At 43.6% G+C, this 115,845-nt stretch overlaps 2 protein-coding genes across 2 annotated transcripts; both read left to right on the top strand.

Annotated features, from left to right (window-relative positions):
- The first annotated feature begins 45,467 nt into the window (after nucleotides 1-45,467).
- On the top strand, nucleotides 45,468-85,225 carry cox10 (cytochrome c oxidase assembly factor heme A:farnesyltransferase COX10). Its single transcript, XM_083993736.1, has 7 exons — nucleotides 45,468-45,570; nucleotides 51,108-51,250; nucleotides 51,416-51,815; nucleotides 53,407-53,531; nucleotides 77,067-77,137; nucleotides 81,264-81,496; nucleotides 84,094-85,225. Exons 1-7 carry the CDS (start codon nucleotides 45,540-45,542, stop codon nucleotides 84,531-84,533), a joined length of 1,443 nt encoding a protein of 480 aa, XP_083849862.1. The 5' UTR covers nucleotides 45,468-45,539; the 3' UTR covers nucleotides 84,534-85,225.
- A 3,430-nt stretch (nucleotides 85,226-88,655) lies between these two features.
- On the top strand, nucleotides 88,656-108,639 carry hs3st3b1b (heparan sulfate (glucosamine) 3-O-sulfotransferase 3B1b). The gene is made up of 2 exons (XM_083994104.1): nucleotides 88,656-89,528; nucleotides 105,472-108,639. The coding sequence occupies exons 1-2, from the start codon at nucleotides 88,945-88,947 to the stop codon at nucleotides 106,088-106,090; spliced, it is 1,203 nt and encodes a 400-aa protein (XP_083850230.1). The 5' UTR covers nucleotides 88,656-88,944; the 3' UTR covers nucleotides 106,091-108,639.
- The last annotated feature ends 7,206 nt before the right edge of the window (nucleotides 108,640-115,845 follow it).

Genomic DNA, 115,845 nt, shown 5'->3' with positions numbered 1-115,845 from the left:
TTATACATTTATTGTAATTATTTTTTAATCCATTATCATACAAATTAGATCTTTTTCAACCAAAGATCATGTGAAGGAATGAGCATATTTAATATAAGCACAAACACAGACATTCAGAGCAAGGGACATTACAATATGTAAACACATGAACCCAAACACACAAGGCGTTGTTGTTGCTTGCAGGGCTAATTTCAGAGATATGTTTGTCGAGTGCGCCATCGCCAAAATTTTCCACTGTCGCAGCTTGTTTTCAGACGCCAGACTCTTCACAATACTCGCGAGACCATTTTCTGCCACCAAGAGCGTCCGCATGCAGCTAAACTCAGGCCACCAAGGAAGATGGCCCCTGCCATGAACTCTTTTTTTTATGACAAGCAGAGGGACAAAAACAGTGAAATAATAAGTGGCCACATTATTTCTTTACAAGTGAACAAGAACAGAACCAAATGTTTCACATCTGCTCCTGCCTTTTCGGGTATTAGCATGAGAATATGAAGGCAGTGCTTCAATGCTGCACAGCTCACTGCTCGAGAAAGAGGATGGAGACCTCAACACTGGGTTGTATTGCCAGTGCCAGATGTCCCCCATGTTGTCGAAACAATACACGGGGGTGTCCCACATTTAACAAATCACGCCCGTGTCTTTTCTCTGTCTCTCTGACACTGGAGAGATGCTCAACCCCCTCACACCACTGTGATGACACCCACCCACCATTCCCCCACAGAGGTCAAATGGCTTCACACTACTTCGTATCATACTGATGAATTAAAACTCGTCTTTCTTTTCACAAATAAGTATAAATATTGAAATATAGATAGATATTTCTAGACTTCCTGTTGGCACACTTTACTTATTAATGTGTTTACATAGTAACAAGAGTGGCGCTGTAACAGAATAGTGATTCCCCAACCCGTCGGTCCGGACCCCGTAGAAAAGAGGTCACAAGAGAAGTCGGAGGGGTCGGACATGATTAACGTGAGGGGAGGGAATGCGAAATACGTTTTATCCACTTTTTCCACAGGTTTCTTTTTTTTGTGAAGTAGTGGATATTTTCACATTGAGGTGGAAGAAGTTTGAACTCTTTAAAAGTTGTAATATAACAGTATAAAAGTGCACAGTTAAAAGTAAATTCCTGCAGTTCAAAACCATTGAAAGAGTTGAATAGTAATAAGTAATATGAGTAATCTGTTATCAAGCAAATTTACATATTCTATATTAGAAAGTAGAAAATTGCTGCTTGTTATATTATCAGATTATTAACACTGATGCATTAATGTGTGAGTGACAGTTTAATCCTGTAGTTTGTCGAGGTGAAGCCACTTTTAAATACTTATCATGTAGTGTGAACTTGCACATTTCATAAAATGATGATGGAATAAAAGCTGAAAAAGTATCTTAAATTGTTCACACTGATACATTCACTTGTCAAATATTGTGGATTAGAAATATAGGGAACATAAAATAGAAATACTTGTAAATCAAAGTGTAGCGGTTTTACTTATGTACCAGTATTAAGTTACTTTCCACTGCTAATTTTGTCTTCTGAGGCCTTTCAAAACCATTTAAATTAAATAAAGTGGGAAAGGGAACCGCTTTGGCTTTGGTTATATTAGATTTAGGTCAAGGAGTCAGACATTGCTTCATTTTTAGGGGGGGGGACACACTGTCAGCCAGAAAAGTTGGCCACTGCTGATAAAGACCATTGATTAGTTTAATGGCACTGTTGTGCTCAGTGGCGTCTGAGAGGGGGACTCTAAATCTGGGGTGTGTGTGTCTTATTGTGCAGTGTACCCATTTTCAGTCGGGCTTAATGTTTGTGCAGCGACACATACTTCCTTTAAAAAAAAAAAAAGAAACAGCATTTAGTGTGTAATTACACACCCAGACGTTGGTGCTTTTAGAAAAATGTGCAAGCAGTCTAGAAGGCATGTAAAAACGTAATTCGGCTTTCATCTTCACCATTTATCCAAATTGCAGCACTATGGTTACACTGACGCAGCCGTTTTGGAATCTTTGATGCAGAGTCAAGGTTTTAGGTTTAAAGGGAGAACAAAAACAAACTGTTTATTATCGTTTGAATATAATGTTGCATTTACTTTGCATATTGAATAACTTCTCAGGAAAGCCATGGGAAAGCGAGCATGTGCCAGGGCGACGCCAAATAAGGGACGTCTGATTGTTTTGGGGTTGTTGTTTTTTTTCCCCTTCCTTCATAGAAATGTATGAACCATACTTACACTTGTTCACCAGCTCTCTCAAATGCACCATCAACAGTGAGAATATAGGCGAGCTGAGACTGTTTCCATTGCTGAGCTGGCCAAGTAGTTAGACTGCGTGTCTCAGCCATGCACATAATCTCTAGACAGGTTTATGAACTGAGGTTTGGGAGCTGTCAGTTTGGAGGAGACATCTTTACTGCCAATATTATGGCTGTACGTTTCTCGACCTGAAATCTATGGCGATAAAAGCCTGCTTTTTTTTTTTTTTCCTTTTCAGTTTCAGGACAATATTCGTCTTCAGCTTTAGACACCCCAGCCTGTTTTAATGGCATATAAATTTGATAAGTTGCTAAAACCTTCACTGTACATATATAGAATAGGTGGTCAAATAATTACAATTCCCCAAGGGGCAAACATGGTTAGAAACAGATGCAGCTAGTAAAAAAAAAAAAAGATATACACGTGGAAATTGTATGTTTATAATTTATGGCATGTTCCAAGCTTGGACTGCGATCAGCGTCACACATTTCCACACAAACTGAGCCCCCTGGCTCCAGGAGTTTGTCTCTTAAAGCCGTCTTATTTTGAGTAAAATTGAAATGGCACTACCCACTTAAAAGCTAAATTAGGTCAGTTTGTTAAGAATTGGAGAAACTCGGAAAAAAAAAAAGAAGTAGTAGCCTACAGTCCTAACAGCACGGCCCAGATGTCTCCAAACCTATTTAATCAAAGATATATTTACCTACACTCTGCAGTTACTTAGAAATGGTAAAATCTCCTTGTTGAACACTGTACTTGCACATATGTGCGTTGTGTGTGAGCGGTGACTCAGTGTTTTACTTTTTTTTTTCACAGCGAGAGGAAATGTACTGGTTCTATATACACAGCTGTTGGCCATTCATCGAGGTTGGGTTCTTCAGCTTCATTGGCAGGACGTGCGCTCAACAGGAAGGGTTTTCTATTGAGCACGGAAACCCAAATAAATTGTGCTCTTAATCAGATTAATGCTCATCTGAAGTGGGCTGTTTTCTCTAAATAGTCCCTAAAATATCTACATGCAACCAAGTTTGACTGTAGCACACAGGGGATTACGCTGCCATTCATCAGCGCTTTATCGTCAGAGTTTTGTTTGAGAAGGAGGGCACGGGGCATGATAAGTGGTTTTCTGTCTTTTATTTTTTCTTCAGAAGGGAGTGTTGTGATTCAGTTTGTTTTAATATGCTACAAAGATAAATCTTTACACATGTGACAGTGTTTTTCAAAGGAAAAGTATAATCTGATACCAATGGATATGCCTCAGAATAAAAGCGTAATTAATTTATGAATGATACATGGAGACGCATACATTCAGTGAAGATTAAACCCCCCCACACCCCCTTTTGCAGCAGTGTATGATGCCAGAGCATGTGTCTTCGTCTCTGAAATGACTTGCACAGAGGCTTGTGTGTGCCGTGTTACACTTTGTGTCACATTCCTTCCTCCAAGAGGCAGCAGGATGCAGCTGATTATGAGCCAGGCAGGAGGGGTGGGGAGGAAGGCGCCGCTCATGCTGCAAGGTTGTGTGGCTGCATCATGTCCATCACTTGTAGGCCAGTAATCAGGTTTAAGCACAAGCCGGTGTGGGCGCAAAGAGGTTAATGTGTGCGCCACATGGCCGGCTATGATGTGTCACATACAGGAGGACAATCGTCCAACAGCGCCACGACACGACAGGAAAACACTGTCACGGCGACTGTGACTCAAGCCAAGATATGAAACTCAACCTTTAAACGTTCCACATGCGGAATTTGGGAAAAGAGAGCAAAAAAAAAGGGTTGTTTTAATACAGGATAAATATTTACTTAGAGCCCTTGAACACTTGGTTTCAAATCTGAAGTATCTCCCTGTAATATTAAATATTCATATAAGTTCAAATTCTGTGAAAAAATAATGACAGATCTGCTGTATCGAGTGGCAAACGACCCTTAACAACTGTCATTGGATTTTAAGTCAAATGTGGATGAATTTGACTAGTGTCCACTTTAAATTACTGAGAGGAATCAGGACAAAATTGGAGAAACACGGGCATCAAAATTAAAGAGAAACTGTGCAAGATTTTTTACCTCAGTTAAACAGCTCCTTACTTATTTCAGGGAGAATGGAGGGTCTCTTGGCTGAAAACCAACCTTGGAAGATCAGTGCCTCCGACCCGGTGTCCCAGATCTCATCTTTCGAGAAACATGGACTGCTTTATGGCACTACGACACAAACACACCCGGTAAGGATTGCCTTCTCGCTGGCTACATTGAAAACAAATGCGCATGGGGAGGAGAGTTAGCGGTTGAAATATGCAATCTGTCGAGAAAAAAGCAACCAAAACAGAGAAAAAGCGACCAGACTTACACAGTTCCCCTTTAAGTTTCAGGTGATGGAGACAAACGTCATCACATTTTCACCAAACTCCTTTTATTTGCAAAAGTTTTAGATCAAATGCCTTTGTGTTATTGTCCTCCAATGTCATAAAAGCAGGCTGCAGGGAGTGGTGATAACATAATGACACAAAGAGACACAAGTCCAGGAACAAATCCACACCACGTTGACCTTTTGACCCGGCTTCATGCCTGGTACAAGGCCAAAAAACGCAGAGATGGTGTTGGGTGATATGGGACTGATATTGGCATCCGAAATGACCAGCGCAGATGATGCGTCACATGTGAGCCCATTAGAGCCCCCACTGGACAGCGACGCGCTGTGTTCATTAAAAAGCAATATGTGGAAGTCTGATCTGCCATTTCCTGCAGATAGGAATCTGCTCATACATCCAAAGACGACAGCTAGGCTGTGGGTTTTTTTTTTTTAACCACCACAGGGCAGCGCAATCACAAAACACACATCTTCCAACTGTGAGTTTGAATTAATTATGTTGCTAACTGAGCCTGAAATTGTGTGGGATTGAGGGTTAGGGCCTGCAATCTGGCCAGGATATCTTCACGCTGTTTGCTGTTGTAATGTGATGATGGAGACCAAGCAGAATCGATTAAAGCAATCATTTGTTGAATCAGGTGTTTTTCTGCCTGGCTGCAACGATGGTATGACGTTTCTGTGCTGCTTGTGTTCTCGCTAAATGGTCTCGGCCTGATGTCGTACAGTTAATGTTCACATTCACATTCAGCAGCAACTCTTTATTCTGGCAAATGACCATGTTTCATGTCACATCGCTGACAAATCACGGAGCCATGTGGAAACTGTATTAGCTTTAGCGCTGAATATGTGATTTTGTGGTTTTAAGGCATGTTGCACAACCACAACTGGGACCTAAATCACTTCTTTGATGATATCACAGCAATCAGACTCATTTAAAGTTACTTTCCCGGGTGTGACATTGCACAGTTAGTACACACACCGAGCACCAGAGAGCTACCATGCGCCTGCTCTGGTTCCCTCTCACCTATTTTCTTTGACAGTGATATAAACCCCAGGCGTGACACCTCAAACCTCCGTCTATAAATGAGCTTGGCTCTGTGCGGTCTTCAGCCTGCAGCGAGGCGCAAGTCAACTGCAGTGATGGACATGTGAGAATCGGAGCGGTCTCCAAGACAAACAGGACCCTCAGTTTGTGTGATTATTGTGCATACTTAGGATAATTCTTAGTCAAAGCAAAAAAGCCGATGATGACGGGCGTAGCTGCCGTCAGAGTCAGGAAAGCTGATGGCGTGCAGCATGATGTATGGGAGAGAGACTGTTTTTGGAGATCCTAGCCCACCCCTCCTTCCCATTGATGACCTCCCTAAAGGGTATATGAGCAGAGATGCAGCGATATATAAGACTGTGGTGCTAGATATGGCGGATATTGCCTTACCTCTGGAGAGGGCTCCATTGCTAATGACAAATGGACGGTTGAAGTGACTGGAAAAAAGATTGATCTCCTCGCATTTTACCCCACAGACATTCCATCTCCTCTCGGACCATCTATGAGGTGTGCTGTGATATTAATTTAAACCTTTTTACAGCTGTCAGATTTAAGACGTATGCATGTTTTGTTTTTTTTAACTTCTCAGGTGCAGGTGGTTTGAAATGCAAAAAAAAAACACAGTCTGGTCCTCGCCCGTCAAAGAGGTCATGAGAACTGGGATGACTGGCAGCGAGAACGTGTTTTGGGATGACGTGTGAAAGGCATCGTGTTACATCTGATGTCGCCAGCGCAGCAGACACTCTGAGGGGAAAGACTAACACACCAGTGCTGATAACTGGAAGCAACAGGCAACAAAGCGACTCCGTGAGTTTAAAATCTATTTCAAAGTTTCATGGGTGGTAGTGATTTAAATAATAACTCAAAGACAACTTTGTTACATCTGATCAGATTAGATTAACAAGTTTAGGGAGGTAAGTGTCTGAAGTTTGTCGCTATATGAAATACAACCACACACTCTCATTTTAAATTGCGTTACTGAACAGGGGGAAGATGAGAAGGAAATTATATTCTCTGGTGATTTTTCTTTGTCAATTGGACAATAAACTCTCCGTCTCCCGCTGCTGATAAGGCGGCTTTTTTTCCATCCTTCATCCGTAGGTGAGGAGCCAACCTCTCGTCCCACACTGGCAATATTTACATCAGAGAAGATCTCGCCTGGTCAGACGGAAAATATCTAATGAAGACTATTTGTTAATGTCAGCGTCTGGCCCGCCGGTGCCTCTTGGAATAAATCTAATCCCATGGCCATTTGTTGACTTCTTCTTGTTTTGTTTTACATTTTTTTTTAATTTTCCAGACACCTCAGAAGTGTAATTAAATTTCTGGCCCCGGATAACTCAATAATAACAGCTGGAGCGTGAATGATACCTTGTTAGTGCGGCACATAATCAAAAAGCAGCGACAAGGTTGTGTTTGCATGTGGCTGCCACCGTGCGTCTTCTTCTAACCTCTGTGTCGTCACCGCCTGGAAATGATTGTTTTGCCTTAAAAAACATAGCAATTGTGTGTCTGTGCTTCTAACAGATCAGACCTTTAGTTATGTACATAGGATAAGAAAACTCTTTCATTGCTCCTTTTCCCCCATGCATCGCAACTACTGATTGACTGAGACTCAGGAAGCCACTTGGCCACAGAATTAACCAAAAATTACACACTCGTATACGGCTGCACAAAAAAAACAGCCCTCTACAAATCTTCAAATAGAGCTGCTGAAGAGAATCAAAAGTTCAAAATGTTTTATGTTCAATCTGGTCACTGCACTTTAAGTAACACTAAAGGATCTTATCTGTTGCTTGACAAACTGTGTTAAAAATTCCACCCTTGCACATTAAACGTCAGACGCAAAGTTTGAAGAGGATGATTTGAAGCCTCCTGAGGGAAATCTCCTTTGGGAGAGTGCTGATCACCGACTGTGATGCTGCGATGTTGTTTGACTGTCTTTAAAAGTAACCTGTGAAGTCTTTGGAGCAGTTGTTCTCTGTTTAGTTTGTCACATGTAGTATGTGCACAAGGATCCACACATGCAGGCACATATTGCACTGACCTACAGGTGGTGGCAAGATGGCTGGAAATGCATGTGGCATCAAAGGAAGTTGTAGAAGAATAAAGCACATGTGAAATTAAACAATGCAGGTTTAAAGCGCTTTTTTTTTTTTTGAAAGGAAAAATCAGCTTCTCAAGTTTTTTTTTTTTCTTTTTGAGATTGTTAATGCATCCATCTGGTTGGTCAGAACAGAGCTCTAGGATTTTTATTGTCCTGCATCTTTCACAAACTGAGGTTGGAGCACAGGATTTTCATTTTAGTTTTATAGGGATAGTTCAACATTTTTGCCATTGCCATAATCCCTATAGCAGTAGGTTTGTTACAATTATTTGTCAGTGCAAGCTCTTTTTAGAACGGCGGAGCAGAGCCGTGAGCTGCTCAGAGCTATGCTACTGTACGGAGGCTAATGGGATTTCTTGGTTTCCCCTCATCAAACTCATCTAATACACAATCCAACAACTCCAAAACGCTCTCAGGGACAAGTTGTGACCTGCACATTCACCACGCTATGAGATAATAACGGAACGTTACAAGACAGAGTTGTTTTCGAGGCAAATGCAGAGACTTCTTGGTGAAAAACTGCCCCTGACAGGAATGAATTTACCTCTAAAACAACTCCGTCTCGTAATGTTCCGTTATTATCTCATAGCGTGGTGAATTTAAAGCCTTCAAACCCAAGCTGAGGTAACAAAATGATGTCACTATAGGGTACCGATATGAAAAGTGTGCAGCTAGCTTATATAATCCTAATGTAAAGGTGGAGGTGTCCGTTGCCAATGTGTGAACTCCAGATGCAAAAATTAATCAGAGCTGAATGCTGAACCCCTTCTTCTCTGTTGTGAGTTGGACCAGCGTGGCCTTTAACTGTGAAACTGGGTCTTAAACGTCTGGCTTTACTACAAAGCCACTTAAAGTTAATCACTGCAGAGTAAGTGAAGCTATCAAAGCTGTAAAACGTTGCTCAACTGTTCGACTTGTAACCACCCTGGGCCCTGCTGAAGTCAGGTGGACTCTTCGCTGCTAAAGCTATTAAGGGATGAGAGTCCCTGTGCTGCAGGACATTAACTGGGATCCATCAGCACCAGCGAGTATGCAGACAAATAGTGTACACACAGACAGACTCATGTACACAGCCACATATGCTGGGAAACTGACACACACGGACATATTTATACACACGGAGGCACCAAACCACCCACCCACACACACACCGATCGCAGAGCCCAGACAGATGTGACCGCTCTGACAATCTGAACAGAGCCACATCTGGGCTAACGGTTAGGTATGTGGATGTTTCCCTTGAGCGTTTCCCCCCTCTGCCCCCCAAACATATTGCTGTCTCCACCCCCATGGGTCTAAAGATGCAACACCGTATGTGTGTAGGTGCCATATACTTTCTCAATTTTCACCCCGATTGTCAAACTGGTCAAAATGTTGAATTCCATTCACACAACTCACAGCAAAAAGCTTTGTGTTTGACCCAAAAAGAAGAGACCACCACCCCCACCCACACCCCACCCTCACTCTGATGAGCTGCCAAAGGAAGGGAAATGAGAATAAAACATGGTGTCGTAACACGAGCCATCATATCACTTTAAACGCTGGTAGGATGACAGAGTGATAAAATGAAAGTCTTGCCAAGGTTCCATCAGCTCCCCTTCACATATAATGAGGATGGGGAATGCAGATGCATGAGGGGGAATCAGTGCCACGGCTTTGAAAACAGTAATTATGTGTATGATTGAGATGCTCGAAGGCAGCTAGAAACAAGGAGTTAAATAGATAAGCATTAACACGTCAGGAGGAACCCAACCTGCTCCTCCAGTCTGCTGCAAAAGCTTCATTTACTGGAGGAAGAAATCCAGGCCTGCACTGAACATCCCCTCTGCCCCCGCCCCTCCCTTACCCCCATCTCCTCCCCTCCTAACCACAATGTCAGCGCAACCTCATTTCGATGTACAGATAGGAGAGATAGGGCCAACACCTCTGCCGCCACAATTTGACACAACTAATTTCGAACTGGTCTTTTATGGAAGCCTGGAATACATTACCTAGCCAGAACATAATAATAATGGAGAAGCATCAATCAAACAGGCCTCCTGTGCATACATTGTGTAATAAAGCTTATCTCTGGGTGACACAGTCTGTCTGACTCAGCCTGCCAGCCAGAACGAAAAAACTATACGCAAGCTCTGCCATCAGGCGCTGGTTAACGCCGCATAAATATGCAGTTTAAGAGTCAATGACATTTTAATAAGGTAAAACTGACAGCTTACGGCCTGCACACAAACACCCGGTTGTTTCCAGAGACCTGGAATAAAATTAGAAAAAAAATAGACAAGCTAGGAGTCCATGTCGACACAGAGGCGCGCTGTGAGAAAGAATATTGTTTCTTTGAATATGTATACCCCCCCTCAGCTGTCATCACACACACACACCCCTCCAAATTGTCAGACATTGGTGTTTCCCCTCTGCCCCCCCTTCCCTCCCTCCCTCCCTCCTTCCTTCTCCCCGTCAAAACGTTTCTATAATTTTTTCCAGGCGTTAACTGGATTCAGCTGCTTGCAAACTGCTTTGGCTCTCATCTCCACTTTCCATATTATTTAGAAGGGCCCTTTTTTTTTTTTTTTTTTTGTTGATGTATGGCTCGGAGCTTGTTTTGCTGACTGTTCTCACCGGCACTTCTCAAAGTCCTCATTGTGTTCGAACGTAAGGCAACGTGATGTCATGCCTCCAAAACACCTGGGAAATCCTAGGGGTTTATGTCAGACTGTGTTTGGATGAGGCTTTTCACAGGCGTCTCACATGCCCCCGGTGCGTTTGGGACGACTTGTGTGTTTGTCAGCGGTGATTAATGGCGACGATGGGTGGGCATGCGGATTTTTAGCAGGAGAAAAGTTCCGTCTGTTTTGTCGGTGGTGTTCACTAATAATAACAACAAAGGTGGGGCTAAAATAATTCCTGCAATTTACATAAACGGATTATGTCACAGCAAAAACTGACATGAGCCCCCCCCCCCCCCCCCCCCCTATTCACGACTGTTTGACTCCTCTGTGTAATACCCGACACATTAGTATTTATGTATTCATCTCAAAAAGACCCAGATAGTGTGATCCAAAAAGTCTGGGATGTTGTTGTTTCATGCCACAGCCTCCACTCCACCTTGTCAGTCAAAGGTAATGTCTGCTGTCAGTGCCATCACGGTTGGGGACAGCCACCCACCTCACGGACGGAGGTCAACAGACGTGGGCCTGCGACGGCGGCTCCAGATGAGCTGGAAAAACATCAGCTTCACAAACACACACACACACACAGACACACGTGCATTTTTCCATTCTTTAAGCAACACCGATTAGGTCTCCTCACTATGACGGGCCTTTTGTATCTACTGGGATCTCGCTGCAGTTGGCGGGATCCCTCTTTTAGTCTCCTCGTCTCTGGAAAGAATGCCCCTCAACGTCATGTAGTTATCCAAAGACTGCAACACACATGCTGTAGTCTTTACTCTTTATTTGGATCCCCTCCGTTTAGAGCCTGTTGTAGAGGGCACTAATAACATTTTTGGTAGCCTCTGTTTACCCGCTGGCACCTAATGCATCACATTTAGCATAGCCTCCCCCCCGCCCCCCCGACACTGCGCCTACAAAGGAATGTGGAGATGGATACGGGCAGAGTGAGGGCTAATGGGGATGATCCTCTGAATGTGGACTGTCGCTCATTGTCACTGTGGTTTGGGCATTCTTGGCATTAGAAAGATTAGTGTGAGGACATGGCTCATTGGGCTCCAAACGTTTGTAGTCTTGCCTCCTCGCTTTGAAATGACTGAGCTCCGAGTATTGTCAACATGATGGCCATGTCAGCTGCCTCTCGATGCATCCAGCGCCGAGTGGTGACAACACAGAGAGTTAGATCTAAACAGTGATGGGAATAACAGTGTTATAAAATGACAGTGTTATAAAATAACAGCGCTATTTTTTTTTCAGTAATGAGTAATCAAAAAAACTGTAATCAGAGAAAAGCCGTTTATCCAGATTAGTTAGTTCCAGATAAATGGGTGTTTAGGGGAGCGAGTCCATGTAATTTGACATATTTGAGCATTTTATTTAAAAAAAATAACACAATAGTTACTTTACCTGGTAATTAGTTACTTTTATAATGTAGTAATTTCAGTTACTTAACTTAGAGACTACGAGGAGTTTCGGAAAGCGAAGTGTTTTCACACTACATTTCCCATGAGCCTCAGCGCGCACCGTGAAATTCTTGGACCAGCGTAAGATGGTCAGAAGCAAAAAAGTCAGAGGTTTGAAGACGATCAGATACCGTCGTAGTTCCGACCATAAACAATGCCAACTAGCAATCGGGCGACATTATTCCCATGACCCGCTGGGCAGCATCTGGGAAACCGAAACTAGGAAATGCTGGGCGAGTCGACCACTACTGTAAATAGTAATATCAAAATAACTATAAAAACAAAACAATATATTTATTGAAAATGGACCCATTAACAAGTTTGGGTAACGTAGATTCATCCACATTAATCTGAGACTCTTTTATAACCAAAAGGAAACTATCAGGGTCTTTTTAAGTAACTAGTTACTATAACTAATTACTTTTTTAAAGTAACGTGCCCAACAATGGATCTAAAGCAAATCGGGCTCTAAAGCACAGAAGCAATGATAATATGCTTGGCAAGTGTGTTTAAACTTTCAGCGCAGCTACTAATCAACAAGGAAACAGTGTGAGACGGGTGTAGCTAAAGAATTTTGTCATGGACAAACATCAAACTTGTCTAGACAAATAATTGGTTAGCATTGGCAGCCGTTCTGCCGTCCCCCGTCCTCCACCTTTATAAATGCATGGTTACTGATATCTCATTAGGTGACAGCCAGTCCGGTGATAAGCCAAAGTCAGACAGGATGAATCCCTGTCTCGCCTGCATGCGGGCCGCAGACACCACACCCAGTCCAGGCCCTGGATAGACACATGCACAAACATTCACAGGCAAAATATGAACCTCTGCACACAGTGAGTGAATGCACAAACAGACAGAGAGAGAGACACACACACATACACACAAGCGCAGACAACACCCTCAGCTGTCACAGTCTTTACAGCTGATTTACCATCTTGCCTTTGAAATCGTGGGCAGCTATATACTCGCTGAGCATGAGCAAAAAGAACGGTAAGGCTTTTATTTTAGGATGGTCGTGCATCACCTCTGATTGTAAAAATAACTGCACTGGTGATGCACTTGAACATCTAATTACTCGCTGCCGTAGTCTCCCGTGAGGACGAGCTCTTTGTACTGTTTACTACACTGCTGCTGGAGATGGCGAAGCGCACATTATTCTGACACATGAAGACATCCCGACTACATTTTCCAGTTTGAAATTGCTGCATTCGGTGCTTTGATTACAACTTTTTTTTTTTTACGACTCAGTTCCTCATGCGCTGCAGTAACAGAGACACAATATTCTGCCACACAGAGAGCAGTTGTGGGATGGCTTTGTTCGGCTAAATGGCCTCTTAGCTCCAGAGCTGCCCCAAAGCCTAAATTAGTCCTTTTTTTTTGGACAGACCAGTGATGTGGTTCTATGGCAATGTCGGCCTGTCAGTCTGTTTTACCACTTTGTTCCAGACTGAAATATCTCCACAACCATTGGAAAGATGGTTATGAAATTTTGTATAAACAATCATGGTCCCCAGAGAATGAATTTTCCTCCTGCGCCGTTTGCATTTTTGGGGATTTATAACCAAATTTAAAAAGCTAATGACAGCCCCTTTAAATCTGAACTAGAAAATGCTCTCGTGCAGCGTGCAAACCTCACACCTGCTTAACATCAACGTGTATTGTCACTGTGTTGGCAAGTTAGCGTGTTAGCATTTAGCGTTTTTAGCTCCTCATCTGACATGTTTCCACTGACTTTGGTAAATGTAGTCTTTGAAATGATGACCAAAAATTCAGCCAATGCAATTATGTTTAACTAACACGTATAACTTTCACATGCACTGTTTGATTTAATGTAATAAACCGTGATGTAATCAATGGAAAGTGTCAAACCCAATCACGATGACTGGGAGCATAAACCAGCCAGCCTTTTTAGGGTTTGATATTTATGTAATAATACAAGTCGAGGCTCTTTGTTTCCTTTAACTATGTTTCCTCTAACATGGTAAAAAAAAAAAAAAAAAAACAGAAGAAGAAAAAAGAAAACAGCATAGTGGGGTGGGGTTAACATCTTCAAGGGCAAAGGACATGTTTTAGTGCGCATTTGTGTGTTATGATTGAGATACGTTGTGTACACTGTGGATATATTTTCATTTGAGCTTATGTTTACATTGTGCCCTTGCCATATAACAGTTTATATTACACTTAAATCAATCTTTATTACCCGCATGAATGTGCAGCGACGCAGACAGATGGAACATCTCCAAATGCTGTAATATGGCAACTTCTAGAGATGTCAGTTCTCCCTAAACAAACCTGAAGGTTTTCCACTGGGGCTGCCTTGTGTCATGCACAGCTCTAACTCATCAATGTCAAGGCGAAATGCTTCTTCCCTCCTCTCCTCTTGTCTCCTCTCGTCTCCTCTCGTCTCCTTTTCCTCTCGAGAGCCTAATTACAAGTCACGTATTAGGACACAACTTTGATCCGGACATATATTCCGTACCCGACCATCGGATCAGGCAATTAATCCCTGACATGCCAAATGAGTACCTGCTTTGCTAACCCTTGATCTATTGGGGGTTAGGACACGCACTGGTCCAATTACATTCAAGCCTTTATGAGAGGGCAACAACGTGCTCTTTCAAAACCACTGGGATTTAAGCTTTTTTTTATTACAATGTGAGGCTTGTTTCTCAGACAGCACCCTAAAGTATTAAGGATTAGTCGTAACGGGGGAAAATGGAGGTGGCCAGTTTTTATTAATGTACAGCCACATTTTGGCTTGTTACAAGGTTTAATTCTAACCCCTGGCCCTCGAGGACACTAAAAGCTCACCACAGCCACTGCTAGGATTTCAACCGTGCCATTTGAGGTTAATGATTTCTTGGCAAAAGGGAACAGTTTTCACTGTGAAATTAAGTTGTTAGGTACAGCCTGCATAGTGGGGTTGCGCATTGTGTTGTAGAATAACTGAAATGACTCCTCGGTCAGCTCGAAAATCATTTTGAGGTTTGAGGTTTCGCATTTTTCGGTGATGTGAGCGCTCAAGCATTTTGAAATCTTATTAGCAATGGACTATCAAATCCTTCACTTACCACATGTAAATTGTAGTACGTGTAGATACTTTCAGCAGATGATCCAATCTGCACACCTCACCTCCACGTCTTTGTGTTTTTCTGCAGAAGCAGGCATGCAGGCAACAGTTTCAGGGCCTCTGGTTAGGAGCCCCCTGGGAGCACTGAGCTGTAATGGACAGAAAACTGATGAAACCTCCGTTCCCTGACAGGCCTGTGTTTAGGTGCATGTTGTGTAAAGGGGCGGTGGGTTATTGCATGGCTGTGTGTGTGTGTATGTGTGTGTGTTTGCAGCAAGCGTATGGATAACTGCTCGCTGGGGTCTTCTAGTCGGACTCAGAGGCGCTGATTCTAATAAGAAACCTCTCCATCCTCTCTGCTCACCATTTCAAGCCACCCCTGCTTAACCGGTCACATTGGCAGAGATTAAAAAAAAAAAAGCTGAGAAGATCCAAAGGACCAATTTCATTTCAAAACTCAATCCGACAGTGCATGGGATTTGCATAGCTAATTAGAGGCTGTCTTGCCCTTTTTTTCCCCTCCCTCCTCCTCCCTTCTCTCTCCTCCTCCCTCCCTCCTTCCTCCTCCACTCCTCTCCTCCTCCTCCTCTCAGCTCGGCTTTGTACTGACAGCAAAGGGAGGCTGAGCCCCACGCAAAGACCTCTGAACCGAGCTTATCTGGCTAAATGAAACACCATGTTTCTAATGTAAACTATTTTGTAGCACATCACCGAGCCTCAGTGTCAGCTCAGGCTGCCTCTGGTGCTTGTTTGTTTTTTTTTGTTTTTTTTTCTTCTTCTTTGTGCTATAACTGTGGAGATGTTACCCCTCGTGGCTGGCCTACTTATACTTTTTACAGCAAAGGGAGGTTGCTGTCCTCTATGCCTTTATTTGGCTTGTGTACTGCTATTCTCCTTCGAGTGCTGACTGGTAGAAAGATTAGTGGTGTACAGTAGATTAGGCTATTTTACTCTCTATATAGCTACAAAGGGTGATTAAGAGACGGCAGAGATGGGCATTAAGTAGATTTTGAGCTGCACTAAGTCTTTCCCAGCCCTCCGAGATGAAATGATTGTTCTTTTTCGAACTTGCAGGAACCATTTCCCCACTTTCTCTCTCTCTCTTTGTCTCACTCACTGACTGGAGGGTCACTGGAGGCAGGTTGAATCAGCATACGCAATGAAACACATTGTTCTTCCTCCACGACCGAGGAATAACGAGGGAAGGGTGAGACTCGACGGAGAAATGGAGACGGATGCAGAAAGCGATGAGGAAGGGTGGAGAGAGAAGCACACTAATATGCAATCATGTGTAATACTGCCTTATATCACCCCATATAAGGCATTTTTTCCCCCTGCAAAGCTTTACACCTAATTACCCCTAAGTGCTCTTTGGAACGGATGTGAGGCAGGGGTCTCATAATCACAATAGAAATAATACCAGTCTGATGCATATGTAAATGATCATGGTGAGGGATGATATTTTGGACCGAGTGGAAATGGATAATGAGGGTTCAGGAGTTCAGCAGCAGCATTAGAAAATAAAAATGTCTCCGTGCTTATGCTGCAACTACCAGTCCACATGAACAATGGCTTCCCCATTGATTTTCAATATTTTATTCTAGTGTAATGGCATTTTAATGATTCTGGGATTAGAGGGAGATAAATATTTGCCTTAATCTGTTTCTCTATGTTAACAGAAATCAGACACAAATTCCAAAGGATTGTGGGGCCTCGGTGACTGTCTCCATCGTGGTAATCACCCATAAGGAATGTAAGTAATAGCTGCTTTAAGGTACTTCACTGTGAGTCTGTTAGTGCAGGTTTGTTTGTCTCCATGCCCACCCCTCCCCACCTCCTCCCTCTGCTTTCTCTTTCTCCCATTCATTTTCAGTGTCGACCTCTTCTACGCCGAGACTCCCCCCCCCCAGCCCCCTCTGGATCTCTGGTGTCGCTGAGAGACTTTACACTGTGTGTTTTCTTAATCATGTGCAAATTAGCCCCTCGTCGCCGATAAAATCCTCAAATCCTTTCGGCTTCCACCGCCGTCCGTCCCGGGCCAGCCAGCCGCTAACAGGGCTTGGGTGAGCGCCCCAGCTGGAAAACTCTGCCTCACCGTCGTCATTTATTTTCACTACGCGCGAGGAAAATATGCACTGTTTGTGTTTGTGGATGTGTTAAAGGCCCGCAACGGTTGGGTTGTAAACCCTCTTCTCTAGGCTGTTAATTCCAACTTCAACATCGGCCCCTTGTATCGCCGGCTGCGCGTCTGTTTTGCTACATGTGTACGACGTATCCTGCAGCTGAGTTTGTACAGAGGCTGCACGCTGCCAGGCTGGTGTCTGTGTGGGCCCCCCACCCACCCCCATACAGTCTCTGTCTCGCACATCAGAGCCGTTGGTTGTTTCATGGTAAGGCATATTGGCTGAAATAAATCACAGGCGGTTTTAATCAGAGTGAAGCAGCGCAGGCCAGGCCTGTAAATGATGGGCCAAACTTAGTTCAACTTCCTCCCTCCCCATCCCTTCTTCTCCATCTGTCTCCATTCTTTAGCCTGCTTGCTCTCTTTTAACAAGCCCTTTATCTTCTTGCCCCCCCACTCCCTCCCTTACTATCTTACTTTCTCTCACTCACTATCTGTCTGTGTCCTTGACTGCTGGGCTCCTCCTGTAAACAAGCCAAGGAATCACATTTTGGCATTCCTGAAACAACTCTGGATTTGATTTTACAACCCAATTAAAGTCGAGTAGTAAATCAGCAGGGCCAGGGAACACTTCTTTATTCTTTTTTCCCTTTTTCCTTTTTTTTTCTCTCTTCTGTTTCTCAGTGGGCACCATGCACCGACAATATTTAGGACTCTCTTGAGCCACAAACAAATCTGTGACCAGGACCCGGCTCACTTTAAAGAAAATAAGGCAGGGAACAGGAGACGTCTGATGAGCCCGTTTACAGAGCAGCGACGCCACTGTGGGTGTCCTATCTTTGTGAGGAATGCCGACACATATGTGCACAGGGACACACACCTCACACACACACACAAAACTGGCAGACCTGGCTAGATATATGGTAAAGCTGTCACAAAAACAGAAGCGTTTGATTAATCAGAACAGAATCAATAGTGGAATATTCTCCACTCTACCAGTGTCCCATTAATCTGCCGGTAGATTAAAATGTCACACAGTAGTAGCTGCGGACTGGAGCCGCGCGACAGAGCTGTTTTTTATGCAGCTCTACGGCCCAGACAGTAATAGCATGCGCTAATCAATCAAAGGGATGTGCGCAATTGTCATTTTTCATTACGGAGACAACAGGTTACGACGGGGCCTGTCAGCTCCACTGGAGAAATGTGTGTTAATGACTTATCAATAACTGGCTGCGGCGGCCATGAAGCGCCGCAAATTGAATCAGAGATGATGTGGATGAAAAAGCGAATCCGCCAGTTACAGTTCTAGGATTATTTACTTTTGGCTAACAGGGTTTCAAAACAGAACAAATATGGCGAAGTAGCCAGAAACCAGTCTGCCTCTTTTCTCCCTCTGATAAACTTATCTACTGACTCAGTGTTAGAAATCTTCTGGCAAAGTGAGACACTCGCTGAATCCATATGTAAACTGTTTGTTCTGCGATCTGATTGGAAAGCTCAGCAGGCAGGGAAACCCATCAGGGGGAATTCACAGTGTGGTTTTAGATGAGCTGAGTAAACGAACGTGATTCAGCCCACAAACGCGCGCGCGTGCGTGCAATCAAAGCCACGTTAACACACTCGTACTGAAACACACCCGTGTGCAAACAGTGTTTTTTTGGCATTTATGCTTGATGCTGCTAAGTGATCAATGCGGCGAGCGCCTCACAAAGACTGGATGACAAAGTTAATTTGGCCCCGGCAGACACGTCAGACCGATGAAGTTCCATATTGCTGCCCCGCCGCCTCACAAAGGCACCATTATGCTGCAGTGAGATGTCGTTCATCCACAGAGCTGCTTTACATGAAGGCTCCCAGCTCCTTTATTAACTCGGTGGAACTCCTGCTGTAAAGTTGGAGGCGTTACAGCGAGAGGTTTGAAGCTAATAGGACTCCAGTTCAACTCCCGGTGCCAAACAACTGCCACGGCGCTTTGACAAATCCAGGACGCAGCCTTGAAAAGTCCACGGGCAGGATTTTTTTGTGCTGTATCTATGTTATTGCTTTGTTTGGGCCCCGAACGGCCGAGGGAAAAATTACAAAATGGCAATTAGCAAAGTAGAATGAGCACATATGGTCTGTCATGCATCACGCTTTTGGTACTCCTGCTGAAAATTACCTCAAATACTAAATGATGTGTCTCGCTACATGGTGTAGGTGTTGCGTGTTAAGAAAGGAATCCCCTGCCAAGGTCAGTTTTACATGGTCATTATGTCATGCCGCTCGGTTCGCTCCAGTGCCTTCAGCGGCGTTAGCCCCCGGCTGACAGTCCTCCTCAGGACACACTCTGGATAAGACAGAGAAGGAGTGGAGTGGATAATACAACCGGGGTCAAAAGGCAAGAGGCGCCAGCGACTCTCATGATTACACAGGTATCTCAACAATGTGCCGCTTTGTCTCTCCCGTGAAGGAGGCTGATATGAATGTGAAGTCCTTGAATTAAATGATGGATGTTCGTCAAAGGGGCGCTGATCCCAAAACTGTCAGGGACTAAAAATCTCCTCACTTGAATACTTATGATAACCCATTCAAAGGATATTTTGTGTGCTTTGCAAATCCAGCGCTGTCAAACACCCGTAACACACCCAATTTATCATGTGCTCGATATGTTTTTGCAGCTGTGGCTTCCAGAATATTTCCACTAAGTAAACTTTAGGTGGAGAGGAGTCCCACCTGTGAGAGTGAGAGTGTTACGATTAAGTTTTGCACTGTTTGATTTAGCTCCGTCGCAACTGCAGAGAAAAAACCAACAACAATCACTTTTCAGGAGGTGACCAGAAACTTTCAATTCGCACAGATTTCTGACGGTTGCATCACCGTCGAGGGTCGGGATAACAACCCTTGCTTTTGTTAATATTGTATTCAGTTGCTTTTTATCGACAGATTTCCCCTTCCTGCTGCCTTTGATGAATAACTTAACAATCTCCTGGAAGGCCCTTGTCAGATAGGAGCTTGTCATTCCTGAAATTGGATGAAAATAAATGCGAAAAGACCTGATTATTGAGGGCGGCCATGCCAGCGCTGGAATGTGTCATCGTAACAAAAGCAGTCGGGCCTGGAGAGGAAGGAGAGGAAATGTCTGCACGTTCATAAAACAAACCCACACCCTTTGATTGATGAGCAGTCGGTAATAATCTCAGATACTGTGAATTCAATTTGTCAATGGAAGACGAATTCACAGACACTGATGTCACTTTATGGATGGTGACACTGGTCAGACGGTTGGTGGAAGATGTGTTTATGGGAAGGATTGTGCAGTATACTTCATCTTTCCCAAAGGAAAAGTTCAGTTTTTACTTATCCAGTATATATTTTGGCTTATTCTAAAATTCCCATAAGCCTCAGTTGTGCTTATGTGTTTTAGTGCTTATAGTGTTAGCACATGGTAAACTGTTATGGGAAACATGGTAAACATATGACAATGTTAGCATGGTGCTGAAAGCTCCAGCATTACAGAGCCTCTAGTGCCACTGTAGATCCTAAATCAGTATTTTCATACAGGTACAACCTGATATCCGACATAAAAAGTTAAACACAAAACTCTACAAAATCACTCCAGACAAAAACTTCTAAAAAAAAAAAAAATTGAGGCTATTTACAGATGGAGTCCATTATAACAGATTGGCCGGGATTATCAGTTTGTTTGATTTACTCCGTTTGCAGAGTAGCCTCGAGCAGGTGGCTGGAGCAGAAAATAAGAGGGCCTTTCTTTCCTTTCCTTTTCCCATCTCTGCCTGAGCATCAGGGAAATACACGCCTCGTGATTTGAAGCAATCATTGCGAAATGAACTCAAACACCTCAGCAAAGACTTAGCACAGAAGTTAGCCCAGAATGACTTCATAAATAACAGTCATGCATGGGCAGACGTGGGCCAACACACTCTGGTATCCAAAAGCACAATTATGAATTGGTGGTTAGAATTTTTTGGTAACATACCTAAAAAAAAACGAATGAAAAGAGAGAATGAGCAGCAATAAATAAGTCAAAGCACTTTGCAGTTTGAGGTAGCCTATAATAAAAACATATGGGAGACTGGACGCCCTCTCCAGCTGTAACCTGCAGGCTGGTGGTGCCGGGGATCTTGGAGCGGCATATGGAGGTGGTGACTTATCAATGGGTGGTGTTTCTCCCTCATTGTTATGTGTAGTAACTAAGTGGTTTGAAGCACTAAAAATCTACTTCTGACGACTGTGTGGGATTAAATCTCTGGGGAAAGGAAAGGAGAGTTTAGTGGCATGGAAGTGGGTCCACAGTGGCTGTAAAGGAAAAAGAACGTATTGTATGGGGGTCTGTGAGGGGCTTGATGTGGTGGAGAAAGGGACATAAAGGGACTTCCCAGGGCTCATCACATAGCCCTGTCACTACATTTCAAAACCGCTCACAGGCACACACTTTCTCCACCACCACCCCCTCTCCAGTTTTTAATATGTGTGTGTTCAGACAGTGAGGATAGGGGGGTTGTGAGCAGAAATAAGCAATTGCAAAAGAGTGTTTGAAGGGGGCATTTAAAAGTAGATATAAATCTGGCTGAATTAATCTCCTCAGGGCCACATGCTCATGCTCAATGATTCTCTGGAAAAAGAATTTATAGTGTTGAAGCATGTGTTTTTTATAAAAGGACACGAAGAACACCCACGGGAGATGTTTTTGGGTGCCAGTGAGAAGAGGAGCGACAAAACCATGGATGCTGTCTGATTTCATTTCAGTCATAGCACGTCAATATAACTGGTTTGGAACTGACTGCACCATTAGGTATTTACTGTTTATGCACTTAGCACCTAAATTGGTGGGAGTGGGTTAGCACTGAGTACACAACTTTAAAAAAAAATTCTAAACCCTGTATTAGCGGCGTTTAAATCCCCCTCTTTTTCTGCTCTAATCCTTGCTTAGTTTGTGCCTGTGGAGGTTTAGGAGAACAAGTTCTTTGTTAGTATAACACGGGATTAACGTGAGTGTGAAGCTACTAAACCCCTGGGATTACAAAGTTTACTTATGCCTTAAATCACAGTGATAAGCAACTGGACATCACTTCTGTCTTTTTTTTTAAACTGAGTCTAAGATCCAAAGGTGCAGATAGCAAGGAGAATAAGATACAGCTCTTTCTTTGATATACTTTTTCTATTTTCGTCCAGATAGTTTCTTGTCAAAATGCTGACACAGCCCAGGTTAGTTTAAAGTAGTTTTATCTTTCACAACTTATTCTCAGAAGATATATTCCTGTGATATCAATTTTAAACTGTCATGGTGGACGGCAAGTGGGATTTTTATTTTTGAAACTACAGAAAGCAGAAAATACTGGAGCTGTCTGTAATTGTTTTCCACTAGGACTTCTCTCTGTTCAAAGTCTCACTTCCACAGCCGCAGGAAGAGCATAAAATGAAGAAGAACATAGGCTGTTCCAAAAAAAAAGAGAGAATGTGCTGGAAAATGTCAACCCAAATACTACTTCACTTGAGTGGAATATGGGAAACACAGTCTAAATGTTATGCTAAGACATCAGCTGGCAATGCTGCATTGGCATTTGATCAGGAGAGCGGTAAAATGGTGTTATCAAAACAGTGGCCCGAAGGGATTATTGCCAGTTATTACTAATCCTCCACAAACAGAAGGGAAAGAAGAAAAGGACTTTGCTCACTCAGCCGAACACTGAGCTCTATATCAAGGCATTTTCAAAATTTCACTTTGTCCAACACTTTGGTTTATAAGCTGCAAAAATAACGTTATTGCCATTAGCTCAATGCTCTAGTCTACTTTCTGTTTAGTTTTAATTAGCTAGATGTATGCTAATGTAAATGTGAACACTCTAAACTGAGACGGTAAACACTGTACCCAAATACTAAACATCATTTTAGCATTGTTGTTTGCATTCAATCATTAGCATTTAGCTCAACTTGCTAACTCACAAAGCTGCAAGGTTGGCTGTGAAGTCAAAGGCTCCAATCCTGATTCTCATTCACACCCCTTCACCTCCCTCTACTCTTTATCACAAAGAGGCAAAGGGTAGACTGTTGTGCACATCAGCAACAATGATGTAACTTAATATATATATATACATTTTATATCACATTTATTTATGTATATATACATAAATAAATGTGATATAAAATGGTTGTTGTGATGTTAAAATTCTCATCAATGATGAAAATACGGGCAACACCCATTGGCCTGGGCCTGTGGGTCGTGTTGCTTCTAATTAATGCTGGGCCTACCAGGCCTTGGACGGGCCAGTGGGTCTTCATGGGGTTCATGTGTCTCTTTGGTTGTGAAGCCATCTTGCTGGTGTGCCTGGTCTATTTGGGGACATTTTTCACACCCCTTCATTTGCAGTGCAGTCATGAAACATGTTCATTTACTGTAAAGGACCATGTTACCACTCTTCAACCAAAAGAGTATCAGGATCTGCCTATCTTCAATGTGAACAGACAAAATGGGGATACACGGCTCAGGCAGTGGGCTTTTTACCATGACTTTTTAGATATTTATTCAAACAAAGGTCAAATATAATCACCAAATGCTGACTCTAGTTTCAGTTATCAAGTCCTATGGGGTTGTTCAGTGTAGACAACATGAGCAGGCAGCTGTAGACAATGAGTATACGGTTAGCGTCCTTACTGCAAGACCCTCGGTTGTTGTCTCACACACATGCAAACAATTGGAAACGTGTAATTCCACCCACTCGCTCCTAAAACACACACACACACACTTATAGAAGAAACGGGCAACGTGCCAACTCCCTCGGGCGCGATGCTCCTTGACCACAAAAACCCTCACTTAACACCTCACCTCACTAAGCACACCCTCAGCACATCCTCAACAAAGACAAAGAACACAGATCTGCCCTTTTCCTCACCATTGTGCTTGTATCTGTCCATCATCCCGCCCTGCCGGTCCCTCCTTCTCATGTCAGCTCCTGAAAAAGAACAAAATGATGATTAATGTCTTTAGTCTAATTAATATACAGCTGTAGATTGGAAAGAACAGACTTGTCCCTCTGAAGGGATTTGGATGGTAGGTAGTCTGTACATAAGTGTGTGTGTGTGTTTGTGTATGTGTGTGTGGATGCTTAAGGGAGATTCTGGTGTGGCTGTGTGAGGCAGACAGGTGGTGCTGATGGTGCTACATGATTCACTTTGCTCCTTATTTGCATACATATGACAACCATCTGTGCTAATAGGCCTCTGTGATGTCTCTATTAGGCTCAATGCCACGCTGTTTTGCCTGAGGACCGCTGCGTTGTACCAACACTGTGTTCATGTCCGTCGGCTTTATGCAACACGCCAGCTGATGCCATCTAGTGAGGGGAGATAGACAGGGATGAGCTGACTTGGTGAGGGACAGGAGGAAGTGCAGGAGGAAACCATACGGGCACTAAACTGGGATCAAACTGTATATTAAGCGTTTGTTTAGAATCGGAGGAGTGGTCTCTGCACAGGAGACTACGATGACTCACGGAAAGTTTAGAGAGACAACAGATACTAACAATTCATCTTGGCATTTTAACGTTATGACCTCAGTGATGATTCGTACAGAAAATATCTGTAAAGACATATAGCCCTGCACACAAAGCCAAGTACATTCCAGCGTGAATGCTTTGTCAGCTGTTGACTGAGAAACGGCATCATCCTGCATCGCTGCCTCACAAATAGTTTGATTTACCATGAGGAAAGAGGGGGGGGGAAACATTAACGGTAAAAGTGCAATGGTGGATGCTCCTTCTCCTCCTCCTCCTCACAGCCCCGTGTGATAATGCATTACTCTCAGGAAACAGACGTGGAATTGTCCTCGGTGGCGTTTTAGCAACTCCGGGCTGCAACAATACAGCTGAATGTGTCAGAGTGGGTTTTGTTGTTATTTCAAGGTTTTCCTGGAAAGCAGTGCATTATTCTGCCCCTGACACTCTGCCCAGCAACAGGAGGATGACTGGTGAACACACACACAAACACACACACAACAGCAGTTTGTCACATTGACAACTACAGAGCTGTTTGCAGTTGTAGGTGGTTGGTTTTTCTCATCAGGCAGTGTCATCGCGACAGTTTGTTACCTCCAGCTGTGAGGTTATGTTTTCTCCTGTGTGTGCAGGATTACACTGAGCTGGTCTGCAGTGAACCTGGTGGAGAGATGTGCAATATTTGTGTAGATTCAGGTACAATGACAATCCAGGAACTTATTTTTGTCATTTTCCCTAAAGGTAACCCTTTAATTTACAGGCCGCTAATTACGTGACAATGTCAAGAAATAGCCAAGAAATAACAAGTAACTGCATAATGTCTAGAAATAGCCTAGAAATAACGGTTAATTTCATAGTAATGTTGAGAAATATTTCCAAGAAATAACGATTGATTGCCTAGAAATAGCCCAGAAATAGTTGATTGTAATTGACAATTGCAAGGACTTCATGGAGAAAAATTCTGGCCTTTCTCCAAAAAATTCAAAGCATGAAAAGCATTTGTAATCTTTAGCCTTTATGAAAAACATGACATTACTATGAAATTGACCGTTATTACTTGGCTATTTCTTGACATTACTACACAATTACTTGTTATTTCTTGGCTATTTATCACGTAATTAGCGGCCTGTAAATTGAAGGGTTACCCTTCATTCCTTTACTCACTAAGATATGGAGCCGTCTCCAGTGGTGGAAGCGATGCAGGCTAACCAGCTAACCACGTCCAATGACCCTGAAATCTCTGATCCCATTGGTCGTTTGTGGAAATCATTTTTAACGGCCCAGTTACATTGTATTGTTAGCCAACCTCTAGTGGTCATAGGAATTACATACTGATTGACAGTGAGTGGTGGTAATATAACATAAGAAAACTTTGATGTGGATTCAAGAAACTATTAGGTTTGCAGGATACCCACAATGCATTTTTGTAAAAAAAAAAAAAAAACTCCATAGGGTGCCTTTAAATCAAAATTTGCAATTAAAGCAAGAGTTGGCGAGACACACAAATATTCAGCTCCACAGGGGAATGGCGCTAAGCGATGTCACAAAGGTGAGCAAATGAATAGCATGACTCACTTTTGACTGAGCAGCTGGACCAGAGCAACAACAGGCGAGGTGATCCTCTTACAGTGAAACCCAATCTGGAAGACAGAGAACATATTAGGCACTGAACAAGATTGGTGGAGAGAGGGAAGCGGCAGACAGAGGGGGAGAAAAAGAGAGACCGAGTACCCCATAAGGGAAGACTGCCAACATCAGCACTCGATTTTATTGTAGCATCCGAGCTATTCCTCTTTAGGTTTTTTCCTTTCGGCTTTTGTCGAGGAAACAACTCAGAACTGTGTGTCTTGGAGATACATGAAAGTCGGCGAACTTGTTGAGTTGCCGCGGCGCCTGCGGAGATCCAGGCGCTGCTCTTTGAACCACTGTCTGTGCCTGTTCTATACATTTCCCAATAAGAGGAGAGGAAAAAGAGAGGATAATGAAATCATGCTTGTTTGCTGCCACGACTCGAAGAATTGATGCCAGAAGATTTACAAAATCTGTGATATCTGTTCTCTATAGTCTATGATAATACGGCTTCTTGGCAATTTCAGCCTCCATTGTCACACTATTGCTCTTTTAGCGCTGCCTCGACGTGAAATGTGATGGAAATCTTTCTCCTTTTCACCTTAATTACTTCCTCAATTTCCTTGTCGCCCTACAATCTGACCTGAAAGCATTGTGACATTTTCTTTCTTCCCACGTAAGGCAAGTTGAACGGGCTGTGTTTTTTTTTTTACTTCCTGCGGCTCAGACAGGTCGATTTTGTGTCACAAATACTGGAAGGTTATTAACCGCTGTGTTTTGATTCGGCTTTCACGTCGAGTGCGTGGAAGCTCTGGCTTTCTTTTCGTCTCGCGCTCACGTTGTTACACTTGAGAAGACACTGAGTTAAACATGAAAACACCCAGGATGTTCTTTTATTTCTCCCTCCACGGCCTCTTTTCTCCTCCTTCCATTTAGTCTTCTCCTCCTCCACTCCAACCATTTAGCTCGTCCTCTTGCTGATTACTAAAAGCTTGCGTAGGAGTGATGAGTTCAGTTCTTCCCCTAATGTAATTCTCTCCCTCACAGTTCCTTCATCTCACCTCCCATCATACTCCCTCCTTCCCCGCTGCTCTGTTCCGACTCTAACTTCTTCTCCTTCTCCTTTGTTCTTATAGCCGACAGCTTACGTAGGTGTGATTGGTTGTGTTTTCCCTCCATGCCTCTCTCCCTTTTACACCTTCCCCTCCTCTTTTCCTCACACTCTTCCTCTCTCTTCTTCCTGCCTCCTCCTCCTCCTCCTCCTGTTGATAAGTGACAGCTTGCAGAGGTGGGATGAGCTCTGGCTGCAGCTGCTCCATTGGCGCCCTCCATCACTGGTTAGGTCCAGACAGCAGACTCCCAAGGCGGTAATGACCACTGAACAGATGATGATAATAGCAGCCAGACTAAAGACGTCTCATAGCTCATCCTCTTCTCAATTTCACTTTTCTCCCCTCTTCCTCCTCTGCTTGCCTTTCTTTCTTTCCTCCTTCCATCCTGACATCTAACAACGTTTATGCGTAGGAACAAACACTACTTGCAACAAGCTTCAGCGAGGAAGACGAGTATTAGTTTTTTAAATTTTTTTTATAGCCGTGTCGTTATTCATTACAAAAACTGAAAAAATAAATAGAAAAGTAAACAACACCTGCCCAGATTTAATCAGAGGCTTCCCCACCTACAGCAGCCAGGACCCCGGGCCTCTCGCCGGCCTTCCTCCTGTTGCGTAATGTTTTCTCGACGTCGTGCCTGGCTGAAAAATCAATTAGCGAGCGCCACAATCTCAGAGAGCAGGAAGGCTCTTGGACGCTGTCGCTGCTTAATTTGTCCCTGAGCAGACAAGAATTACACTCGGCCTGCACAGTCCTGTTCATTATGGTTTTTCTTTTTTTCTTTTTTTCCCTGTGTCATGTTTGCATAGACACAGATTTCCGTTTATACCAAAATGTTTTCCTGACCCCCCCACCCGCCGCAATGACCTAATCAATGCTCATTTTCCCCATCTGCTCTATTCTCCCATGACATTTCCAGTCCCTCAAACGCCTCATCCAGCTTCTCCTCTATCATCTCTCATCCAGTCAGCTCCTCCTTTGCCTTGTTTTGTTTCACCCAGGAGAACAGACGCAGAACTGAGGCGCTCGGAGAGAGAAAGAGAAGGGCGTTTGAGGATAAAGGCAGATAAACTCCTACCTTCAGTCTTACTGCTGAGTGAAGGACAGACGGGAGATAAATCATATCACCCAATGGATTAATATGGGTCTATCAAGATGAGAGCGACTGACAAGGACATCTGCATGCCTAGACTTATACTCGTCATGGTAGTTCTATAGGGAGAAGCTCCATGCTTTCTTGTTTTAATGGAAATATGACAAATGAGCATGTGCTGTATGCAAATGAGAGATTAATAAGCAAAGCAGAGCGGTGCGTAATGCATTGCAATACTGAAAACATCATAACACTTAACAGAAGAGAAAGACAAACATACACACACACACACACAGATCCACACACAGTTCTCACTGATGAGTTGAACGACCTCGCTGCCACGGGTGATGCTTATCTTGGAAGTGCCACTTTTATGAGCGAGGGGATGCGGCCATTAATAAAGCCAAGTGCCAGTGTCTCATTAGACCGAGCGGTGCCTGTGCCAGCTCGGCAGAGCGAGGGCGGCCATGTACAAGAACTAACAGGGTCATCAAACTGCGGGAGGACTCAGCCCTGACACGCCGGTGCTAACGCTAACGCTGTAACGTCTGCGCCCAGGCAGAGGCCCAGCTGCTTAGCTGCTGCAGCTGTTCCTCCATTCAAGGCTCCTCCACGACAGCATTTGTATCTGATGACAGTTTGAGTGAATAAACATGAAGCTTCAAGCGGAGCACTACCGAGTGTCAGTTTCAAAATATTTGTCTCCTTGAAGACAGTTTGTATCGGTTCCAACCGGGAGAAGAGAGAAGACTTCGCTCTGCTCCTACATTTGTGAGAACAGTGTGCACTTCAGGAGGAAGAGTGGACAAGGCTCTGGATCTTTTTGTGACTGAGGTCAAATGTAAAAAGGATCCTACTCATCTATTACAGACTTTTTGGGCATTTTGACGATGACTTTTCTAAGTTTATTTTTTATCATTTATATCCTTTAAAGAAGAACTATGCAAGATTTTTTTACCTTAATTAAACAGCTTCGGAGTAATTGTGATGGTTAAATGACTTGGAATGGAGGCTTTCTGCCTTCCACCTGTCTCTTGGCTGAAAACCAACCTTGAAAGATCAGCGCCTCCGACCCGGTGTCCCAGATCTCGTCTTGCCAGAAAAGCATGGACTGCTTTATGGCACTTCGACACAAACACGCCCGGTAATCTGTGATCTCTTGTTAACGTTACCCACCTCAGTAGACATCGCTCTATGGATTGCCTTCTTGCCAAGTTCGTTGAAAACAAATGCACATGGCTGGGGGGGAGGGAGATCTGTGAGAAATATGCACTCCGAAACTGTAGGGGGAGCTCCATTGAGAAAAAAGTGACCAAAACAAAGAAAAAGTGACCAGACTTTCATAGGTCACCTTTAAAAGTGAACACTTCTGAATGTAGCTTCTTATTAGCAATGTTGCAGTTTTCTCAGAAGCTGCAACTATTTCTTAACCAGGTGAGGTGACCTGGAGAGAGCTTGCCTTTATGCTTGATAAGCTAATTGCCTCTTGGCTTTAGATTTATACAGATGCTGCTTAAAGCACACAAGAGAATCCATCTTCTCATTTAACACTCGGCAAAAAGCTCATGCTGCATGCAAGTTTCTTTCTAACTTCGAATAATACTGCTCATATTGTGGTGTGTGTGTGTGTGTGTGTGTGTGTGTGTGTGTGTGTGTGTGTGTGTGTGTGTGTAGTCGGTCGCACAGTCTGTGTGACAGTGAGAGAGGCTGATGCATGTGGAAAGCCCCTGCTCGCCTAATGTTTGGATTAATTAGGAAATCTCATCCCCTGACGTCCTCTAGGAGGACACACTTTATCATTCCAGCCTGTGTCTGTTTACCAAAGGAGACTAAGCAATCCAAGCTGACAAAATGTCCTCTCCTTCTCTCCTTCCTTAGCTTTTCACTAGAGTGATTGAGCAATTAAGCGTGATTGATTGATTGGGGAGAATGAGAAGAGGGGAAATCTGCCCGGGGACATGGAGGGAATCCATACAGTAGCCTTAAATTAGTGAGAGAAATGGCAGGAGCGACTCGGGGGCAGCCAGACGTCTGACTGCAGCTTGGCTGGGGAAGGAGGGAGGTGAGGTGAGGTGCGGCGGCTTCAGCTTAGGAGACAGATAAGGAAAATAAGACGTGTGTGTGTTCAACACTGTGTGCTTGTGTGTGTGAACTTGTGCACATAACTGCCCACGGGAGAGGAGATGGATGTGTGGTTTGGAGAAGAAAGAGCTGCAAGGAGACGAAGGAGGAGGAGGAGGAGGAGGAGGGAGGGGAGGCAGGGGGGGGGGGGGGGGGGGGATCGAAAGTGTAATTAGTCTCTGAGTGATAGCAAAGTGGTGTCCGGCAAACCCCATCGGTGTTTTCCCTGGAATATTGCAAATGCAGCGTGCATTTCAGGAAGATAGTGGTGTGATAGCAGATGAAAAGACAACAGGGAGGAGGAGGAGGAGGAGGAGGAGGAAGCTTTACCTTCCTTTCACAGTCAACCTGAGGTTCTCGCTGACATTTTGAGATCATGCCAGATGAACAGTAGAAAGATTTACAGTTCTATTAGTTTTTTTTTCCTATTCTGCACACCACATATCTGTAGCGGAAAGAAGAAGAATACATACATCAGATAATGTGGCCTTTCATCACCATAAACACAGCGGGGATACACATCCGCTGAAGTGGATCTCGTCTTGAATGTAGTTTCCGTTTTTTGTGTGTGTTTTTTTTTCAGTTGCTGCAATTTTCCTGTTCGCTGAAAGGTCAAACTGTAATAAATATTCTCTGGGACCCTACACTGTGGTGCTGCAGAGTAATGTTGGGCTGTTCCCACCTCAAAGAGAAGCAGCCAGCTAATGGTAAATGGCCTTTTAAATGTACACAAGATTATCTTTAGGGATCTGTCTGAGCCCTTCCTGCTCATATGGCTCCTTCCTGTTCTTTTCCAGCCAATTATTGATATGAGGGTATTAAATATGACACCTGTGTCACGGTCAAATCTGTAACCCCCCAACACACACACACACACACTGGGGTTCAACCATCGTTTAACTGGCGCTAGTTTATCCGCCGCTGGTGGCAGCTGCGTGACAGAGATTACCGTGAGGTCCTGAGCCCACCCAAGCAGAACAATATCTATACGTTAGCTCTGTCTCCACTGCTGCAGCCACACACACACACACACACACTCACACACACACATGAAGACAAATGCTAACACTTATCATTTAATCTTAAAATGCTTTTTTCTTTTTTTTTAATGAAGCCTGGAGAGGAGTAACTACTTTCCATCTTCCCCGCGGAGCATTAACACCAGACGGGAGCACAAGAGGAGAGGTAATATCACAAGAACATGTGCTGTGCTCATGGAAATACGCACAAGCACTTTTGCATATAAACCAATTAGATGTAATATAGCATGATTACAATAACCCAGCAGAAACAGCAGGCAGGAATACCCATCGCTGACGATGCTCTTTTTTTTGTGTGTGTGTGGGTGTGTGTGTAACGGTCACACTTTGAACATGCAGCAGAACTTCATTTTCTCTCAAAGTGGTGATAAAAGTGTAATAAAAGCACTGGGCAGTTGGCATAAAGCGTGTGTCAACAGCTTTTTTTTTCAGAGGTTGAATTAAACATGAGCGAAGTGAGCTGAGTTATTCATGAGCCGGATGGAAAAACGGAGCCGTTTTGAGAGTCGTCGCCGGGCCGGGTGTTAAGCATGCGAGTCATGGCTTCGAGGGCATAATCGATATATGACACAGTCAGCTCAAAGACAGATGCGTGAATCCAGAGTGTGTCGAGAGGAAACCGTCCAAAAGCTGCTGTGGTAAGGTCCGTGTTTTTGTCTTTGCTTGTTGTGACTGAAGGCAGAAAAACACCCAGCTCAGGTACAGTTATGGTGAATCTGTTACCATACATGAATAATTCTCCAGGGGTTCAGCACTTTAATGCCAAATACTGTCACTTAAAGCAGAAGTAAGCGATCCGGTCGTTTTGGCTAACTTCTTGTCAGCCGATGGAGTTAGCAGTCCCCGCCCTCGTCATGGATCTATTGGTCCTCGTCCCTACGTCACCACATTCACGCGCATCCCTTGGCTGCACACACAGCCCTTCATGCCGTTCTCTCTCCTCATTGGATAAAGGTTGTAGGATACAAGGAAAGTTTTCTCCTCGGCTTACAGCAGAGCAGAATGACTGACAGACCCGTGTTTCGGACCAAACACTCTATATAAGTGATAAGACTTATTTTAACACAAACATTCCGCTTACTTCTGCTTTAATCTATTGTTTATATTAGAAATACAGATAATTGCTAGCCTGGCTAACACCAGACCAGAGGTCTGGGAAGCACCCGTTCATTTTTTCGTATTTAAGGCGTGGTTTACGAAAACCCAGAGCTGTTTATTGGGCGCTACGAATGTCTATCAAATGCGTCTGTTCGTAGCTTATAGCCAGTCGTATCAATCATACATGGAGTGACAGAAATCCATTCGCTAAATGTTGCTCTTTTTTCAAAATAAGCTTCAGTCTAAACTACTTAAAACACTTTCTAACGCTGCATCGAAAGGTAAAGTGTCTGCCGCCATGTTGGATTGACAAGCTATCAACAAAGTTGCTTGATTGACTCCCTCGTTGAGGGGAAAATTGGGTCCATGGTTTCCAGGCTGACTGCAGAGCGAATAAAATCATGTACGAGGCAGCATGGGTATACCCTGCAGACTAGATAATTGCAGCTTTAAAACCAATTTTTTTTTAAATGGCTGTGATTGATTTAAAGAATCGTGGGGTATTTTCGAGGCTGAGAGAGTTGTTTTCCTTGCAGAAAAAAAAGTTCTTCCTATTCGTTTTTGGCTTCATCAGCGGGTCCTGAGAAAATGAGCCAAAGCTGCTCCACTGGAGAAATGATGTACTGTAAATGCAGAAACCCAAATACTTGGCGCATGCTTCAAAAAGCCAATCTGGCCCTGTCAATATTATCATTTAAGGCAGATTTCCTCCCTTGAGCCAATAACACTTTGTGCAAGCAAGGTATCAGTGTGGGAGGGAGGAGCGGAGGTTCAGCGGCGACCCACTCCTTAACACACACTCTCATTCCTGACTTAAGCATAACTGTCTCCCAAAACCCCCCATTTCCTTGTCTAAACCTCTTCAGTCGTCCATTTGAACAGCATCCAAACCACTGGCAGAGACTCCTCCAACACCTAATGATGGGAGTGTGTCCGGAACTGGCTGAAATTCCTGCTGCAGTCAAAGAGTGCACTTCCCAATTAAAAGGACCAAGCCGCTCCGGCGTTATTTAAACCCCCGTTCGTGAAGCGGTTTGCCCTCATTTGAACCTTGTCCGTCCATTTGACTCTACTACTGCTCCTAAACACATCGTTAGCTTGTTAGAAATGTCCAAAAATGGAGTGTGCGTGTTGTCCGCCCGCTGCTTTGTCTCACTTAGTTTTCTTTGAGATATCACATGCAATAACTTCCTGTTTTTGGTCTCAAAGCTGAGAAATGTTTGTTGACCTTTCCAACCTTAAAAACACTTTGTTGATGGGAAAAGGAAACTCTCTGAAAGAATCCAGCATCGGGGTGAAAATATAACCTACATTCAATCAACAAAGAAGCTGGTAATACAGTAAAGTATCCAGTAGTATTCTGTTTCCACTCGTGACCCCTTGGGAAAAACAAATTAATCTGTTCTCATACATCTGCGGCTGAAAAGCAGTGATGCTCTGTGTGTAAATTAGAAACAGAAACAGTGTCTGACTGACATTCCTCACACTTAACGGCAGAGGTCAGAGCACATCTTTAACAAAAATATGAATGATTGTCTGCCGGTTTCCGCCTTCATTCCCATGGGGTGGGGGGTGGTGGGGGAGGTTGCGTACAGACCAGCAGAGGTCCTAAGGGTAAAATTTCCCACACGGCATGTTGATGGTGTTTCCCAAGAGAGAAAGAGAGAGAGAGAGAGAGAGAGAGCACATACGCACTGTGTCTACATCTCCATGATCTGAACGCAGGTGCTGCCAGATACAGAGGCGATTTGATTTGGCACGGTGGAAATCCTCTTTTTCCAGCTGTCGGGCTACAGTGGAAGGGTCAAGGTGTACGAGTGCATCCTGTAGCTTCCTGCTTCTCATCTTCAGACTGCAAAGCAAAGAGATGATGTTTTGTCTTTGAGAGGTTATCAGCAGCTCATCGCTTTTCTTATTCTGAGAGCGAAGCGCGTGAAGATGAAGATGAATGTTCGTCGTTATTCTTCTTCGCAAATCAGAAGAGTACAGAATGTACAATATCACATGCAGGGGGAGAAAGGAAAAGCTAAAAAGAAAAGAAAGAAGGATCCATCTTAAATAACAGCTCTATATTTGGTTCAATAAGGCAAGAGCAGCGAGCGCAGGTGTTTGCAACCTGCTGGTAATTCTTTAAGTTTTCATCATCATCATCATCATCAGCAGCAGCAGCAGCAGCAGGGGGAACAAAAAAAACATCCCACATTAACAAATATGTTTGTGTTGTGCTAAAAGGTATCTGGCGGGAGATAATGTGCCACTCTGGGAATAAAACACACACACACTCACACACATATGCACATACACATACGGAAAAGATGGCTCCTCAACCTGGCTACTGCATCCAGCACACAGCTGTTATTAATTATGGGGTCAAAAGATGTTTTCCATTTTAGTTTAAATCAAATTAGTCCTACAGTATTTATAGGCCCTTCAAAGCACACACACACACGCACATATGCACGCACACACACCTGAATTTGGCCTGCAACACACCACAGCTGCATGCACAGACATACACTCTGCAGATGTTCGCCGTGCTCTCTCCGTTAAAGGCGCTAGCTGCTTTCCCCTTACTCAGCTCAGCTCCACGGTATCGGTTTATGAATGTTGTTTTTACAGGAGTATAGCTGACGGTTAAACTTATATTTGCTGCACAGGAAACTGTCACAACTGCTCTCGAGTCCTATAAAGTATCCTGGGATTCCTGAGGACGGAATGTCCATCAATTCTCGTCTTCCTCCCGCCCAAGCAACTGTCCCGCAACCTCCGGGTAATGACTATTCCACCTGGCACAATTACTCTTTAAAAAAAAAAAAAGAACAGAATCAAGTTGGGGGGGGGGGGGGGGGGGGGGGGGGGGGGAGAAAAAAAATAAATCAGAGCGATTCGTTATGGCCAGGCTGATATAGCATATGCACGTATCAAGCGATTTCATATGGATTTCTCTTGAGTTTTTGATCGACGTGTCTGATTGGAGTGTGTGGGGGGAGATTTGTAGCCAGGCTAGCGCCGCCTACTGGTTCCGGCAAATTTCATTTGCCTCAACAATGTAGTCAGGACACTAGCAATGCGTTTCGGTTTGCTCCGTCCGCCAGAGCGGACGGACCAATCAGCGAACAGACGGGTAAGTGAAGGCGATGACGTTGAACTCAAGCGCTCAAGATTAACCTATGAGCTTAACCGGTGTATAGCACACGTGACCACCAAGCAGCAGCGATTAGTTGAAGCAAATGTAAGCAACCGCCTCCCGGAAGCAAACGAATCCCTATGGCTCAGGTTCAGACGCTTTTTGAAATGTAATGAAATAAGCGGCTGATGCATCAGGCTAGGAGATTTGGGAAGGAGGGGGATTTTCTGCAGGAAGCCACAGGCGTTTGACTGACACCGTAAAGCACATGCATGCTACACATCGTCAGTGTTGTTTGCCCCCCCCCTCACGGAGAAACCTGTTTAATATTCTTAAGTAGCCGAGTAAACATTTGGCATAAGGAAGCACTTGATTCAGGCAGGACGATTCAAGTCAGACACCGGATGGCAAGGGGGACATGAAAGAGGCCCTTCATGAATCCAACTGGCCCCCGGGGTCAAGTTTCAAACAACCAGCCCCGTCATCCTACACACACATACACACACACACACACACACACACACTCTCTCTGCTAGTGAATGCGAATCCATTACGCTTCAGATGCACAAACACGCACATTCACACGTGTGAAGTGCCTTTAGTGTGGCGACATGCTGCTCATAACATTCGGCAATTGGTAGTTTATTGTAAAAACTCAGGAATTCAGTCTAGTGAAAGCTTTAAGGCTCTGTAAATGAACCCAGAGGTCTTTTGAAAGACACTGACCTTCAGGGAGATGGAGAGAGCGCGGACCGGCCCCTGTAGTACAGTCCAACACATGATCAGAGATAAAGGCTTTTATACTGATCTATATCTGGGGATTGGAAACCTTTTTGCACCAATTAATGAGATACCTTTGTCCAAAAATGAATATAAGCCGACACAGGAATGTAGGAAATTGAAATCTTAATCTGTGGTATATCTGAAGTTTCAAGTTCAGCTTGTTCTTGCACCTTATGTTCCACAGGGGGAAAGTCCTCCTTCAGGTCTCATAGGGCGTTAACGAGTCCATTCGGGACAGTGGAATTAGCTGCACGTCTTCTTCTTGGAAAAATGACAGAAAGGTGAAATTTATGCTTCATCTGAAGTGCTTTCCAGCACCATGATGTGGTTTTTACAAGAGAGACGGCTTCCAAGATGAAGGATAACTGGTTGGTTTGGCAAATGCGTCTCTGTAAACATTTCCAACTAAGTTTTTTTTTCCTAAATGGAAAGGATCCAGGAGTAGCAGTGGAAACACGACTGAGTTGGAAGCAGCATGACGTTTTTTTTATTTTTTATAGCACCTCAAAACCTGTAGAGACGATCGGTGTGGATGGTTGCTTGCTTAGTTTAAAAAAAAAAAAATGTATGTCTCTCCAAACCCCACCCACTCAGGTAGTTTCTGTTTCCTGAAGTTACATCACTGTCACTCTGACAGAAGTTGTTTTGGAAGACAGAGGCAACCCAAACTATATCCTGTATCTGAACGGGACAATACCAGTCAAGGTCAGATGATCTATAAGGGGAATACAGACACAGTTCATTCATGAACTCACTCCTTCCTGCCCTGCGGTGACCCCGTCTTTCCTGCCTTTCCACCACCTGACTTTTCCTCGCCTACTTACTCGCTAGTTCCCAATCCTCTAATCAGCTCCTAATCTATACACCAGCACATTTCCATTAGTTCCCTGCCAGATTGGCTTCTGTGCTGCTGTGCTATAGCTTTCTAACTCTCATAACCTGTGTTCGCCTGTATCCGCCTGGCTATCATTGGATTTTTCCGACCCTGCCTGCACCCTGACTTCGACCTTGCCTCCTTTTGCCCCTGACACGATGTAAAGAAAGCAGTAATTCAACATAAAAAAGATTTTCCCTGAACCCAAAAAGTCACAGAACCAAATCTTTACTCCGGCCTATCAGTCTGTAGATGTAAAGTTGATGTCTGAGCTCTGTTTTTATGAGCGCTGCAACTCTTCAGTGGTGTAATGCTGGTAAATGGAATGACTGCAGCTTGTAAAAGAGAGAAGATCAGAATATGTCATGTACATCTCCAGTTTATGTGTTTGTTTACTGGAAGCTGCTTCCCATGGGGTTGTGGTGAGTTGTTACTAAGACAGGCCAGTGTTACTCAGTGCATTGGCCCGATGCACTGCAACAAAACTTGGTTCATTTTACAGAATATAAAACCATTCCATAAATTTGCTACCTTGGTCATATTTTTTGGCTCACCAGTATGACATCAGCGTGCAATTATGAAATGGACTTCTGTCTCTTTTATTGCCCACCCAGGGCCGTTATAAATGGTGCAAGAGGTGTTCCACTGTAAGTCTTGACTCCAGTGGGCAGGCCGCGGTGCTGCACTGCCATTTATTACAACAGGAAAAGAAGAATTAGGGAGGAGAGGGCAAGGGGAGCTGATTTCAACCACCTGTATTCCCACGTGGTGCAGGTTCTCCCTCGGCGGATGATTCCCCCGCAATGCAAATGTTTTCGGTTTAAAAAGAAATTATTGATCATAGATCAGAGGAATGTGGCACAATGCACAGGGAGCACACACAGGGAGCGGTTTGGGCGGCGAGGGCAGGTTGAAATGAGAAAAGCAAAATGAATTATGCAGGTCTCTCGCACATCCACCTTCTCCTCATTATGTGGAGCCATCTGAGTGGTAATTAAATTCATGCACTGATAGGGTTCCCTCGTTTTCTGCCACTGTGCTTTTCTTGTGCACTTTGTCATTCTGCCACGTTTCAAAAAAGGGAGGGAGGTGGTGGTGGTGGGGGGAGTTCAGCCTTGGAGGGCTGCTGTAACAATGGAATGAGCTCCTGGGTCATAATCTTACTTTCTTAACTGTTTTTTTCCCTTTACATTCAAAATGTAATTTCTGAAAAAATTAATAGAGTTCGTGCCTCAAATTGCAATCAGGAATGTAATCTACTGGAATATTCAAACTTAACAAAAAGCCTCATTCTGGCGCATTTAATGGGTTGTTGGTGTAATTTGAATGTGATTTAACTTTAATTTAATTGTAATCATGAATTTGATTGTGATTCACTATTGTTCTGTAAGTGGGGAGTGTAATCCTATCACATGTAATGGTTATTCTCTGTGTGTATGGGTGGGAGGTGATGAGCAGACCACCACCACAGCGCAGACTGTCATGATAATGCGTGGAACAGCTTCGTCCCCACAGATAAGAGCAGAGTCCAGGAATGTTCCACATTATTCTGCCTCACAAGACCCGATAGACCGCAGTTGTCAGGTCTCACTGTCACACAACCAGCCATGCACACTGACCTGCAGTGTGCACGGTGGTGGTGGGGGTCTCCTCCGGCCTTGAGGCTATCACACGGTGTGTAAAACCCGCTGCTTTCCACTGAGCAGTTTCTCAGAGACCGAGGGAGAGTTCATAGTCATTACAGGAAGTGTGCAACACGGGGACGTTAAAGGTTAAACGCAGTCGAGCCAATTTATATGACAGAGACGGTGATAAAAGTCACTTTTAGTCAAACTGTAAAGAAATGTGCAAAAATGATTCAGACTAAGACAAGCGTCAAGTGTCTGAGACATTTCTGTTGGATTTTCCTCCTCGTCTGAACCGCACAGTAAAACATTACAAGACAAGGTTTAGTTTTTGTCTTATTTTGCACAGTGGAAGGAGATTTTCAGTTCCCAGGAATGTAAAAAGAGGTTACAGTGAATGCAGTGGTATAGAGCAGTATAAGGCTATTGTTTGTGATTAGGTCAATCTGAAATTATTTTCCTCCCGAACCAATAAATGTCAGACAGACTGGGGACAGCTCCTCAGCAGAAACAGCGTTTTATGGCACTGGTCTGGTCTTTTATCCATAGATTCATAATGTTTGCCAGAGGGGAAGCAAAATAAACCAGCATGTATTCCTGTTGTACATCTTCTACCATGTTGTGTTGTGCTTTCTTTAGTTTAAAGATGTACAGCATTGTTGACGTAGCGGGGGAAGTGGGGGTTACATGTTTTTCCCATTGATTCCCAGACCTCCAGCTACAGGAACCAAGCTTCAAATCTGCATCTGATGGTAAAAAATTGCCTCCAAACCCAACATTATGTCAGCGGGGAGGAAGAGACAGTCCATTTTGCAAATTGACTCCTTCAGGAGACTGCGGTCTCGCAATATCCTCGCCCTCCCCCGTGTACTCCTCTGTTGGGAGATACACGCAAAGCAACAAAACCGATCCCGCAAAGACGGGACGGAGGATTTATGGCGCGGAGGCAAGTGCGACCGAACAAGGCCTATTCCCATCTGGGCTGGGAGCCACTAGCGTAGTTAGGAGATTTACGAGGAGGATGACACAGCTGATTACTCTCGGTTACTGAGGAGAATTGGACGTGGACTATAGCCTCGCCTCCTCTCCGTGTATGTATTTGTATTTGTGTTCATGAATGAGCGAATTGAACCGCAGTAACCCAGACGTGTTTGCGGTCCTCATCAGACGTGTTCTTCACCAGAAACCTCCATGACCTCCATCACCCACGTTTTCCCATGGACAGACCTGAGGCAGCTTGACTTATTGTGGAAAATGAATGAATGAAAAGAATTACGGGAAGGGGAAATGAAGGAATAAATAAATAACACGCCCAGGCTAATGGAAAAAACACACTGTTGTGAGTGTTGTGCATGCTGTCTCTGGATGTGAAGAAATGTAGAGACTTTGCTGTGACCCCATAAACCGCATGTGCTGTGGACGTCTCTTTACTCCGCTTGACAAATTTGTGGGCTCGGTGTTATACGCTGTGGCCAAATCCTGGACTTTTCAGAGTTCAGCCAAACCAAATAATGGCTGAGGAGTTGTTGCGGCCCCTCTGACCCTGTCTGGAGCATGCTTCTGGGTCACGCTTTTGACACACTAAACCAGCACAATGCAAAAAGTATCACCTTCGTCTGATTGCCACTCCACGCAATTTCCAACAAATCATGATAATAAAAGTTGAACGAAATTTCTTATCCATGTGATTATTCACAGCGAGGTCATTTTCAAGCAAATAAGAAACAATATGAAGCCAGATGTTGGTCTGTTTTCCCTGGAACCAACATTTAACTGCTGTAATGAGATTCAATCTAAATGCCAAAATCAGTGTTTGATTAACACAGCGTGCATGCCAATCTCTGTTCCTCCATTTTACTCCTAACTGCTGTGATGCGTCTATATATTTGGTTAGTTTGATGTGAGAGGAAGTTGTCCATGAACGTGAGGAAAAACAAAGGAGAGATGCATGCATTGCTTGACACAAACTTGGAATAAGTGTGGCTTTCTCACAAACCACTTGCCCCTCCCAGAGCCTACTTTTAGGCCTTTGAGAGGCATAAAGTCCATTCCACGGGTCTCATTTCTCTTAGCTGTTTGGATGAGACTTTGGGTGAAAGGGGTTGCTCTGTGTGATTGATGAGCCATGGCCAATTAGAGGCTTAGCTTTGGAGGCCCACAAAGACACCCGTGATCTCAGACATAAACATTGGCGGCCATAGGGCCTGAGAATACCTGTTGTCCGCAGAAGGAGCTCAGGCCTCCGGCCGGCAGCTGGGCGGCACAGCAGTTCTTCTCTGGAGGGTTTGGATGCTTCGCCGACTCAAAATACTTTTAAAAAGATGTCAGCAGCACAACAAGAACGAGAGTCTGTCCCACGGGGAAATTCCACGAGTGATGTCAGTATTTCAGCGTGGTGCCGTGCCAGTCGGGGGGCGAGGGTGGTTGAACGGCTGCTCCATCTGACACCCTGTGGTTGACGAGCCACAGGGCGCCAGGCGGGGCCTCGTTAGACAAACTATGACAACAAGATGTTGCCCTTGAAAATCAATTATAAACCGGCAAGCATCTCTGCATCTGTTTCTGCTCGGAGTTATGCGGCACTGTCTGACCCCTTCTGTGTTTTTTTCCAGGAGGTCTGACTCCGCTGCCGTTCAGATGGTCACCCCTGTGGGATTAGTGATGGCACTGAAGCCTCTGGGACAGTGCTTGTAAATCAGAGCAGATGAACTGGGGCGATGACAGGCCTGGGAGGCCTCCGTTATTTGACTAGGCCATTTATTGGGGCTTTCTGGTTGGGTGTATGGGGATCGGGGGGGGGGGGGGGGGGGGGGGGGGGGGGGTGCTGTCTCATTATAGGCGCTTGGTGTGTTCCCCCAGTGTGAGACACGTAAAACTAGAATAAAAAATGATTTGGCCATTTTGCGAGGTGCCATATGTGGGCAGCAGGCTGTTTGCATGGAGTAACAAGGCTCTTCTTATTACTGTCTATTAATGACCCTTCAGCACTTTGCTTACACAACCTGGGGCCCATGCTACCTTCAATTGATTCAACATGTCACCTTTTCACCACTAAGCGCCGAGGAGCTGTGTTTTAAATAGAAAATGAGTAAATTCCTGGACCCTTTACATTGCTAAAGAGACCTGTTTTCCTCTCGCCCCGCTGACTGTTGAGTAAACCAGACAGCCAGTGTTCGAGATCCTAACACTGTGCTCACCCATCAATCTTACCGACATCTGCTCCCCACTTCAGAATTATTTGTCTTTGCTTTGCTTGAATGTAAATAAACAGTGCCATTTTGAAACCATTTGGTTAAGATAACAAAATATCATGGGTGACTCTTGGTTATTTTCTTAAGAAAAAATACCATATTTATGTGTTACTGCTGTCTTCTCTTCCATTTCTAGAGGGTTTTACATATATCTTATAATATAATTCAATAAAGTCTAAACCTATTGTTTGTCTGAGTCATAATTTACTACTACTCCAAATGCACTCACCCATGCTGCAACTGGACACATGCTACAGGTCCAGCCTTCCCTGCCTTTACCATGATAAACTACACGTCATCACTCTCACACAATACAAGCCTTTAACTCCTTTTGTGCCTTTGTTTCCCCTCTGGAGAGGATGTTTTCAGCCATTTCATTTTCTCAAGATGCAGTGAAAGCAGTGTGATAAAAGGCCCTCACACTGAGACCACCGCCAGAGGTAGAACAACTGTAAAGGCTGCTTTTGAAAGACTCGAACAGACCCAACAAAGGACTTTTCTATTGTTTCCAGGGCCACTCCACCCCATTTTGTCCATCTGTTCCTGCAGGTCCTGTCTTCTGTCCACCTTATGGACAGAAGGCATTGAAGACATGTTTCTTGGCTTTGTCTTTACCCACTGGAGTGAAGCGCTCAATCATCTAAACAAGTGGAGCTTCCTGACTTTCAGTAGAACAACTCACAAATCCCTTGATTAAAAAAAAGGTGTCAGAATGACTGAGCTGCCAGACTACTGGTCAGCCTCCGGGATAAGGAGAATATTTGTTTCTTAAATCATTACCCCGAGTTAGTCCAATTCACACTCATTGGCAGGGGATGAACTATTCCTTAATGCAATAAACAAATATTATTGCATTCCAGTCCAGAGGAAGAGGGGCGGCTGTGTACTCATGAATGAGCCTGCTTGTTAAAATGAGGCCCTGACATTCTCTTAAGGATGTCAGTCATCGGCAGTGGTAGCCTACAGATTGCTATACAAAAGATTATGGTTTGACACAGTGCCTTGCACAGCCATAAACTTGGCAGGTTTGATCCTGTATTCCAGCAGCCTGCAGCGGAAGCAAAAGCTGAAGCAAAAACATGGAACATTGAAATTGTATTACGGCACCCTAGAAATAAATAATATGGTGCAAAACCGAGCAATAAACCTCCTTTTCAGCACTCGCATCAAAACCAAACCTGAGGAGGTTGACCGGGTCAGTGCAGAATGAAATCATGTAGAACAGCACATAATGGTTATCTGCTGCAATAAAGGTGCTCTTGTGCTGGGATCTGGGATGGCCTTGTGTGTATTGTTGGCATTCATCAGCGGCCTGCATCTTGATGGTGCTGAAGATTACACCATGTAATCTTGGCAGGGAGGGGGGGAAGGAGGAGGAGGAGCTGGCAGTAGTGGAATGAATGAGATGAATCAGGAGAATTGGATGCTGAGCCTGGATTGCACTGGGATTCGAGTTCATAGACAACAGCTATCTGCATTGCAGCCATTCATAAAAACAAGTCGTACATGTCACAGGATTGTGTGTACTCTAAATACCAACACATGTACCCACATAGGATACATAACGACTACAAAGTTAGATTACCTTCAGACTGAATTAGTACATATTTTTCTTTTATATTGCCGATCAGGTCAGTGTAGTAATCATCCTCCTGGGTCAGTAAAGTGTTATTGTTCAAGGAGATGAAACGCGGCACCGAAACAGACAATCATACAGTTTTATATCTTTGTTTGAATAAAGTCAGGCTGCAATGTGAAAGCAGCGGAGAGGAGTGTTAATCAGTGGGTTTCCATCTTGTTGGCCATGGCAGCCAGGGCCAACAAGATGACCATACACATAAATAACAGGCCAAACAGCGGCGTTAGTCAGAGGACATACAAGGGCGGGAGGCAAAAGGCCAGACATTGAATTAGACGGCAATTTTGAAATAAATGAAACCCATCTTCAGCTCAGATTTATTGGTCAGTGACACCGGTTTTCTGGTCACCTCAGAACTTGAAACATAAAACTACAAACTTGTGTGTGTTTGTTGCAAGTAAACACATTTCTTCACACATTACTGTAATTCAGCTGGGGTTATTAAAAGGAGCTAAATTTGGCTTTTCTTGAACTGTTCTGTTACACACAGCCACAGATATAACTGTATGGAGTGGGACAAATGAGGATTTTCTACACTGATTTAGTGGGTCACACCTTAATAAGAAATGAATGCACTTCTATGAAAAATGAACTGAGGCACCACTCCACACAGCAGATGTCATGTATTTAATGACTTTGCCTTTTGTTTGGTCTGTCATCTAAAACGATAAAGACAATGAGTTATATCAACATCTTGGAAGCTTGACCCTGCCAAACAACCACCTGGGGAAACCTTGGAAAGGTCACACATGGAACACAAGGAATTAAAGCGGTTAGAATGGCAAATTAATAAAGTGCATGCATTTTTCACAGCAGGCGTTTTCAGTTGTCATGGCAGGAAAAAGCACAGGTGTTATTAAAACCATTAACACTGGCAGCATTCTATTCAAATGTCACATTGGCAGTGACAGTGACATGACAAAATAAATAAATAAAATAATTAAACAAGGCTATAAACCTTCAATTAAACCATAATTAAACCTTAATCAGAGAGATGTGGAAATATCAGAAATGAAAGCCCTTTTTATGGACAGCTCTGTGTGTTAAGCTATACTTAATATAGTTTTTTTTCTATCACAAGTAACTATTGCATAAGCACCTTTTTTATTTTATTTCGCAGTTTGTATAGGAAACATTTAGGTACTTTTGTGACACCTCCAGAATGTTAAAAACCTTGAATACTGGTATATATTCAATGAATGAAATAGTGAAAAATAAGAAGAAAAAACTGTGAATTCTGGCATTTGAGAAGCTACATCCATGAGATGTTTGAAAAAAAAACAAGCATCAAAATAGTCTGATACATTTCCTGACATTAATTTAGCAAAAAAGAAAAAAAATCTGAAGGAATAAAAAAATGTAAAAGTATAAATAAAGAAATAAACAGAATACATAATAAAAAAAATACACAAATAAATGAATAATAATCATCATCATCATCATAATCATAGTTTTGAAATAAAGAAAAAGAAAAAGAAAAGAGAAAACACAACTACAAGCCGCTCAGACTGGTGACGTCATATGACCCGGAACTGTTTGTGTTTACCTAACGAGGTCAAAATGGCGGCACGCTGCATGTGAAGGGGTCGTAACAGGAGCCGGCTTTAGGATCTGAGAACATGTATAAAACGCCATGTAGCAGGCTGACAGGTAAGACCGGAGAAAATGTGGCGTGTGTGGTAATCCGCCAGTGCAGTTTCGTGTCGCTTTTAGTTCTCGCCCGCTGAAAACATCCTTTGAAGCTAAGGCGGAAGCTGCCAGGCTAGGTTAGCATGTGGCTAACCGGGTAGATGTTTGGCAAGAGACGAGCAGTGACCTTAAGATAGAAGTCAACTGCATCTGCATAGACCAAAATAACATGATTACTGACGGGTTTTATCAGGACAGGGTCTTAGCCGATCTAGTGCTCTTGTGTGTTCCTAAATAACAGAGAAGTTCGTCCTATATAATAATGTTTTGTAAATGGTTACGTGACAGATCAGTGTGATAAAGACGTGGTATATTGGTGTTATGTTTGTGTTCACTGACATCCACTAATATCGAAGTGTGCTCTTGTTATTGTCAAATCTTAAGGACATGTTTTGATATAATAAACTAATAACATGAATATATCGTTGATACACTGTGGACAGCAAAAGCGGAGCATTATGACCTTAATCAAGGAGGATCTACTACATTAATATTGTTATGCGTCTGACTGAGATAAATCGTTTCTAATGAAGTAGCATCTGAGTGTGTGCTAAATTTGGTAGTCATGTAATTTGAGTATGTACCGTGCATAAGGTTTAGTTTCAAAATAAATGCCAAGATCAGAAAACATCTAAACCTAATCAGCCAATGGGATGATCAGGTGACTCCTTTATGGGGTTGTGTGATGGACAAGGACCTAAACATCCAGAATATTTTAAACATTTAAACCAATCATAACTGTTATAAAAGTTCTGTTTGCTCCACAACAAAATCTTGAATGTATAATCCTCACTGTTAATACATTAGATGCACAAATTGGGCCTAAATCAGATCAGTCTTTGATGTTATCATGATTTTATTTTGGGAAGGCCTGGACCACCCTGGAAATAAATGTTATCATAACTTTTAGTTTTTGGTCATGCTTCAGTTGTACGCATAATGTATTTTTTTTTTTTTTTTTTTTTTTTTTTTTTTTTTTTTCATTTCAAAGCTTTATTTCAAATTCACAATGTCATACATTCCAATTTGAACTCATTTGAGGAAAAAACATTTGCTTGCATTTAAAACAGTACAAGCTTACAACATATCAAACAGTTTATACAAAATAAAATAAAATAAAATAAAATAATAATTACAGGGTTTGACATTTCAACAGTGCATTAAGCGTGTTTAAGAGCATAGGACTGTAAACTTAAAGAGCAAGAGACTCTGACATTGTTTCATACAACTCATTTATGGACTGGTTTTCCTCCGATAACACCTTTAGGGATGTTATATAGTTTTTAATTTCATTCTTAAAACAGTTTATGTTGGGCTTGCTGTTATTCCATTTATTCTTGTGTATATGATACTTTGCCATAGTGAAAATAATGTTCACCATTTTGGATACCTTTTTTGACAGACCATCCATATAGATCATCACTTGAAATTTATTAAACAAAGAATCGTTAATCCCAATATTTAACCATCGATAAACATCTTTCCAAAAACTCATTGTGACTGTACAAGAGAAAAAAAGGTGTTCAATTGTTTCATGCTCTGTCGTACAGAAAACACATGGATTAACTTCAAAATTGAACCTTTTCCTTAGAGTTTCAGCTGCAGGATAAATATTATTTATTAATTTGAACTGAATTTCTTTTACCTTGGGTGAAATTGGCCATTTAAGATAGCTACAATAAGTCTTTGTTAATGTAACTTCATTGTCTGATATCTTTATTTTCGTTGACCTTTTGATATCATGGAATAGCTTTTCCTTTAACACACTTCCAAGTACTTTGTTGTTACATTTTCTTTCACCAAATTTCAGTTCACCAATTTTCAAATCAGGTAATTTAACAGACACAATTGAATTTATGAGGATATTTTTAATCATGTATTTTAAGGGAAGTGGAATAGCTCTACTGATTTGATTAAATTCTCTATTAGAGCATTTTAAATTAAACTTTTCTGTAAATGAATTAAATTGTAACATATTGCCATTTTCATGGGCGGCACGGTGGTGCAGTGGTTAGCACTGTCGCCTCACAGCAAGAGGGTTCTGGGTTCGAACCCGCCGGCCGGCTGGGGCCCTTCTGTGTGGAGTTTGCATGTTCTCCCCGTGCATGCGTGGGTTCTCTCCGGGTACTCCGGCTTCCTCCCACAGTCCAAAGACATGCAGGTTAGGTTAATTGGTGGTTCTAAATTGCCCATAGGTGTGAATGAGAGTGTGAATGGTTGTCTGTCTATATATGTGTTAGCCCTGCGATAGACTGGCGACCTGTCCAGGATGTACCCCGCCTCTCGCCCAAAGTCAGCTGAGATAGGCTCCAGCTCACCCGTGACCCTAGTGCAGGATAAGCGGTATAGAAAATGAATGAATGAATGAAAGGATGAATGCCATTTTCATCCATCAAGTCAGTAACATAAAGTACCTTTTTGTCATACCATTCTTGTTTAAATAAAGTCTTCCTGTTACTTAATATCGTTCTATTATTCCATAAGGTGGAGCTATGTGGTGTGAAATTGTGTGTGAACATCATTTTCCAGTGGAGCAATATTTGTTTATGGAAGTCAGACAGTTTGATTGGTAGTTTAGTTATTTCAAAGTCACACCTTAACAAAAATTCTAATCCTCCAACATTTTGGAAAAGATATTTTGGTATGTGGAACCATATGGAATTCGGTTGTGTCAAATAAGCTTTTATCCAGTTCAACTTTAATACACCTATCATGGATTCAAAATCAGCAGCTTTCAACCCACCATGTTTGTAGTCTTTAACCATCACAGATTTTTTAAGGTAATGTGTCTTGTTTTTCCATATGAAATTAAAAATGATTGAATTTACCTTTTTAATCATTTGGGGGGGAACATAAAGAGATTGACATGGATATACTAATTTTGATAAACCTTCTGCTTTTGTTAATAAGATTCTGCCAAGAATAGAGAGATCTCTCATGAGCCAATGGTTGAGAGATTTTTTCATACTATCTATTTTCCCTTCAATGTTTAGTTGTTCTCTCTTTTTTCTATCTGTAGTCATTATTAAACCTAAGTATTTTAATTCAGTTTTGACAGGGATGGAGCCTATATTTGTCTCAGCACATGGATGAAGAGATAGTATTTCACATTTTTTCAGGTTTAGACATAATCCTGAAGCTTTGGAAAAGACTGATATTATATCTAATGCTTTTTTAATTAAAGATTTATCTTTTAGAAAGACTACTGTGTCATCTGCAAATTGACTTATTCGATATTCATAATCGAAAATGGTGATTCCTTTAATTTGAGGGTGATTTATAATTAGATATGCTAGCATTTGTGTACATAAAATAAATAATTTTGGCGAAATAGGACAACCTTGTCTAATACCACGTGAGATCTTGATTCTTGGTGTCATTCCAGGGTTGAGGGAGATGTAACTGTAAATATCATTATAAAACATTTTTATGATCTTGCAGAACCCTTCTCCAAATCCAAGTTTTTTGAGCACCGTAAACATAAAATCATGTTCCACAGTGTCGAATGCTTTGAAAAAATCTATGAATAACACAAGACTATCTGACTGAATGAATGATTGATAGTCAATCATATCTAGAATCAGTCGAATATGGTTGTGAATATATCTTCCCTTTATAAAAGCTGATTGATACTCTTCTATAAGTTTTCCAATTACATGCTTTAAGCGATTTGCATAAACTAAAGCAAGAAGTTTATAGTCATTGCATAGTAAGGTTATTGGTCTCCAGTTGTCTAGCATCAACAAATCTTTTTGGGGTTTTGGTAATAAGGTTATCAAACCAGTTTTCATAGTAGGGGACAAACTTCCTTTCTTAATACATTCCAGAAAAGCGTTATATAGTAGCTTTTTGATATCCACCCAAAAATGTTTTAGGAATTCGGATGTTAATCCATCTATCCCTGGTGATTTACCATTTTTCATTTGTTTTAATGCATTTTCAATTTCTATTACAGTTAATTCTTCGTCAAGTATATGTTTGTCTTCTACATCTAGTTTTTTTATGTCTTCATTAATTTTTTCAAATAAAAAGTCACAGTCTGAATTATTAAATTTTGATTTATACAAGTTACAATAAAAGAGACAAATTTCATCTTGGACTAATTTCTGATCTTCAATTATAATATCATTTGTCATAAGTTTACTTATTTTCTTCTTAGTCTGTCTTTGTTTTTCAAGTCCAAAGAAGTAAGTTGAACTTTTTTCACCCTTTTCGATCCATCTAGCTCTTGATCGAATATAAGCTCCATTTGCCTTTGTTGTGTACATGTCATCTAATTGGGATTGCAATGACTTTAATTCAGTAATGTTGTCTAAGGATAATTGTGTATTATTTGTTAATAAATTGATTTTGTCAATTAGATCCTTTTGCTTTCGTTTCCTTATACGTGACAGTTTTTTACCTGTGTCAACTGCTATTTGTTTGGTCTTAAACTTAAACCATTCCCATTTACTGATATCACTCATGTCTAACCTTTCAACCTCCAAGATAAGAGACTTCACCTGATCACAAAATTCAACATTTTGTAAGAAATCATTGTTAAACTTCCAAATATTTGGAGAATTCAGTTGTTGTTTAGATGTTAATAAGTTTAGACTAATCATGCAGTGGTCAGTGAGCGGAGAAGCTGATATTTTACAATCTGAAATATCATTACATAACTCACATGAAATCAGCCAGTAATCTAGTCTTGAACATTGACCATTTCCTGCAGAGTTATACCATGTATACTGAACTGATGTTGGATTTGATGTTCTCCAATAATCAATTATGTGTGTTGTTGTACATAAAGACAGTATAGTGTCGCTGTATACAGGTTGAGAATTCCTATGAGGTAGTCGGTCTAGCCATGAATCTGGGGCTATATTATGGTCTCCTCCCAATATCACTTTATCTGTATTATAAGTTGTTTTCCATTCATTTATACATTGGCTTAATTTTGCATAAAAGTTCACATTCATTGCTTGGTTGTTAAAGCCATAAACACATATTAAAATATAACGTTTGTCGTTTGTCTCCACTACCACCATTAACCAATGACCTTCAGTATCTTTTTTATTATCAATTATGTTACCTGGAAATCTATTGAATAATATCATGACTCCTGCTGAGTGTGATGTTCCATGTGCAAAGAAGGCGTAATCCCCCCATTGAATTTACGCATAATGTATTGTTTGTGTCACATACCATTTTAGTGTTTGTTTTATTTTTGATTTATTTTTATCATGTCTGTATTCCAAGAACTAATCAGTGTGTTTCTCATACAGCTTAAACAATGTATGGAGTTGATTAGTGCATGGACACAATAATAATCCGTAAATGTTTTGAAACTTCAGGAAACTGGGATTGGTATTTACCGGTATAACAATAATCTTGCAGCTCTATTTAGTTGGCTGTGTAGTTATGTGTGTATTATCATTACTGACCTAATCAAATGTAACTAACAGTATTTATATTAATACTTACAATTAAACATCCTGTCTTGTGTGTCTTTTTAGGTTTGGTTGGTGCCAGTGTGAAACAGAAACTAGTACAAAATATCCCTCGATGTAACCAGACTGCTCGGAGCCTGATTCAGCTGCACAGTAGAGATCCATCAAACTGGACGACTTATCAGCATCTTACCTTTCTTAAACGCCAGGTAATCTAAATTCTTGGTATTTCCTCAAAATTTTGGTCAGTAGATTTCTTGTTGCTTGTTCTTGACTCATTTCCCCCCATCATAATGCTGATAAATATATAATAAATCCATCTTAACAATAGTGAATTATCCTGAATCACCTTGTCCCATCTGTTTTCCTCTCAGTATGTAGCCAAAAGCAACGGCGAGCTTCGACAACGCGCCATCCCGAAGCAGGCCCCCGTCCTCACCATCGTGGATGAGAGGGAGGACAGTGTTGAGAGGCAGGTGCAGAGAGTGCCGACCATCGACCCCGTGGCCGCTGATGCCGCGCCGCAGTCGGAGGATGTCGGCGCTAAGTCGCAGCCTGAAGTCTCCACCTCGAACGCCGCTGCAGAAGATGTGGTGGCAGCACGGGAGGAATCTGTGTCCAGAACGGCTGGGACTTCGGACGAGCCTCCTCACATCCACGTGGAGTCGGTGGAGGCAAGGGAGGCGCGTCTGGACAGACAGTGGAAGGAGCTGAAGGTCCATGTGGCCGACTTACCGGATATTTACGCCAAACTGGCCAAAATCAAGCTCACAGGTAGAAATACAGTTCATCTAGGGTACAGTGTTTGACGTTAATACAGAAAATGCATGTATATCTGAAAACTATGTCAGAGCTTTGTAAATAAGATGGATGAAGTAACTCCATATACGAAGCACCTGCTTTATCTTATATAGCCTACAAGTGTACAGGCAGGAAAGACACTCATTTATCTCCTTCACTCAGGGAGTCTGGGGTTAGAGTTGCGGTGCAGCTTGGCATAAGTGCACTCCTTGTTGTCTCACGCTTGGGTCATTGTCTCAGGAGACAAGATGTGCAGCATAATCCAGTTTTCCGCTGGCGATTTGTATGCTCACTCCGTCCCAAACAGCACTTGTTTTTGCACTGAATCGCCGAACGTGCTGAGAGTTTCCGAGCGATTTGGAGTCTGTAGTCTGTTGAGCCGTGTCTGTCTGTAGTGAAACACAGATCTGCAGTGGATAAGCAAATTGTGTGGTCAGTGTCGTGCAGTGTCATTTACCTGGTGTTATTGAGTTTCACTTGCTCTCTGCTGGATTCCTGTGAATAGTTTAAAGATGAACTATGCAAGATTTTGACCTTAAATGAAAAAGCTAATTGTGATGGTTGAATGACTTTTTATGGGGAGAATGGAGGCTCTCTACCTTCCACCTTGTGTCTGTTGGCCGAAAACCAAACTTCCAAGATCAGCGCCCCCGATCCGGTGTCCCAGATCTCTTCTGGCGAGAAACATAAAGTGCTTTAAGGCACTACATCACAAACACGCCCGGTAATCTGTGATCCAGGGCTCCAAACTAACTTTTTTTACTAGCTGCACACTGGCCCCTAACTTAAAATTTTAGGAGCGCAAGCAGAACATTTTGGGGTTTCACACCGTAAATCGACTTGTAAAGCAAATATTCACATTTCCTTTTAATTCATCTTTGAGTTGTCCCTTCCACAATTCACCAGTGTGTAAATCAAGTCGAGTCACAGATTATTTATAAAGCAGGTTTAAAACAACCTCAGTCGACAAAAGTGCTGTACAGTTGTAAAAATACAATATAGTTACTCATAAACACTACAATAAATAAAAACAAAACAAGGAATAATAATCACTCAATTTAAAACAAATTTATAATAAAAGAGAGAATAAAAGAGAGAGAGAGGGCCAAGATTACTCACTTAGCTGGGAGTGAAAGATACATTTTCAGGAGTGTTTTAAAATGCTCGACAGACTGTTCCGCTCTAACATGGAGAAGTAGGCTGTTCCACAGGTTAAGGGCCGCTACTGAGAATGCTCCGTCTCTGTGTTTAAAGCCCATAGTTACTGGTTGTACTTGCACAGGTAGATGAGAAATATACTTGTACTGTCTCAAATTTTAGGGGCAAAAAGTCCCCATTTAGGGGCAGTCTGGAGCCCTGTAATCTGTTGTTATGGGGGGTTATGACGGTGGAAATACGTACAGGAACAAAGTGACCAAAACAGAGTAAAAGCGATGGAACCTGCATAGTTCCTATTTAAAACAAATGCAAAGATTGCACAAAACATGTATGTTACACTAGAATGTAACAGTAACAAGTCAGACCATTAACACTGCTCTTTATTCTTGTTTCTCGGTGGTTCCAGCGTTGGTGGTTACGACTGCTGCAGCCGGCTTCGCAATGGCTCCTGTGCCGTTCGACCCCGTCATGTTCTTCGTGTCTTGTCTGGGGACGGGCCTCGCCTCGTGCACCGCCAACTCCATCAACCAGGTCAGTTTCTCTCAGAATGAGGCCGAGCAAGGACTCGCCTCTTTATTCCAGTATGTCAAGTGCGTGTGTTTCTGTGTGTGTGCCATCATCCTTCATCGCGGCACGACTCATATTCGTGTACAACTCGATAGTAGGTGATAAATGTCATTCAACACTCACCCTCTGACAATGGAGTTTAATTATCGCCTCTTCACAACACTCTCACTGACACAGAACATCGCCAGCTTCACAAAGATGAGTGCTTGGCTGGATTACACTGGTTTATATCATAAACTTGTAACGCTTCACGCTGTAGAAATGACTGATTCAACTATAGCTTATTTATGTGACGTACAAAGATCTCACGAAGCCAAAAAAATATTTCACATAGCTTGTGTAATTGTCTCAAGAGTTGAAGTAAACACTCTTTTAATCTGTTTATTCTCTAAGTACCAGTTTCCTTTTGGGAAGTAAGTAATGAGGACGAGTCTCGGGGCTGGCGGGATATCTGTTGCTCTTATAAGGCATAAGAGACTTTTTTTTTTTGTTTACATGTTATGCAAACATGAAATTTGTTGCTGACAGACACCGGCATCCGCAGCTCTTCTTCCTCTGTGTTCTAGAAAATACTGAAGGAGCCGGAGCATCTCAATTTTTGAAGCACTCTACATTCCTCTTCTGCTGCGTAACTCAAAAACGCATTGAGCCGAGTGTAACACTATTATTATTTCCCCGCTGAAAGCTTTTTTCTTTTTCTTTTTTCTTTTTGGAAGCCGTAAACAAAGGGGAACTAGTGCATGTGTGTGTGTGTGTGTGTGTGTGTGTGTGCGTGTGCCTGTACACTTAGAATACCTAGAATAAGTAGAGCCTCCCTCTGCCTTCTAGTGTTGACATTGTACACTGGAATTTACTCCGTGACTTAAGAATATTAGTATAATGGGGTGACCTCTCCGTCAGCCCAGGTTTGAACTCCGCTGAGTTGTGTCCTTGGCCTGTAATTTGGCAAAAGGCCGTGATTACACTGTAGGTTCCTGCCCCCCCCCCCCCCTCCTCCTCCCCCAGCGCAACTACCCTCAACAGGCATGTTCCACCTGCTGTCAGAGGCAGTTTGACCTGAAGCTCATCATCCTGCACCTGAACTTGCTTCTGTCAAATAGGTAGAGTCTGACCCCCCACCGTGTGCTTCACCTTACACCGCGCCCTGACATGCATGATCTGATATCACCAAGTAATTAACAGCCCAGGAGCGCTGTTATAACAAACCGGTTAGGATTAGGGTTAGTCCTGGGCTGTTGTTTACTTGGTGATATCAGATCGTGCTTCCTGACATACAGCGACGCGAGCGAGGAAAAGTGATTTGAATGCGTACTTTTCAATCAGCCTGTCCTGACGTGCCACGACCCTGAAAAAATCACTCGCACTGTCTCTATCGGGACGACATTTCGTGGCGGTGTCCTGCCCCTAAACACTTCTTATTGGTTGAAAAGTACACGCTGCTTTCTGTTGACAAGCAAGTTAGCAGAGAGAGGAGAATATGAGAGAAATAAAATTGAAAAACACTCCAAGATGTGAAAAACGGCAACCAGGAAATGCCAGGAATCTAAAAATAGCGCCAGAAGTTTGTTTACGTCCCTCCATAATTTGCTTGGTTTGGATTCTGAACCAATAGAATATACTCGCTGCATATCAGGACACCTTTGGGCGAGATTTCGTTGCCGTTTAGCTCGCTCGCTGTATGTCAGGATGCGGTGTTAGGGGGTTATATCCATGGATACAAGTGTTCAGTCTGTGTTGTCGGGCCTGAATAGTGCCAATCAGCCCACTGCTCTGGTTCAAACTGTATTGTTTCTTCAGAGGTGTGCTCCCACTCCTCTGTGCACCTCTACCTCACACGGAGCAGGTGTGTAAATATACTTCAGGTATTTGAAAAATGCCCCCCCCCCACCACCCGACCACCCCCTCTCCTCCTGCTGAACAGAGCAGCCCCAGACTCCGGCTCCCAGGACGTTCACACGGCGCTGAGTGATGTAAGAGGCGGCAGCCACTGTTCGTACCCTGGGTGTTCCTTTATCTGCCGACCCCGCCCTCGCATTATTCCTGTCAGTCTTCATTTTCACCACTAACCCAGCCTGAGGTTAGGATACGACACGGCCTCATATTTCATTGTAACAATGTTATTTGCCTCTCAGAGCCTCTCCTCCATCCAGATCAGGTTTCAAACCTACAGTAAAGGTGAAGCTCGGGTAAAGTTCAGAGCAGATGCAGCCCCAAAATTCTTGTTGCCAATTAGATGAGTGTGAAAACCAACAGGGAATACACGCTCTATAGACTTCTATCGATTTAGAAAAAGTTAATATATTTCCCAGACTTCTTGTAACTGGTACAGTTTTATAAAAGCAGCACCCTCAGTTTTTGCATTTTTTTTTTTATTAAAGATTAAAATTACAGCAGCACTTGGAAGAAATATGACACAATTAAACAGGCCACAAGGTGTCACTTTTCAAGTTCTACTCTAAATTTTCACCGCCATCATATTACTTTTTTATACATTAAACCACAGAAGACTAGTTATAAAAGTTTAGTATGAAGTCATGAAGATTTTAGAAATGTGGATTTGCATAAAATGGAGCCTCCAGATAGTGCCGATATGAGAAGGGGGGCAATATGACGAAGATTGTGGATCGTCTAAAAAGATTGAAGAGTTAATTTTGCGGGAAGCGCTCCGTCCTTAGCAGAATGTGCGGTATTACTGGAATGCTTCACATGGTTTCTGCAGATAAATATACATCGAACCGTAAAAAGATCCTGGTGGAATATTACTTTAACATTTCCCTCTGTTTTCACAAATGGCCTTTGCGTCTTTTTGGCTGAAATTCATCAGTGCTTACTTGGTTCGAGGCCAAGGACTCCCCTCTTTTTTATTTTTTTTTGTGGCTAGTAGCTGGTATGTGAGCCCGAGCCTTGACACAAGCCGGATTCATTGTTCTCCTTTATCCCCCCCGTTCTGTGTGTGTGTCATCGTGGTCTTAATTGACAAGAGTTGGAGATGGGATTATTGTTTCAGACAAATTAGCCAGATGTCTTCCAGTGACTTTGAAGTCGTCTTTATCAGACAAAGTCGTGCAAGGTCTCCACTGTTCATTTAAAAGGTAGTTAAAAGGACCAACATCATTTGAAGAGGAAACTTGTTTATAGTCGCCGATGTCTTGTCTCCCTCTGCTTGCCAGGAATGAAAAGTATACGCCTCTCTTCATAGTATACGATGTAAAAGTAGCTGTTGTTGTTGTTGCTTTGTTTGGAGAGGAATGTCATTTTCCTCTGTAATTATACACACAGAAGCACAGGGGATGTCATGTGTGACATGTAATTGCTTGTTGCGCTGCCATTGTGGCGATACTCAGCACCTCTTTGCAATGCACTAACGCACTCAGGATTGTCTGTCAGGGTTTTCTTTCTTTTTTTTTTTTTTTTTTGGTGAGTCAAAGACACGCCCTCACCTGTGTAACCGATCTCAACACTTCAGTCATCCGTTTGTTTTTCATATTCCTGAAAAGAAAAAGAAAAACAAAGTGGAATGGGGAAGGAAAACATCCTACCTTCAGATGTGTTGCCAGGGGTTTTTTCCTTTTTATTCTCTTTCATCATCTGGCGCGTCACCATTAGTGTGGTTAGTTGTGATCAAAGCTCGATGTCTTTTTATATGAAAAATCAAACAAAAACTTGACAAACAAATCAAAGCTACGTCAGGCCCCTGTGAAAATCACTTCCTATGGATTCTGCCCCTAATCCCCCTTAATTCCCTGCATCTAAAGAGGAGTGTGCAAGTATGTGACCGCACAACTGTCGAATTACCTTGAGGAAAAGGAGGAAAATGTCTTGAGGGAGAGAAAAATGCTTTGGCTCTTGGAAGTGGCAGCCAGACCTTCAGTGGAGCTGTCAAAAGCCAAGGCTGCTCTTTGTCCCATTGGGAAGTGCCTGCAGGGCAAATAGAAACGTTGTGGTTTCTTTTTAAAATGTTACTCTATTTAGGAAACTTGACGGAAGGATGTAAGCACTTGGAGTCACGTAACAATGGCTACAACATGATGGCCAGCGTCTCGAGTTTCTCACCACAGTGAAGTCCAAAGCATTGATGCTGTCACGTCGGTTTCATAGTAAGAGATGAGACGATGAGGTCCAAAAGTAAAGGGGTGTCATTATTTCAGCATTCAGGTAGCTGTTGTGGATTTGCATTTAGGGATATCTTATTGTGGAGGTGTTCAGCTTGAAAAAACGTTGGTCCTCTTTGACCAAATTGACTATTTTGCACCTCTTCTTGTCTAACTCTGTATAGCATGTGCTGTCTGACTGGTTGGGGTGGGGGGGTCTTGTTTCTTGTTACCTTTAATTGTCGGTGCAAGCTGTTTTTAGAACGGCAGAGCAGAGTATTGGATTGTGTATTTGATGAGTTTGATGAGGGAAACCAAGAAATCCCATTAGCCTTCGTAGCGTAGCTCTGAGCAGCTCGTGGCTCTGCTCCGCCGTTCTAAAAACAGCTTGCACCGACAATTAAACATAACAGACCTACTCCTAAAACTAAAGGGGTTATGGTAATGGGCCAATTTGCTGAAATGTTGAACTATCCCTTTAAGAAACAGTAAAATTTGTTAAAAAAAAAAAAAAGAAAAGAAAAAGGGTTGGTCCTCTATAGAGAACCAGTTCTAAGAGAAGGAGCTTAGCCCGTTGAAAGCCACACCAAAGAGCTGCCTGTGTTCCTGCGGGATAGAAATGAAGTAGGTAACATTAGTTGGGAAAAGTGCTGTTATTTAGGAGCCCTGGGCCCCACACCAGGCTCGGGCCCTCCGCAGGTGTTCCAGCCGTCATCACCTTCCAGTCTGGCCACTACTTCAGCTAATTGGATAATTGGGTCAGATGAGAGTTTCAGGCTGGAGCCGAAAGGATCCCACTTGGAAGCCTCGAGGTCCCCCCGGCAGTATAAACAAGACCCGATGTGGCCTTTTACTGTCAAATAAGCACCGCTCAACTATTTTGACAGCGGCTGTAGTGTAGGTCGCACCACGTCAGCCTCGCGTGTTTGTTTTGATGAAAATCCGAGCTGGCTTGTTTTGTGGCTGCCCAGTGTCATTTCTGTTTTTCGTGACGATGGCGGCGAGCCCTCTTTTGTGTCTGCGTCTCTCTCCTGTGGCGAGCTGTCTGAAGGCTGGCACGCAGGAGCGAGCCCCCACAAGCCCCCCAGCCCCAGCCCCGTCCCCATCCACTCCTTCTACCACTTTAAGCTACACCCTTCTCTCTCTTGTCCTGTGCAGGCATGCATTATTTACCCTGCCGCATGTTTCCTCCCTGGTTCAGGTTGGTCACTGCCTGCGAGTGTATCGCTACATGACTGAACAAGGGAACGTGTTTTGCTCATGTGTTATTAGAATGTTATGATAACGTAGCCGATGTACCTTTTTCAATGTTGTTTAAAAGATGTAACACGTAGGTTCATCAAGACAAATAAAAAATACAACACATCCAAACCAAATAGAAAGCTCACTCACCAGATTTGACATCGATACCGGTGATAATTTTAAATCTTTGCATAGAGGCATCATATTTATTGAATTTATTAAAAACTGATAGCGCTCGGATATGATTTCAGTCTGTTTACCCTACACGCTGTCATTATGTAAACCCTTTATTTTCTGAGCTCATGCTTTCAACTTTTAAAAGCTTTGTCAAGTCCCACTGCCACCAGAGTTTATTGTTTCAAGCGTGCTATTACAATTTCAAGCATGCTATTACAGTGCAGGCTCGTTCTCACCTCCGATATCTTTATCTCTGATCTCTCTATCTGCGTATTGTTTGCAGTGGCAGTCGTCTTGTTAATCATATTTATCCAAGCATTTCCGAAGGTCAGATTGCCGAGCTGCCACCTGAATGTGATCTGAAACAAGCCTGGAAATCCCCTCATGTTATTGCACATATTAAACCCCCCCCGTCCTCCTCCTCCTCCCCTCTCGAGACATATCTACTGTAATACATAAATCTGTAAGGGAGTTTGTGAACTTCACCGATGCAAGTTCACAAGCCAGTCCTTGGGAAAAGTCCTTAAATCACACATGGCTACATTTAGGTAACAGCAGCGTAGCAAAATGTTTGCATTGCAGTGTCAGAAAGTATTAGGAATGTGACATTTTCTGTTATGGATCTGGACTGCAGTGTGTTTGATTTGAAATGAAACACTGACCATTGAGTTTAAAAGCTGGCTCTGAGCTTTAATTAAATCCACATCAGGCAGGAATTTTTATGGAAACCGTAGAACGTTTTTCTATACATAGTAGCTCCGTGAAGAAATCAGACAAGCGGTCTTCAGGTTCATTATGCAAAATATTTATGCAATCATAGCAAACTTTTCCTCTTCTTCTGCTTCTTCTACGTGCAGAGGTGGCATCATCATAACCAGTCTTGAACTAAAGCGAGCATGGCAGCCACTGCCTTCGACACAGTGTTCATTTGATATCCTCCTCCACTGTGAGATGATGATGGTAGACTCTTTGTCGACTGCATAGATTTTCTTCTTTTTTTTTCTGTCTGTGTTGCTCCTTGAGACAAAGCGGAGCTGTAGGTAGTGGTCCATCAGCAGCACAGTAGGCGGTGGTTGTGCTGCAGACATCGCTGGGCCTCCACAGTCCAAGGCTGCCACTCTAATTTTTCAAGGATAGGCCTTATACTCTCATTGTAGTTTAGGGGGTACCTCGCGTAGCATGGTACCTCTTGAGAGGATCATTAGTTGTAACAAGACCTTGTAGTCCCACCAACCATCTCGCTCTTCAAAGACGGTGAAACCTCTTCCACTTGGACTGGAGTCTGTTCCCCACTGAGAAGCAGCGACAGAAGATACGCTTTCAAATGGACTCCACAGAATACCTCTTGCATGATGACATTGCGATCCTTTTTTTTTGTGCAATTTATTTTCATTCGGCTCGCAAACGACCCCCCCTACCCCTCCCACCGGTCTCATAACACCAGTCCATTTGATGAATTGCGGTGGATACCTTCGAAATGACCCCATAGATGGAGGGCGTACTGTATTTGTTTTTCTTGTGGACGGCTTCAAAGATATCTCCAGGCAGATGGAGTTGTGAAAGTATCACTGCTTGTCATATTCGTTCCACTGGCTAGGTGCTGTAATTGACTGTTCAAAAGTGTTTTGGCTGTCAAAGGATTATGTGTTGGGCCTTTTTTTTCCTCTCTCTTTCTTTCTGTGGGGTGCTTTTTGTCGGAGTTAAAGGTCACACACATCAGAAGCTTATAGCCAAACGGGCGATTTAACTCAAATGTGATCCCTTCCTCGGCGCAGGCGACGCCGCTGCTCTTGGGGATCGCATTTTCCAGGAGCTTAGTTAAAACAAAAGGGCAAGCTGATCTTTGACATCGATAGTACTCTCGTTTTTTTGTTTTGACGGTCTCGACCAAAAGCTGTTAGTTCAGCGTGAAAGAAGGGGTGGAATTCCTTTTTTAATTGCCCAGCAAGATGGCACGAAGGCAGCTTGATGGGTATCTGTGTTTTTGTTGCTGGATTAAAATGAATATTTAACCAGACAGCCCTGTTTAATAGTTAATTTCTTTAAACCCCTTTTTGTCTTTTCGTCAACCGCGGGGAGCCGGTCCATTTCAAGCTAAATGACTGCAGCAGCCTCAGATGGAAGACAGATGCTTTTCTCTGATAACATCATGAAGGGGGTAAATCCACCTATTAAACACCCCCAGGATGATGCCTCGAGGGGAAGCGGGAGCAAACACTGTGTGAGATATAGAGATGCTGATAATATTCTCTTTTCCATTAACGTCTTAAATTGTTTATTTTAAATTGACCGTTCATTTCAAAGACTTTGGCATCGTCGCAGTTGAATGTCTCCTTTTAATCATTATCTTGTATCACTCACTAACTCAGGCTCTTGTGTGTGTGTGTGGCCAAGAAATTGTCTTGTGCTATTTACACAAGCTCAGTGTATTGTGCCAAAGCGGCACCGATAAAATTCAGCTTCTGATATTAGCGGTTAAATTCAAGTGAAAGTTTTAAAACCCTCATACTGTTAACATTTTATAAATTCCAATCATAGTTTTTAAACAGTTTTTAAGACGCAGAACAAACTTAATAAAGTAGATGGACGTGGAGCCGGAGGCAATTCGTTTAAGGACGAGCGTTGGCAGGCAACAGCAGCCGTCTAATACTTGAATGGTGTTTTAAGCAGCACAGCTTTTCCCCCACTCTGATGTAAATCCTTAGCTCACCTCTTCCAGTCAATAAAAGCTGCCTTATCAAATTTAATGAGTCCAACAGAGTGGATTTAGAGAAATATTTGGAAAAAAGCTCAGTATCTGTTATTAATCATTTATCAGCATTTCAATGACATAAGCTCAGTATTTAAAGACAATACTGTTGAATTATACTTTTATAAGGGAAAAAAATAAAGTGCTATTAACAGTAATATTCTTAAAGGGATACTTCACCCAAAATCGAAAATTCACCAATTTTCTACTCACCGTCATGCCAATGAAGGGTTCTGAGAACTTTCAGAGTCATCCAAACACTTTTGGAGTTCCAGGGGGGGTCCGACTGGCAACGGATTTTCATATAATGGCGGCAGATAGAGTTCACTTTTGAATCGTCCAAAACACACACTATGAAACATCCAAATACCTCCATACTGCTCGTCCGTACTGACCCAAGTGTCCTGAAGCCGCCACATGAAAAAAGTTGTTTACATCATACATCCAATGGTTTTAAAACATCTTGCAGCAGATCTTCAAAAATCAACAGAGCCACTGGGAGCTACTGCTACAACAAGGCTAAAAACAGAGATCAAAGTAATTTTTTCCAAACAACTTTTTCATGTGGCGGCTTCAGGACACTTGGGTCAGTACAGACAAGCAGTATGGAGGTATCTGGATGTTTCATAGTGTGTGTTTTGGACGATTCAAAATTGAGCACAATCCGCCGCCATTATATGAAAATCCGTTGCCAGTCGGACCCCCCCTGGAACTCCAAAAGCGTTTTGATAACTCAGAAAATTCCCCAAACCCTTCCTTTGCATGACGGTGAGTAGACAATTGGTGAATTATCGATTTTGGGTGAAGTATCCCTTTAATTCACCATTAACATGTTAGTCACTCACTTATTCATCCTCTGGCCTGACAGTCAGAGATAACACATTGTTTAACAATAGTTAATATTTTTTGTACTCTTGGGAAATGATCATGACCCCAAACAACTTCACCTTTTATGGGCACATCAAGCAGCTGTCCTGTATGAAGGATAAAAATAGGCACAGTTGCAAAACAAATCAATTTGTACCGTACGTGCCTGCATAAATACAGGGTGTCCTTACTTCAAAAGAAGAGGAGCGGGGCTGTCCACAACGTGTCGTCGTCTTAAGATCGCAACTTGAGAGATCCACTTCCACTCACACGCAAAGTGTCTCTCTGTGGCTTTTCAGCGTCACGGCCTGTTTGGGCAAACACACCTCGCCACAATAGAGCTGCCGTCACCCGAGGGGATGAGCACGACCGGCTGACAGAGTGACGGGCAGGTGCAGCGCCTCCTCAACACCTCCCTGATTAGCCTTTAGTTTTTGACAAAACACTGTGATTATGGGCTTCAGTGACCAACAAGGCGAGATGCAGACACCATTTAGACTTGAGTCATAGGGATGGAAACCACCCACCTCAGCACTGTCTGGCACCAGTGAACCTTTTCTACACATCCCGCTGCATTTGGCAACGGCCGAGCTCATGCGAGCTGAGTTAATGTTTTTACACCATCTAGGACAGCCTTATTACTGCCTGTGTGGGAGTTTTTTTTCAGCAGAGTCTGAATGTTTAGGTCCATATATAGCAGAATTTGTCTCGCAATAAACCCTCTCGGCTTCAGTTTCCTTTGATTTGACATTTCTGGACCTGCTTTCTCATTGATACAGATAGTGGCGTGTCAGCACCTCCAGGATGTATCAGTGAATAGAGGCAGACAGTGTGGAGGGCCCCTGTGTGTCTAGAGGACAAACCGTCCCTCTGGCACTCGTGTCACGCTGAAACAGATTGTGGACAGTGATAATGGGTTGCTGAAGATGCACTCGTTTTAGAAGTGGCCCTCTCTGCTTGTCATCAACCCTTCGCAGAGCTGAGCGCTGGCAGACCGAGGGGGCCGGAGGTTTCGCATGCCTACTCACTCAGTGCATGTAATATCGGCGTATAATGCCAAGCCTCAGCCCCGAATGGTTTTTGTTTAGCCGAGCAGCTCGAAATTACCCATAATGACGAGAAGAAAGCGAAAGTATTGTGACAGACCGAGCAACAACTTAAGCAATGATGGAGATGGTCTTTTTGTGATGCTAATGAAAACGTACAGTGTTTTGATGTGCGGTGCAGAATTTCTCTTAAAATCAGCGACAGAGTGGTGAATAACAACATTTCATGAAGTGACCTGCTGTTTTCCATTGAGCTGGAAGTTAATAGTTATTTAGATTTCTTTTCTCTGGACTGACAGTTTCTGGCTGATTGCAGGAAGCATAGTTGTACAAGCGGATACCACAACAGCTCCTTCGCTCACTATTGTCGGTGCTGTTCTTTTAAAGGGCAGATCAATCAATCAAACCATTTTTACTTAAAAAAAAAAACCCTGACAAATCTGGTTTTATCACAGCTAAATAATAAAGAATAAAGTAGAGAACGTTATTTGTTTTTTGCACGGCTGATTATAACACTGCCTCTTTCCACTTTCGATTCAGGAAAAGACGAGGGTATCTTCTTTTTTTTAAGACATCACACTTCGGTGTTTGTGTACATTTTTTTTTTCCATGAAACTCAACTTTACCCTCTCTCTATCCGAAGGTAACTTAGCCAAAGGCAAGTAGGGAACACTCTTTGTACCGCTGAGGTCCGTGGATAATTAACAAAAGCAGCCCTGTTTATGGCGTGCCCGCGAGCCAACGCTGCATGCTAATTTGATTCAAACCCAGAAGCTTTTTGGGGCGAGGGCATCGGCGCCGGAAAACAAACTGGTTACCAGCAGCTACACCAAGGCTTTTACCCCCGAGCCCTGGGTGTGTCCCACAGATGCAAAAAAAAAATCTAAAATTTTTTTTTTTTTGGCCCAAAAATCACCAGGTTTTCTAAATGGGAACAGGGAATATGGTTTTTAAGTGGCAGATGAAGGGTTAAACTCGTTAGGCTTCCCATCTTGCCATTTGGTGATGTATTATCTCAAAGCTTGCTCGTGGCGGCATTAATTAAACCCAGATTAGCATTTATGTGTTCAGCTGGTCATTTCCCTGTTGGCAAACTGACACATCAAGATGTTGTTGCTTTTCTTGTCTATTTGACACGACTTTGATGGATTACTCTGTTTTTCTTTTATTTTTTTTCATTCTTCCTCTATCACTCTATCCCTTAAATACAGATCAGTTCTGAATAAGCCTTACATTTCACCTTCACTGCACTTTGAACCACATTATATCTCCTCCTAATATTTGTGTTATCGTGCCTTTCATGCATATGAATAAAGAATGAAGGTGTGTTTTCACTGTGCATGCTGCAGGTGCAGCTCAGCTGATTAGATAAAACTATTTGACTGAAACACAACAATCTGAGCATTAAACATGTCTGAAACAAGTGGTTTCACTCATTTCAATCTGTTCCGTTTCCCAACATTAAATGTGTTTTGTTGAGTGTTGAAAATCGTTGATTTGAGTCCAGTGTTTTGGTTAATGTGTTAATTTATCTCGACCAAAGTTAGAGTGTACGTCTCACTGGTGTAGGCCTATATTTTCTTTATCGGGTATCGGGTGATATGAGGTCAGATTATCTGCTCAAACAGTGATTGTGGAAATAAATGTTTGTCTTTTGATCGAAGCAGTGAATGACCCGTCCAGGTGACGGAGGAGGACTCCTGGCTGTTATTTCCTAGTTTTATATTAATGTTTATGTGTTATTCTGTATTCAGTGAAAGCTTCATGTCAGTCTAGGTGCTTAAAATCAAGTGAGATGCAGAAGATAAAAGTCCAGAGGCTATTTTCTACTTTTTTTTTAGTTGTTGTTTTTTTCCACATTTTCTTCAGTTACTAAACTTATTATTGAAATTTATCAGGTTTATTTCATTACCATGTATATTTTTTGATACACACCTCCTTTTGTGCCTGGACTCCTGCCCAGCAATCTGCTCTTGAACATCTCCTCCCAAGCTTTTCACAGCCGTTATGTTTGGCAGCTGCGTTACAGAGGCACAAACAGCCAGGTCTGCCTTTGTCTCTTTTCTTGAGTGCAGCCATTACTTCTTCTTCTTCTCCTTCTTCTTCCTCCCACCTGCTCCTCACCACCAGTCATCTCATCCCTGTCTCACCTGAGGAAGGCGTCCTGCTGGGTTGGGTGCGGTCCCTCTCTGGTCTGTTTGATCTGCAGCCGTATGATGATGGCATGGCAGTCAGACTCTGTCATGTACTAACTGTTGATTACCGTCCACAACGCAGATCAAAGTGTGTGTGTGTGTGTGTGTGTGTGTGTCTGGGTGTGTGCGAGCTCTGGTGTATGAGCCACCAGTGCTCTCTAACCCTGCATGGGGATCACAGAGGGATTGAAGAGCCACACTTAGTTTTCTTTCTCTGTTTACGTCTACACACTAACACAGCTTTACCCCTCCATACTGTATGTCTTGATAACTGTTTTCTCTCCTGCAAGCCGGCTTTTAAAAGACACCGCTGCACCGTCAGGCCACAAACAAAAGCGACGCGTCGTCTGTAAGCGTGGCTGTGTAGCTCCACTCAGCTTTGAAGTGGCTTCTGTCATTAAGGCTCTGTTGTTTCATACATTCCTTAAATTAGTGGCTCAAGGTAAACTGTATTTTACTTTTCCATTACTTCACTTTTTTTTTTTTTTTTGGAGGAGGCATGTGATAAAAGAATAACCTTGTATGATCATTCATGTGTCTACTCACAGGGGCTCAAAAAAAAGAAGAAGAAAAGAAACAGCAGCCACCGTCGACACAGGAAACAGTCTCCAAGTCTCACACCTGTGTTTTACAGGCTGAAAACCATTAATGTCGCCATATAGTCACTTATTCTAGTAACCACTGCTGTGTCCCCACCTCATTTTACACCCACACGACTTTAATCGATATGAAAATGATAGACAGCTGGGTGTGTTGTAACCATATGTTACTCTGTCTTTGTCTAACTTGCCCAGATCAAAGGGATTAAACATTTCCGCCATCTGAGCCATGCAAGTGTGTGAAGTGTGTGTGTGTGTTTGGGGTGGTATCCTATGCTTTAGCGCTTTTCTCCTTTCTGCTGCATCCAGATCTTTTTATCTGTGTGCCTCTCTCTTGTAATAATTGCTTATGAGGAGACAGGATGGGTGGGGCCAGAGTGCCTCCAATTTCAGCAGCCCACAGTTTTAATGGCACTTTACCACTTTGAAATTGCTGTCTTTGTTTAAGAGGTATGTCCTTTTATGCAATAGACAAAGAGATGTGCTTTTAACCCCAGCTTTAAGGAGACAGACAAAGTGATGCACCCAGGAAGCAGATGTCATGATACGGTAGAGTGATGTACTTTTTAGATATTCAGCTCACTACATTATTTGTTTTAAATTTAATAAAAAAATGGAAAAAAGTCGCATTTTCAGGTATTAAGTCGGATGACTTTACCGCTGTGCTCTGATGTTCTGTCAATTATCTCAGCTGAAGCAGCGTCATGGTTTCATATACTACAGTGGAGCTATCCCAGCACTTAGTCTTGTTCCCTGCGCGGACACACTGGGAGCGGTGTCACGCCACATCCTGACAGGAAAGATTTCCGTCACGTTCGCAGGGACAGGCGGTTGACAGCTCACTTCTCCAACCCGTCGAAAAAGCTAACCGGTCGCCTTTCCACTTGAAGGGACAGCGGGAGAGACGAGGGGACACTGAGAATATGGCAGAGAGAGGGATGGAGGAGGAGGAGGAGGAGGGGGGGGGGGGCAGACTCTGACAGGAACTTTGTTACCCCGTTCACACAGTCTCCTCCCATTTGCTTCAGCAAACAAGATTGAAACTCATGGATGAATTATTTACTCCAGCTGCTTTTTCTGCCACTGTTTACTGTGCTGGGTGCATCAGCCTCCATATAAACACAGTTCCCCGTTCCCTGAGGGTTAGCGCAGCGGGACATGAGGTCTTAATCTGGGTTTACAGGTGGGAAACCGCAGCTCTCTCTGGTTTATAAGCAGGAAATTCAACTGTTTTGTAGTGTTTTATTTAATTTTATTTAACAACAAATCAATCTCATGGTTGAAGAGTTCTCCCATCGTCTTCCTTATGAGGTCACTCACCCCGTGCTCTTTGTCTTTTCCTGTTTGGGTCAAGAAGGAGCTGGTTGTCAAGCACTGCGAGGACGTGATTCAAGTCTGTTAGTCGGTTTTCTCCCCAGCAGTGAGTCAAGAGACAAAACCTCAAAAACGTCTTTGCACATGTGTCACATTAGAGCGGGAGTATTATCTTTTCCCATGCTCTGTCCCTGAACCACACTACTTTGCTCATGTAGCAACCAGAGCTTGTGTGCTTGTGTGTTATCAGAAGTGTAGTTAGTGGGAGGAACCAAGATACCGGCTGGACAATGTAAAGCTGCTGTGTTTAGTTTGCAGGATCTGTAGGATGTTTGCAGAAATGATTTTGCCTCGAAGGAAAAGCAGGCGGTGTGTGTGAAGGTACACACAGCAGCAGTTACCACAAACAAGAGGGAAACAGAATATGACGTATGTTTATTTTGTTATTACAAGATAATGTTATCTTATATAAAAACCTAAGAGAATAAATACACTTCCTGTTAGAGGCGTTGATTGTGCAAACACTGGGAATCACAGCTGTGTGTGTTGTTCTTTATAATAATAATACATGTCAGGATGTACCAGGTACAGTTTAGCTTACTGAAAGATGAATAGATTGTTCTCCTTGATCCTGACTTTGAATCTAATATCTTTATTAGGTAAAACGCTGGCTGCACACAGATCTAGACCTCACTGTGTCGCCGCCTTCATCATTTTGTTTTGAAAGGCCCGTTGAATGAGCGCCGTCTACATTTTAGCTACAGGTCACTGCCACAAATCCAAATACTGCCGAGGTGCCGACGGCTGCTGTCACTCTGTGGGAGAACAGTGAAGGCTTTCATACGCATCCACTCCTTATCACCTCAGACTTCCAAAAAAATGGGAGTACTGTACGTCTCTTCCCGATCCTCCAGGGAGCGGTCGTATCGCGGCAGCGTCGAAGCTGACACGCTCACATTCACACCCCTCCGGTCAGACTGCACAGCTGTGGACAAAACAATCTAAACACACACACACACACACACCATCATGCAACTGCACCCAAACTGTCGAGAGGCTTCCAAACTCGCTGGTCATGTCAGGCGCACCCTCGCAGTTATTCGTAAATGCCCACTGACGGCGAAAAGGATTGTTTATTTCTCTTTAAACAAGTGACCACACACATACACACACACACACACACACACACACACACAGACCAGTTCTATCTATTCAGCTTTCACTGATATGTTTTCCCACAGTATGCAAGGCTGAATGGAAAGCACTCAAGTGTGTGCACAGTTAATGGTAATCAGGAACTGGAGTGATACGGCCTCATTAGTTCTGCAGGAGCGTTGACTTATCAGGCGGAGACGGGAGATTATGGCCGGTCAGCTCTCCAACAAAGGAATCTGTGCTGTTTGCACAGTTGATATGTTTACAGTAGAATGAAAACCAACGTGTCAGCCAGCGTGGCCCAGTGTCTGGCTTTTTTTGGCAAGTACCTCTCTTAAGTTTAATATTCAAACTGGAGCTCTTTCTCTAAAGGATTCTGGCAACAAGGTTAAGTCCAAAGGTTTTACAATGTGACATTAAATAAACATAACCTGTAATGAAATATATATCGTTCTCTTGATCATTCAGACCTCAGGATCTGTTGTGGTGCTCGCTGCCGTCCAGCTCGTAACCAGAGTCCTCACTCACACTGGGAGGCACTGTGGCTTGGTCACGACGCAGCATAAATGATGAAAGCCGTGATGCGATGCGACACATGAGGCATGCATGATGAACCGTGGCATCATATTCCCCCCACACCCCACACCACACCCCCGGCCTAGTGGTTTATAGTGATAGTTCAACATTTTTGCAAATTGACCCATTGCCATAATCCCTATAGTCTTAGCAGTAGGTTCGTTACCTTTAATTGTCGGTGCAAGCTATTTTTAGAACGGCGGAGCAGAACCGCGAGCTGCTCAGAGCTACGCTACGGAGGCTAATGGGATTTCTTGGTTTCCCTCATCAAACTCATCAAATACACAATCCAACAACTCCAAAACGCTCTTGTGGACAAGTTGTGACCTGCACATTCACCATGCTATGAGATAATAACGGAACGTTGTTTTCGAGGTAAATTCATGCGAAACCGCTGATGCGTTTGCCCGTTGGGGACAGTTTTTTGGCGAGCAGTCTCTGCATTTGCCTCGAAAACAACTCTGACTCATAATGTTCCGTTATTAGGCTACCTCATAACGTGGTGAATGTGCAGGTCACAACTTGTCCACAAGAGTGTTTTGGAGTTGTTGGATTGTGTATTTGATGAGTTTGATGAAGGAAACCAAGAAATCCCATTAGCCTCCGTAGCGTAGCTCTGAGCAGCTCGCGGCTCTGCTCTGCTGTTCTAAAAATAGCTTGCACCGACAATTAAAGGTAACAAACCTACTCCTAAAGCTATAGGGATTATGGCAATGGGCCAATTTGCCAAAATGTTGAACTATCCCTTTAAGGCGGTCCTCCATGTGATGACGCTCATTTATCTTCAGCTTTGCAACAGATACTTTTCTATACGGAGGTAAAGCAGCAGCCGCCAAAGCCTCCTCTGATCAGACAAGCAGAATGGAAGATAATTCTTTTACCTTCGGCCTTTTCTGTTTCTCCCTGTTTTCAAACTTCATCCTCTTTTTGTCCCACCCGCTCTTTCCCTCGCTTCCCGGCCCAGGAAGAGAGGGAGAGAAGGAGGGCATGCCTCTGCCTCGGTGCAGTATAAGCTTTCCCAGCTTTCCCTGCCCGTATCTTCACAGGCAAAGGGACTGATTATCGGCAGGGCAGAGGTAATGCGGCTCTGCACGGCATTAATTGGCTGATTAACATGAGGACAGTTTAGCACTTCACTGTCTCACACTCGGGCCATTAATCAAGGGAGAAGCTGTGCCAGCTGAACGGCTGCCAACCGCTCCACACACAGACCACTATAAAGAGAGGGAGAAGATGTGTGGGTACAGCACGCAGCCGAAAAGGGGGAGACGTGATCCTCTCTTTGGCCGGACGGAGAACTGCAGCCTCCAGCTCAGGAAGAGCCAAATGAGACATTAATGTATAGCAGCAGCAGTTAGAGAACAAGAACGTGGTGTTTTTCAGCTTGGCTTTTATTTTGAAGGTCTGAAAGCGAACGAGCGTCTCTGTGCCGACATGAAAATGTGGGCCGCACGGTTTCGAGAAAAAAAAACCAACAACATGCGTGGCTCGTGTGTTGTGTGAATTAGTTTGTCCTGTTTTTCCTGATTTCCCCTCTAATGGATTAAAGCAGCGCAAACAATCTGAGCTTTTCATGTCTAATCACGCCAGATGATCCCAGATCATATCATCACATCAAAGGATCGCAGAGGGCAAGGAACCCCACACACACACACACATCCACCCCCCACCCCCACCCCTGAAAACATCTGCCAGCTGTCCATACGCAGCATACCAGACCCAGACGTTTTCTCCTGTTTGTGCTTTCACCTCTGCAGAAGATACTGTGAAATAAATATTGCTCTTTTTTCCAGCTGATGGGGGGCGAGGTGATTGGATTTTGGCATTAGATGCTTCAGTTTGTTTTGTTAATGCATCTGTATTCAGTTTTTACTAACCAGAAATGTGATTACATATCATCTCACACTTGTAGCTGAATCCATAATATCATGTTATACATCTGGTCTCAGCTTCTTCTGCTTACAAACCGCCACCCATCCACCCACCCCCCCGGTTACAATCTCTTCTCTTTCTTGCACATTTTCGATCTCTGCACCTCTGTCATCCTCTCACGCACTCACACAGGTTCATGCTAACAGTTTAATAAGTACTTTAGAAGGGTTTAACAGGTTCTGTCGCAAAATCTCAGCATTGCTCACATAGTTTCAAGACCATTCATGTGACTCCAGAGACATCAATAGCATTTCAGAGAGACGGAGCAGCAGCAGCAGTCCCACATCTACCACTAAAACACCTTGAAAGTAGTGTTGGTCGGCCTTTACCAGCTTTTTTTTTTCCCCCCTCCCTCTGCTTGTGACCAGTCAGGTTGCATGCCTTTTTTCCTTTCCTTTTCTTTCATTTGACTTGAAAGTCTGCCAGGACCATTGAATTGACTTCTGAGGACAGCTTAATCTATGTAAATCTTTGACTGCTTGTTTGTCAAGTGGCTGATCAGAGAGCGTTCACAGTCGGCGCTGAAGGGGCTTTGAGAGCCCTCGAGCCCTTTTAAGTAGACTTGGCTCACGTTATCGGAGCGCCGCCCCAGGTTCGACTCTCCGCGTTCTCTCCGCCAACGCGCAACACAGTTGACTCGCTGACAAGTGATGACTTGGTCTCATTGTTGGGTTTAGCCCCAGCCACCTGGGTTTCACTCGGCAAAGCGGGAGAGACGAGCCGTTAAGGCCGCCTGACGTTCCTGTGAGCCAAAGCCGTACAGCTGCTCAGCTGTGTGTATTCTTTAAGCACACTCGTGTAAACACAGTAAACGCACGCTGCATAGTTACCGACCGTGTCGACCTTCACTGCACTTCCCTGTGTTTTTTTTGCTGGCAGATCGGAGGTGTGCTTGTCGTGTGGGGCTGGTCCGATCTGGCAACCTGAGTCCCACTGGGGAGCACAAGGAGTGACTGGTGGTGCTTTATTAAAGTAGTAACAATTAGAGCTGCAACAATTAATCGATTCATTGAACCGTAATCGATTATAATATTATCCGACAACTATTTTGATAGTCGAAAAATCACTTTGAGTAGTTTTTTTTAAAGAAAAATAGTCAAAATTCTTCTCTGATTTCAACTTCTTTAATGTGAACATTCTGGTTTCTTTGTTCCTTTATGACAATGAACTGAGTACCTCTTTGGTTTATGGACAAAACAAGACATTGGAGGACGTCGTCTTGTGGTTTGGGAAATTAATTGACATTTTTCAAAAAAAAAATTTACATTTCATTGACCAAACAACTAATTGATTAATCGTTTAAGTAATCGACTATTAATCGATAATGAAAATATCCGTTAGTTGCAGCCCTAGTTACAAAATAAACAACCTTTATGTTTCACTTCACATTCATCACACACAGTGGCATCATGCAACGGTTTGGGCACCCATGGTCAAAACTTCTGTTCATGTGAAGAGTTAAGCAAGTGGAAGATGAAATGATCTCTAAAAGGCATAAAGTTAAACAAGAAACACTGTTTTCCAATATTTTAAGCAACATCAGTGTATTATTATTTTTGTTTTCTACAATTTTGTGTGAAAAGAGGAAACAAAGCAGCAGCCTGCAAAAGAATGGGAAACCCAGGAGACTTGAGCTCTCGGATAACTTTAACCAAGGTATCAGACAAGATATTTACTATTTACGGTACACGCTGTGATAGTTTCCAAAGGGGGGGCTACTATTAACTATGCACCCTTTTCCTTTTCTGTCATTTTGAAAATGTAAAAGATGAAAACAAAACGATATTGTTTAAAATGTAAAGGGAATGTGTCATCTGTAACTTTATGCCTTTTGGAGATCATTTCATCTTCCACTTGCTGAACTGTTCACATTAACATGAATTTTGACCAGGGGTGCCCAAACCTTTGCATGATGCCACTGTAGATGCTGTTCATGGCGTCACCACGGTACAAAGCCAAGTTATCTTCCTCAGCCTCTACCCAGGAATAGGAAATGCCTGCCTGCCTGCCTGCAGCCTGTTATCAATTCAGCCCGGGTGGTTGGCGGTGGATCACGTTCTGTCTTTGATAGCTCGGAGGGTCTGGCAGCTGAACACCCCCTCGTCTTTGCTTCTCACTTTGCTCTCGCCTGTTTTCAGTCCTCATCATCTGGCAGATAATTGCCCCTACAGTTATGGGGTTTTGTGTGAGTGTGTTCGTGGCCATAATTGAGAGCAGCAGCCAGACTCTCCATAACTTCCGGTTCAGTTGCACAGGCCATCTCGTTGTGTATATCCTCCTAGATCCTTGTATCCATGTATTGGAGTCCGTATTGATCCAGGCAAGTTTGATGGATTTATATCCTCAATCCAGATTCAAAGCTTTGTTTAAACACACTGCCTATGAAACATGTCATATTTAGCTCTGCAAACTCACCTGCAGTTTAAATTAGATATGATAATGAAGATTTCACTTGAAGATGTGATAATAGAATTTGAACATTAGTTTATTGTTTATGCTGAAGATGAAGAGAGGCTGTTGAAAGTATGTCCAAAACCCACTGACACTCGCTTTTCTCTCACTTTTTATCTGTTTATTTATAAAAATACTGAAATAAACAAATCAGATATTTTTTGGGGAAAAAATCTAAAGCAAAGCTGTAAAATAAAGCTTCTAATGGGTTGTGTTAAATGGCACTAGGTTAGAAACATTAAAATGTAATGCAGTGTATCTAGACACACTATTTAAAACAATTTTATTAAGCTTGTGATATATCTGATTATTATATTTAATCAAACTTTTATCTGTAATCTTTCTTAAATGAGCAGAGGTTAATTTTATTTTGTGTATTTTTTTCCTAAATATTATGCCCATGACAATAAATGATAAGACACTTTTTAGTATATTTTTATTCCCCTTTATCAGTATTTATCAGCTTGTCAGTAAATATACACTAGACTAGTTTATCCTGGTCTGGTCTGTTCTGGACTAAACACCAGAACCACCTCATGTCATGTCAACTCACTAAACTCAAGACCTGTGAAAATCCATCAAATTTAAAGTGATGCACTCTGAACCGTTGCAGCGTCTTAGACCTACCTGTAGCTGCACGCACGCACACACACACACACACACACAGAAATCACACATGGCCCAGTTACTTTAATGCCATCACTGTAACACATGGCAGTGTTGGGCGGAAATAATGACATGGGCCGAGGGAGCCACTGATGCGAACCAGATGAGGCACTCTGACTTAAAAGGCAGAGAGGGAGGAACCAGAGCAGCAGTGGACAAACTGAATTGACAGCGCAGCGCACGCAGAGAGGCGGAGCCGCTGACTTTGACATTCACATCAAATCATCCGTGTAAACACGCGACAGGTCCGTCCAAACAACAGCAACACTGTAGATAATGTGTTTTTTCTTCTTTCCCCCTCCGTGAACTTTCTTCCTCGTCTCATTTGCTGCACAGGTGTCTAGTGCACAATGCACAGACCACTGTTGTGCTGCACGCTATCAGGCTCTGTCTTTTTTCTTTTCTTTTCTTTTCTTTTTTCTTAAACATGTGGGATGATGTTATTGGAAACTAAGTGGATCCATTTTATGTGAGCAGTGTTGCAGCGAGCTTGGCCCCGGGCCTGCCTGAGGCCTGCTCCACCGCTGCTCCACTCTGGCCCCGGCCACAAAGTGCAGTTCCCTCTCTCCCTCTCTCTCTCTCTCTCTCTCTCCCTCTCTGTCTCATACGGCCCCTGACCTCCTGACGCATTTCCTGACCCAGGAAATAGAATTAACACCTCAGTCTGGGCCTTTGGGGTCCCACAGCCGCATACACAGCTGCGCATTAGCCTGGCCCAGTCCAGTCCAGTCCAGTCAGGCCCAGCTCAGCTCAGCTCAGCTCTATGACAAGTGAAGCTAAGAAAGAAAAAAGAAAAAAGGGAAGGGAGCAGAAGATTTTCTTTGGAGCAAATGAAGAGAGTTAATTTTAATGACTCTGCTTGGTTGAGGAGGTTTTAGTGCTGCAGCAGTTTCAGCCAAATAACATACAGCAGAGTCCAAAACTCTGAGACTTCTACTTCCCCGTTCACTTCAAAGGCTCTGCTTCTTATATTACTCTGCTAATTTTATCTCCAAAATAATGCAAAAATAATAGCACAATTGCACTTTGGCTAAATGTCATTATGAGCCACTTCTAGCCCCCGACGTCCTGACAAACTTCTCTAATGGGCTCATGCAAATCAGGATGAGAGGTAATGTAAAAAAAAAAAAAACGGCGGCCCAGACGGAGAATCGTGTTTAGCATTTGAGCGGAGTCATTTCGTAGCGTTGTTGTCGAGGTTTAATGTGTCCTCTCCCCCCAAAAAACCTCCAAAACCTGATGCAACCTCATTTAAAAAAAAAAAAGGCCAAATTTCAAAGTTATCAGCAGCGTTTGATCTTTTTTCTTCTGCATTTGGATCGTGACTCGGCGACGTCTCAGCCGGGTAATGTGAGATATCTGTGTGCATCAGGCCTTAATGGTGCAGCCCACGCCCCCTAATGTACTTCAAAATTCAAAATAAAAAATCTATACAATATGAAATGCAATGCCCTCCACAGAGGGAGGAGGGCGGGGGTGGGGGGGGTTCTTTAATAAAATGGTGGCTTTCCGATGTCATGAGCGCAGTAAATCTGGAAACTGGGGTTTAAGCAGAGAAAAGTGGATTATCTGTTTATTAGACATTTTATGTGAACCATATATCAGAGGAGATGGCTCTTGATATTCCCAAGTCTTAAGTGCTTTATCTGTTTTCTTCATTAGTTAAAGGCTCTTATGCAGGAAGGGAAATGCACACATTTATGTGAGTTTGCCCCGTGCACACACGCACACACACACATAGATTAGCCAGTTCCTGCATATAAGCACCCCATGTGTTTGCATTTAAGTCACACATTGCCAATCTCATGGGAGCACTTTGAAGCATACTCCTCCAGAGCAGATCATAAAACAGGAGTATAAGTAGTTTTTCACATAGTTGTATCCCAGAACCCCACCACCCCTCCGCCACCATCTCCCACCCAACAGCTCCACCTTCCACCTCCAGTACACTCCCTCCCAAAGGTGCAGGGTGACCGTTTGGCTCAGAGATTTGCTGTGACCGTGTCTTAAGCGACTTCCTTCGCTTTGTTTCTGTCCAGATGTTGTATAGAAGGACTCGTATATGAAGCAGCGGTGGAAGTCGTCCATCTTTGCTCCGCCATATTCAGAGTGACTGGATCCCCTCTCTGCCAGCCCAAGCTTTGCACCTCACCGCTATTAAAAACAACAAAATCTGAATCCTCTAAAAGCACTCTTGTACCTTCAGAGCTGCAGTGTAGGAGGTGTGCAAGAAGCACACGCATAAAAATACTTTTAACTGCCCATAAAATAATCTCTGACTGCAGTTTTACAGCCCAGCGTGATGAGTTTTCATTGTTTCCTGCAGCGTTTGGAGTTATGACATTTTTTGTTTTCAGTCTGAATGTGGAACACTGTGTGTCATTGTGCCGTGTTTATGTGTCTCCCGCATTAACCGCCTTCGTCCTCCTGTCTCCGCAGTACTTCGAGGTGCCCTTTGACTCCAACATGAACCGGACAAAGAACCGTCCACTCGTCAGAGGACAGATCAGGTACAGCTTTTTCAGCTTCTCTGCTTATTTAACGGCGTTTTTCTCACGACATACTTGACACACTGACTCCCTCTGCACCGTTTATTGCTTCAAAAAAAAAAAGAAAAATTGCTGGAGAGTGTGCAAAAGGAGAGAGAGAAGCAAGAGCGCAGCATGAGCTGGAGTTGGGTTCAGAGCCGTGGCTACGCGGCAACATTACGTGACAGCTGCTGAGCCATCCAAGCTGCTTTTTGTGCACTTCATACCGGACCAATGTCAAAAGTTCCCCGGTCTCACTGAGGGACGGGTTTTTGTTGCAGGGAGTGAAACGTGACATAACAGCCTGTGGTGTCAGAGCTGGTGGGTGTTGTTGGTGTTGTGTTTTATTATAATGAAGCTTGAATAAAACAGTGGTACTCAGCGCACATCCAGTATTGATTTACATACTGTACTTCTGTTCCAGCGTTACTTATTGACTTATTATGGCATTGGCACACATCACCAGCTGTGTGTGTGTGTGTGTGTGTGTGTGTGTGAGTGAGAAACAGTGAAGGACGGAGGCTGAACGCTGCCAGAGACACACATGCAGTGAGGATCCTCTGCAGGACACCTGTCAGGTGTAACGTGAGCTTGTTGCCAGGTCGAGGAGGACGAGGGATGAAGTGGAGGTTAGGGTGTAGTCTGTCTGACGTTTCTGCCTCCACTGCTGAAATGACAGATGACCTCTGCCTTGAACTGGATGCTCCAACATGCCCCTGCACATTTCTAGGAAACTGTCACACACACACACACACACACACACACATTCATGACCCACAAAAACCCTGAAAACAACCACACATTGTCAATAGTGGTGGGAATAACCAGAGACCCTGTGATACAATATTATCAGGATACTTGTGTCTCGATTAGGGATGTCACAATTACAGATTTCCTTGGTACGATTATTGTGTGAGAAATAATTATGGTATTACGATTATCATGATTATTATGCATTAATTAATTTCACAACACTGAATCTGTAAAATCAAATACAGTCAAAATATAATTACTAATTATATACACAAAATATTAGAAGTATCTAATAAATAATGACCAACTATTAATCCCCCAGGGGAAATGTTTGAAATATTAAAGTCATTAATTCTCATCTCTACCAAATATTAAAGTTTTTTTCAATTCTTTTTTTTTGTTACAAATGACACGCTAACATTTAAATTCCTACCAATTCAATGCTACGTTAGGTAGACTGACATTAACGTAATTTAACGAATGCAAACAAAGTTGTGTATTGTGTAACTTTGTTGTCATTCCATGCAAGTTGCGTTAATCTGCCGACATGGTTCCAACATCATTTTTTGGGGGAAAGTGACAGTATTCGGGAATTTTTATGATTAATTAACCGTGGCGTTTAATACCGCGGTTAAATGTGAAAACGAGTAACTGTGACGTCCCTAATCTGGATACGATATTATTGTGATATTGCAAATATTGCAATTTGCAGCTTTTTTCAACTGCAAGTGATGTCTCCAAATGAAAACTTTGTTAACATCTTTTTTTAGTCTGTTCAGATCGACACTTGGCGTCTGTATATCGACACAATATTGCCATACAAAACATTGCGATACTTTGCTATATTGATTTTTTTCCCCCACCCCTAAATGTCGTTGTTAGGAAATGTCCTCCCCTACAGAACCTCTCTCATTTTCATTCAATCAGGAGGAACAAAAACAAAACAACTTGAAAAGACAATGAAACACTTTTCACAACCAGTTGAGTTCACAGGCAGCCAGCTCCAGGAAGCTACACACACACATACATACATACCTCTGTGGCCGGCTAATTTGTACCATTAACAGAGTAAGTTTATGAGCGAGCAGCCTGTCGGTATCATAACTGAGCCGTGACCCGCAGCTATCTCTGGTCCCAGTCGGAGGAATTCTCCATTGACACACTGTTTAAACGCGGCCTCTCCTGCTGTTGAGCTGGTGATTGAAGATGTGCTCCGACTGTCTAAACACAGCCTCTTCTCTCCGGCTTTTTAGTGTGCCCCTGACAAAAGGCAGTGTGTGTGAGTGTGTGTGTGTGTGTGTGTCTGTGAGACACACAGAAACTTTATACTCTCGCTCCCCTCACACTTACAGCGTCTCGCGTAGAGACGGCCAGCAGATGGGAGGCCGGACCGTCCTGTCAAACAATTCATCAAAAGGCCGTATTTTACACATTTTCCATCTTGTTTCCAGAACGAGGCTTTTTATGAGTCAAATGATGCCCCCCCCTCCATCCCCTTCCCCCACACATCCCTCTGCCAAGTATGATGTTAGCAATACTTAGCCGTTTTATGTCGGGAACTACTATAGTGTATCATCTTCCCCACCTTTTATTGTTCTCCTGTAAAACGTGGATCACAGTCCTGCACACGTCTGTTGTGGTTTTGCAGAATGTGAGTCCCTCCACATGTGGTGGTGATGGCGAATAACTCTCAGCTTAGCCGGGAGAAGCAGCATAAAAGATGTTTTTTTTTTTTTTTTTTTTTAGTGTCAGGAAGTTGAAGACACATGTAGCGTAGTGTTTGTCTCCTCATCAAGTGTCTTTCTGTTGTTGTCAGTCACGTTCTGTTTTAAAAGTTAGTGAATTTTCCAGCTCTCTATTGTGCTTTCAAGCTTCATCTCAGGGTTTTCATGTCTTTTCTTCTCAAACTACTTTTTCCAAGGTCAGAAATGAACTTTAGCGACTATGTTTTTTTTGTTTTTTTTAAACGACTGTATTCCTGAATGTCTGAATCATGGTGGGGGGGTGAGATAATGATTTTTTTTATGGCCGAATATGCGCTGTGCTACGGAAGAGTTTAATGTTTAATTCACTTCAATCTCGCTCTCAGCGCCGATACGTGAACTCGTTTACAGCTCTCATTGTTGTTGTTTACCATCTTATCCATATTTAGCATTTTTCCTCCATTTCTTTTTCCACTCGTATTCAGGGGAAATTGTTTTTTTTTTTTGCTCTTGTGGCCACAGAGAGAGGGTTGTAATCCGAAGCCTGTCCCCAGTATTTTTTCACTTTGCTCCCTAAAGGCTCTGTATTGTTTAGGCTCACTGCAGTTCCTTACCACCGGAGTATTTAACAGGTCACCGAGTTTTAAGTGGAATCTTCCTGTTTCCCTGACTCATTACCTGCTGTTTAACATCGGGGATCCATGGCTTTGGTTGTGGTCCGACCCGGCTGCCCACATCCCTGCCTTTCTGCGTTGACTTCACCCACCTGACGTTATGACTGCGGCGGCAGAGGACAGTGGACCGGCCTCAGGACATGTGACGCACTGCACCCCCCCCCCCTCCCTCCCCACATGACCCCCGCTGAGCCCAACCCACTGCCAGACTGTCAACAGCCCATAGGCAGCCTGCGCGGCCCCACCTCAGCCCACATAAAACAGACATAACACCACTAATCACATTAATGTAGCAATCTTCCCGCTCGGGCCACGCCACCAAAATAAAAGCCCTGTTTGCTTTTTTTGAAGAAAAAGGCCTGCGTTTGGTCAAGATTTTAATCTACCCTCTCTTTAATTTATGGAGCATTTACTGGTGAATTTGAACCAGACCTCACCATCACTGCTTTCAATAAAAGATGAGGGGAGGAGGAGGAGGAGGAAATCTTCATCCGGCTAAAAGCCCGAGCCACTGTGGTTTTCTTCAGCTAGTTTTGATCTCCGGCGTGTGCACATGCTCTTCATCTTGCAGGGCTACTTTTATCCCCCCCCCCGCCCCCCACCTCCTCCGACAAACTCTTATCAGATGAGCTTCTTCTAAAGCCTCCCGTTTTTGAGAGTCGGCCATGCGCGGCTGCAGACTGTCAGTGTGTGGCCCCCATGGCTGTGCACGTGTGTCGAGCATGTTTGGTTATCGCTGTCCTGTATTGTGTCTGCACAATCACAGCAAAACTTTTATCATCATGGCATAGTCCCGACTCCCCGTGGCCGTGATGGACTTTTGTCTTTGCCTGAATCTTTGTAATGCAACATGGCTTTTATGAAAAGAAGAACAACATCAGAATCTCATCTTTGTACATTTTGCTTTTGTATGTTTGTTTCTTTGTCTGATTAAGCTGACTGTCACATCTCGTCTCCCTTTGTCTCTGTCGTTTTCAGTCCCCTCCACGCCGTGTCCTTCGCCCTGGCCTGCGGCGTCCCCGGGGTGGCTCTGCTCACGCTGGTGGTGAACCCCTTAACGGGCTTCCTGGGCGCCCTCAACATCTTCCTCTACACCTGCTGCTACACGCCGCTCAAGAGGCTCAGCATCACCAACACCTGGGTGGGGGCGGTGGTCGGCGCCATTCCTCCCATCATGGGCTGGACGGCCGCCACGGGGTGTCTGGACCCAGGTACGACTCACTCAGCAGCGGTTCTGCTTTCTCTCTGCTTTACATCAGTCAGTACGTTAACACCAGTGGTTCTCAACGGGGTCCCCAACTTTTTCTCGAAATTTTACCACCTTTTTCCAGAAATATTACATTTCTTTTCTCAAGAAATCTCTCAAAATGTTTCCAAAAATTCACGCAATTGGCCCTAATTTGAACGTACATTGACTTTAACATTATTCAGTCTCGGAACAAATATTTGTGTATTTCTGGTGTTTGTTTCAATTTTTTTTGTCCATGGTCTAATTTGTGTCAGTGCAGGGGGCCTTGATGTAAAAAAAAAATGAGAACCAGTTGACAGTTTACACGACAGTTGAAAAAAACTAATTTTTGCCTTAGTCCGACTTAATCTTAGCAATTTTTTTGCCTGGTTAAATAAAGGTTGATGATGATGATGATAACTGGACAACTGAAGTGCATGTAAATGCTTTAGTCTCGACTAATACAGGACTTCTCCAAATCCGACTAAGACACCCCGATTGGAAACCGATTCTCTTCTGCATGTGTATGCCTTAATCAGACTGAAGCTGGACAATGCAGTGCACATGCTTCACAGCAGTAAAGATGACGTAAAGTGTAGAAGAAGCCGGCACGAAGCAGGCAAAGAAAAAAAAAAAAAAACGAGCCTATTTTCTTCCTGAACCCGGCCTGGACCGGCGATTCCAGTCAGGAACTGAAGTCTAAGTTATTTATTTCCATTTTTTTACTCAGTGACAGAAAAATCGACCAGAAAGTGGTCTGTATTAAGCCGCTGAAACTACACAAACAACTCTTATGTTGAAGAGGCGGACACCGTCGGTTACCCAATTTTCCCTGTTGCATGTAAACTGGGACAAGGACAGAACAGAAGAACCAGACGCTCAAGTGGAGCTATGCGCATAGATCGATTTAGCTCTGCATGTAAACGTACTGAGTGTAAATTAAATACCTTTTGAAGCTATCTAAAAACATCACTTTGTGCTTTTCTACTCACATCTCTCGTGTCCGTATTTAACCGCTGTGGCGCCATCAGTTCTGACACTGTTCTCACCTTTGATACAAAAAGTGCATGTTGTGGCAGAGCTGAGCACTGAGGCTGTTTCCTGTGTGCAGACACTGTGTGGGACAAAGAGCAGCTGCAATATGTAAAAATTCATGCAGCCACATTTGTCTCCCTTGTTTGTTCCTTTTTGATACTCAGCCTTTGGGTTTGTCAAACGAACACAAAGCTCAATGGTCACAGTTGAAGATAAACCACATATTTTCTAACAGTTTGTCAGGTTATGTTTGTCCAAAAGTGCGGTTTCAGTAAATCTACAGCTGAAACAATTGATCATGTTGCTTGTCGACTTGTATGATACTAAATTAAATGTGTTTTTATAATTAATCAGCACTGAAAATAATTGCTGCAGCCACAGTTGACTCACGTTTCTGTGTGTTTCCTGCTCCAACACCTTTTGTGACTTGTTGCGCTCCGCTGCGTTCACTGGCCGACATCACACTACATAAAGCTTTATTTACATACGACCCAGAATCCCTGCAGTGCTGCTCGTTGTCCTCGTTCTGGTGCCTGTGCAGGCTGAATGCACTTACTGTGAGCGGCTGTGGACAAAAGCATGGAGCCCAATGAATGTGATGTTAAGTTAGTGGGGAGACGGACTGAGTGAGTGTGTGTGTGTGTGGAGGTTGGGGGGGATTCATCCAGCTTGTTTGGTGAGACACGTTAAATGATCTGTTATGGTAACTGTGCGAGATGTGTGTCATTGTGTATCCCTGAGGGGTGCTCACACAAGTTGGTGTTTATGCTGCAGATAGTTAGTGGCTCTTTCTCCATCAGGTTTAATGAATTTACTGGCTTTTCCATTCAATTGCTGTTTATTTTAAGAGGACCACTGACTCCATGGCAACTCATCCCGCTCCAGCGTTGCCCTTATATGCACCTAACATAACATTTTCAATGGGTAGCAGGAGCAGAGGTGGTTCTGTTTGGTTGTTAGACACTCATATTATTCATATCCAGATTATCTCACACTGAAAAAAAACAAAACTTTGCAAAGTGTTTGTTTTTAGGCACTTGTATCCATAAATATTCTAATAACTGGCAGCTGAGTGTGAATTAAAGGGATAGTTCAACATTTTGGCAAAGTGGCCCATTGCCATAATCCTTATAGTTTCGTTACCTTTAATTGTCGGTGCAAGCAATTTTTAGAATGGCGGAGCAGAGCCGTGAGCTGCTCAGAGCTACGTTACTATCTCATAGTGTGGTGAATGTGCAGGTCACAACTTGTCCACGAAAGCGTTTTGGAGTTGTTGGATTGTGTATTTGATGAGTTTGATGAGGGAAACCAAGAAATCCCATGAGCCTCTGCTCCGCCGTTCTAACAATAGCTTGCACCGACAATTAAAGGTAACGAACCTACTCCTAAGGCTATAGGGAGTATGGCAATGGGCCAGTTTTCCAAAATGTTGAACTATCCCTTTAAAGAAGCGTTGCATTAGTCCGTCAGATTCTGCAGGCTGCATCATTAATCCTCCCCCCTCCTTCTTTTTTTATCTCTCCCTTCATCCGTCTCCCTCCCCAGGTGCTTTGTTGCTGGGCGGTTTCCTGTACAGCTGGCAGTTCCCCCACTTCAACGCCCTCAGCTGGAACTTGAGGGAGGACTACTCCCGCGGCGGCTACCGCATGATGTCCGTCACCCACCCGGCCATGTGCCGGCGGGTGGCCCTGCGCCACAGCCTGGGTCTGATCGGCCTGTCCACCCTGGCGCCGGCGCTGGACGTCACCACCTGGACCTTCCCCGTCATCTCCCTCCCCATCAACCTGTACATCAGCTACCTGGCCTTCCGCTTCCACCGCAAGGGCGACCGCAACAGCGCCCGCAAGCTGTTCTTCTGCAGCCTGTGGCACCTGCCCATGCTGCTGCTGCTGGCGCTCACCTGCAAGAAGCCTCGCAGGGAGCCGCCGCCGCCCGATGCCGCTCCGTCCCCGGCGCCATCTTTGCCCCTCACGCTGCAGAGCTAACTAAGCGTCACTGACACCTCTAAAAAGACTCGCTCTGCGTCCCCACGACCCCTGCCCATCATGCTCGGTGGGGGCCGGGCTGACGGACACCTGTGTGTTTAATTCAAGCCAGCGGTTTCTCACCGAGCTGGAAAACGATTCGGATCAAAGGCGGCTGAAACACGCTGAATTGTTACATCAGGTTGTAATCATTTCACTGTGTGTGTGCTGTACATATTCTGTATTTATTGACACAGGGGCAGCCCCCCCTCCCGCCGGCTGCCCCTCCCCATGTCGTACGCCACTTGATGTTCAATGATGTTGTACAGTGTAAATTGCTGCTGTGGATCCACACAGCAGCTCTATGACCCTAATGCATTGTATAAATGCAAACAAGAAGACATTGTGTAGTCAAAAGATTTATATTTGATTATCAATAAGAGAAAATATGAACATAGGACAAATATAAAGTCATTCTGAAGCAGCTACAACAGATTATTGTCAATTGTTTGACTTTTACTTGATCCCTGCTACTTGACAGTTAATGAACCTCATTGTTTTTTTGTTTTTTTTTTGCGACTGAGCAAACGCACTGATGGGCCTTCGCTCATTTACATAATGCGTTATGTCAAGAACGGTTCGCCCGCACCACAACAGAGGGAACAGCCGAGCCCTGTGAGAGACACAAGGGTAAAACGCTCTCTACCAATAAACACACCGTGATTGTAATTCTGTCTTGTGTGTCATCATTTATCCATTCACCGTTTCCAATCTAGATATCCATTTCGGGGCGGCCCCCCGAATTGAATGCAGCACTGGAGCGAGCGGCTGTGTACCTGGAAGTAGACGCCTCAAACACACACAGGCCGCTGCCACGTCTCGTTATGCGGCGGTGCTGCCGACTCAGACTGCACCTAATATTTGGATTTAAGTTTCAGTTCTAGCCTTATAGTGGATATGTTCAATTTAAGCACAAATCACCATCTCTCCAATAAGCTCTGTTTAACAGGCCACCTCTGCACCTGTCAGTCAACATGTGCTCCCCTTCCGCCCCTTCACCCCTAGTTTTGGTATTTGGTTACATTTCCATCACTGCACTTGGAGAAACAAGCACCACCCACACCCCACCCTTCCTCTCTCACTGTTATCCTCCTCCATTAAAGTGTGTGTGTGTGTGTATTTGAGAGGGGGGGGCTGAGGGATTTAGCCAAGGCCGGGAAACCTGAAAGAGCTCGGCATCCCTCGTAAAGCGTCTGACCGGATACGGAGTTTCATATCAGAGGAGTGATGGAGCCAGCTGTTACAGTTTGGAGAACAAAAAAACACACACATAGACTTCTACACACAACCTGTGTGGAGATTGAATGTCGTCGCCAACCTCCACGGCCCTGCGTGATGGCCCGTCGAGGTTTACAACATCCGCTCCTGCAGAGGTGCAGGGGTCACCGCTGCTGTCCCGTCTTATTAGGAGTTTGTTTGTGGGTTTGATTTCTACTTCTGCTGCTGTTTGTCGACGGGATGCATTAAACTGAGAATCCCTGCTGTAAATTGTCACTTGATTCACTAAACCACAACACAAAAAGATGTGTGAATTCATATCCGACTGTGAAAAGTCTCACATTTAGCCACAAGAGCTCGTTCAACTTTATTTAAACCAACAAGTGGGAATTTCTGAAGCCCACGTTCACTTAAAAAAATGTTTTACTTCTTGTAATTTAACTTGGATATTTGAGCTGCACTGTGCAGGATGATGAATGTGCACAGTTATTTAATTATTAGACACTTTGTACTTTCGATTTATCACACTGACTCTGGTGAAGGAAGGAGAAAAACTTCACAAAGTCTTTTGTGTTTTTTTTTTAATGTCAAGAGCCAACAATATTTCAGCAGCCCTCTTCTCCCTCTCCTCTCTCCACTGCTGATATCTGCTCATTAAATCGTTCATGTTATTTTGCCCATTCAGAGCGAGCCTGCTGCTCTCATGCCAGAGTCCACAAAGTGAAGAGCGAAATATGCATCTGTAAACAGGAGAGAGTCCCCCAACAGCAATCTGCAGCCGGGCCCCCGGTGCTGGAGCTTCTCTCTACCCGCACGGACAGAGTCGAGTCCCGGCAACAGATCGTGTTCCAGGACCGAGCAGCCGAAACCTCCGGGATGACGGATGACCTCTGGCCTCTCCTCAAAGGTTGGCTGTTGCAAAATAAGAGCCGGAGAGCTGCAGTAATCCTAAAGCAATATTGAACTGAAACTGTACAACCGCCTCAGGGAAACTAGCCCTGCAGTAATAATACACACACTCTCTCAAACACACACACACGATTGCGCGCTTAAAACGACTTTGATGCTGTGGTAAATAATCTATATTTCAGTCTGAAAAACTCGCTGTTCAACCTCGTGAACGCTGCAGCACAACAGGTCCTTCTTCTGCTAGAGAGAGATTTTAGTATTATTTAAAAAAAAATATCGCATGAGGGTTTGGATCAGATAGTGATGAGTCAGGCCGTCACTCTGCGGCTTGAAGTGAAGGAAACGCCCACGTGTTCGTCCACAATTAAAACATCTGTACGCGCCTGTTTTTCATATTTGATCTCATCTGTTGATTCATTTAAAAACCTAAAAACATCGAGGTCTCACTTACAAATCTGTTCTGAGTCATCTCTTCTTTCTTTCTTTCTTTCTTTCTTTCTTTCTTTCTGTCTTTCTGTCTTCTTTACTCAAACGGAGTTGTTTTTGGCTTCTATGGAACTTAATTTAACGACAGTGAAGATAATCTGAGTTGTGGCCAAAACTTCAAAGTTAAAGAGGGTTTGAAGTGCGCGTGCAGGCTTAAGTTTTTCATTCTGTGTCGTCTGAGATATTTTTACAAAATAAAATACCCTCAACCTTTTTTTCCCCCCCTCATATATAGGAAGAAGAATTAATTAAGTAATTAATTAATTAATTAACAGCGTTCTGGTGCGTTCACGTACCTCACCGGTCAAAACAACGAAGCCACAAGAGAGAACGAGTCCACTTCCAGTAAGTCGATTATTTATATTATTTAGCTAATTGAATCTGTATAAATATGTAAATATGTCGTTTCACGATGTTGGAGCACAAGGCAGTTGATTTAAACTGTTGAAACAGAGTTTTCAACTTTACACCGGTTCACACTTTGATTTATTTAATGCTCTAAGTTGCGTTTAGATTCATGTAAAAGTAAATAAAGTTACTGCAGTTTGTAAAGACAGATTCAATTAATACACGTTAATTAAAATAAAGTTTATATAAATAAAAAAAAACATTACTATTATTGTTACTAATACTCTGTTATTATTGTCATACATTTAGGCCTATGTCTATTATTGTTGTAATTATTAGTAATAATTTGTTATTATTTCCCCAGGCATAATTTTAATAGCCAAGTTTTAATAGTTAGAACGTGCTCAAATATTATAATTAATGACGTAATTAAATCAGGAGCAGAGTTATGATTAACTTTGTTTTTCCCTGTTTAACTTTATCATGAATTGAACTGAAGCCTTTGACCTCTCCTCTCCCCGCCTCAAGTGCACGGTCAGTAGCCTAGTAAAAAAAAAAAAAAAATCAAACTTTTAATTTCACAAAGTTTGTTTTAAATCACACCAGACGTATGTTGGTTGTGCCGCTAAGGCCGATGGGAATTTATTTAGGCTAACCCTTTTTTGCTCATCTTCAGAGTGTGTCTGTTAAAGACGTATTTAGAAGTTTATTTTTGTTTATTTAATAACTAAAAGAGCTGAAATGTGTCAAAACGTGAGAATAAACCTGCAGGAAAACCTGAACTGAACTTCAACCACGTGCACGAGGCGTGTGTGACATGAGAAACTTGACTTAATTGGAGTTTCTGCCCAATAAGAAGAAACTTTTCCAAACTCTCAGCAGAGCCCCGCGCGCACACTTAACTCTCCCACGGCTGCTGGTGGTGGGAGGAGGGGGAGAGGTGTGGAGGGGGGGATCCGCCCACTCCTCCCTCTGATTGGCCCGCTCCTATCCACCATCGGCTGCATATTTACCCTCCGCCGCTTCCCATTGGCCGCCGCCGCCGTCACTCCGCCGCTCTCCGCTCTATAAGGACCGGAGCTCCGGCGGCCGCGGTAACGAACCTGAGATGAGCCCGGAGCAGCAGCGCGGTGCGTCTGTCGCAGCCCAACGCTTCTCCACACAACTATGATTCAAAATTCCTCCGTGACTTCTCATTCCTGGATTTATCATTTTCTTCGATTGTATTTAGAATAGAGTTTTTGTTGTTGTTTTAGTTTAGTTTAGTTTTTTTTTAAATTTTATTTGTAAGTTTTATTTATTTGGACTTCTATTCGAGCATGTGCGTAAATTTGCGAGGATTGCCGAGGTGCCACCGGGAGTGACTCAGGCAATATGTGCCGCTGGGAGATGATTCTCACCCGAGAGGCTTATGGAATATAGCCCGGTGTGTCACAGCCTGCATGCCCTCTGGTCCAGCCCCGTGAAGAAGAAACTAATCCTGCTCAGCATCATGTTTTTAGTCTGGGTCTACATGCTCTACTCCTGCGTGGGCTACTGCTCCACTATGCCAAGTTTGGTGGTGGACAGTTACCGGGGCAAGGAGACCGGCTCGGCGGTGGGCAGGAGGACAGAGAGCAGCAGGACGGAGCTGGTGTCCCGGCTGCTGGCCAAGCCGCAGCCGTGGGAGGATATAGAGAGCGACTACGAGGAGCCGTCCATCAGGACCGCCGCGTCCAGAGACCTGCTCGATAACGAGCCGGACACGGACCGAGTCGCGGACGAGTGGGACGGGATGCGGGCAGAGCAGCAGAGAGCCGCGGAGCCCAGCGCCATGTCCAGCTTCTCCAACGGCTCCGGGAGCAAGAAGCTGCCGCAGGCGATCATCATCGGGGTGAAGAAAGGAGGGACCCGGGCTCTGCTGGAGTTCCTGCGGGTTCATCCAGACATCAGGGCCGTGGGAGCGGAGCCGCACTTCTTCGACCGCAACTACGAGAACGGACTGGAGCGGTACAGGTAAGAACCAGTTCACTCAGCTGCGACTGGATGATGTTTGTCCACAGAACTAAATGTGACCCGGGGCAGTTTTCTTTTATTTTAGTGGCTCATTAAATAGATGGATAAAAACCAACAGGGGCAGGCAGCGCTGTGTGACCTGAACACTCATATGAAATCGATCAGTAAACAGTTAAAATATGTATTTTTATATTTCTTTTTCAGTTTAGTCGTAACTAGAGGATTCTGCAGGTTAGACAGAACCGTGCAAGCGGATTCAGTCCTGACTGGTTCGCATGAACACTCAATTTTTTAAGTAAAATAAATAAATAAATAACATTTATTTTATCATTTTATATTTTTTGTATTCATTAAGTTTAGAGTTTATTGCAAACGGATCCAAAAATCCAGCGAGAAGACTTTGGTTGTGACCTGGTTTTGGTCCATTTGCGCCTCAGGCTGTTGGCCAAGACTCATCATGTCTTCTTAATTAAAAGTGATATATAATTTTTCTTTTTTTTTAAGGTTTGATTTCAGGCTGATTTTATCTTGTGTGTAATTAAGAAAACGAAAAAAAAAAAACGCACAGTTGACTCGTGTCCCACTGAGGCTGTTTGGAGCTCAGCTCACACTCGCGCTGGCTGCGTTTCTGCGATGCGCAGTGATCTCTATTGGACACAGAGCAACACTGCAGCTCCGCGCTGCTGATGTGTCCTCTGGGTTTTCACTCAACATAACTTACAATTCAGCTGTTTTCTGTTTTTTATTACCACTATTAATGTTTGTGATAAATTACATTTCATTTATGATGAGCAGGTTCTTTGCTTTAGATTGCTGCTCTTATTAACCTACTTAGTCTGAACCCCCCACTCCTTACCCACCCGTGACCCTGGAGACACTTTCATACTCAACGACAACGCATTTTCACAAATCCGACTGATCCCAGAAAAGTCTTTAAGGATAAATATTACAGAATATTAAAGGCCTGGTGATTCTTTATCTAGAACCTATTAGTGTTTTCCAGAGCTGAGAGCTTTGAAGGCGTTGGGACCATTCTTATGTCAATGTGCTGTTGAGGCCTATAATCGCCTGTGCTGCAGAGAAAAGGGGGGGTGGAAGAGATCTGCAAGACAAAACCCGCAACAAAACCGTTTAACATCTTCAGAGCTGCACAAACTAACATTATCCTTGTCATTTACAACACAAAGTCCTAATTTAACGAGCAGCAGGACCTAATGACTGCAGATCACTGCGCCCACAGTCTGTTAGCTAATACATCGAAAACTTGGCCAAGTTTTTTTATTTTGAAAATCTCCCAGCTGATTTTTTTTCCTGATAATAATAATAACTGATAAAAACTTTTTTTTTTTTTATTATTCCTCCTCTCTTTTTTTGGTTATCCACAAATAACCAGAGAGATTACAGCTAATAGAGTGACAATTTATTTTTTGAACAGTTTTTTGCAAAATGAAAAAAAACAAAAAACAAAAAAGGACTGTTGGCCAAGTGGAAAAATCAAAACAAACTTATTTGATTTTGTGTTTCTGAGTTTCATACCGCTGAGATTCACTCCAGGCCTTCAGCTTTGAGTTTGTACCAGAGCTGTTATTCAACCCGACTTCCAACACCAGTGTTTCCAGCTCCTCAGGACTGGACGTGGGGGTTGAAATTGTGGAAAAGTTGCTGTCTGCGAGTTCTGAGGCCATGAAATGTAATACGTTTTTCAGCCATGTAAAGAAGCCATGACTCAAGGTTTTTCTGTGGAGATAGAATTGAGGCGTTTACAGTGTCACCGTCTGAGGCTTAAAATCCACTTTAGTCACATTTTCTGTCTTAGTGGTGTCAAGAAAAAGACATAAGACAAAATTTTGGAAATATTTTTTTTTATCACATGAAGCTTCAGTGAGATATCTGTGCAAAACTCTATTATCTAAACTTTTTGAGTAACTTTTCTGGAGGAGTTGCTGCTGCTGTAAGAAATGTATGTGTGAGAGAAACAGCTGGTGTAAGCAGACGTCCCTGCAGTGGAGGACAGAGACAGAGAGAGAGAGAGAGAAAAAAGGTTTTAGTGCTTCTTTTTCTCAAGTGAGGATGGACAGTGAAAGGAAATCATACTTCATTCACTGCGGATCCTCCAGAGTTTTTTTTTCTTCCTCTCCTCCCATCAGGAGCAGATAAAGTTGTGGGGAGGCAACGCTGGAATGCACCAGATAGGCAGAAATCGCATGGCATTGAAATTAATTCCGTGGGAATAAGATGGGATTGCCAGCGAGGGTCGTTTTTTTTTTTACGGAGGCGGTAATGGACAGTTATGTGTGCGAGGTTGAGCAACTCACCTCTCTCTTGTTTGTTCGTTTGCACAATCTCCCTGCCATCCAGTATTGTAGCAGGCTTGCACCATCTTCGCCTCTCCCAGTGGACTCACAGTTAGAGCTGGAATTCCACCAAGTACATGGAGCCATAGAGAAAAGACCCAAAGAGAGAGAGAGGGAGAGAGAGAGGTAGAGGGAGAGAGAGAGAGGTTTCAAAATGAATGGAAGTGCTGATAACAAGTCTTATTGTGGATTTCTGATGTACTTTGACAGTTTTCATTTGTGCCAAAGACAAACACATGATTCATGCTTTTGACCGAGGGGTCCTTGTATCAGGAGGTACACATTTCCACTGTGAGGTCATGCATGAACTGGCCCCAAGGAACACACACACACACACACACACACACACACACACACACACACACATACATACATACATAACACACTCGTATAGAAAGAGAGAGTCACAAACAGGAACATTCAGTTCATTATTTCTCAATTTCTATTTGCACCTGTTTGCTGCCGTTATCTGACTCTGATAAGTAGAAAAAAAAGGTGCTTATCTTCAGCACATACATTAATGGCAAATACAAAAGTAAGGAACCAATGCACTGTTTTTAATGGAGCTCAGGGTCATGTGGAGCAACAACCTCAGGCCTGTGGTGCATATATATAAATGTATGTTATATATATTTTAAAGTTACGACCATGCAACTTGTGGCCATAAAAGTAATGTAGCAAACATACAATACAAAATGTTTTATGGAGGGAAAGAGGAAATAAATTGCAGAAAAGACAATGTATAAAAAGGAACAAACCACCAAATATGAAGTTGTAAAAACCCCAAAGAAAACAACAAAATAAATTGTGTCTGAACTTGACAACTTAAAAAAAAAACACAATACCTTTGGCTTTATATAAGCTGGTCAGTCTTAGTCTATATTTAACCATACATCTACAGAGTTTACATTTTATTTACAGTGTTTGCAGCGCTCACGTTGCTGCAGCTACTTCCAGACCCTCCCCCCTCTCCCCCCACACTGCTCCACTTCTTCTTGAACGTTTTTATTTACTCTTAACTCTTGTTGACTGCGGCCCTCATCTCGTCCTGTCAGTCTGTGGTGCACGCCGCTCTCTTCATATTCCATTTAGCCCTATTGGCTATGAAGGGGCTTTGATATATAATTACTGTACTGTGGTTTTGCTGTCGTGTCGCGGGCTCTGGTCTTAGCTCGCCTGTCGGGGCCCGGGCTCTGTCGACGCTGCTGCTGCTGCTGCTGCTGGCTCCTCCCTCCTCGGAGCGGCCTTAAGGATCCAACGAGAAGCTCGGGGGGGGGGGGGGGGGGGGGACGTGGTGACGATGGTACGAGTGTTATGTTGTGTTACGGAGCTGTTGGTGGGTTTTTTAAAGGTTAAATGTTGGTTGGTTGTCTGTTTGGGGGGGGTGAACGGACCCACAAAGCTGCTTATAGCAACACACAACTAAAGGACAAGTTGAGCTCCTACAATAATGATAATAATTCATATTCAGTCAGATTTGAGATGCTTGTGGAAGTCTGTGCTGTTTGAAAGCTTTTATAAAGGTTAGTCCAGCCCCCCCTGCTTCCAAAACACACACTTCCACACACACACACACACACACACACACACACACCCTCCCCTCAGTGGCTGCTCTCGAGCCCCAGCTCCTGGCCTTGTCAGGGGCAGTTCTGGATGGGTGCACGTCCTTTTATCTTATCACCACGGGGGTTGCTCCTATTTCCACGTAGGTGACCCGTCCGCTCTCTGCTGCTGCCGCCACCGACCTCGCCCTCCTTCCTCCCTTCCTCCCTTCCTTCCTTCCTTCCTCTCTCCTCTCAGGCCACCTGGTTCTATACTGGGGCGCCATTTGAAAAGGCATCGGACCGAATGAGGCGTCCGCCGGTGTTACTGGCGTCCTCCACTGTATACGCTTGTGACAGGCTCAGCTGCGAAGTCACAAATAATTTTCATCTCCCCCCGTCACAGAAGAATGACACACTCAGACAGCACAACACAAATGTCGCCATGGTCCGGCTCCTCGGGGACAGTTGGTATTGATCGGTCAGGCCTTATTGGACATAATGTGGAGAGATGGGTTAAGGGCCTCTGGCTGGGGTCAGGCCCACGTCTGCTTGCTGACAGGGTCTGTGTGTTGACCATCTGCAGGGCTACACAAAGCTGCTGGAAGCTACAAGCCCCACTGGGGTTTTAGAGCTGGACACAATAGTGTGACAGGAGAGTTTTTAAAAGCCTGATTTATGTTAATGATTTTTTGTGTGTGTTGTTGTTTAAATCTGCATTGACAGGCTGAAAGTTGAAGCGACTCTTAGTCCTGGAGAGGAGGAGGGCGATGATGTTGAGTTCAGATGATTAGATAGTTTGGCGCTCCGATTGTTTCCTGATTCCTGGAACTCGGCGGCTCCTCGGAGACCGAGCAGCCACGGCCAGCCAACCGTACAGCTGACAGCAGGTTCACATCCTCCCGCTCAAATCCTCAGCTGTAGCGGCCAACATAAAAACACAAGCAGTTTGAAACTGTGCCTCTGTGTTGGCTAAACTTTCCCCTCCGCCCTCCCCCCCCTCAAAAAAAAAAAAAACACATCATCCTCAAAATCCCTTTCCCCTATGAACCTCTCCTCTCTCCATTCTCCAGCTGTGCACTCGCTGGTGTGTAAGAATAGTGTCACATGTCACGCTTGGTTCGTCCAGTCCTGGGCGGGGCTCGCTGCAGGCCTCGCTGACCACGAGAGAAGCCTTTGGTCAGCGTAGAGAGGACGGAGGAGGCCCTCTCTCTGTGTCTCTCTCTGTGTCTCCCTCTCCCTGCTGCCTAAGCTGGCATGGCCCATCTGAGAATAGAGAGGAACCGGGGGGTGGAGGAACAGTGAAAAGGCGGCTTTCATCCCCAAATTACCACCGGTTAATTGTGAAAGAGGAGACCTGTGAATAGGGGAGTGGCTGCGTAGCACTGTGCTGCACTGTGGCGGCCTGCCTTCACCTCCTCCCCTACTCCCCAACCCCCCACTCTCCCCCCTCTCTTACTCCTCCTGACGGTGTCCAGTTGAACACTCACCCAAAAGAAGACGAAGACAATATGGCTGCCACAGACAGGAACCTCCCGCTGGAGCCCGGGGATAAAAAGCCAACAGAGCTCGACAGGAACTCGCTGTCAAAGATTCACACAAACAGAAACACACGGTCACGCGCGTTCATTTCAGAAAGTTAGTCTTTTTACCCCCCCAACCCCTCCCCCCGAAGACGAAGCTGTCACAGCTCCACGTCGTCTACAATGAAATACTTATGGAGGAGTCTGATGGAGCGAGTTGTGTACAAACAATCCCTCTGTGCAACGTGTGAATGAGATCCTTTTTTTTCTCTTTTTTTTTTAACAAGGTGATAATTTGGATGTTGTAACGCGCGTCAGAACAAAACCAGACATCCTCCTCGCCTCCAGAGTTAACGGTCATTCATTCATCGCTGCTAAATAAACACTCCACAACACATTAAAGAGGTTCCCCTGGAGGCGGCGGGGGAAAACAAAACACTCAAATTATAGTTTTGCTAATCGTCGCAGGGGAAACCGGCTCTCGAAAAAAGAGAAGGAAAGGAGATGCTGCAGAGGAGGAGGAGGAGACGGTGGGAGTGAAGAGGAGAAAGTGAAGTGATGATGGTGAACCTGTAAAGCTTTTCCCAGGTATTAAGTCCCAGGGGCAGCCATTAGGGTGCTGGAGAGTGAGAGTGCCTCTGGGAGAGAGGAGGACACACACTTGAGCACACACACATGCACACACACACTGAGGTCTCCTGAGGTTTCCATTAGCCTGGCAGTAAAAGAGCAGAGCTCATTAGAAGCCCTGAGTTGTCTCCCTGCACCGCGGCTGCTCGACACTAGTCACTCTCTCCATTTAGATGCTGCTCTCTCATAAGAAGCTGTAAGAACACTTCAACTCCCAGACAACCTGGCCAAACTCAATTCAACTCCAATTATTTTCCACCCAGTTGTAGTTTTTTTTTTCTTTCTTTCACTCTCTTGTTTAACTGATTGGAGTCTGCAGGCTCTTCTGGAGACTGCAGCACAGTGTGGAGGCTGAGGAACTACAATCAAACTGCTACAGCAGCACAATATCAAACAGCCTGGTAACAAACTTCACTGAGCCGTGGTGTAGAAAAAGTTGGGGTTCTGGGTCCAGGGAGATGTGAGGTTTTCACTGTTTTGTCTATTTTCTTACTGTGGAATATGGAAAAAACGATGTGGCACACACATTTATACATATATGGTTTTTAACTGCGCGTATAATTAGATCCCGGTCAAAATTTTATTCAAAATAAATAAAGATTTTCGACTTGAAATAAGAAATATGGAGGATTTGTGGAGTTTTGGTGCAGTCGTGAGCTCTGGATGTGAACCAAGAAGGAAAAAAAAGTGGATATCTTGTGAAATAGAAAAAAAAAACTGTTGAAAAGATTTATGAAAACAAACATCCTCTGAAGTCCTCTGGCTGAGGGCTGACATGTAGCATACTCTGGCTTTTCTCAAATATCTTTTTTTTCAGGAATATATATATTTTTTTCTTTCCTATTATTTATATATATATATATATATATATATATATATATATATATATATATATATATATATATATATATATATATATTTTTTTTTTTTTTTTTCGGGGGGTGGCCTGTTCTCCATTTTCTGTCGACTTCCTTCACAAAATAGCTCTGTCTTTCTGGCACCGAGTCGCAGCAGATCTCCTTTCACTTCTCACTGATAGAGATACAGCGAGATGGGGTGAAAACATTTGTCATCGCCCGCCGCAAAAAAACCCAAAAAAAACGGGGCCCCGAGACCAAACTCAGAGCTCCGGTGTCGACTGCTGGCAGAGCTTCGCAGCAGAAATGGTTAAAAAACTGCGCCTGTTGTTCTTAACAGCAATTATCTTGTCTTCGGGGTGCTCGGAGAGATTGTAGGAGACAACATCCAGGCTGCAATCCAAAGAAAACCCAAGCGCCGCCCCGAGGATCGCTGCTGCTGCTGCTGCTGCTGTTCCCCATCTCTGAATGCAGCAGGTTAATTGTCGCGACTGGGTGTCATCGTTATTCAGTTTAGCTAATCATACGTTAGCTGGCTGAGGCAGGCCTGTCTGCGGGAATTTGCAAACCATTAACCTGCAACAACAACAACAACAGCAGCTGCAGTGTGAGTAATGGCGGTGGTGAGAATGATAGACCCAAACACACAGGAAGATGGTTTTTCTGCTCAAGTGAGTGACACACAGTAGACAGAGAGAGAGAGAGAGAGAGAGGAAATCCCCTCTTTCTCCTCTCACACACACACTTTGTAGTTCACCTGTCTTCAAAAAGGTGTGCAGGCAGTTACGGATGACAGCCGATTCAAACAGGATGCAAAGTAGCTCGCTTGCTCCCCCTGCCTCTCTCTATCTCTTTCTATGTAAGTGTGTGTGTGTGTGTGTGTGGGGGGGGTGTGCGTGACTGTCTGCGTGCGTCTAGGGAGTGGGGGGCGGTGGCATGTATGTTCTTCTCGAGTCTGTTTCATCTTTTATTCATCTTTGCTGTAGCTAGATCAAGGAGTCATGCGCCTCTTGGTGCATGTCAAGTGTCAGGAAATCAGTCAGAATTGCTGATTCTGCCTGCACACCCACACAACAACACCATGAAATGCTCACACACACACACACACACACACAAGTCAAGCCGTCACCTGTAGCCCCCTCATTGTTATTTGTTGTGTGTGTTTTCTTCCCCCCCCTCTATCCTTTTCACAGTTCATGGGTTTATTTGGTCCGAGCTGTCAACCACTCACACCCCGATACTGATGGAGAGCTGGAATGTGTGGCTCCAGCTCCGGGCTAACACCTTCTGCAAACACCCAGAGCAAACACACTGATTAGTGAGGATTACTAGCGCTAAACAAATTCTGGGGTAATATCGCCAAGTGGTGGATTTTCAGTGTGTGTGTGTGTTGGTTTGTTTGGGAGTGAGTATAGCCTCCTCCGATGGCTGTGTGCATGGCGGTGTCCGGTTGACTCATGTCGTATCGCGTGTCAAACAAAGCGGTGAGATTGTTGTGTTAAGTGTTACCGAAAACGATGGGATCTTTCACCTCTTCAAAAGCCACAAAAATGAAGTCGGGTGGGGGGGGGGGCGACATCTTTGAAAGCCTGAAGAGAAGTGAAAAGAAAAGAAAGGAGGAAAAAAAAAAAAAAAAGAAACACTTCTCCAGGCATGCTGTTGCACATTCATGAGAGGAAGGGAGGAGGCGTTCCCTCACTTTCTACCCTCCGCCATCCCTTTCACCAACTCTCCCTCTGTTTTATTTATACCACATGGTGGGCTCCCTCGCTTCACTGCGGGAGTTATTAACACTCGGTATAATTCCAGGCAGTCGTCGATGGCCACAGGCCGATGTGGGTTCCTTCCTGGGCCTCTTGTCTCCGCCGCATTCCTGTTGCTGTTTTTCCAAAAAGGTGCCAAACAAGCAACAGATACACTGAAAACCAGATTGTCCCAGCAGGACAGAGGAGACAGTTACTTATTGAATTGAATGGTTTATTTTTTTGCCCGTCACGCCTCTGCGATGCTGCCCATCACCAGGCGACCGCAATCATAGAAGCAGTTGAATGTCTCGGCCTCGGTTGAGCATTTTCAGGACCTAACAGAGAAGAGAGGGGAGGTGGTGGTGGTGGTGGTGGAGAGGGGGGGGGGGCTGTGGCCAGGAGTAATATGTTGCTGGGGTGTCTGACATGTAGTCCATGACATTATATGTGGTGGTTATTTCTCTATTTATTTATTCTACTTTACTAGTGTCTGATGTTGCTTCCAAAACCCAGACTGGGCATGAGCCCGAAACCAATCTGGAGGCTCTTTTGACCACAAGGCCCGACTCCTCTTTCTCCCCCCGACTCTCTCTCTGTCTGTCTGTCTGTCTCTTCCTCCCTCTTTCACTCACTCATTCTCCTACACACTCTTATTATACACACACACACACACATTACAGGCTGTGATAGATGCCTCCTCTTCTCTCTCTCTGGGTAAAGCATGACTCCCTGATTCCAGGGAAAGATGATGAATGGACGGGTTGCGTCGGTCGGGGTGGTGATGTGGTGGGGGGGCGGGGGGGGGGTTAACTGTTTTGTTTACGGGGAGGGTCAGTACATTCCCAGGCTGCTCTGACATAGTGCAAACGTCTTGATGGAGTTAAGGGTCTGGGATTGCCGCATTTGTCAAGCGGACCGGAGTTCGGGTGTCAAAGTGTCACGGAGGGAAGACGCAGAGGCTTCCACCAGTTCGGCCGTTCCACCCAGTCCATGGAGCTCTGGAGAGGCTTAAAATGGTTTATACTCTGACCCTTTGTCCATTTTCCTTAGACTTCCTTCCTTCCTCTTGATAACGATCTTATGTTATATTGTGTGCTTTTATTTTTGACCCTTTACATCAAGCAGGGGCTGCTCACAATCCTGTGTCAGCATCTGCTGTGACCGGTTGATTAGAGAAAAGTTTGTGCCGCACTTCTTCTTTCCTATTCGGTCTATCAGCACACAAACCCATGATTCTATTCATATCTCAACACCCAGACATGGGAACCATCAGTCAAGGCCGCCGTATGTATCTCATCCTAAAAAAAATCAAGCTTTTACATTTGAGTTTGTTCATCTCTTTAGAGAAAGAGGATCTACAGCGATTGGGTCCCTTCTAATCCCCAGCTGTACATAGTATCGGTGCGGGTGAAGATCATCAGATATGCACCAGAAATCCAATACAGGTATCAGAGATATGGCTGCACTGATCAGCAGCCGCTCATCTGATCGGAGCCAAATTCTGTCTCTCTGTCCTGGCTCTGCATTATTCACAAGGACGCTCAGTCATACGGTGCTGTCAAAAACACTAAATTTAGATGGTGACACTGACCTGGGAACTGTGGCAAACAAAGGCTGCAGGATCTTTAACAAAAAGGAAAGAAAAGAATCCTTAATAGGGACCGGCCAAGAAGTTAAGCAGCATGCCATGTCACGGCACATGTGAAACAGAGATGTAGTAGATGTGTTCATACTGACAACGACAGGGAGGATTCGGCTCTCCTCTCTCTATCTGTATGATATGCAGCGTCCCATCCGGGGCCTCTCCATCCAGGTTCTGAGTGTGTGATACTAGGACACCCTGCATTATTAATCCTTTTAGCAGACAGATGATTCTGAGGGGCTTCCACTCAGCCACCTTCCTGAGTTTCCAGTGACACCATTATTCAGTGAAGCCTGTTAATTTGAAACCTCAGGCATGGGAGGTGCACTGACAGTTGACTCTGATCGGGGCTGATGAGGCTGCGGCATCACTTAGGGCTCATCATGCGGTCAAAGTTTCTTGGAATTAGGTTTCAAGCGCGGGGTGTGAAAGATATAGACCCACTCGTGCAGATGTGGAATGCAATGCGCAAAAAGCGGAGAGATATACGATGCAGATGCGCGCGGAAACCTTTCAGCGTGCGCTCCTGGAAGATCTCACTTGTAAGGAGGGATCTCTGGCTCTTCTCAGCCAGGAAATGAACTGTCAAAAAGCTCTAAGTGGCCACATACTAACACCTGGACTCTGCTCCAAGTGCTTGAAAAAGAGAGACCAGATGAAGCTTCTGTGTAGCTGCAGCCGGAGCGCCTCTCCACTTTTGCTCTCTGCACGTCGAAGAGTGGCCCGGGCCCCGGACTAGCGCCATAAACCATCTTCTTTATTCTTTTTAATTTACAGCCAAAGCCATGCTCTGTGGTTAAATATAATGTCAGCCTCCAGGCACAGTGGAGTATATTTCAAAATGTCTGGCTTCTGTATGTGCTTAAATGCTACTTTGAAAACATTCAGAGAGCCAGAAGAAGCGGCATTCCCCTCCTCCCTTTAGTAGTAGCCTTACCGTGTGTGTGTGTTTGTGATTGTCTTGCATGTCTGTGACATAAATATGTTGGATTTCAAAGCATGTGGTCTTGTCCCACTGTGAGCTGAGGACTTTCAAACACTGCTTTATTTAACAGTGACTCATCCATGGATTTATGCGGTGACTCGCCCAGATCTTGCGTGCGTTGTGTGCCATCCCTGTCAAAATAATAGTATCACATCTCACGCGTTATTGTATATACCTAGTATAGCAGTGGTTCCCAACCTTTTTTGGCTTGTGACCCCATTTTGACATCACAAATTTCTAGCAAGCCTATGACTATGTGCAGTCACGTGATTGCGGCCGTCAATCAAGATGCACCAGCTCATATATTTTCATATGCTGCATTTTATTTAAACTCAATTTATATTTGAGAAAGTGAAAGTATAGAATATAGTTGTTTAGGATTGTGTGTGGTGTTTTTAATCACAATTTTAAAAAGAATAATAATTTAAAAAATCAATTACTAGACATTTCAGGCGACCCCATTTGAATTCCAGGCGACCCCATGTGGGGTCCCGACCCCAAGGTTGAAAAACACTGTAGTATTAGTATATAATGTGTGCATTTTGTTTGAATTTGCACATCACACTCAAACGTTTGAAGGAACAAAATCCAGGACGCGTTCAACAGCTCCGAACGAACAAGTGGCGCTCGAGATCCTTATCACTCGGCATGGAATAAAGATGCTTCTTTGTACCTCCCCCCCTCAAAAAAATGCTTCCGCGTCCAACACGTCGGTTCATGTGAAGGGCGACGGCTAAGAGGCCCTTGGGAAAGAAAGGCAGTCTTTCTTCGCTCATTTGCTCCCTCTCCTCATTTCCACTTGTGAAGTGTCACTTTGCCATCGGACCTTGAGGCCTGATTGCCGGGAGGGGTCAGGGGAACTTTTTTTTTTGGGGTGCAGGCAGGCAGGGGATCAATGGGAAAGAGAAGAGGGTGAGGAGGTGGAGTGGAGACAGAAATGGAGACACTCAGGATTTCAGCGAGGAGAATTGAGTTGTTGATAACAAATGTCTGCAGGCTTTCCCACAAGGGCCGATTTGTTTGATTTTCTCCCCTTAGGTTTATCCAGACAGGTTAATTCATCCTCTACTTAGAGCTACTTAGTGTCTGTTGTTGTTTCAGGTGGCGTTACCTCCCGTGGGTGAGATAACACTCGCTCCAGCCGTAGAAACCAGACATGTGTCGCTTTAAAAGCCCATGAGGGTGAAGTGACGCCCTCCCACTTCGATGGTGGATATGAACTGCCCTCTGATTTGTCTATATTCAAATAAACAAATCCTAATTTGGGATTCAAATGCTTTCAACTCGCAGACATGTGAGACAATTGCAAACCTTTTGTATCAAATAGAAAAATCGACAGACGCTCGCCAAATAGCTTTTTTTTTTCTCCTCACCCTTTTGTCTATGAGCGAACCAGTCATTTTGTCAGGGATGCTGTGACAGGGACGGCTCGGTGGCAGCCCGTTATCATCGAATCAAACGTGACAGGAGGGGAGGCAGAGGCATCAGACAGAAATAACCCTGTTCCTGCCTGCCATTTATCTCCAGCAGGATGAGGGCTCTTTAAAACACAGGCCAAAGGGCCACTCCGCCGGCCCCCGTTTGATGCTGTCATGTGACAAGGGCTTCTGCTTTGTGTCTTATCGCTGTTTTTGGCATGTCTTTCAACTTGGAAATATTCTCAATGGACAAAAGGTGCAGGGAGTCAGTGAAAGGGGGGTGGAGAAAAAAAGTCGACACATGCATAATGTGAAAGTTGGAGCGAGCCAGGAAGGACTTCATATTTCATACCCAGGTCAGGTCAGTTATTTACAGTTTTTAGTGTCACTTCCTCACAATAGAAGTCAGCGGAGTCCTGGGTATCTCCGGGGGGACAGGGTGATGTTTGCAGGGGCAATTTTTGGCACACGTTCTCCTCAAGAGCCCTCCAAAAGGCTTCTCTCACTTGAGGCTGAGAGGGGAAGGAGAAGTGGTTCACTCAGCCCCTCGATAAGCAGCCCACTCCCCCCCCATCCTCCTCCACCACCCACCACCCCCATCCCCGCCCTTCTGCCCTGACCACTGCCCTGCTCACCCCTCTGCTCAGGGACAATGGCTCACTTTCAAAGAAAAGCAGGAAAAAAGAGGAGCGCCGTGTCACAGAATTGCCTGTTTGCTGACGGAATCTTTACAAGCAGCACCTCATAAATCAAAAAAGAGCATAATAGGCATTGTTTCTCCAAGAGCTACTTGTCCCACTAAAACTCCCCTCCTCTCCTCTCTTTTCTCTCTTCCTGCCTTTTTTTTTTTAAAACCTCTTTAGCCAAAAGAGGAGGCAAAGTCAGAGGTGGACAATTTTTATTAGAGGTCGGGCCTCCTCTTGTGGATTTGGCGCTTTTTTTTAAAAAGGGGTTTCCTCACCACTTTCCTTCTTTCTCCCTCGCTGTCCAACCATCCCCTTGTTTTATGCTCCTGCGACCCCCAACACATGATTTTTTTTTTAAAGAAGGATTCCCTGAGCTTGGGATCAGCATAATCTATCACTATGCACATTGTAACTCAGGCCTCCCTCCCTATCTCCATGCTCCATTGTCATGTTGAAATCGGATTAGATGGGAAGCCATTTGCCTCTCCTGTGTTGGCTCCGGACTCTTTGTGTATGTTAGCATAGGGAATGACAAAAAAGCTTGCAGGCAGTATCGCCATTGTGCATCGAGTAAAATGACAAATGGCGAGCAGTTTAAGTCGAGCGTGTGTTTGGTTTATATTCCTTGAAGACATTCAAGAGCTGCTGTATAAACAGTTTTAAATTATGGCAGAGAATTTTTTTATATGTGCGTGTGCACATAATGTGCTGTTTGCATTTATATCTCCAGAAATGAGTTAGCTGGCGGAAAAGATCTGTCATGCTCCTGCATAAAACCACAAGCTGTATCTGTTTTGATTTTAAAAAGGCTATTAATGAGGTTTTGGAAACAGCCTTTCTTTGCCTACGTCTACTCCATTCAAGCCACTGATGTGTCAGCAATCAAGAAGATATTATCATAATTAGATCACTGGCACTGCATTAGGATTACACAAATCTGCCAACACCATTTCCATAAGGCATTTTATTGGTTACCTGATGTTGGGCATCTGCCCCCACCCCCCCTCACCATCCCTCTCTCTCTCGCACACACAAATATGTGCATTGATGGAGGGCTGCTGTTACATGAATTAGCCATGAGCTAGATGGACATGAACTAGATTCCAGCTTTTAGAGCATATTTCTGAGCAATAGCTTGAAGCTCAGGGGAAGAATGGAGCATTACAGACTCCAGAGTGTACAGAATGTGTTCGACATTGTAGCATGGACGTATTCTACCTTTCTTGGCTTGTAAATACTCTTTGTAGGATTACAGTATCTGAATGGGATCCACTACAATGGCACCGTCTACACAATGGTGTATCAGTGTTCTCGTCTTAACAACAAAGGCGAGGTTCAGGGTATAAGAGTCTGTCTTATCTGTGAGAGTGCGTTCACCCTGATAGACCAGGTTATCTCTCCCCTTCCTTTGTTTTTTCCGCCTTTTTTATTGCTTTAAGCTGATAATGTTCCTGTTTTTGGTCGCCGGAGCTCCACTTGAGATTTTCCGTCTGAACAGTTCTGGCTGTTGAAGGCACCACAACATAATCTTGCGCCCTTCCCATCTTACATCGCATCACACAGTGACAGGATAGTTTTCTTCCTGGTGCACGGGTGCAAATAGAGGGAAAGGTGATCCAGGTCCCAAACCGCTCTTATCGCCTCCACCATAATCTAGATTCTGCGGTCGGCCACCAATTCTGAAACCTAACACTGACAGAGCCAGAGCACATTTTGCTTCAAAAAAATGGTTTGCTCTCAGGTTCTTCTTGATTATATGTCTGCTTGTAACATATCTGCGTAAGGTCCATCAGCCAGCCCTTCACCCAAAACCAAACTGGCTCTTGTCAAGAAACAGATTCCCTTTCTGAAACAAGCCTCCTCATCTTTCAGCGCTGGAGCTCGGTTGGGGGGGGTGGGGCACCGTGGCACAACTCCGCCTGAGTCAGCAAGGCAGACTCAGTGTTTTTTTTTTCTTTTCTTTTCTTTTTCTTTTGCTGTGATGGTATAAAGAGGGAGGCAGATTTTTTGATTAAGCCCTGACCACTCCAGCGGTGAGATTTGTGGAAAGATGAGCTCTCGGGGATCCAATAACAGAATTCACACATGCTGAGAGCTAAGTCACAAAAAAATGCATCGTAAGGTCGACTCGAAATGGTCCACAATGAAAATTATTCAGGGTTAACAGCGGAGGTTAGCTGCAAATAGAATAGGAGGGATTTAGGAGCTTTAGCTGACGTGGGAAAACCAGGTCCTGATCCCTAATATGGTTAAATTCAGGGTTGGTCATGTTAAAAAAATTCCTGTAAATGTTTCCCTGCTTGATTATGTAGTAAATAAGGCTTTTCTGTTTTCTGTCAGAGGTGAGATATCTTATGAGTGAGTGGGTCTGTTGATATTGGAGAGCTGCCTGCACTAATAGCTTTTTGAGCCCTATAATAAGGCTAAACACAGTCAGTGAGTCAGTGATTACAGAACACAGTACACTCCATCAGCTTGATTACATTATGTAAGACCTTGCTCCACCTTACCCTTCTCTTAACCTTTTGTTTCGTGTCCTCTCTCTTTTTTTTTCTCCTTCAGGGAGCTGATGCCTAAGACCCTCGAGGGCCAGATCACCATGGAGAAAACGCCCAGCTACTTTGTGACCAGAGAGGCTCCGGCCCGGATCTCCGCCATGTCCCGGGGCACCAAGCTGATCGTGGTCGTGAGGGACCCCGTCACCAGGGCGATCTCAGACTACACACAGACTCTGTCAAAGAAGCCCGACATTCCCTCTTTCGAGAGCCTCACCTTCAAAAACAGGACTACGGGGCTCATCGACACCTCGTGGAGCGCCATCCAGATCGGCATCTACGCCAAGCACCTGGACAACTGGCTGCAGTACTTCCCCATGGACCAGATCCTGTTTGTGAGCGGCGAGCGGCTGATCAGCGACCCGGCCGGAGAGCTGGGCCGCGTGCAGGACTTCCTGGGCCTCAAGAGGATCATCACAGACAAACACTTTTACTTCAACCAGACCAAGGGTTTCCCGTGCCTCAAGAAGGCCGAGGGCAGCAGCAAGCCCCACTGCCTGGGCAAAACCAAAGGGAGGACCCATCCCAACATTGACCCTGAGGTGGTGCAGAGGCTACGGGACTTCTACCGGCCCTTCAACATGAAGTTCTACCAGATGACAGGACATAACTTTGGTTGGGATTGATGTGAAAATTATGAGAGACATTTTTTTTTCTTTTCGTTAATTTGTTGAGAAGTTATTTTTTTTTCCTCTGTAATTCAATGGCAAGATGTGGAAATATTGCTATATATATGTAAAATGTACAGAAATCTATTTTATAATAATTTATTTTTATTTCTAAGCAATTAATTCACTAAGCTGCCTAACCATATTTGTACATAACATCTGGCCCACATGTTAGTTTTTCTTTTTTTTTTTTTTTTTTAAACATTCCTCATTTTAATTTTGAATTCTCTCCCTCCTCCCTCGTGGTCCTGTAAACTCAGTGGATTTATCGGTGCTTCATTATGCAGATAATCAGCGATAAGTGAAGTGAAGAACTGAGGTGGAACGTGCAGAAGCACCACATTACGGGTACAGAGTGCTCACAGAGAAGTGGAGAACACCTATCCATGTGCATCCTCATGTCTACATGCATCACCACCTTTTACCCTCATCGTCTTTTAAACCCTGTTGTTCTGAGTGTGATTCTTCTAAAAACAGTGTTTCACTAAAACACAGACCTTCCACTTTTTCTTTTTTTTCCCCAACCATGCAATTTTCCTACAATAAGCTGCAGAGCTTGTGTCCCTTTCCACTCAATAACAGGTAGATCAATAGGCCTAATTGATCCTCATTGTGTCACTCATGCTTAAAGTATACAGCTGCCCTTTCATTCTCAGTGCTCCTGCTGCCTGCTCTAATGAATGACCCATCCATCAAATGGTAAATCCTATCCCGGACCACATAGAGGCCCATGTTAACATTATGCTAATTGGGTAAAGGTAACTAGGAGATCGATCGGGTCTCCGCTCTCTTACTCCCCATTAGAAGCAGTGTTGGCTCAGAGCCAGGCTCTTGCCCCATCCACTCAGTTCAAAGGTCACGCAAAGTCTCAATCAAATTTTCCTTGAGCGGCATTTGATTTGTTGTTGCGGAGAGCAGAGCAAGGAACAGCCGTGGGTTCAGGGCCGGGGTATGTGCCTTTTTTTTTTCCACCGTAAGATGGGAAATCTTTGCGTGAGGTAGCGGAGGCATATCTGTCAGAAATCGAGCATAAAGATAGAAGAGATGACAGACAAACAACAACTTGGCTTCACCACACTGAAATAGCACCTTCCTTCAAACAGAAGTCCACCAGGCCCCCGTCTTAGATCCCAGACTATAGAGATCAAAGGAGGAGGAAAAGGTTTTTTTTGTGAAGCACTCTCAGCACAGCAAGAATCGCCTCAGGCAGGGTTTCATTGTCTAACCTCTGTAGTGTCATCAGAAAACCTCATGTGCCATCGTCCATGGCCTATATACTTTATGCCTTATTCATCCTTGTTATCCTCACGTCGCGTCTCTACACAACAGATCTCAACTCTCAACTTGTTGCCAAAAAAGAAAGAAAACCTTTGGGTTGATATCATGTTTCACCCATCACCACTCCACCCCACCTCCCTCCACCTCCTCCCCTGCCATTGCTTCTTGTTTTTGTCTTTCTGCTTGAATTCTTGATATGCAAGAGGGAGAAAATGCGTAGTTATCACTCTTTGATGTGCTGCCCCGTCTCATTGCAGCGGGTGGCCGTGCTATTTTAAAAGGGGCACAGGGAGACGACCATGTTATTCTGTGCTACGCTATGCATGCTCAATGTGGTGGCCATTATGAAAATGCAGGGATAATGGGAAGGGATTATTATTAGCGTCCAGAGGAGGGCTTCATGTGTTTAAGCGAAGCCCAGACTGAATGTACACAACCTACCCTCACATCAAAAAGTCCCTCAAATCAGTTTTTAAGGTCAGATTGTCACTCAGCTTTAGTTGAAGTTAAACTTGATTGTCCTTCTTTCCTTTTTGAAGTTAAGGAAATGTTGTGCCTCTTTAACTCTCCTCTCCAACACAGTTAGCCTGCTTCTGTCATTAAAAACAGATAATGACCTTAATTCAGTTTTCTTTTATTTTCCAGTTGAAACCAGCTGCCTGGTTTAGCCTCAAACCAATGGTAGCAGGGGAGATGGAGGCTTCTTACACTGTATTTTTTATTTTGTAGTGCTTTACTTTCACTCTGCCTGAGCTACATTTCTCCTCGTGAGGATTTTAAGCCTTCATCTCCCCTTCTCTCATTAGTGCAATGTTTGATTATATAAAAGAAAAAGCATTTATGGTGACCTTCTTTGCAAGCTGTTGCATTGTAAAAGAAAAGTCTGACATCTTCCCTGTAACTGATGGAGTACTGCATTTTGAAATATGGTCAAGTTCATGTCATTGAGGGAATATCTGAAAGAAAAAAGAAAAAAAAAAAAAAGGAAAAAAAAAACTTGCACTCATGGGTTTACTCCATGTGGCTGCATTGGTTATGGTTGAGTTTTATTCAACCTGTTTTGAGATCTAAAATGTTTAGAAATGTTTGTCTTACCCACATATAATATGTATTTAGACTAGCAGATCTGTATGTACAAAAATAAAAAAGACATGTAAATCAAGTATTTTGTGGTATGTACATCAAAGGAATTAATTTTACACAGTGCAAAAGCAAAAATGGAACAGATGTTTCTAGATGATTAAATACTGAACATTCATAATATTTCTTTGTATGAAGAAATGAATAAAAAAGTATATATTTTACCAAAACCTTTTTGTGTCTGACTTTTATTTGCTTGATTCTCTTGTGGGGTCTGATATGGCCAATTAAATTACACACTTAAATGTAAGCATTTCTTCATGAATGCCATTACAGGGTATAAACTTGTCATGAAAGGCATTACTGTAGGCTACTTTTATTGAGTTAGGATAAATAAATAAAGGGGTTTGATTAGGCTAAATACATTTTGTAGACTTCTTTCTACTCCTTTTTGCACATGTACCTAAATGGACACATTTTGTGCAGGAGGTTTTTTCTTTTCTTTTCTTTTCTTTTCTGTCATTGATAGCCTATCTTTTCAACTACTGGTTTATCTCTTTACATTTTCAAAATAAAATGATCAAACAATCACAAACTTTTTAGTGATCCTCAGTTTTGAGACACCTGTCAGCTGCCACATCTCTTCCTTTGCAACTTCAACTTCAACTGTCTTTTGTCTTATTTCTTTTCTTTTTGTTACATAAATTTATTCACACAAGTTGACACATATGAAAGAAAAGACGAGACATAAATACATAAATGAATGAATAAATAAACAATTGTTCTGAAAGAAATAGTTCCTATCAAACCAGTTCATTCAGGACACTATTTAGTGTGACACACATGGCTTGTTGACTTTTTCAAGTTTCAACGTATTTATAACCGTAAGGGATGTTTATAAAACCCAAACTTTCTTAATTAAACACCTTCATAAACGAGAAAGTACGGTTTTTTTTTTGTTGGTGTATTTTTCTTTTAGGTGACATGGCCGTCAACCAGCTCTTGTTGCCATGGTGTTACCTGGATGCTAGTTGCTGCGGCTAACATCGTCAGATTCTACTACCTGGCCTCGACTCCGTGGGGGAAACACTGGTGTTTTTGTCACGCTGTTTTGCCACAGGTGCTCCTTACTTTGTTTTTCTGTCAGCTCGGTACCTGGACTCTCCTCTCAAAGGGCTTCACACTTCTGCCAAGGAGCCGGGGGCCTGTGCTTCGCTAAACCAGTGGATGAGGTAAGTGCTAACAGTTTGTGCTAACGCGGCTTGTGTTGAGTTGTTGTTTTGGCTCAGTTTAGCAACAGTAATGTGGCTACTGGCTGTTAATTTATACTCTTGTGTGCAGTATTTGCATTGGTGTTTGCTGTTAATGAGTTTCCTTAGAGGTCAGTGGCATTTTTAATGCTTGTTGGTTGAAATGTGACTAATAGGCCTATAGTGTTTTGGGATTTGTTGGTTTGAGTCACACTGGCTGTTGCTGTTGTTGCTTTTAGCTCCTTACAAACCAGGGTTGCTAGTAATGAGTATAAGATTCATTATTGTTGTGATTTGGCTTGAAATCTACATCTACAGTGGCATGCTAACGTTTGGGCACCCATGGTCAAAATGTCTGTCAATGTGAACAGTGAAGCAAGTGGTAGGCTAGATGAAATTATCTCCAAAAGGCATAAAGTTACAGATGACACATCCCCCTAACATTTCAAACAATATAATTTAAAATTTTTATTTTCATCTTTGACATTTTCAAAAAGACAGAAAAGGTTTGGGCCCCCTGCATCTTCTCTCTGTTTGAAGACTATGGTGATGCAAGGCTACCCCTGCATAGTTAGTAGCCTACCTTGTTTGGTTGAATACAAACAATTAGCATCAAAGAAAAATAATAACACTATACGAAATTCTCTTTTAACTGGTTCCCACTCTCTGTTGTGTTTATTTGGTGCATATTATGCCATTACATGTAGACCTAGGCTATACCTCAGAATACAGCGCAGCCTTGACGCATAGCATACTGTATTCAGTTTGTTGTGTGCTTCATGATTTGAAGTTAACGGTGATTTAATTACAACACCTCCTTTTTGCTGTTGGAGACTTAATGTGGAGCGACCAACAAAAAGGACCAGACCCTCAATAGAGAGTAACTTCCGTACTTTGAATAATTATCTTCAATCCTACATCCTTGTGTCTGCCTCTGCCTCTTGTGGTTCACACTTAGGTGAGAAGTGTGTGACAGTTTGACAGTTCAATATTTACACTTCTTATAAAGCGTGCAAAAACAACAACAAGATTTGTAGCCGACTTCCTTTTGAATACATGTGCTGTGATTGACTGAGTGGTGTATGTGGGCGATGTGTGATGTGTAGGCTTGGAGCTCTGTGGAGTGGTTCCTGGTGAATTTTTTTTTTGTCTGTTTCCTGCTCAGAATTGGCACTGTGGTTGTGAAAGTGGGGGGTCTGTGTGGTTTTCAGGTGACCGGGAGCTGTGTGGGAGGTTTGGTTTGCTGGTAGCGGTGGGTCTGCCTGCCTGCCTGCCTGCCTATCGGAAATGCCGCCTCCCATTACCCCACACCCTCACTCCCCGTAAAAGCAGCCAATGTTTCCTTATGGCTCATAATGAGATACACCTCCAGGGCGGTTTATTTACAAGTCTCTGAAACAGCTCTGTGTATTCACAGGGAAGCCATTCACAACATCACAGGTGATGTATTTACAAACCTGTCTATAGTCAGGGATGTTGTTGACATACTCTGCAGGTTGTGGGGGAAGTTTTCTTGGACCAAGTGATTTTGGCATGTCATACGCTGTCCTATGTGCCAGGATGGGATCGTACATTTTCAGCTGATGTCAAATTGTAGCTTTTGGCGCTACATGCAGTTTCTCCATTGATGTTCTCTCTCTGCTGTAGTTTCAATTTTTAGAATATACGGCCACACTATTTTCTCAGTTATGCGTTCAAATGTGCTTATAGGTAAAGTTAAGAAGTGAATAAGTTTCACCTATACAGTAGCTTCCTAAGACAAGGACACCTTTTGTGATTTGATTTAGCAAATTTTAACAACAATATCTTTACAATACTTTTACTCCAACCAACTAAAGTAGCGAGTACTTGGACTGATCTAGATTTCTTCTGTTAAAATTAGCTCTCAATCATTGTTTTCTCCTTGCGTTCTCAGGGGTATAGATGCTCCATATCTGACTGACACATTGTGTTAGTTGTATGTTCTAGGTTGCGTAAACAAAACCAACAAAACATCCCTGCTGCAACACTCGACTCCAAATGGAGCTTATTCAAATCAGGAAGGATTGGAAGTATTTTTTTTGTCATGTAACCAATACGAACGGTAGACTGTATTTTTAAAATCTGGACTTGGATGGAATAAAACATATAATTTTTAATGCAATTAAATTTCCCATCCCAATTTGTATTGGCTGCACACACATAATAGTCTTGTTCATGCTTTCCAACCCCTAAGGAAAGAGGTGGGCTGTAATGAGTGGAAACATAGCAGAAATCCCCACGGTGTGCATGCTGTGATGTAGTGGCAAATAAAAAGGTGGGTAAACTATTTCCTTCCTGTCAGTCACAGACATAATCCTAAGGGATTAAAAACATCAATATACAGTAACAAAAAAGGTAGTGTTTTTTCCACATAAGGAGTAGCCTATCTTATAACATTCCCACAAAAAAAAAAAAAAAAAAAACGTTGATACTGCTTATTGTTGGCATGGTTAATATTATATGTAAAGATGCAGTGGGCGATCTGACATAAACGCTGAATGCATGCCAACATGCCCATTGTGTTTCCACAGTGAGAAAGAATGAAGTTTGCCACAACAGGCAACGATGATGTCCAAACAAGGACACAGATGTGGATGAGACGCTGCCAGTTGGAAATATCGGCTAATGTCGCTGAGGGGGGAGGTGGCACTGCTTCTCCGCAGAGCCACTTAACCCCAGTGGAAAATGTATTGCTCAAAGTAAACAGCGCTCGGTATTACAGCACAATATGATACAAAGCAAACACGGCTATCAGACCCATTGAAGCATAACAGCATGTGGTTTTTCCGAAGCCCAACCCCCCCAACCCCTCGGCCGGTCCACACACAGGTAGCGACTTGCCTCTCATCAGAAATCATTGCTGATATTTACATGTCTGGGGCTGGATAATTGCTCAGCTGGAGCAGTGAAAGACACACCGGAGAGGAAGACAAACAGGATGTGGTGTGAATGATTGGGGGGGGGGATGAATGAAAAAAAAATAAAAAAATAAAGGCAGGTTGAAGTGGAGCATGTTCTCTTGGCACAGCTTGTCCCCTGAATCCAAGCCACCTGTATTAACTCATGACTAACCTGATTAACCTGTTCATAGATCTGACAGATGCAGATACAGGAATGATAGATTTCCGGGCTGGCAGCCAAGCGAGCCATCTTGAAGGAAATGGTTTGTGTAATTAACAGAGGAGCTCGACAGACTGACAGGGGGTAATTGTAGCGTTTGCAGATGATGTCTTATTGTCATCGAGGGTGCCTCCCAGGCTGTTATGGGTACGGGCGGCTGCTGCTTTGGGCTTTGGGATGAGAGCAGACACCTGGCAGCACTAGACACGCGAACCCCGTATGGACTCTGCACCTGTGCACTTTTCGGTGAGTCCACACAAACAACAACAACAATAACAACAAAAATTCCCCTTACCTGTAGTCACACATGGCCTGCAGATATTTTACTCTTAAACCCAGGTTTTGAGATATCACTCACTGAGGTTAATTGTATTTGATAACCAGAAATGGTTTTGGTCTTTACCTGTCCCTCACTTCCTGTTCTCTATAACCCAGTGGACATCTTTGTGTCTGGATGTCCACCAGCTCTGCTCACGTGATGTATCTTAGCTACCGTAGTGTAAGGAGGCAGTTGTGGCTGAGGAAGTAGAGCAGGTCGTCAACTATTCTGTTGATTGATTCCTGATTTCTCCAAACCACATTTTAAGGTGTCCTTTGGCGAATCACTGAGCTCTGCATGCTGAGCTGTATGTGTGATTGTGCTACACGTGTGGGGAATAGTACTGTATGACTGTGTGTGTGTGTGAATGTAAACGTATGTTCTGGATTATCCTCAAGTTCCTGAATATCATTCAGGAAGCTTCTTCCATAGTTGCATTGAATTCAGTTTAGTGCTGGTTACTATTATAAATCTAATAGTTTCACAGTATCAAGGACATTGACTCACTGACAAAAAGGCCATTGACTCCCATTGCGTTAGGTCGGAGGTAGAAGTCTGACAGATGGATTTCTATAAACCAGGTCAAGTTGAACCCAAAATATCTGCTTTAATAGAAACCATTAGAACAAAGTAAAAAAAAGGATGATTGACATTCAAAAAACAGCAATGCGATACAGTAAATTTAGATATGCATGTATACAAGTGTCAATACAATTTGGCGAGGAAGGAAGATGAAGAGAAGCCTGCAGACACTGTAAAAGGCAGGAGTCTCAGTGGAATTCCCCACCGTCTACAACCGCAGCAGGAGACATCAAAAAGTGACCTACAGCCACATCGAAAAATATATAAAGTCAGCGCTCAGAGATTTGGATACTGAACCTAAATCCGAATATAGATCATAAAGACATGAAAGAGTAGACTAAAGTGATTTCAGGAGGATATAAGGTCTGCTATATGCCAAATATAGTCCCCACATCTGGGGCCTCATCGGATCATGCTTCCCTCCCGATCCCCTCTCCTCCCCCTCTTCGCTGTTTCCTCTGTCTGACAGATGTCAGACATGCTGCGACAGGCTGAGCCCCAGAGATGTTACGACGAGAGGAAACACGGGGATCAAGAGGGAATCTATCTTATCACCGCAGGTATAAAAGGAGATTAGTCGTCGCACCTGAGGAGAAGCCAGCGCTGGTTTACACGGGGCCGGGGGTAATGACTGGTTAAACAAAGGCAGTGTTGCAGCAGAGCCCTATACAGTCGGCCTATCAGTTCTGCTTTCCTCAGATCAGTCAATTACACCTCACCTCCGTCGCCTTGATCCAAGCCAAGATCAGGTTTCGACTTGTTCTGGTTTATGTCCCCCCCTCTTTCCAGCCTCTCTGACAGCAAGAAAAGGTGAACTTAGATACTTCTTTACAGGAAATTCTGGTATCGCCTTACATGTAAACATAATCTTTTTAATTGAGGATAAATACAGTGAAAGAAAATTGAACTATTGAGATTGATCTGTATTTACAAATTTGAACAAACAGACCCACACCCTGATCACATGTTCTCCCGGTCGGTCTGTCTGTCTGTCTGTCTTGTATTTACGAATGCAGATTCATGTTTGCCTGATGTTGCTTCCATCTCTTGACAGGAAATCTGACAGGGATAGTGTTAACCCTCCCCTCTGGTCACATGAAGCCCCCGTTGGCTCTGTAGAGTGTCTCTATTACCAGCAGACGCAGGAAGCAGCAAGCTGGCTCAAACACCTGTCTGTCTCACAGCGGCTTGGATGGGAGGGTTAGGGGGGTTGTTATTCGACAGATGTTTTGAGTGGTGTTGCTTCACCTGGAAGAGCTGCCTCCGTGCGCCCTATCAGCACCGCTAGTGATTTTCATGGACTCTGGTTTTTTCTATTAGCACTTGAGTATTTTTACAATTCCCTCTTTGTGTGTTTAGCTTCATTGTGCAGATCGTTGCAGCTGCAGAAGAAAGAAAAGCTTCTCTAAAGTGTGATTTATTTTCCCTTTAAAGCGTTTTATAGGTGCTGCTGCTGCCTTGTTTGTGTCAGCTGTTTGTGCTACTCGAGTCCATAAGCAGTGTTGTTGTGCTGTGTGGGTTTATATACGCTACACAAACAGGCAGTGTGCTGCACAAACAGGAGATGATGCAGCTGCATCTCTGCCCTGTGGGTATAAATGCGTCTTTCAAACAGAATGAACAAACATGTGCTTATTGCCATAAATTAAGAATTAATTACAGTCAATTAAATTCATATCTTGTATAACATATTCATATCTCATATTTATGATATTTAATTTGTATAAAGCTGAGTGCTCCAAGAAGTTATCTTTATTGCTACTTAGCTTAACTCATTGAGTGCCAGACCTTTTATAAAATGGTCAGTGCCATGTGCCAGCGTTTTGGGGCATTTTGAGTAATATGTCAAGACCCAGAGAATATTTTGTACTATGACTCTGAAAACACCAAACAGCTCAAAGGAAAGAGGAGACTCTCTATTTAACTAGGGAAAAAACCATTTGTTTGTACCTTGTTCCATTCTTGATATATCTTAAGTTGAATAGAGCCTGGTTGCACCAAAAAGACCACTTTTTTTCTAGAAAGCTGAGAAAAATGCATTTTTGTGAAAGAGAGTCTCTCAA

This window comes from Trachurus trachurus (assembly GCF_905171665.1).
Source record: "Trachurus trachurus genome assembly, chromosome: 19".
In the NCBI taxonomy this organism is placed as follows: Eukaryota; Metazoa; Chordata; class Actinopteri; order Carangiformes; family Carangidae; genus Trachurus; species Trachurus trachurus.
The sequence above is the reverse complement of the archived record's forward strand: the minus strand, read 5'-3'. Positions and strand labels throughout refer to the sequence as shown.

What these genes read in the sequence shown, in the direction of transcription:
- cox10 (XM_083993736.1), top strand. Translation starts at nt 45,540, where the DNA reads ATGTATAAAACGCCATGTAGCAGGCTGACAG. An exon ending in TTACCTTTCTTAAACGCCAG is followed by an intron (nt 51,251 to 51,415) that starts GTAATCTAAATT and finishes TTTTCCTCTCAG; the next exon opens with TATGTAGCCAAAAGCAACGG. An exon ending in CCGCCAACTCCATCAACCAG is followed by an intron (nt 53,532 to 77,066) that starts GTCAGTTTCTCT and finishes CTGTCTCCGCAG; the next exon opens with TACTTCGAGGTGCCCTTTGA.
- hs3st3b1b (XM_083994104.1), top strand. Translation starts at nt 88,945, where the DNA reads ATGGAATATAGCCCGGTGTGTCACAGCCTGCATGCCCTCTGGTCCAGC. An exon ending in AACGGACTGGAGCGGTACAG is followed by an intron (nt 89,529 to 105,471) that starts GTAAGAACCAGT and finishes TTTCTCCTTCAG; the next exon opens with GGAGCTGATGCCTAAGACCC.